At 43.5% G+C, this 112018-nt stretch overlaps 3 protein-coding genes and 1 pseudogene across 4 annotated transcripts; 2 read left to right on the top strand and 2 right to left on the bottom strand.

Annotated features, from left to right (window-relative positions):
* Positions 1-9011: 9011 nt before the first annotated feature.
* On the bottom strand, positions 9012-10222 carry LOC102284334 (testis-specific Y-encoded-like protein 5). The gene is given in 3 exon segments (XM_070380836.1): positions 9012-9476; positions 9478-10162; positions 10164-10222. Coding segments are annotated over 3 exon segments (1209 nt in total).
* Positions 10223-24623: 14401 nt separating this feature from the next.
* Positions 24624-57143, top strand: SLC25A15 (solute carrier family 25 member 15). Of its 2 annotated transcripts, XM_070380375.1 has the most exons (7): positions 24645-24925; positions 27722-27846; positions 36505-36763; positions 48603-48740; positions 51505-51674; positions 53127-53285; positions 54648-57143. In XM_070380375.1, exons 2-7 carry the CDS (start codon positions 27792-27794, stop codon positions 54770-54772), a joined length of 906 nt encoding a protein of 301 aa, XP_070236476.1. In that variant the 5' UTR covers positions 24645-24925; positions 27722-27791; the 3' UTR covers positions 54773-57143. The 2 variants fall into 2 exon arrangements, with proteins under 2 accessions (XP_070236477.1, XP_070236476.1); XM_070380376.1 differs by lacking the exon at positions 48603-48740 and having other exon boundaries at positions 24624-24925.
* A 2040-nt stretch (positions 57144-59183) lies between these two features.
* LOC102284058 (phosphatidylinositol 3,4,5-trisphosphate 3-phosphatase TPTE2) lies at positions 59184-93676 on the bottom strand. The gene is made up of 13 exons (XM_070380835.1): positions 93585-93676; positions 93374-93437; positions 92545-92609; positions 82878-82938; positions 81860-81941; positions 81666-81754; positions 77132-77193; positions 75282-75362; positions 74148-74253; positions 66930-67009; positions 63124-63219; positions 61773-61843; positions 59184-59759 (listed from the first exon to the last, which is right to left on the bottom strand). The coding sequence occupies exons 1-13, from the start codon at positions 93600-93602 to the stop codon at positions 59657-59659; spliced, it is 978 nt and encodes a 325-aa protein (XP_070236936.1). The 5' UTR covers positions 93603-93676; the 3' UTR covers positions 59184-59656.
* Positions 86046-88328, top strand: LOC138990275 (serine/threonine-protein phosphatase 4 regulatory subunit 2 pseudogene; annotated as a pseudogene).
* Positions 93677-112018: the final 18342 nt, after the last annotated feature.

The following is a 112018-nucleotide window of genomic DNA, read 5'->3' as shown; positions in this document are numbered from 1 at the left end:
TTACCGTGGGCATGCGGTCCGATAAATTAGTAACTCTTTTCAGTCTCTGTTTTTGACGGAGAGTCAAAACATAAACCATATATGTTTCATTTATCCAAAATGGCCTGAGAGATTGGAAAAAAAAAAAAAAAAAGATGCAAGAGAGAGACGTGGCTTTTTCTGCCCCTTATGAAGGCAGTGAACAGTGACCCAGAAGAGATGAGGGGTTCCACAATCTGGAAGGCCATGAGTCGTGGGGGGAAAAAAAATGCCGGCTTTTAGGTCACATGGAAACCTTTAGCTTAGAATCCCGTAGTGTCGGTTGAATAGCGTGTGTGTGTGCCAAGTCGCTTCAGTCGTGTTCGACTCTTTGCGACCCTATGAGTCCGCCAGGCTCCTCTGTTCATGGGATTCTGCAAGCAAGAATACAGTAGTGGGTAGCCATACCCTCCTCCAGGGGATCTTCCCAACCCAGGGATTACCACCACCCCACCGCCCCGCCCCAGTCTCTGATGTCTCCTGCATTGGCAAGGCGGTTTACCACTAGCGCCACCTGGGAAGCCCTCCGTTGAATATTAACGTCAACATTTTCCCTGCCACTTCAAAAAAGAATCAAGATTGCTAGGGGATTTTTTTGTGATGCTGTAAACGTTGAGCAGATCTTACTAAGATCCACTAACCCTGGCAGAACCCTTATGACAATGCTAAATATAGTACACTCAGGGATGCTTTCGTTTTTGTTTTTTTTTTTTTCCTCTGCCTACAAGAAATACACTCTATTGCTTGGCTGTGAGGTTGTTTTTCTTCGTGTTGAGATATAATTGACACTCAGCATTAAGTTTAAGGTGTGCAGTGTAATGATTTGACTCACATACATTATGAAATGATTACCACAATAAAGATAATTAATAGAGTAGTTCTAACTGGCCACAAATTAAACTGTAAGAGAAATTCAGTACAATTCTAAGAAAAATAAAATAGACCTGTCCTTTGAAAAACGGTGACTTGTGCAACTGTCCAGAGCAATCATTTATGAAAGGAACAAAAGCATGACCTAGAAGAAAATGTTTTCCTCCTCCTTTTTTCTGGTGTCGATTCACTCACTGGTCATTTTCTTCCCTACCCCCTTGAAATGCACTTTCTAGAGCCGAACGCCTTTGGCTGCTGCTGCTGCTGCTAAGTCGCTTCAGTCGTGTCTGACTCTGAGATCCCATACACGGCAGCCCACCAGGCTCCCCTGTCCCTGGGATTCTCCAGGCAAGAACACTGGAGTGGGTTGCCATTTCCTTCTCCAATGCATGAAAAGTGAAAGTGAAGTCGCTCAGTCGTGTCCAATCTTAGCGACCCCATGGACTGCAGCCTACCAGGCTCCTTCATCCATGGGATTTAACAGGCAAGAGTACTGGAATGGGGTGCCATTGCCTTCTCTGAATGCCTTTGGCAAGAGGCAGTAAATCAACTGAAAGAGGTCCAGATATACATCAGTGACTTTGTCCTAAATATGTCATGAAATTCTACACTAATTGACTTGACAAGTCTGCCATGAAAATGAAAAACAAAATCATTCTATATTCCAGTTATTGATTGCTACATAACACACTACCCCAAAATTTAACTTAATGGCTTAAAACAACAATTTATTATCTTTCATGGTTCTGTGGTTGACTGGGCTGAGTTGGGTGGTTCCTGCTTGAGGTCTCTCATGTGGTCGCAGTCAGATAGCAGTTAGTCTGCACTGGATGTCCAAAACAGTTTTTTCATTCATATATTTGATGGCTTAGATGGAATGACTGGAAGATACAGGCTGACTGGGCAATTCTCCCCCACCCCACTCTCTGTCCACATGGCCTCTGAGATATAGCAGAATATGCCAGCCCAAAATATGCCCCTTTGGTGTAAAGATTATTTTGAGCTGTAAGCGTTTAAGAAGAAACAAACACACACACCCCAATCTCTCTGCCCTCCCTATGTCTGCTCAAAGCAGGATATAAATTTGCAAAGGTGTCCCCTCCCTCCTCTACCAGGAAGGACAAAAATTATTCACTGAAGACAACTCTAGACTCTTGTTGGCCCAGAGATGGCTCAAAAGGAATCCACATGACCAACTTTACTCACTAACCTCTATCTTTCATTAGTTCCCATATATGTTTACCTTCTTACAATATGCTGCCCTAGAAACTCAAATCATTTGCTATGGTTTTGTCCCATCTCTAAAAATGTATTGCTTTTTGTTACAATGCTCTATAACCCAGAATTATAACCACTCTTTTGAGTTACTCATCTCTGAGTGCTCCCATATATATGCATGATGCATGTGTTAATAAATTTGTTTTTCTCTTGTTAACCCGTGTTTTGTTAGTTTAATTTATACAGGCCCAGCCAATGAAGCGATGATGGGTAGATGGAAAACAGATCCTTTTCCTTCCCTATACCTCTCTACTTGGCTAGCTTGGGCTTCCTCACAGCATGGCACCTTAGGGCATTTGAATTTCTTACATGGAAGCTGGCTTGCCTTGCAATGAGGATTCCACAGATGTGGGCTAAAGTTGCACAGCTTTTTATGACCTAGCATTAGAAGTCAGCTAGCATCACTTCTCGGAGAAGGCAATGGCACCCCACTCCAGTACTCTTGCCTGGAAAATCCCATGGATGGAGGAGCCTGGTAGGCTGCAGTCCATGGGGTCGCTAAGAGTCAGACACGACTGAGCGACTTCACTTTCACTTTTCACTTTTCATGCATTGGAGAAGGAAATGGCACCCCACTCCAGTGTTCTGGCCTGGAGGATCCCAGGGACGGGGGAGTCTGGTGGGCTGCTGTCTGTGGGGGTCACACAGAGTCGGACATGACTGAAGTGACTTAGCAGCAGCAGCAGCAGCAGCATCACTTCTATGATATTCTATTGGTTAAAAAAAAAAAAAAAATCAGTTGCAGGGCCAACCCATGTTCTAAGGGACAGAACCATGCACGTGTGTGCTAAATTGCTTCACTCATGTCCGACTCTCTGTGACCCTTCAGACTGTAGCCCCCCAGGCTCCTTTCTCTATGGGATTATCCAGGCAAGAATACTGGAGTAGGTTGCCATGTCCTCCTCCAGGGGATCTTCCTGACCTAGGGATCAAACCTTTGTCTCCTGCACTGACAGGTGAGAGCTTTACCACTGGACTACTAGAGGAAATTACATTTCCCTTCAAATTCCAGGATTCATGGCTTATTCCAGGAGGCAGGACCATCTTTGAAGACTTGCTACCACATCCAAGCACACTTTTAATTAAGTTCATTCACCTTATCAGTATATTCTGCTGGGTTTTTTCCCCCCATTTCCAACCATCCTGATGGTCTTTTAAAGACTTCATATTTCAATCTATATAGAATTTTGCAGCCTTTTGGGTGCAAAAATTTTGCATTGCTAGCTCCAGAACTGCAGAAAACAATTTTGGGTGAGAATGTTAAATTATCTAGAAGGCTATTAAACAATGTCCTTTAGAAGGATATCTTATAATGTCAAATGTGGCACTCCTGGAGAATACCAAAGTCAACTTTTTTCAGTAATTACTACTTCAGGACCTAAGACTGAACTTTCATCAGTCAACCCTTATCAGATATTTTAGAGAGAATATATTGTTGTTTTTTAAAAAGAACTATAATATATTTTTACATGCAGGTGCTAAAGAAGATGAAATGAAAGTATTTTTTTTTTAATCAGGAGAATATTGATCCCGGTCAATTCGCGGTGCTGCAGACCTCTGGAATCTATAATTCAAAGGTGGAAATCTAAGTAAAAGGAAGATTGATATTGCATTCCAGTGTCATGTGAAGCCATACGAATACTTAGCATTTGATGTTGAGAAGAGTTTTTCAAATGTTCTGATTATGGCACATCCTTGGGAGAGGCCAGCCTAAGAGTTTAGCAGGGGTCATATCCTGACACACAGATAGGCATTCTTGGCTCTCTGTAGCAGGATGGGCAGGCAGGAAGGACCAGCTTTGAGAATTAGAACTGCCCTCGAGTGTCACCGGTTACAGAAGGAAAGGGCGAGGCTGACTGCCAGAACCCAGCATTTGAAGTTTGTGTTGATAGCTGCTTAGAGTCCAATATGAGTTATATATATTTCCATGTAAAACACACCCACGCACACACACTCCACCCAAATTATGTATACTACTCTAATTCCAAGGCACTCCCTGAATAAACAATCATTTGAAAAGTGTTAGCTAATGAGCTCGAAGTGGGATTCGATAACCGGTGATTCACTAAGCTGAAAAACTGTTAAGCATAGTATTAAAAATTACATAAAAATAGTGAAACAGGATAAATTATACAGTATTACCAAAGAGCAACACAAAGTATTTAAATAGTAGCTTAGCTTAATGCCATCTATGGGGTCACACAGAGTCGGACACGACTGAAGCGACTTAGCAGCAGCAGCAGCAGCTTAGCTTAATGGTACTTGCCATTTCAGTTCATGTTCGTGAACTTCCTTCCCATAATATCTATCTATCCCAGATTCATTTCCTGCGTTATTAAATTGCTATGCTAGGGACTTCCCTGGTGGCTCAATGGTAAAGAATCTGCCTGCAATGCAGGAGACACAGGAGACATGGGATTGATCCCTGGGTCAGGAAGATCCCCCTGGAGAAGGTCATGGCTACCCACTCCAATATTCTTGCCTGGAAAATCTCATGGATAGAGGAGCCTGGCGGGCCACAGTCCATATGGTCACAAAAAGCTGGATATGACTGCAACCACTGAGCATAGGAACTTCTCTAGTGGTCATTAGGACTCCATGCTTCCACTGCTTGGAGCTGGAGTTCAACACCTGGTTAGGGAACTAAGATCCCTCAAGCTGTGCAGCACGGTCAAAAAATAAGTTTTAAACAAAAATTATTATGCTAATTTTATGACACACCCTGCTGCTGCTACTGCTGCTAAGTCGATTCAGTCGTGTCCGACTCTGTGCGACCCCATAGACAGCAGCCCACCAGGTTCCCCAATCCCTGGGATTCTCCAGGCCAGAACACTGGAGTGGGTTGCCATTTCCTTCTCCAATGCATGAAAGTGAAAAGTGAAAGGGAAGTCGCTCAGTCGTGTCCAACTCTTAGCGACCCCATGGACTGCAGCCCACCAGGCTCCTCTGTCCATGGGATTTTCCAGGCAAGAGTACTGGAGTGGGGTGCCATTGCCTTCTCCGATGACACACCTTAGATCTGAGTAAATGATAGATCTGGGAAAGATCTAAATGAGTAATACACCTCTTTGAAGGTATAGTTCCTGAACCTTCCAGTTCAGGAGAAGTTAGAGATATTATGTTAACCTAACGTTTGCTGCCGACCTGTTCCTGCTAGTGCACAATAGGACAGATAGAAAAGCCACTTCTCCCCAGTCGCAGGAGGGTGGGACACAAATGTCACAGCACAGCTGTTTTACAGGTACTGTGGCTACTTGCTGACACATTCATTGAAAAGTTTGCTGCTTGTTTTACTCCACTTTACATCAGACTTGCTCTGTCTGCATATACTTCATAGGAAACCAAATATAATCTAGATTATGAATTGCTTTTCAGGCACTAGCATCGCCTATATATGTGACTTCATTTGCCAAAAAATTTGTTGCTTCGTTGTCTATTATATACTAGTTTTCATTGATACCAATATATTTATTTTAGCTATACAATTTTCTATTTTATTTTCATGGTCAGTGGACATAATTTTTTTCCATTATGGTTTATCATAAGATATTGAATCTAGTTTCTTGGACAAATTAGGACTTTGTTGGGAATTCCCTGACAGTGCAGTGGTTAGGACTCGGCTCTCTCAATGCTGGGGCCCTGGATTTGATCCCTGGTCAGAGAACTAAGATCCTGTAAGCCATGTGTTATGGTCAAAAATAAATAATTAAATAAAGTAGGATTTTGTTGTTTATTTTATGTATCGGTCGACTTTGTTGAATACCCAGGATTGATGATTTCGTATTTCCATTTCATAGAATCAGTGTACTTAATTTGATGTGCAAAATAATCCTTTTTCCTAAAATCACCTCTAAATCAACTTTTAATGTTTCTTTGCATAAGAGTACAGAAAAGTAAAATTTTTCCCACAAAATCGGGAGGTGCCATATATATCTCCAGTGTAGTAATTACTGATAATAACAACATTAACTGCCATATTAAGCACTGAACAATTTATATCTGTTATCTCACTTAGTTTTATTTTTTTAATGTATTTTATTGAACTGCAGTTGATTTACAATGTTAATTTCTGCTGTAAATTGATTCGGTTATACATCTATACATATATATATATATATTCTTTTTCGTATTCTTTCCCATTATGGTTTATCACAGGATATTGAATATAGTGCTGTACATTAGGACCTTGTAGTTTATCCATCCTATATATTATAGTTTGCACCCACTAATCCCAAACTCCCAATGCATCCCTCCACCACCCCTCCTCCCCCTTGCAGATCACATGTCTGCTCTCGATGTCTCTCAATTTTCTGAATGACGTCAGGATGATTCAATGCAGGATAATTATGTGTCACAGCAGATCATGACACCATGGAACATGGAACAAGGACAGCCAATATTTGGAAATCCAACTAAGCCAAGTCTCCAGAGGCACAGCTGCACTGGAGTTTGCTCTTTGTGAAATAAGCCTGAAGAATAAACTCGCTTGTCTAGTGGTTTTAGCTAACCGCTTCAGTTTACTTTCGAGCCCCCTAGCAAAAGTGTTAAATCAGTATGGGCATCTTTCAAAGGCAATGTACAAGCTAAAGGCACAGAAGGAAGAGGAGAGTGAGGCAGGACCGCTCACCGCTCACCCGAGGCAAAGCTTGTCCTGAGGTTTCTTTCTCGGTCTGGGTGGGGCATGGCTGTGTGCATGGCAGAGGTGTAATATTTGTCTTCTTCTTTCAGAGGTAGAGGAAGAGCAGTTTGGTCTCCACACCTTTCACAGTGGGAAATTTTTATCTTTCTCCCTGTATGTACATATATTTCCTGCTAATCTGCTGTGCTGTGTGGTTAGTCACTCAGTCGTGTCCAACTCCTTGCGACCCCACGGACTGGAGCCCACTGGTCCCCTCTGTCCATGGGGATTCTCCAGGCAAGAATACTGGAGTGGGTTGCCATGCCCTCCTCCAGGGGATCTTCCCAACCCAGGGATCGAACCCATGTCTCCTGCATTGCAGACAGATTCTTTTTTTTTTTTTTTAAGAGATACAAGCTTTTATTGTTTCCATCATACATGCAAGCTTACAACTGTTTATACTGTTTCAGAACAGAGAAATAATTGCATTATTACCAGAGTGCCAAATTACCAAGTAAGACAACCGGTTACTGATTACTTTGGGGAGGTTATTTTCACAGAACACAGAAACAATTTCCAAATTATACTTTACTTTCAAGTTCAGAGTTATATCATGAGACCAGGACACGCTGATAATTGTAATAGTCACACAAAGTCTCCATCTTAGAGGGGAAAAAAAGACTGTTATTCTGGTGAAAGGTCTCAAGTAAGCACCTTATCAAAGACTGATAGATAAGTCTTTGAAAGAGTTTACAACAGAGCAGTCTCTCTTTCCTCTTGTGGACACAGGGAAAAGGCAGCTTCATCACTTTCTAAGACTTCTTGTCAACTCTGAAGACTTTCTAAGGTCCATCTCTGGAACGTCATTAGTTAACATGAAAAGCAAAAAGCAGATCTGATACGGTAGTGAGAGTGTAGCCCACCACGATCACCACCAGCAGAGTGTGTCAGTCTCCCAAAGTGGTTCCAGTTGAATCGGCACAGTGTCTTGGACTTTCAATCAACAATACAGGCGGGGAGATGGAGACGCAGATGAAACTGGGTTGACCATAACTGATAAATGATGCAGCTAGGTGACGGCACATGGGGTCTCTCCATTTCTGTGCATGTCTGAAAATGTCCATAATACAGGAAAAAGCTTTTTTTTAAAAAAAAAAAAAAAAAGCCAACCTGTACAGCTCTATTTTCCCATTAGGCAAAAAATGGGGAAAATGATAAGATTTACTCAGAGACAAAATAAGTAGCACATAATCTTCTACAAAACACAGGGCCACACCTGGAGCCACAGCTTGACGACAGTGAGCACATGTCCACACGTACCAGCCTGCCCATCAGTCCAGCAGCCAGCAGGGTTCCTGGAAAGCTTGAGAGGGTAGGTGTGTGTCTCATGCACCAGGAGAGGGCCTGTGTCCACAGGTAGTTCTCGAGGTCCTTGTTGCCCAGGAAGCCAATTGGGGCTGACTGGCAACCTAGACAAAACTCAATGGCCTGACAGTGATGAGGTGTGGTGCAGACCTTGACAAAGGTTTACCAGGAAGAAAGGCCCAGAGGCAGGAAGAGATGCAGAACAGTACAAAAGCCACAGCAAACTGCTTCTCACCCTGAACCTCAACCCGTTGTCTAGGAGGGCAGTATGGGTACCTGGCCAAAGCCAGAGATCCTGCAGGTGGCACCTTGGCTGGTGACCCCAGAGCCAAGAGACAATCAGTTTTGGCTGGTGGCCAATGCCACATGCACTAGCTTCATTCTGCAGTGGCCACCAAAAAGCTTGCCACAGATGGCATGCATGGCTGGCATGAACTCAAAGCCCAGTAAGTCACCAGTCCTGAACTAGCAGAACTTGAGGATGCGCTGGTCCTCCTGCTGATTGACTCATGAGTGTCCATGTGAAAGCCAGGTGGGAAGTGCCAGAGCCAAGAACAGGGTCCAAGCAATGTAGAGAGAGGCAACACACGCTGGAATCAAGTGAGTTTAACATATGAACAGGAGGGGCGAGATCACATAACCTATGATACTAATGTAGAGAAAGCAAGAACGTCACAGAAGGCAAAAGAACATGATCATAAATGCCATATTCTTGTAACCGAAGTCCAACAGGAATAGTGTGCAGAGGCCAAAACGAAAAGAAGGCAGACAGCCAAACACCCAAGGCCAGCTGGGCACGGGGGCCAGTAGGGCACGGGGGCCAGTAGGAGGTAGGACACAGGACGCAGAGACTTGAGCAGGATCAGTTGGACTTGTTTACCCCAGGTTCCGGGGTCTCCCCTGGCGGCCTCGCAGGACCCGGCCTGCCCTCCTTTCCTTTCTCTGCACGGGCCCCTTCACTCATCAGGTAGTACTGGAAGGGATTGGGCCACAATTCCTCGTTGATTATCTCCACAGTCTTGTCAGACTCGATGGAGCTGTGGTTTGAAAACCACCCAAAGAAGCTCGGGCTGTTGTCAGGGTTCCCCTGGCTAAGGGTCTGGAGGTCGTGCCCGGGGAGCTGCTGGATTGGAGTGGAACGAGACACCACCTGACCCGAAGGGGCGCACCCGTATTCCTTGATGAGCACCTTATTTTGGAAATAGGGGTTGCGCCTGAAGTAGAACTTGATTTTGTAGCCCAGTCTCACCAGGCCAAGCTCTTCCACCTCCAAGCTATTCAAGAAGCTGAGGACCTCTTTATCCTGGTTGTTCAGGAAGGACGAGCGAGAGCTGGGGGTGGTTCTGAAAGGCCTGCCCCCAGAAGCCTGGAATATTCTGGATAAGGAGGTTCCTGCGCTCTAGCTGGTGCAGCAGCAACTGCCCAAACTTGCGGGAGAGCCGCAGGTAGGCCCGGTCCGCCTGGGCGTTCATGGTCTCCAGCTTCCGCTGGACGTTCTCCAGCGTATCCATGCTGCCCTCTGTCGCCGGGGGCCCTGACCCCACGTTCTCCACCTTCTCCTCGCCCACGGGGACAGAGGCGGCCTCCACCGCGGCCCCTTTCTTTGGCTTCCCACCGGCCAAGGCCGCAGACCCCCTTCCCACCGCACTACAGGTATCTGGGGCCTTCTTCGCGGCGGGGCCGCGCCGGCTTCCGCGGGGCCCGTTTCTCGGCCTCGTCACGGTGCCCATGGTTCCCACGAAGACGGTGTCGCTCACCAGGCGCTCCGGGAGGGATGTGGCCTTGACCGGGCAGGGCCTGGTCACCGCCTGCCCGCGAGTCCCCGCCGCCCGGGCCCGGAGCGCGAGGCCACAAGCTAGGGGCAGCCGGCAGGCAGCCTCTTCCCCGGGCCGGCGGGGCGGCGCGCCTTCCGGGCCACCCCAAACCGCGCCAGCCTGCACCTGTGCCGCCTTGGTCTCCTCCCCGAGCTTCTGGCACTCTGGAGGGTCCGGGTCGCGTGGGGCGTCGTCAGGCGCGGCTCTTGCCACGGCCTTTGGCGCGGGAGGACCTTCTCCCCTTACTCCGGCCGCTCATGGCGGCGGCCGACTGGACCTCAAAGCCGCGATACGACCCCGTGGCCCCCCTGGCGCCGGCTCGCGGCCCTACGGAGTGGGGCGCTCCATGGCAACCCTGCAGGCAGATTCTTTACCGACTGAGCCACCAGGGAAGCCCAATCAAATTTATAGACCAGGGCAAACTAGAGTATCAAACACAGCCTAAAACAGATGAATATATATGTGAATTTATATAAAATAAATACAGATGTATGGGATAAATATAAACATGGAACATTTATTATGTAAAAACAAGGTTTTAGTCCCCTTGGAATACAAAAATGATTAAGAATTCATTCCTGCTTCAAGAGGCTAACGATCTGGGGGGGGCCCCAAGTAGGTTAGAAGGTAATAGGACAAGACGCACAGAGCAATGGAGCAAAGCGACGCACGCACAAGCTCCTGTGGGCACCCAGGTGGAGGACCCTCTCAGAGGACGTGAGTCTGTTCACAAGGTTTTCAGTGCCCAAAACCAAGGACAGGGGCGGGGGGAGGGGACTGTGAGACCTGCAGGCGCCATGTACACAACATGAAATGGAAGAGGAAGTGGTTTTGTGCCCTTCAAATTAGACCGTCTAGATGCTTGCCTTTTCCCTCTCTGTGTAAAATGACTCATTCTCAGTACATGTGCGTGTGTTAGTTGCTCAGTGGTGTCTGACTCTTTGCGACCCCTTGGACTATATAGCCCAGCAGGCTCTTCTGTCCATGGGATTTTCCAGGCAAGAAAACTGGAGTGGGTTGCCATTCCCTTCTCCCATTCTCAGTATATTTATCTGTAAATTTCTTCGGACTTTCAGTTTATCAAAGAACAGCATCGTGTCATTCTAACGTGTGTTTGCCCAGCAGAAGACAGAGAATTATGCTGACAGTGCTTAGCAAGAGATTTCTGGAGGTGACAGAGATGTTTCCAGGCAGAACTGTTCCCGGGCCATGTTCTGCAGGGTCTGAAAGTTCACTGGCTCCCTACCCCACGCCTTCTCACACTCATTCTCTCCAGGCGCCAGTCTCTCTGCTGCCCTCAGGCTTCCTGGAGCCCCGCCTGGGGCCTCCCAGGGCCTCCCCGGCCTCCCCGGGCCTGGCCTGGCCCGCTGGTCAGGCTCCTCTGCAGGGAAACCGTCCCGCCCTCCTCCACTGGTCAGACTCCTTCTCTCCTGTTTGTCCAGCAGGAGGACGGCTGTATCATTTCACTAACCTACAGTCATGTCTCAAAGCCCAAATTGCTAGCTTATTATATGAGCTTTTGCAAGAAAGTTTAATTTTTAAAAGAAGAGGATTTAAGTTCTGGTAAGCAAAGGCGGCAGCTTCAGTTAAGATTGTGTTCTCTGCTTTCCTGGCCCCTCAAATTACAACCTAGGGGAAGTGGCTTCTCTCTCTGAGTTAATTTGCTCTGACCCTTGGAGGCATTTGTAACCTTCAAGTGCCCTCTGGAGGCAAGAATAATCTCACGTTATATAAAATATGGATACAGTACCTGTGTGCGCGTGCGCGCGTGTGTGTGTGTGTGTGTGTGTGTCAGTGTGTAGTGTGATGTGTGTGTGTGTGCAGTCTCTGGTATGTGGGGTGTGTGTGTATATGTATGAGGAGGGTGTGATGTGTGGGGGTGTAGTGGGTGTGTGCGGTCTCTGATGTGGAGGATATGTGTGTGGTGTGTGTCTGCGTGTGTGTGAAGAGGGTGTGGGGTGTGTGTGTGTCTGTGTGTCATGTGTGTGTGTGTGTATGAGGAGGGTGTGAGATGTAGTGGGTGTGTGTGGTCTCTGATGTGGGGATGAGTGTGGGGTGTGTGTGTGTGTGTGAGGAGGATGTGAGGTGTGGTGGGTGTAGTGGGTGTGTGTGGTCTCTGGTGTGGGGGATGTGTGTGTACATAAGGAGGGTATGACGTGTAGTGGGGGTATGTGCAGTCTCTGGTGTGGGGGGTGGGTGGTATGTGTGGTGTGTGGTGTGGTGTGGTGTGTGTGTATATGAAGAGGGTGTGTGGTGTTTGTGGATGTGGTATGTGTGATATTATGTGTGGGGTGTGAGGGTGTGTGTGTGTGTGTGTGTATGTGTGGTGTGTATAGGGTGTGTGTGTGTGGTGTGTGTGTGTGTGGTGTGGTTGGTGTGTGGTGTGGTTGGTGTGTGGTATGGTTGGTGTGTGTGGTGTGTGTGTGGTGTGGTGTGGTGTGTGTGGTGTGGTGTGGTTTGTGTGGACTGGTGTGTGTGTGTGTGGTGTGTGTGGTGTGGTTGGTGTGTGTGCTGTGTGTGTGCTGTGTGTGTGTGTGTGCTGTGTGTGTGGTGTGGTGTGTGTCGTATGGTGTGGTTTGTGTGGACTGGTGTGTGTGTGTGGTGTGGTTGGTGGGTGTGTGTGTGGTGTGGTGTGTGTGTGTGTGGTGTGTGTGGTGTGGTGTGTGTGTGCTGTGTGTGTGGTGTGGTTGGTGTGTGTGTGTGTGTGGTGTGGTGTGTGTGTGTGTGTGTGTGTGTGCTGTGTGTGTGCTGTGTGTGTGGTGTGGTTGGTGTGTGTGGTGTGATGTGGTTGGTGTGTGTGGTGTGGTGTGTGTGGTGTGGTGTGTGTGGTGTGGTATGGTTTGTGTGGTCTGGTGTGTGTGTGTGTGGTGTGGTTGGTGTGTGTGGTGTGTGTCTGTGGTGTGGTGTGTGTGGTGTGTGTGGTATGTGTGTGTGGTAGTGTGTGTGTGTGTGTGTGCTGTGTGTGTGTGTGGTGTGGTTGGTGTATGTGGTATGGTTGGTGTGTGTGGTGTATGTGGTTGGTGTGTGTGGTGTGGTGTGTGTGTGTGGTGTGGTTGGTGTGTGTGTGGTATGGTTTGTGTGGTGTGGGTGTGTGTGTGTGGTGTGTGTGGTGTGGTGTGTGTGATGTGTGTGTGCTGTGTGTGTGGTGTGTGTGTGTGATGTGTGTGTGGTGTGGTTGGTGTGTGTGTGTGGTATGTGTGGTGTGGCGTGTGTGGTGTGGTATGGTTTGTGTGGTCTGGTGTGTGTGTGTGTGTGTGGTGTGGTTGGTGTGTGTGGTGTGTGTCTGTGGTGTGTGTGTGGTGTGGTGTGTGTGTGTGTATGTGGTGCGTGTGTGTGTGTGTATGTGGTGTGTGTGTGGTGTGTGTGTGGTAGTGTGTGTGTGGTAGTGTGTGTGTGGTGTGGTTGGTGTGTGTGTGTGTGTGTGGTGTGGTGTGTGTGTGTGTGCTGTGTGTAGTATGCTGTGTGTGTGCTGTGTATGGAGTGTGTGTGAGAGAGAGTGCTCACGCACACGCACGTACTTCTACCAAAAGACTGCTGGGCGTTCTGCCATCTCTTGTCCCGCTGTCCAGATGCCGCGTCCAGGCTCTCACTGTCTTGGGCCTTGACTGCTTCAGCAGTTACCTACCCCATCTCTGTCCCCTCATTCTCACTCTCCCACAATGTTTTTTCTACTCAACCACCAACGTGATCCTTAGTAACTTAATTTAGGTCATTTTTTTCACCAATTTAAAATCTTGAAGTTTCCCCTTTGCACTTAGAAATTTTGCCCCCAGAGGGCAATATTTCACTTTATCACTGTATCAAACCTCACAAAATTAACCCAACACAGCCCAGAAACACTACCCAGATAAAGTACCAACAGAAAGATATTTCTATCACACAAAAGCCAATATAAGAAGGAGTCTATTCCACAGACACCGATATAAGGAAGAGAGAATCTTACCGGGTGGGGTCTGTGCAGGTCTGGGAAACAGGCATCAATGTGGGAAATGACCAGCCCTTGCCTACTGCTCTGACAGCCTTCCCTACCTCTCCGCACCCTTGCTCATGGCGCCCCAGTAACCTAGACTTTCTTCCTGTTCTCTGTACAGCCTTGCTGGATTGTTATCTTTGACAATCCCCTGGAGGAGGGCATGGCCACCCACTCCAGTATTCTTGCCTGGAGAATCCCCATGGACAGAGGAGTCTGGCAGGTTACAAAGTCCATGGGGTTGCAAAGAGCCAGACACGACTGAGCAACTAAGCACAGCACATTCTTGTCCCTGGAATAGCCTTCACAAAGATTGTTGTATGATTGGCTCTTTCATATCTTCCTAACTTAGCTCAACAGTCACTTCTTCAGTCACTTTCACATCTCGTTAAGCCCACCTGCCCACTCCATCACTGCCTGAAATGATTTATCATTTACTCAACACTCACTTGGAGAAATGGCAACCCACTCCAGTGTTCTTGCCTAGAGAATCCTGTGGACAGAGGAGCCTGGTGGGCTGCCGTCTATGGGATTGCACAGAGACACAATTGAAGCGACTTAGCAGCAGCAGCAGCAGCAGCAAGCAGCAACACATTCACTGAGCACCTTCAGGGGCGCTATGCATGTGAGCTACCTCAGGGTAGGAACAGACCTGCTCCTGGCCCCTTGGAGCTTACAGATCTCTCGCCAAACCTGTCTACATATTTATGTCAGCCTCCCTGGCTAGGCTATGACAGCAGAGACCTTGGTCAGCCTTCTTCACTGCTTTACCTAGTACACCATTGATGGCCAATCAGCATTTGTTGAATGAATAAGCAAATGTTCCTATTATTTATTAGGGTATGCAGAATTAACATTTTAAATTCCTATCATTGAGATCAGTTCAGTTCAGTCGCTCAGTCGTGTCCGACTCTTTGCGACCCCATGAATCGCAGCACGCCAGGCCTCCCTGTCCATCACCAACTCCTGGAGTTCACTCAGACTCACATCCATCGAGTCTGTGATGCCATCCAGCCATCTCATCCTCTGTCATCCCCTTCTCCTCCTGCCCCCAATCCCTCCCAGCATCAGAGTCTTTTCCAATGAGTCCACTCTTCGCATGAGGTGGCCAAAGTATTGGAGTTTCAGCTTTAGCATCATTCCTTCCAAAGAACACCCAGGACTGATCTCCTTCAGAATGGACTGGTTGGATCTCCTTGCAGTCCAAGGGACTCTCAAGAGTCTTCTCCAACACCACAGTTCAAAAGCATCATTGAGATCAAGTTAATTCATTTACTATAAAAATGAGGCAAACAAGAAACCTAACATGGTAGCCACTGCTGCTGCTGCTGCTAAGTCGCTTCAGTCGTGTCCGACTCTGTGTGACCCCAGAGACAGAAGCCCACCAGGCTCCCCCGTCCCTGGGATTCTCCAGGCAAGAACACTGGAGTGGGTTGCCATTTCCTTCTCCAATGCATGAAAGTGAAGAGTGAAAGTGAAGTCGCTCGGTCGTGTCCGACTCTTAGTGACCCCCATGGACTGAAGCCTACTAGGCTCCTCCATCCATGGGATTTTCCAGGCAAGAGTACTGGAGTGGGGTGCTATTGCCTTCTCCGAATATATGAAGCAAATTACCTAATACTTTATTCCTTTAGTGTTATAACACCTTAACACAGTTAATGTTATAACCTCTGTGTTTACCACACAGTAAATCCCTACCTACAAATGAGTTCCATCTTGAGAATGCACTCATAAGTCCAATTTGTTCATAAGTCCAACAATGTTAGCCTATTTACCCAACTAACAAAATGAGCTATATATGAATTGTAATAGGGTTATAATACGTTTCACACAAACAATATTCTAAAAAACAAGCAGAAAATGAAGTATTTTCCATCTTATAGTACACCTTGAAAAGTACAGTAGTACTGTACGTCAGCTGGCATACAGGGACACATTCGCGTCTTTGAAAGCTCACAATTTGAAGGTTTGCATGTAGGGGACTTACTATGTTTTACGTACAAATGTAATACATTATTGGAGTAGGAAATGGCAACCCACTCCAGTGTTTTTGCTTGGGAAAGCCTGTGGACAGAGGAGCCCCGAGGGCTACAGTCCATGGGGTTGCAGAGAGTCAGACACGACTGAGCATACACATGCACACATATAATACATTATATACTCAAGAACATCAAAATGACTTTATGAAAGTCACAGTGTAAACTTCTGGTTTCCAACCTTCCTGACTACTCAGCTTGCTTCTCTCTCTCTATGCACCAACCCCCAACATTTAGTTTCAAAGTGTTAGGTTTGCCTTTTGAACTGGTCCTGCTCTAAGTTTGTCTGATGCTGGCGGTCTTTGCTGGAGTGAGAGCTCCTCGGGGGATGGTGTGCAGGTCACCCCAGCCCCCTCCTTGGTGGAGTACCTCCTCAGAGAAGGGCAGCTGTGCTTCTTTCCTCTGCATCTTTCTTTCCTCTGCCCCCAAGCACCCTATTCTGGTGGGGTGTCACCTCCTTTGGCTTCCCAGGCAATCTCAGGGCTCCTCTCCTTTCTGTAACACATTCTCCTTCATGTGGAGTCATGAGAACCACTGGGAAACCTGTTCCCCTTCACCAGGCCACTGTCCCTTCAAACCAGCAGGCCAAGCCTCCCCACGTTCAGAATCTCTGAGAAATAGGCACCAGTCCTCATGTTTATGAGACCCTTGAACTCCAACTGTCCCAAGACACACCCCAAGCTCTTCTAAAGATCATCACTGAGCAGGTTGTGCTTAGCTCGGCTGGGACAGTAAGTGCACCGCAGAGGGTGCAAGCTTGGCAGCTCAACCAGTAGCCAACTGAGGGGAGAGCCAAGTGGATTCCCTTCAATGTCTTGGTGACCAAAATGATTTTGTAAAGAGGAGGAATAGGCTTCTTGACACAAGCCCTGCCCTCTCCCTGCCTCCTCTCCCCCAGTTGGCCTCTGAAATACTTCATGGCCATGAAATACTTCTCCCTTCACCTGCTTAGGGGCTTCCCTGATGGCTCAGCGGGTAAAGAATCCACCTGCAATGCAGGAGACACAGGCAACGTGGGTTCAATCCCTGGGGTTGGGAAGATCCCCAGGATTAGGAAATGGCAACCCACTCCAGTATTCTTGCTTGGAAAATCCCACGGACAGAGAAACCTGGCAGGCTACAGTCCGTGGGGTTGCAAAGAATCGGACCTGACCTAGCGACGAAGCACGCGGCCCTCAATCAATTCCTCTCTCGGTGGAAAAGGAGGCTGGGATGGTGAAGCCTAGTGATGGATGAGGAAGCAGCAGGTTCTGCAACCTCTTGGTTAACCCTACAGGGAGGTGTTATTAACCACTTTGGTAACTCTAAAATGCCCTTCCCCACCCTCTTACACTGTTGGTGGGAATGCAAACTAGTATAGCCACTATGGAGAACAGTATGGAGATTCCTTAAAAAACTGGAAATAGAACTGCCTTATGATCCAGCAATCCCACTGCTGGGCATACACACTGAGGAAACCAGAAGTGAAAGAGACACGTGTACCCCAATGTTCATCGCAGCACTGTTTATAATAGCCAGGACATGGAAGCAACCTAGATGTCCATCAGCAGATAAATGGATAAGAAAGCTGTGGTACTTATAGACAATGGAGTATTACTCAGCCATTAAAAAGAATACATTTGAATCAGTTCTAATGAGGTGGATGAAACTGGAGCCTATTATACAGTGTGAAGTAAGCCAGAAAGAAAAACACCAATATAGTATACTAATGCATATATATGGAATTTAGAAAGATGGTACCAATAACTCTGTATACGAGACAGCAAAAGAGACACTGATGTATAGAACAGTCTTTTGGATTCTGTGGGAGAGGGAGAGGGTGAGATGATTTGGGAGAATGGCATTGAAATATGTATAATATCATATATGAAACGAGTCGCCACTCCAAGTTCGATGCACGATACTGGATGCTTGGGGCTGGTGCACTGGGACGACCCAGAGGGATGGTAACGGGAGGGAGGAGGGAGGAGGGTTCAGGATGGGGAACACGTGTATGCCTGTGGCAGATTCATTTCAATATATGGCAGAACGAATACAATATTGTAAAGTTTAAAAATAAAATTAAATTTAAAAAAATGCCCTTCCCCTAAGTACTGACTCTTGGCATCCCATTGGACAAGATAAATCCTACTCAGCGCCCTGTTATACTTTTTGGTGTTAAATCACACATGTAATTTTAACCCCATATTAAATGATTTATATACACAAGCTCCCAGGTATACAACATAAAGCCTTCTTTCTTTGGTTGTCTTGTTCGGTTCCTAGAAGGGGATTCTCAACAGGAGAATAGAGACAAACTTCAAATCTCCCATTGACCACAATGACCAAAATACATGAGAGAAGAAGAAAGATTTAAGAGCTGTGGGCTGGAGATAATCTACCATGACAGTTGCTAAGGCAACCATCTGTCATCATTGCTGTCACTTAGCCTGTTCTGGTTCATGGTGACCAAACTAGGAACTGCTCTTCCAGATCTGATCATGAAAATATATATTAAGTCCCTGAGCTGATGGCAGCACTTCTTTGGCAGTTCAAGTTGTATTTAATGTTTGTTGACTGAAAAACTGAAGGTATGTACTGGATGGCTGTAGATGTGAAGATGAGAAATGACAGGAGCAACCTGCAGGAGAAAATATGTTCATCTGATACTGCTGACAGTCTGTATTTCAAAGGTAATAGAACCAATGATAAGTATATTTTACAGCTTTTAATGATTGAAATAGAAAATCTAAACGTAAAAAGAAATCACCTTTACAGTTATTTTATTTAAAAAACATATATAAAACGTCTGCAATGCTTACTTTGGATCATTAATTTGGTAAAAGATTTGCAAGTTTGGTAATGTTTTCCACTTACTATGAGACATATTATTGTTCATTTGATCTCTCAAGGCATATTTTATGATCATTTTAAAAAATGGTTTTGATCTTAGATCTAACTGAAAGCATCATCAAAGAGTATGCATGTGACCCTATGAGTTAATAATTGAATACTTCTCACATTTAAAACAAATTAGCCAGGAGTACCCTGGTGGTCCAGTGGTTAAGACTTCACCTTCCAAAGCAGGGGGTTCAGGTTTGATCCCTAGTCAGGGGAATGCCTCATGGCCAAAAATCCAAAACATAAAACAGAAGCAATATTGTAACAAATTCAATGAAGACTTTAAAAAATGGCCCGCATCAAAATATCTCAAAAAAAAAAAAAAAGCAAGATAGTCTTTATAAAAGTATCCATTGGAGATAGGCCCAGTTGTGAGAAAAGACACATGTGTACACAAGCGTGCGCATGCACACACACACACACACACACACACACACACGAGAGAGAGAGAGAGAGAGAGAGAACTGTGTACACCAGCAAATCCCTTACTGGCAAATTCTACAACAATGATGCAATCCAATAGATTGATTACAAAGATTCAACAGGTAGTGACTAAAACCCACCATGGGCCTGGCCCTGGGCCAGGCAAGGCGCAAGTCACAACTTCCGGGCTTCAGTTGCAGATCACTGAGTAGATTAGAATCCCAGGGACGGGGGAGCCTCGTGGGCTGCCATCTATGGGGTCGCACAGAGTCGGACAGGACTGAAGCGACTTGGCAGCAGTAGCAGCAGCAGAGTAGATTAGAGACCTGAGAATTTAGCAGGTGTCTCCTCCTACCTCCCGGCCCCGCCTCCCAGCATTCCCTGCTTTATACTCTGGCAGAGCCAAACTGCTCCAGTTCCCCAGACCTGTTGTTCTGCTTTGCAGCTCTGCACCTTCAGAAGTGGCCTTCCTCCATACCGCTCCCCCTCACCCCTGGAATGCTCAGCCCGTCTAGAGCCGGCATGTGTCATGTTTTCTGGCTGCTTGAAACCGTTTGAAAACCCTGCCTACATTCAAAGCATTTTCTAATAAGTGGGTCTTTCCTCTCTAAGACAGAAGCCAGAAAACCCCCACGTTCCCAGCCCCCTTTTACAGATCAGGGTTCAGTCACGTGACCCAGGCTCCAACCATCAGCTGCACCCAAAGGAGAAACTCATTTGGAAATGAGAAACAGGAGGCCACAGGGACAGGGCCTGGCAGGACAGGGAGTGGCAATGGCTTATCAGGCAAAGCTGGGAAAGAAGATGCTCACTTTGGAAAAGCAGTAGCAAGAAGGCTGAGGCCCTGACATAGATGGATCACAGGGACAACTATACCATCAGATGGGAAAATGGGACCAACTATAACGTCTAGAGCTCTTAAGGGACTGCAGCATGGTTTCCACGGCTGACGCGCTCTGCAGTGGGTTTGAGGACTTGTTTCAAGTCCTCAGGGAGTATCATCTCCCCATTCAGCCATCAGGAGAATCACCCAGAATCTTTTTAACTGGCTGCTATTTTGCTCTGTCAGCTAGAATTAGCTTCTGCCGACTGGAAGAGCCCTGAGTGCTACATCAGCACACGTTTGTTCATCTTCTTAAAAAAGACGACTTTGCCTTTCAAAACATACCCCGATAGGGGAATCTCCTAGAGGCCTGCCCTGAGATTCTCTTTTCCATCTTTTATTCATGCCCTTCTCTGAGATGCCACACCACTCACACCCCTTTGCTGCACACCTTCCCTGAATTATAATTATTTGTTTTTTCCTCTTCTGCTTGGACTGAGGGCTCTTTGAGGCTTGCCATTGTCTCTTTCTTTTTTAAATATTTGGAAAACCCGAACTCCTTTGACTGACCCAATATTTATCGGCTGGTCCTTTTCAGAAGTTTACTGAAACCTGTTTTAGACCAGTCATGGTAACTTCATTCTCTTCCCAATGTTTATGTTTGGCGTAGCATGGCACCCAGTTTCAGGCCAATGAAATATAAGGAGAAGTTTGACAGAGGGCTTCTAGGAAAAAAATTTTTTTTTTTCTCTGATAAAAAGTTGGTATGGGAGAATGCTTTCTGACTTTGGATGTTGTGTGTGAAAATGTGATAGGCAGAGCTGTGGCAGCCATTTTGTGATCATGAGGAAAAGAAAAGACAAATATAGAAGTGAATCCAGATGCCTTTGAGCTGTTAAATTAACCAATCCTAGAACTTCCTATCTCTAGAAATATTTTTATATTCAAAGTAAATATGCTGACAGCTGGACAGTCTATTACTTGTAGCCAAATATGTACTAAAACATGTATGAGAATATGATTTTTTTATATTATGGCATACTATTTCCTCTTATTGATAACCCATTAAAGTTTAACCATTTAGAGGCATTTCTCCTAATTCTTTGCTATAATAAGTTATCTTTCATTTTTAACATATTTTACCAATTCAAACCTAAGGATCTTAAAACATGTACCTTAGCTGATTTTCTTATTTTTGCTTGTACCATTAAAAAACTGCCAAGGAAAAGATAAATAAAAAAACTGTCCCCCTTCAAAACATTGCCCTAACAATGCTTTCACAGGACACAAATTACCCTCCTTTATCACACTGATAGAAATCCAAACATATTTATTTCAAATACAGATTCTATCTGATTCAAAACAAATTTGAGGGTTTTCAATAAAAGTTACATCACAGCCAAAAATATTCAATGGGAGTTAAAATTGTGTGATCAAAGCAGTTTCTTCTTTCTCATTAACAAAAGGTATCCTTGAATGAGAGATAATTTATGTTTCTGAATTATTTGCAGCTCCAGTTAACACTTTGTTAAAACACACTCACATGATATCAGGGCCCAAAGGCTTCAAGTGGTGAAATTCTTTCTTCTTTTAGTATCATTAACCAGCACATTGTGAAATTCTGTTGAAACAGCAGAAGCTCCCTTTTCATGCAGCCACTCTGTCTGTCCCCTCACCTCCGACCTGCGTCATACCTTCCCTCTCACCCCAGAGCCAGCTGCACTGATGTTCCTGGATTATGCAATCCCAAGTGCTGCACACAGCTGCCTGGAGCAAAGAGGTCAGTGCATTGACTTCTTTGCTGTTTTGAACCTGGATTTGAAATATCATTGGGTTGACTAACCTCTACGGAGAGCAGTGATGCATGACTCTAAAATTTTCTTCTCAAGAGGCCAACAGGTCCCGGGGGAATAACCCTTAGGACGAAAACTTTCATGATTTAATGGCAGTCAGGTGATTTTTCAGTCCTCCTCTGAGCTCCTGTGAGATGTTAAACCTTTTCACATCTACATATGTCTCTATTCCTAAAGCAAAGATAGCATACAGGGCCACCATTGTAAGAGGTGATTTTTAACAAAATATTATGAAGGGAGATATTATGGAGCTCTTTCCAGGAGAAAGGGTTCCTGCAACCCTCTTGCTTTTCAGAGGAGGCCTTCTGGGAGGTATTACTGTAGAGCATAGCAGTTAACAATATGAACTCTGAGTCCCACCTCTCCTCTTAATAACTGTACAACATCAGTTAAGTCCCTTGACCCCTCTAGGCCTCAGTTTCTTCACCTGCGTCATTTTCCCGGCCATGGGGGTAGTAAGCCAGATAGCAAATGGAGAAGAAAACAGGTGAGAGTTTGTGCAAAAAGGCAACTTCGTAAATGAGGGGTTAAAAACTTGCAGGGAAGTTTCCTGATTGCTTCTTAGTTTACAGAATTGAGGCTGAGGGTTGTGAAGGAGAGGTGAGGGAGAGAAGAAATGTAAAAGCCTTGGGGAGAGTGATGAGAGTTAAGGCGCTAAAGCAAGACAGGACAAAATGTCAGGAGACCCTGATCTGGAGTAGCAGCACGCCACCCCCCACCCTCCCCATGCCGTATTGCTACTGCAGGCTCCCACAAGCAGCGGGATTCAAAGGAGGCCACGACGCTGTCACGTGATAGCTGAGGTTTGGAAAGGCTAAATGACTCACTAAAGGTCATGGAGATTTTAACACAGGTGGCCTTGCTCCAATTCCAGGGCTTTTTCTAATCTGTAACAGGAGGTCTAAGCCTACCTCTAGTTAGCTCCTTTGGGCCTCATGTTTCTGGTTTGCAAAAGCCACCAGGCCAGGTGCCACGGAAAGTGCCAATCCTCTAGGACATTATACTGAGGGTTCTTCTTCTCACTGGTTATGCTACATGTCACTGGGCAAGTCGCTCAAATGCCCTGGCTTGTTTCTGTAATTAAATTATGCTCCAGAAGCTTGAGTTCTAAAGTGCTGATTCTGTGAGAAGACAATGGTTTTCTGCCACATTGAGAAGGGCTCCCATGCATGTATCAGGAGGTCTGACACCCTCACAGCACTTCCTCACCATCCCCCGCTCAGGTCTATTCAGCTGGGCATTCATGTTTAAGCATTAACAGGTACTCAGTCTCTCAGTTGTATCCAATTCGTTGTGAACCCATGGACTGTAGCTCACCAGTCTCCTCTGTCCATGGGATTCTCCAGGCAAGAACACTGGAGTGGGTTGCCATTTCCTCCTGCAGGGGATCTTCCGGATGCAGGGATCAAACCTGTCTCCTGAGCTGCAAGCAGATTCTTTACCCACTGAGTCACCTGGGAAGCCCTAACACAAGCCACCTCAAATATTTGTCACTGGCCTTCACACACAAAAAAAAAAAACAGGCTTCCCATGTGGCGCTAGTGGTAAAGAACCTGCCTGCCAATGCAGGCATAAGAGACATAAGAGAACCCATAAGAGACATGGGTTCAATCCCTGGGTTGGGAAGATCCCCTGGAGAAGGAAATGGCAACCCACTCCAGTATTCTTGCCTGGAGAATCCCATGGACAGAGAAGCCTGGCTGGCTACAGTCCATAGGGTCACAAAGAGTCAGACACGACTGAAGCAACTTAACACTTAGGACGCAGTCACCAAAAATCACTTTAGTTACACTGGCAGTAGGCCAACACCACATTCAAACAGGGCAGAAAGTTGTAAAAGAAAACTGATAACACAGTTTAAAGAAGAAAACACGGTGTAGGAAAGGAAAATGAATGCATGATGTCTGAACCAATGCACCAAGACCATGACTGTTAATGGAACAGCTGTGAGTCACAGATCAACACCCTCCCAAACGAGTGAGTCTTTGCCTGGGACACTAGAGAAAATTCCTCTACTCCCAGTGCACAACAGAAACCTTGAACTGTGCTTTTTAATGAAATGCCAGAGAGGTGCAGAACTAGTCTATAATTCATTGCGCTTGGTCATGCGCTTAGTCGCTCAGTCGTGTCCGACTCTTCGCGACCCCATGAACTGTACCTGGCCAGGCTCCTCTGTCCATGGAATTCTCCAGGCAAGAACATTGGAGTGGGTTGCCATGCCCTCCTTCAGGGGATCTTCCCAACCTAGGGATGGAACCCAGGTCCCTGCATTGCAGGCGGATTCTTTATTGTCTGAGACACCCGTTGGAAACTATTCTTAAAAAAGACAGAGTTACAGTTTCCATTGGTGGGTGTGCTTTTCCCAAATGTCATCTGTGTAGATTTCCTCGCGGAAGGTGGAATGGGAAATGTTTTGGGGTTTTGTTTTTACCGGCAATAAGCGAATGTATTTTTCATTTCAGTACTTTGGTGCTCAATTATAACATAAAATGAAGGCCTTGAGCCCCGAGTCCCAGCCAAGTCAACACCCTGCAGACTTGTCACTCGTCTAACTCCAGGCACTCCCAGCGCCCGCTCTGAAGTCGAGCTAGAGTCGAGCTCACCACGGGCCTCCGGGAACCGAGCGGGCAGCAAAGCGACGTGGAGGCCCCGACTCCCGGCCGGCCCTCCGGCCCCGCCAGCCCGGCCAGCCCCGCCCGCTCGCGGCCCCCGGCGGTCCCCAAGCCCGAGCGCGCCGCCGCACCGCGCCGACTTCCGCTTCCCCGGCCGGCGGGCGGGAGGCGCTGCAGCCCCGGGCCCGCGCCGCCCGCCCCGGCCGCAGGGGCGCTCCGGAGGCCCGGGGGCCGCCGCCGGCGGCAGTCGGGCACGGGAGGCGGGGCTGGAGGGCAGGGCCGCGGCAGACGTGGGTGTTAAGCCGCCACCCCCGCCGCCGAGCCAGAGCCGAGAGCAGGCGGCGGAGCGCGAGGAGGACGCGGTGGTAAGCGCAGCCCGGTCAGGCGCTCGCGGACTGCGGGGAACCTGCCGGGAGGGAGCGGGGAACGGGCGGGCCTTGGCGCCCGGGCTGCGTGACCTTCCCGGGCGGCGGGGATCCGGAGTCCCCGGGCCCACACGCACCGCCCACGTGCCCGGGGATCCCGCGGTCGCCCCTTTCCCGCGCTCGGCCCTGGACTTCCCCGTAGACCCTCGGGCCCCGCGGCCTCCTGCGCGCCGCGGTCACCGCCCGGGAAAGGTTGTCCTCCTTTGCCCCGCTAGTCGTGTCACCCAGCCTCCTGGCTCCGCGCGGCGCCGCGCAGGGCGGAGGCGCGTATGAATGGGAGACTCGGGCAGGTTGCTGGGTAGAGTCAGTGGACGTTTAGAGCCGGGAAGAAGTTGGAAGTCGTCTCCGTAAGCTAACCCTTTGGGCGGACCGGGATCCCGAGCCCCCGAAGCGGGAGCTCCGGTATCGGCTGCTAAGCGGCGAGACTGGTTTGCATCCTTGCGCCCGTGGGGCGCCCCTCTCTGGGCGCTCTGATGGCGGGCGGCCTCCCCTCACCCCAGCTTCGGCCTGAAGCTGGAATCTTCCCTAAACTGTGATCTGGTGGGGGAAGGCGGGGGTCCTCGGATTCTCCCGCACAAGAAATGAATTTCCCCGAGGAATGGGAAATGTACATGGTCTTCTGGAGTGGGACTCCGCTGTAGTTTGAAAGAAGGATAAAGGGACTCCTCAAGGTTCAGTTTTTCTGTTTCAGTTGGTACTGAAGGTTCATAAATCAGTCTAACTCAGGTTGGTCAGTCTTAACGCCCTCAAACCATATGTCTTCCTCAAGCCAAAGCCATGCATAGTTTGAAACAGTTGCTCACATCTTCTGAGTTAATCTGTCAGTTTCCATCACTGTTAACAGTCCTAATGATTCTACAAGAAGTTATGTGCAGGAGTTGATGTGTTTAAGTCTGACTTGCCTAAAAGGGTTAAATTCGCGTTGATGACATAGTAACATCTGCTATGCCTCTTTCTTTCTAAGAGAGAAATGTACCCCCCCCCCCCGCCTGCCACGCAAATGAACCCCTTTGGATTGCCACCATCTGTGGCTCCTTTTCCCTCTAAAATGCAGGGTTGAGTGCTTTTTCTCCTTTTGATCAGGTGGGGATACTCTGGAATTAAGTATTGGTTGATAAGCACAGACCCAAAAGGTAAGACTTGCATTGAATGCTGTCTGTCGCAGACTTGTTGTATGACCTTGGATGAGCCATTGGCTTCCTCTGGCCTCAGTTTTTCCATTTGGAAAAGGAGGAGATTGGATTAGGACCCTGATATCCTTCTCTCACTACTGGATGGTCCCCGTCTTATCAACATTAGTCATTGGCACTGCCTCTCCAGGCCTATCGGTAACATAAAGTCTGTGGTTTTTATGTCTGAGTTAGTTGCTTTATAAAATGCTGTACTTTTGTTGCTAGTTTTAACACTTTTTTTAAAGGGAGATTCTTGGTGTCTGGTCATTGACAACATATTTTAAGCGGTTGAAAAACTTCTTGGTGGCTAAAATTATTTTCTGCTGGTGATTAGGGTGAACTTGGTATTCATGGATCATTCAGCCCACCCACCCCCTCTGAGAGGTGGCCTGACTGGGTGTGGTATCTTCGGTGTGACGGTTAAAAAGCGTTCCTTGTTACTCACACGTAAGAATATTCTGTTAAAGAACTACCTCTTCTTTTCTAGTCAATATTTATTTAAGTCAATTCCGTGGCAACGGTTGATTTTTTTTGTTTTGTTTTATTTGTCTAAAGGTAGAAAAGTAGACTCTGATTTTCCCAAACTTCTAGACTCCAGCTCAAACCTACTGAATCAAGATCTCCGGGAGAGCGGCCTGGTTATTTGAATATTTAACAAGTGTCCCAGCTGATTCTTATCAAGCAAATTTGGGGGCAATGGAGCAGGTGTTGCTACTCAAAATACAGTTAACACCAGGCATTATCAACCTCACCTAGGAGCACGTCAGGCAGGCAGCGTTTCTGGTCCCACTTGAAGCCAATCACATCAGAATCCGCCTTTTAATAAGGTCCCCAGGTGATCTGTGCGCACGTTTATGTTGAGAGGCTCTGGAGGGAAGTCTGATGACTGGAATGTTTGCTGCTAATGTTTTGTAGTTCTAAGAACTCCTGGTGCATATTCACAGTTTATCATTGTATTTATCCAATATGGCTATTTCTGATTGCTCTCAGATTATGATAGTATAGACAGAGACCTTGTATAGACAGGGACCTCCAGCTTTACGGGCCCAGGGGCCCCCCCTACTGGTGGCAGAGTAGGCATTCAGACCCAAGCAGGTGTCACTTGGCAGAGCTCCTAACTCATTCCTTTTCAGACCTCCTGCTTTGTGGCATTCTTTTAGGGTCTCAGGCTGCTGTCTGAATTTGGAACAGAGCCTAGTGGATTGAGAGTTCAACCTAGGCCTCTGAAAAACTGGTTTGATGGGACTTGTGGTGTCTGCTTGGCTTGGTTGTTTGGCCTTTGTTTCTGAGAGTTTCAGAAAAGTTGGTTGAAGTCCCCCCACCTGTTGATGGAGCAGTGATACTCAGAAAAGGTTTTCAATCTCTTGTGTTTTTTATGGGGAGGTGATGGGTAGGGAGAAGGGGAGGCTGATGACTGAGCTGCTCTGACCCCCTTAGCCCCCTCCTCTGGAGCCACTCAGAGCCAGTTTCCCAGTTCCGTGAGGTTCAAGTCCAGTAGCTGGGCAGCCTAGAGAAAGGGGGGCTGCAGAGGCCCGACTGATGGTGAGCTCTGGCTTCCTCCCAGGGATATGAGGTGCCCGTCATAAGCTCCAGAGAGTCACCCTCCACAGAGCCCAGCAGAGGAGCGGGAGAATATGAAATCCAACCCTGCCATCCAAGCTGCCATTGACCTCACGGCTGGGGCCGCAGGTAAGGCCAGAGAAAACCCCGTTCTCTGATCCTCAAGTACCTTCTGGGAGTGAGATCCAGTGAGCACATTGCCTCTGTCACTCCAGGACCTTGTAATGAATCCGCTTAACGGGAATGTAATACTGTGTTGCAAGTACAGCAGAAGGTAGGCGTTACGTATATACAGTGGAATGTTCAGTTCAGTCGCCCAGTCGTGTCCGACTCTTTGCAACCCCATGAATCGCAGCACGCCAGGCCTCCCTGTCCATCACCAACTCCTGGAGTTCACCCAAACTCATGTCCATCAAGTCGGTGATGCCACCCAGCCATCTCATCCTCTGTCGTCCCCTTCTCCTCCTGCCCCCAATCCCTCCCAGCATCAGGGTCTTTTCCAATGAGTCAGCTCTTCGCATGAGGTGGCCAAAGTATTGGAGGTTTCAGCCTCAGCATCAGTCCTTCCAATGAACACCCAGGACTGATCTCCTTCAGAATAGACTGGTTGGATCTCCTTGCAGTCCAAGGGACTCTCAAGAGTCTTCTCCAACACCACAGTTCAAAAGAATCAATTCTTCGGCGCTCAGTTTTCTTCACAGTCCAACTCTCACATCCATACATGACCACAGGAAAAACCATAGCCTTGACTAGACGGACCTTTGTTGGCAAAGTAATGTCTCTGCTTTTGAATATGCTATCTAGGTTGGTCATAACTTTCCTTCCAAGGAGTACGCATATTTTAATTTCATGGCTACAGTCACCATCTGCAGTGATTTTGGAGCCCAAAAAGATAAAGTCTGACACTGTTTCCCCATCTATTTCCCATGAAGTGATGGGATCGGACGCCATGATCTTCGTTTTCTGAATGTTGAGCTTTAAGCCAATTTTTTCACTCTCCTCTTTCACTCTCATGAAGAGGCTCTTTAGTTCCTCTTCACTTTCTGCCATAAGGGTGGTGTCATCTGCATATCTGAGGTTATTGATATTTCTCCTGGCAATCTTGATTCCAGCTTGTGCTTCTTCCAGCCCAGCGTTTCTCATGATGTACTCTGCATAGAAGTTAAATAAGCAGGGTGACAATATACAGCCTTAACGTACTCCTTTTCCTATTTGGAACCAGTGTCTTGTTCCATGTCCAGTTCTAACTGTTGCTTCCTGACCTGCATACAGATTTCTCAAGAGGCAGGTCAGGTGGTCTGGTATTCCCATCTCTTAAAGAATTTTCCACAGTTTATTGTGATCCACACAGTCAAAGGCTTTGGCATAGTCAATAGAGCAGAAATAGATGTTTTTCTGGAACTCTCTTGCTTTATCAATGATCCATCGGATGTTCGCAATTTGATCTCTGGTTCCTCTGCCTTTCCTAAAACCAGCTTGCTGTTGCTGAGGCTGCTAAGTCACTTCAGTCGTGTCCGACTCTGTGCGACCCCATAGACGGCAGCCCACCAGGCTCCCCCGTCCCTGGGATTCTCCAGGCAAGAACACTGGAGCAGGTTGCCATTTCCTTCTCCAATGCATGAAAGTGAAAGGGAAGTCGCTTACTCAGCCGTAAAAAAGAACACACTTGAGTGAGTCCTAAGTAGGTAGATAAACTAGAGCCTATTATACAGAGTGAAGTAAGTCAGAAAGAGAAAAATATCATATATTAATGCACGCATATATATTTATATATGGAATCTAGAAGGATGGCACTGGTGAACAACCTATTTGCAGGGCAGCAGTGGAGAAGCAGACAGAGAATAGACTTCTGGACACAGTGGGGGAAGGAGAAGGGGGGACACATTGAGAGAACAGCCTGGAAACATGCATCATCGTATGTAAAATAGCCAGCGGGAATTGGCTGTATGATGCAGGGAGCTCAGGCCCGTGCTCTGTGACAACCTAGAGGGGTGGAAGAGAGTTTCAAGAGGACATATGTATGCCTATGGCTGATTCATGTTGATGTATAGCAGAAACCAACACAATATTGTAAAGCATTTATCCTCCAATTAAAAAAGCTTTTTAATTGACAAAAATAAAAAGACAAAAAATAAGCCAACTAGGAGTCAGGGTAAAGGGTGGGAATGTCCCTGGTTCACAGCTAGAAGACTGTGAGATCACAGCTCAGAGCTGAAGCCACATGTCCATTGCCACGTGGCTGGGATACACAGGATTCTACTCCTAGCCTGGCATTCTTGAGAGCCCTTGTGTGCAGAAGTAATGCTGTACCATTTCTCCAGGGAAATCCCAGAGACTGTCCTTACTACCACTGAGGAGAGAACGGAAACCCTTAGAAATATCTTTGGTAAATAAGACTGACTTTTGACTGTGTCTTAAAGCCCTGAAAGGAAAGGAGAGGCCCCAGGCCTGGCTGGGGAGTGGTGGATGGGGTGAGTGCCAAGGCAGACTCTGTCCTCCGCCCCTGGCGCCCCAATAACTCCCGTCCCAGGCACTGGCAAGTTCTCGGCCACGCCTGCCACGCAGGCCACTCTTCAGAAAGGCCGCCTTTACTCAGTGAGAGGCAGATGACAGAATTCCAAGTGCCTGAGTGATGACTTGGTTCTTCGGATTCCTGGATGATTTTACGGCCGGAGAAGCGCTGGAATGCCCACCACTTTCCCAGTGGAAACCCTGACTGCTCCTCGCCTCCTTCACCGATTCTTGTCACGGCTCCCTGGAGCGGAGAGGCCAGGGGAGTGGGTCGCCCCCCGTCCTCTTATCTGGGGGGGCCCTCCTGGGTCAGCAGATGAAGGTCAATCAGAGGGCTGCCTGCTCTCATCCTGTCATCTTAATTGTCAAAAAGAAATCAGGGATTCAGGGAAGCTCAAAGTATTTTTCCGTGAACCAGACCTTGACCACGGTAGGCTCTTGAGGAAGTCTGGAGACGGTATGCTGCAAGACACTGATAAGAAGTGCAGGCAGGGGCACTCCCAGGTCAGAGGCCTCGGGAGCGGGAGCGGGGTGGGGTGGTGGAGGGGGAGGGGCGCACTAAGGGCTGCCTGGGTTCCCTCCTGAGGCCTTTCGCATGCTGAGTGCCATGGGATTGAGCCCCAGGCCCTCGCACTGTCCCCTCTCCATCCCTTTAACCCCTGCCCCTTGTCATTCGCTGGCAGAGGACACCGACTTTGGCGACCATGGGCCCAGCTGCCTGCCTCGTACCCTCCCGTGAACGCTTGTGCTCAGTTCGTGTCTCTGCAGTAGGAGTGGGTTTCACCCCATGGGGGAAGCTCAGCTTTTGGAATTCTGTGTCTTTTCAGTCTGTCAAAGGTGTAGGATCTGTTGTGATAGAATTAAAGCATTTTTGCTTTTCCTGGAAAGGACAGGCATTTGAGTACTGCATTCATAACTGTATCTGCATTCATAATAGTAATCTGTAAAGATGTAAATTGCAACAGTATTGTCCGGAGTCTGGCTGTGTAAGGCATTCGCCAGTACATGTGCCTTTTTTTTTTTTTTAAACGTGTATAAGGCCCGTATAGGAATATTTAAAGATATAACTTGCAACAATATTGTCAGGAACCTGGCTGTGTAAGGCATTTGCCAGTACACCTGCTCTTTTACAGTGGTATTAACATGTATCAGGCCCTTATACACATTAGCATTTATTTTTTCTGCTAACTGTGGGTAGGTGTTCCTTCTTGCACTGCAAACCCAGGGTCGCCCCTCACTGATGTCATACCACCCTGGTTGTCTTGACATCTGAGGTCAGCAGGCTTCCTGGGTGCTAAGCCTGTGAGACACCAGGCAGAGGAGGTCCCTCGTGGTGACCTGAGAATGGGAAGCAGCCGTCCCATTTTTGAGAGGTTTCAGCCTGTGAGTGATGGAGCTTTAGAGACCCTTGACTCTACTGCTCTTGTATGTGTAGAAAGGGGGCCCAGAGAGGGATAGTGGATTTGTTCAAGGCTGCACAGCTGTCAATAGATGGTGTAAATAAAGACAGGGCAAGGACCTTGGCTGCCTGGTTCCTTGCCCCGTTCTGTGATCTTTTTTCTGATGCTACATGATGGCCAACAGTGTCTCCCAGAGGTGGGGATTCCTTTGGGGGCTTCACTGCCCCAGCTCTCTGGATGGGGAAACTGGGGGGCTTTGGGATTTTTTTGTGGCCGTTGCCAGGAGCAGAGGACCCTTAGTGCTTTGTAGACACGGACCACCCATGGAAGCGATGTGTGTGAGAGCAGAGGCAGCCGTGGTTGGAGGTGATGTGAGTGTAGCATCCGTGTGTTCTTTGGTGTGTGTGTCTTCTAGACAAACCTCCTCCATCAAGCAGTGTTTCAGTCCAGCTCGTCTACTCTAAGGCGCAGCTTCCGTGTCTGAAGCTGCTGTAGGAGCGATGCCAGGAAAAGATCGAGAGGCCCAGGCAGCTGGTTGGGGAAGATTTGAAGGCAGTTGGTTAGGTAATTGGATAATTATTGAAACGAGGCAGCTTGGATCACAAAAGTTAAATCCCCTTAAAGGGAAACCTTAGTGGCATGCGAAGGTCTAGTAGTTTAACAACTATCAATGTAAAGGATGCATTCTTTCCCCTGACTGCTCTGTTGCAATGTGCCTTGCTTAAGTAGTCGGGAAAGTGGCATTTTATTTTATTTTTTGGCATGTGGGATCCTAGTTCCCCAACCAGGGATGGAAGCCACACCACCTGTTGTAAATGGTATTAGTCATTCAGTCTTGAGTGCCTGATTCTTTGTGACCCCATGGGCTGTAGCCCCAGGCTCCTCTGTCCATGGGATTCTCCAGGCAAGAATACTGGAGTGGGTTGCCATGCCCTCTTCCAGGGGATCTTCCTTACGTAGGGATCAAACCCCAGTCTCCTGCATTGCAGGCAGATTCTTTACTGTCTGAGTTAGGAAGTCCTAACAACTGGACCGCCAGGGAAGTCCCCAAAATGTGGCATTTTTAGATCACTGAGGTTTATCCTTTCAAATGCCAAAATTAACAACAAACCATAAGCACTTTTTGGTTGGCATATTTTGAAAATGGCACGCCTTTCTGCACCACTAAGGGGAGCATTGACTGCCTGCCTCTGGCGGGTCGGAGGCTCTCCTTTCTGCGTGGGTGGCCAGGTCCTCCCGGGTGAAGGTCTGCCTCTCCATTCCCACAGGGCCTCCCCGAGCGCTGTCCGTCACCACCGTCACTGTCTCGGCCCTGGTGGATTTCCTCACCAGTTTTTCACCTGCTGGCTCTACTCTGTGGGGGACCAAAATCCACAACTGCAACCTTGAGAAGATGTAGGTTGCAACACGTCTCCTGCAGAGGAAAGTGCCACAGAGACACCTACACAAAAGTGCAGAGAATGGGTCTCTTTGTTTTCTTTTTTGGGGGCTATGCTGGGTCTTCGTTGAAGCACACAGGCTTCTCTAGTTGTAACCTATGGGCTTACTTGCCCAACTAGGGATCAAATTGTGCCTTGGAATCTCAACCACTGGACCGCCAGTGAAGTCCCCCTTTTGTTTCTTTTTTTTAATGAACTTTTAAAAATTATTATTTTTTTTTGATTGGAGGAACCCCCTCTTGTTTCTTATGGAGAGCAAGATGATCAGAGGTCTGAACTCTAGGCAAATAGGGAAAGAGATAATTCCTGTAAATTATTCATAGCTTTGTAGACTCGACAGGTATGAGGACCGTCTTGGTCTTGGGTTAGTGCTGGTGTTCAGAATAGTTATCACGTCCTTGAGCAGGGCGTGATGAGTGCCATGACGGTGTCATTTGTCTGAGCTTCCCTGGTGGCTCAGTGGTACAGAATCCGCCTTCAGTGCAGAAGAGGCAGAGATGAGAGTTTGATCCCTGGGTCAGGAAGATCCCCTGGAGAAGGAAATGGCAACCCACTCCAGTATTCTTGCTGGGAAAATCCCATGGATAGAGGAGCCTGGAAGACTACTGTCCACGGGGCCGCAAAAGAGGTGGACATGACTGAGTGACTGAGCCACAAGTTCCATAGGAAGTTAGCTTGCATCCATGGATGAAGGGAGAGAATTGTAGGTAGCATTGGAAGTACGTTAGCCTCCTACTTTCTCCCTGTTGGAGATGGAAACTGTTATAGATAAGCAGCAGATGGGTACTGTAGCTACCCAGATGTCTGCGCTGTTCAGGATGGTTGGGTGAAAATATGGAAAACTCCTGGTTAAGATAGGATTTTAATGCTCTGAATTAAATGCTTTTTTCCATGTAGCCCCATCTAGGCTGTCAAGATTATGAACCCACTTTAAAAATTCTGACAGTCACCTCTTCTTTTGAAATGATTATTTTTGACATGAGTAGGATCTTATTTCATTCTAGCTCATTAGTACCTGAGAGAGAATGACTCTAATTATGGTAACATCTTATTAAATTATATTCCACTAATTCAGGACTGGCGATGGTGTGGCAGGACAAAAGCAGAAACGTGTCATTGCTCTCCTAGAAGGGAGGAACAACGGCGATAGGATCATGGAGACCATACCTGTGCGTGCTTAACAGTTCAGTTTTCAGACTCTTGGGTAAATGTTCATCTACCAATAATTGGGAGTTATTCCTAACAGCCCTCACTCCATCTCTACTTTCCAGAGTGTAGTTGGAGTAACTTATTATGTCAAAGTTGTGAAATTATATTTCTGAAATACTGTGTCAGTTTTCTCTGGTTCTTTTTTGTTTTGTTTTTAAATTGGAGGCTAATTGCTTTACAGTGTTGTTAGTTTCTGCTGTACAACATCCTGAAGCAGCTGTATATCCCTTCCCTCTTGAGTCTCTGTCCCACCCCTCTAGGTCATCACAGAGCGCCGAGCTGAGCTCCCAGCTATCAGCAGCTTCCCACTAGCTATCTCTTTTACATATGGCAGTGTGTATACATCGGTGCCGCACTCTCAATTTGTCTCACCCTCCTGTGTCCACAGGTCTACATCTGTGTCTCTATTCCTGCCCTGCAAATAGGTTCATCGGTACCATTTTTCTAGAGTCTGTATGTATACATTAATGCACATTATTTGTTTTTCTGGCTTCGTTCTCTAGGTTCATCCATGTCGCTGCAAACAACTCAGTTTCATTCCTTTTTATGGCTGAGTAATATTCCATTGTATATATGTACCACATCTTCTTTATCCATTCATCTGTCTATGGACATCTAGGTTGCTTGCCTTCTCTTCAGCTTTGCTGAGGCTTTAATAACCTCATCCAGTGGTTGTGTGTCCTGGCACAAGTACAAGACATCCTGGCCCAAGGGGAGGTGGAAGAGTTCACCAGGGACAGTTCCCCAAATGCTGACCCAGCCCAGGGTCTGGGGATATCACAGGGTGTATGTTGTTCGGTCGCTAAGTTGTGTCCACCTGTTTGTGACCCCCATGAACTGCAGCACACCAGGCTTCCCTATCCTTCACTATCTCCTGGAGTTTTCCCAGACTCATGTCTATTAAGTCAGTGCTGCCATCCAAGCATTTCAACCATTTCATCTTTGTTGCACCCTTCTCTTGCCCTCACACTTTTCCCAGCATAAGTTAAGGGTCTTTTCCAATGAGTTGCAGGGTTTATAAATCATTCACTTCCTCACATCAGAGTTGTAATTGAATGCAATTTAGATTTTGCTGTATTTAATACTCTTAACAGTATAAAAGCATATAAATATGTGTGCTAAGCTATAAAGAAAGCTGAGCGCTGAAGAATTGATGCTTTTGAACTGTGGTGTTGGAGAAGACTCTTGAGAGTCCCTTGGACTTCAAGGAGATCCAACCAGTCCATTCTAAAGGAGATCAGTCCTGGGTGTTCATTGGAAGAACTGATGTTGAAGCTGAAACTCCAGTACTCTGGCCACCCGATGCAAAGAGCTGACGCATTGAAAAGACCCTGATGCTGGGAAAGATTGAGGGCAGGAGAAGAAGGGGATGACAGAGGATGAGATGGTTGGATGGCATCACCAAGTCAATGGACGTGAGTTTGGGTAAACTCCAGGAGTTGGTGATGGACAGGGAGGCCTGGCATGCTGCGGTTCATGGGGTCGCAAAGAGTCAGACACGACTGAGCGACTAAACTGAACTGAAGCAAGGCAAGTTTCAGTCTAGTTCCTGTCTGAATACAAGTCATTAGAGTCCAGATAAGAGGTTTTCGCATAGGGTCAAACATTTAGCTCTTTGGGGACTAATTAGGCTCTTTGTTTTCTTTCTCTGTGGCCTAGTCTCCTGTTGTTTTTCTGATAGTCATCAGGACCACTGGGCAACAGACAGAGGAGTGATGAACTCTTTCCAGACCATTCCTCTCCCCTTCCTTTTATGTGGACGCACACACAGTTAACCCCTATAAATTAACCCCTTGTGTAGCAACCGTAATGTTAGACCCTTATCCTAATCCTCATGCTATCCCAGTACGGAACTGAGACTCAGAAGTCACATCGCTTGTCCTGGATCTCATAGCAGAGTCAGGCTTCAACCCCAGGTGCCTCTGACCAATGCTCCTGAACACACGTCCCACCTTCACATCAGTGGCTCTGATTGTTGAACACATCCTTCTCCCCTACTGAGTGTGAGCTCCTTCAGGGCTGGGCAGGGGACCCAGCACACAGGGAACCCCCTAGAAGTTTTACTGAACTGGGCTAGAAGGTCTTAGGGGGAGAAGAAGTCAAAACGAGATGATGCAGAGGTTAGCCCGGGGGTGGGCTGCCTGTCCCTCATCTCCAAGGGTCCTGGGGCTGCAGCCTGCCACGCAGCCATGGACTCGGGCCGGACAAGGACTCTGTCCTGGTTCCAGGGGGCACAGCATGTGTCCTGACCGGGCAGCCCTTCGACACCATGAAAGTGAAGATGCAGACATTCCCCGACCTGTACCGGGGCCTCACCGATTGCTGCCTCAAGACCTACTCCCAGGTGGGCTTCCGGGGCTTCTACAAGGGCACCAGCCCCGCGCTCATCGCCAACATCGCCGAGAACTCCGTCCTCTTCATGTGCTACGGCTTCTGCCAGCAGGTGGTGCGGAAAGTGGTTGGATTGGACCGGCAGGCGAAGCTGAGGTGAGTTGAGGGCGCTGACCCTCTTTGTTTGAAAACCAGCACTTATTTGGTCAAGAGCTTTAAGAGACCTTATTGGGAAGAACATTTCCTTTTGTTGTTTTAACAGTAACCACTTTCTTGATTCTGAAGTGATCCATCACTGTCATAGGAAACTGGGAAGCACATACATATGTGTTATGAAAAAGTTGCCCACAATCCACCACGGAGAACCAGCCACCCTCACCTTCCTCCCACTCTTCAGGAAGATGCTCTTCTTTCTTTTTTAAGGATTATTTTTCTTTTCTTTTATTATTATTTTTTTGGTTCAGCCGGGTCTTCCTTGCTATGCATGGGCTTTCTCTTGTTGCAGAGAGTGAGGGGCTACTCTTCACTGCGGTGCGCAGGCTTCTCATTGCAGTGGCTTCTCTCATTATGGAACACAGGCTCTAGGCACATGGGCGTCGGTGATTGCGCGGACTCAGTGGTTGCAGCACATGGGCTCAGTTGCTCCATGGCATGTGAAATCTTCCCGGACCAGGGATTGAACCCATGTCCCCTGCCTTGGCAGGCATATTCCTATCCACTGTATTCACCAGGGAAGTCCAGTTTTTTCCTTTGGATTGGAATATAGTTCATTTACAATGTTGTTAGTTTCAGGTGTACAGCAAAGTGACTCAGTTATACATATATCCATTCTTTTTCGGACTATTTTCTCACATAGGTTATTACAAAATATCGAGTAGAGTTCCCTGTGCTCTGTAGTAGGACCTTGTTGGTTATCTATTTCATATATAGCAGTGTGTGTATGTTCATCCCAATCTCCTAATTTATCCCTCCTGCCACCGTTTCCCGTTAGTAATTAGAAGTATGATGCTACGATCTGTGAGTCTGTTTCTGTTTTGTAAATAAGTTCATTGGTGCCATTTTAAAAAATTAGATTCCACCTGTAAGTGATATCATGTGATATTTGGGGAACATGCTTTTCAAATGCTGCCTATGGGTGCCACTTCTCGAGACAGAAGAACTTAAACCAGAGATCTGACTTGTGATCTGAGTTTTGGGTTCCACGTCATCAGCAAAATGCAGTCAAAGAGGTTTGAGGAGGAAGTTGGAATCTTAAGAAGGGTCAGAGCATCTGAGAAGATGCAGGTGAGGGTCTGTTTCCTTGGCCACGTGTGCCCCAAACATCAGACTTTGGCGTGTGCTTGGTCATCTCTTGGGTATTTATTATACAGAGATTAAAGGAATTTGGAAAGCACTGGGATGTTAACCCTTTGCTCTTTTGAACATTGATTTATTTTATTTTATTATTGTTTTTTAAATATTTCTTTTTGGCTGTGTTGGGTCCTTGTTGCTGCACACAGGCTTTCTCTCGTGTAGGGACTACTCTCTGTTGAAATGCACGGGCTTCTCATTGAGGAGGCTGCTCTTCTTGCAGAACACGGGCTCTCTGGCACGGGGACTTCAGTAATTGCAGCTCCCAGGCTAAAGAGCGCAGGCTTGGTCGTTGTGGAGCACAAACTTGCCCTGTGGCATGTGGGATCTTCCCAGACCAGGGATCTAACCAGTGTCCCTTGCATTGCAAGGCAGACTCTTAACCACTGGACCACCAGGGAAGCCCTGATTTACTCGGTATCATTTAAAAGTTTTCTTAGCTTCACAGTTGCAGAGGGCAGTCTTGGCTGGGTTTTTTGGTGGGAATTTGAGGTCCTTTTGCAACCATCGGTCCCATGTGGCTACAGTGGATTCCCTTGTACAGAAGTTTTCTCTGCAGTTCCCTGGAGAGGTGCCTGTTTATAGACAGCCATTTTATCTTGATGGAAGGAACTTTTTTTTTTTTTTTAAAGGCTCAGAACTGGATGAAATCACCCAGGGAGACATGTTTGTAGGACTGAGCATGGATCGTAGGATCATCCAGCAAGGGGGGGTCAGGAAAAAAGAGGAAGTAAAAAAATAAGCAGAAGCCCAAACAGGAGAATGTGGTATCCCATGTAGAGACAGACAGGAAGGACACAGCTGTGACTGGAACTCTTTCCACTCGAGGGAGAGACTTTTTAGCTGAAAAAAACCTGTAACTATAGCCAATCCTTTAGCATCCTTGGTACCGCTAGTGGTAAAGAACCTGCCTGCCAATTCAGGAGACATAATGAGACGTGGGTTCAATCCCTGGGTCAGGAAGATCCCCTGGAGGAGGGCATAGCAACCTACTCCAGTATTCTTGCCTGGAGAATCCCATAGATATAGGAGTCTGGTGGGCTACAGTTCACGAGGTTGCAAAGAGTCAGACATGACTGAAGTGACATAGCATAGCATTCTTGGAGAAGGACTGAGTAACCACAGGAGATTCGAAGCAGATCCTGCAGTGAAGAAGTCTTCCTGTTTCACTTGGCTTAACCAGCACCTTTGCCTTTTTGTAAAACAAGAAAAAGAAATTATGCATTTATTTATTTGTGTCTACGCCGGGTTGTCTCTGCTGTGCGGGCTTTTCTCTAGTTGTGGTGGGCAGGGGCCGCTCTGTGTGCGGCTTCTCATTGCGGTGGCTTCTCTCGTTGCGGAGCACAAGCTCCAGGGCACGTGAACTTCAAAAGTTGCAACATTTGGGCTCAGTAGCTGCAGCTCCAGGGCTCTAGAGCACAGGCTCAGTAGTTGTGCTTGGTTACTCTTTGGCAAGTGGGATCCTCCCAGACCAGGGATCACGTCTCCTACCTTGGCAGGCAAATTCTCCACCAATGAACCACCAGGGAAGCCCTGCTTGCCTTTTTTTTTGGAACTTGGGGGACAGGGACCTGCTGCCTTTTTCATCCTGCAGAGCAGTGTTGCTGATTACCATTGAGCATATACTGCCTGAGAGCTTGTGAAGCTCTGACATGCATGCCATGCTTCCCTAGCCCTCACCCCCGTGGTCCTGTGAGAGCATCCAGGCAGGCAGTGGTCTCTGTTTCACAGGCAGGGAAGCCGGCACAGACATTGACACGGGCTAATACGTGATGCAGCCAGGACCCCAGCCATGTCATCCGCACCCTGCAGCCAGCACTCTTCCCATCAGACCACTGGCAGGCTCTGGAGTACTTTGTAGGAGGTCAGGTCCAGAGATAAGATTAATAATTACGCAGATGCAGCAAAAGCAAAGAGCTGCTTGTGGGCACCTGGTGAATTTCTGCAGGACTGCTGTAAATATTTGTTCTCAGCTTGAACATGCCCCTGAGTAGTGTTCTCTTTCCATCCTTGGCTGGAAGGAGTCTGACACAGCAGGAATATACAGGTACATGTTTGTCGAGTGGGTGACAAAAACAGTTGATTCTTACCAGTCCCATCCACACCGACTGCCGCTTGAGCTCCAGGTCTAAACGTTTATACTACGGGCACAGCCTGAGGCCCGTGTCCCTTACCTGTGCAAAAAGTATTTATGAGAAAGCCGAAGTCCACTGCAGATCAGACTTGGCCTTGTGCTGCCCTGTATCAGCATGCTCGGGCTCGTTCAGGCGTTACCGCCTCTGAGATTGAGTAGCCGGCTACATTTATCATGCCACCTTTGTTCCAGCAAGCTTGGCCCACCCTGGTCAGTGACCCTAATTGACTACGGCCTGTCAGCAGGTTGACAAGAGAGCCCCAGAGGGAGGCCAAGTACAGATCTGCAGGCTAGCCAAGAGACAAACCATTTAAGCTTTGGTTTTGACAAACAAGCCAAGCAGGAGTGAAGGGGGAAGGCTGGAAGGGACAGTGTCTGGCCGTCCCCACCCCTAGAAAGCTGTGTGCCAGTGCAATTGTGGAGCTGGCTCTTCTGGTAATGCTCTGACATGTCATTCTCTAAAAGGAAGGCCAGTGTCTTCCTTCTGAAAGAAAGCCTGCTCCAAGCCAGCTCTTCTGAGGCCTGGGTGTGCAACAGGCTGGCTTGGCCCTGGGCACCCACTTCACATTCACCTAAGGCACCAATGCCAGGCCACCAGAGGTAGGAAATCAAATTGGAGAGGGCAGACGGCCCTTGGCTTTATGCAGGCACACGTCAAATATTCTGGGTTTGGTTCCAGATTGGTTTCCCAGTGCATATAAAGTTAAGTTTACACCATACTGTTGGCTTCCCTTGTGGCTCAGCTGGTAAAGAATCCACCTGCAATGCGGGAGACCTGAGTTTGATTCCTGGATTGGAAAGATCCCCTGGAGGAGGGAAAGGCAGTCTGTTAAGTGTGCAATAGTATTATACCTCAAAATCCAATGTACCTACTTTAATTTTAAAATGGTGATTTAGTCACTAAGTCATGTCTGAGTCTTGTGACCCTGTAGACTGTAGCCCGCCAGGCTCCTCTGTCCATGGGATTTCCCAAAAAAGAATACTGGAGCGGATTGCCATTTCCTTCTTCAGGGATTCTTCCCAACTCAGGGCTTGAACCTAGGTCTCCTGAATGTAGGTAAAACCTAGGAAGCCCAATTTTAAAATACTTCATTGCTAAAAAATACTAGCCATCATGTGACAACTTGGGGTTGCCACAAACCTTCGATTTTAAAAAATGCAATATCTTCAAAGTGCAGTAAAGTGAAGCACAGTAAAGTAAGCTTTGCCTGTAGTAATGTTTGACTCCAGTTTCTGTAACCATTAGTTTATTGTAACTTTTTTATATGGTTTCCAAAACACTATTTTTTAAATTTAATTTTTATTTTATATTGGTGTATATTTGATTTACAATGTTATTAGTTTCAGGTGTACAGCTAAGTGATAATTAGATAGATATATATTTATATAACTATCTCCATTCTTTTTAAGATTGTTTTCCCATGTAGATTAATGTAGAATATTGAGTAGCGTTCCCTGTGCTATATAGTAGGCCCTTGTTGATTGACTGCAAGGAGATCAAACCAGTCAATCCTAAAGGAAATCAGTCCTGAGTATTCATTGGAAGGACTGATGCTGAAGTTGAAACTCCAGTACTTTGGCCACTTGATGCAAAGAACTGACTCACTGGAAAAGACCCTGATGCTGGGAAAGATTGAAGGCAGGAAGAGACGGGGATGACAGAGGATGAGATGGCTGGATGGCATCAGCGACTCGATGGACATGAGTTTGAGCAAGCTCCAGAAGTTGGTGATGGACAGGGAAGCCTGGCGTGCTGCAGTCCATGGGGTCGCAAAGAGTCGGATACAACTGAGCGACTAAACTGACTTGATTATATATAGTAGTGTGTATATGTTAATCCCAAACTCCTAATTTATTCCCATGTTTCCCCTTTGGTAACCTTAAGTTTGTTTTTGAATTCTGTGAGTTTGTTTTTGTAAATAAGTTCATTTGTTTAATTTTTTTTAAGATTCCACATATAAATGATATTGTATGATATTTGTCTTTGATTTACTTCACTTAGTATGATAGTCTCTTGGCCCATTGATGCTGCAAAAGGCATTATTTCATTGTTTTTTTATGGCTGAATAATATTCCATGTATATGTACCACATCTTCATTATCCATTCCTCTGTCAACGGACAATTAGGTTGCTTCCATGTCTTGACTGTTGTAAACAGTGCCTCAGTGAACACTGGGGTACATGTATCTTTTCAAAGTATGGTTTTCTCTGGATATATGCCTAGAAGTGGGATTGCTGGATCATTTTCTATTTTTATTTCTAATTTTAGATTTTTAGGAACCTTCACACTGTTCTCCACAGTGGTTGTACAAATTTACATTCCCACCAACAGTGTAAGCGGCTTTTCTTTTCTCCATACCCTCTCCAGCATTTGTCTGTAGGCTTTTTGATGATGGCTGTTCTGACCAGTGTGAGGTGATACCTCGTTGTAGTTTTGATTTGCATTTCTCTAATAATTAGTGATGTGAAACATCTTTCATGTGCTTTTTTGGCCATCTGTGTATCTTCCTTGGAGAAATGTCTGGATCTTTGGCCCATTTTTTGATTGGGTGGTTTTTTTTATTAGAGTTGCATAAGCTGTTTGTATATTTTTGGAGATAAATCCCTTGTTGGTTCCTTTGTTTGCAAATATTTTCTCCCATTTCTGTGAGTTGTCTTTTTGTTTTCTTATGGTCTCCTGTGCTGTGCAAATGCTTTTAAGTTTAATTAGGTCCCATGTGTTTATTTTTGTTTTTATTTTCATCACTCTGGAAGGCAGATTCAAAAAGATATTGCTGCCGTTTGTCAGTGTTCTACCTGTTTTCCTCTGAGTTTTATAGTATCTGGTCTTGCATTTAGATTTTTAATCCATTTTGAGTTTATTTTTGTGTATGGTGTTAGAGAATGTTCTCATTTCATTCTTTTACCTGTAGCTGTCCATTTTCCCCAGCACCACTTATTGAAGAGACTCTCTTTTCTCTATTGTATGTTTTTGTCTCCTTTGTCATAGACTAATGACCACAGGTGTATAGGTTTATCTCTGGACTTTCTGTCCTGTTATGTTAATTCATATTGGTTTCTTTTTTTTTTTTTTTTTTTTTGCCAGTTTTTTTGTTTGATTAGTGTAGCTTTGTAGCCGGAGAAGGCAATGGCAACCCCTCCAGTATTCTCTGGAGAAGGAAATGGCAACCCACTCCAGTATTCTTAACTGGAGAATCCCATGAACAGAGGAGCCTGGTAGGCTGCAGTCCACGGGGTCCCTAAGAGTCGGACACGGCTGAGCGACTTCACTTTCACTTTCACTTAGTTGCAGCATGCGGGATCTTCATTGCCACTCACAGACTCTAGTTGTGACACGCAGGCTCCAGAGCACAGGACTCTGTAGTTGCAGCTCCAGGGCTCAGTTGCCCTGCAGCATGTGGGATCTTAGTTCCCTGACCAGGGATCAAACTCATGTCCCCTGCATTGCAAGGAGGGCTCTTAACCACTGGACCACCAGGGAAGTCCCATGTTAAAAGCTGTTTAATCATTTGCAATTTCAGTACTTGTGACCGGTCTGTTCATATTTTCTACTTCTTCCTGGTTCAGTCTTGGAAGGTTGTACCTTTCTAAGAATTTGTCCATTTCTTCCAGGTTGTCCATTTTGTTGGCATACAGTTGCTTGTAGTAGTCTCTCTCTCTCTCTCTCATGGGCTTCCCTGGTGGCTCAGACGGTAAAAAGAATCCACCTGCAATGTAGGAGACCTGGGTTCGATCCCTGGGTGGGGAAGATCCCCTGGAGGAGGACATGGCAACCCACTCCAGTATTCTTGCCTGGAGAATCCCCATGGACAGAGGAGCCTGGCAGGTACAGTCCCTGGGGTCACAAAGAGTCGGACATGACTGAGTGACTAAGCACAGTAGTCTCTTATGATCCTTTGTATTTCTGTGGTGTTGATTGTAACCTCTCCTTTTTTTATTTCTAACTTTATTGATTTGAGCCCTCTCCCATTTTTTTCTTGATGAGCCTGGCTAAGCTTTTAGTTTCATCGATCTTTTCTATTATTTTCTTCATCTCTTACTGATTTCTGCTCTGGTCTTTGGTTTTTTCCCTTTTACTAATGTTTAGTTTTATCTCTTCTTTTTCTAGTTGTAAGATTAAGGGGTTTTTTTAGATTTTTTTCTTATTTCCTGATGTAAGATTGTATTGCTATAAAATTCCCTCATAGAACTGCTTTTGCTGAGTCCCATAGGTTTTGGATTGTTTTGTTTTCATTGTCATTTGTCTCTCGGAAATTTTTTTTTTAACTTTTAACATTGAAGTATAGTTGCTTTTCACGTAGGTAATTTTTTATTGCCTCCTTGATTTCTTCAATGGTCCATTGGTTGCTTAGTAGCATTGTTTAGTCTCCACATCTTTGATGTTTTGTTGTTGTTGTTTTTTACAGTTTTCTTGTGATTGATTTCTATTCTCATAGCATTGTGGCTGGAAAAGATGTTTGATATGACTTCAATTTTATTAAATTGACCAAGGCTTGATTTGTGGCCCAGCATGTGACCTATTCTGGAGAATGTTCCATGTGCTCTTGAGCAGAATGTACACTGCTCTCTGAGGGAATTGTCTATAAATGCGAGTTAAGTCTGTTTGGTCTTACGTGTCATTTAAGACCTGCGTTTCCTCACTAATTTCCTGTCCTGATGACTGTCCACTGATGGAAGTGGGTTGGTTTATTGTAACTTTAGGATAACTGAATGTGGTAGGTCTGTTAGGCATTTACTTCCAGATGGGACATAAATCATGAGGAGACCTTTCTACCTGGCAGGCTGCCCTGGGAGTTACCTTTGGGGTCTTCTGGAGGTCTGTGAGTTGTTCCAGTTGTCAGTGACAGCCTGTTGCTGGGATTTAACAGGTCAGGGTCAGGGCCAGGTGCTGTGAGCAGCTCAGTTCTTCAGCCCAACTAAACACTGTCCCCACACACACCAGTAGAACATGGCCCCACGGCTTGGAGACTGTCTGCTTTGCTGACGCCCATGAACTCCCAGGAGTCTTCCTGGCAATTTGTTTTGGGTACTTTTCCCCATATTCTTGAACTCTTAGTAGGTTCTAACTTCACAGCCCTGCTGGTGCCTCAGGCTGGTGGTACTAAACCCATGTGAGATGAAGGATGAAGTGAATTCTTCTCTTTCTGTATTTGTGTGCATTCATTCCTCCATCTAGATTTCCAGCTTTGCCATCTGCCCTACAAGCATCGAGCTTGCTGACTCACACTGGCTGCCCTCCTCCTATGGCAACACTATACCACACCCATGCCCCTCTGTGGCTGAGCTCCAGGAGGTCATCAGCTGAGCTGGAAAATCTTTTTGTGATGAGCAACTTTTTGGTTCAAAATTTATCCTGGGTTTTCATCTGTTCAGTTCAGTTTAGTCGCTCAGTCGTGTCTGACTCTGTGACCCCATGGACTGCAGCACACCAGGCCTCCCTGTCCATCACCAATTCCCGGAGTTTACTCAAACTCATGTCCATTGAGTCGGTGATGCCATCCAACCATCTCATCCTCTGTCATCCCCTTCTCCTCCCGCCTTCAATCTTTCCCAGCATCAGGGTCTTTTCCAGTGAGTCAGCTCTTCACATACCCTGGTGGCTCAGACAGTAAGATGTCTGACTACAATGTGGGAGACCCGGGTTCAATCCCCGGGTCGGGAAGATCTCCTGGAGAAGGAAATGGCAAACCACTCCAGTATTCTTGCCTGGAAAATCCCATGGATGGTGGAACCTGGTAGGCTACAGTCCATGGGGTTGCAGAAAGTCGGACACAACTGAGTGACTTCACTTTTTTTTTCTTTCTTTGCATCAGGTGGCCAAAGTATTGGAGTTTTAGCTTCAGCATCAGTCCTTCCAATGAAAATTCAGGACTGATTTCCTTTATGATGGACTGGTTGGATCTCCTTGCAGTCCAAGTTCAGTTCAGTTGCTCAGTCATGTCCAACTCTTTGCAACCCCATAAACTGCAGCACACCAGGCCTCCCTCTCCATCACCAACTCCCGGAGTTCACCCAAACTCATGTCCATTAAGTCGGTGATGCCATCCAACCATCTCATCCTCTGTCGTCCCCTTCTCCTCCTGCCCCCAATCCCTCCCAGCATCAGGGTCTTTTCCAATGAGTCAGCTCTTCGCATGAGGTGGCCAAAGTATTGGAGTTTCAGCCTCAGCATCAGTCCTTCCAATGAATACCTAGGACTCATCTCCTTTAGGATGGACTGGTTGGATCTCCTTGCAGTCCAAGGGACTCTCAAGAATCTTCTCCAACACCACAGTTTAAAAGTATCAATTCTTCTGTGCTCAGCTTTCTTTATAGTCCAACTCTCACATCCATACATGACCACTGGAAAAACCATAGCCTTAACTAGATGGAACTTTGTTGACAAAGTAATGTCTCTGCTTTTGAATATGCTATCTAGGTTGGTCATAACTTTCCTTCCAAGGAGTAAGCATCTTTAATTTCATGGCTGAAATCACCATCTACAGTGATTTTGAAGCCCCCAAAAATAAAGTCAGCCACTGTTTCCCCATCTACTTGCCATGAAGTGATGGGACCAGATGCCATGATCTTTGTTTTCTGAGTGTTGAGCTTAAAGCCAACTTTTTCACTTTCATCAAGAGGGTCTTTAGTTCTTCTTCACTTTCTGCCGTAAGGGTGGTGTCATCTGCATATCTGAGGTTATTGATATTTCTCCCGGAAATCTTGATTCCAGCCTGTGCTTCCTCCAGCCTAGTGTTTTTCATGATGTACTCTGCATAAAAGTTAAATAATCAGGGTGACAATATACAGCCTTGACGTGCTCCATTCCCTATTTGGAACCAGTCTGTTGTTCCATGTCCAGTTCTAACTGTTGCTTCCTGACCTGCATACAGGTTTCTCAAGAGGCTGGTCAGGTGGTCTGGTATTCCCATGTCTTTCAGAATTTTCTGTGATCTACACAGTCAAAGGCTTTGGCATAGTCAATAAAGCAGAAATAGATGTTTTTCTGGAACTCTCTTGCTTTTTCGATGATCCAGAGGATGTTGGTAATTTGATCTCTGGTTCCTCTGCCTTTTCTAAAACCAGCTTGAATATCTGGAAGTTCATGGTTCACGTATTGCTGAAGCCTGGCTTGAAGAATTTTGAGCATTACTTTACTAGTGTGTGAGATGAGTGCAATTGTGCCGTAGTTTGAGCATTCTTTGGCATTGCCTTTCTTTGGGATTAGAATGAAAACTGACCTTTTCCAGTCCTGTGGCCACTGCTGAGTTGATCCCTGTGTCCTGTACAATGTCAAGAACCTCCGACCATAGTTCATCAGGCACTCTATCTATCAGATCTAGTCCCTTCAAGGGACTCTCAAGAGTCTTCTCCAGCACCACAGTTCAAAAGCATTAATTCTTTGGTGCTCAGCTTTCATTACAGTCCAACTCTCACATCCATGCATGACTACTGGAAAAACCATAGCCTTGACTAGATGGACCTTTGTTGGCAAAGTAATGTCTCTGCTTTTTAATAAGCTGTCTAGGTTGGTCATAACTTTTCTTCCAAGGAGCAAGCGTCTTTTAATTTCATGGCTGTAATCACCATCTGCAGTGATTTTGGAGCCCAGAAAAATAAAGTCTGTCACTGTTTCCACTATTTCCCCATCTATTTGCCATGAAGTGATGGGACTGGATGCTGTGATCTTAGTATCATCTGTAGCAGTTACATTACACTTATGGTTGCTCTGGGCTGGATGCAGGGCATATAGGGATGGCCTGGAAAACTAGCTTTATTTAAAGCTCAGCAGCAAACACACTGAAGTATTAGTGGAGTATGTGTTTGGGGTGGTGGGACCTTGGGGAATTTTTTCTTCCATATTTGGTTTCTCTGTGTCACTTTTTGTCTTAGTTCTGACTGCTAAATAAAATACCCTGGACTGGGTGGTTTAAAAACAAACATTTGTTTCTCACGGTTCTGGAGGCTAGAAAGTCTAGGAATGAGGGAGGTGCTGGCTGCTTTGGTGTCCAGCGAGGGCCGTCTCCTGGTTTGCAGAGGGATGCCTGCCTGTCCTGTCACATGGTAGAGAGAACACCAGCCAGCTCTCCAGTCTCTTCCACTAATCACATCAAGACCCCATCTCAAACTAATTACCCCCCCCCAAAGACTCCTCCAGATACTATCACATGGAGTGTGAATGCTTCAACATTGGAATCTGGGGGTGGGGTCCAGGCCATAGCTCTATGACTAATAAAAGAAGCATGGGTTTGCCATCATGGAAACGTGTGTTTGAAACCTAGCATCGCCATTTAGCAGCTGTGTGACTGAGCACATTGGCATCATCTCCTAATCATCATTGTCCCCGGGAGTCAGGGTGCCGCTATCAGCCCCGGGGCGGTGGGCTCCTCAGAGGAAGCCTGGTGGGTGCCTGGTGGGCGCTGAAGGAGCATTCCTCTCCACCTGTGCTCGCTCTGCTTTACCATCCGTGTTGGAGCATGCCCCGTGCCGAGTGAATGAGTCACTGGCCGCCTGTGCTTGTATCCTTCCAGTGATCTGCAGAACGCAGCTGCTGGCTCCTTCGCCTCTGCCTTTGCTGCTCTGGTCCTCTGCCCCACAGAGCTGGTGAAGTGCCGACTGCAGACCATGTACGAGATGGAGACGTCGGGAAAGATAGCCAAAAGCCAGAAGTAAGTGCTGCTGCTGCTGCTAAGTCGCTTCAGTCGTGTCCGATTCTGTGCACCCCCATAGACGGCAGCCCACCAGGCTCCGCCGTCCCTGGGATTCTCTAGGCAAGAACACTGGTGCTGCCCATGTACAAATGTAGGGTCTCCGTTGCCTTGGTGTAATGAATATTTTTAAATTTTACATTATGCTATAATTAAGAGGCAAAACAGTTTATCTACTCGAAACACTCCCCGCTCCAACCCCATGCCCACCAATCCACGAATAATGTTCTGAATGGACAGTCTGGGATGGTTGGACCCACCACCCACCCCAGAATGTAGGCAAAATATTTTTTTTAACAATGATTTATTATTTTTCCTAATAAAAAAATTTTTTTTGTGGGGGTAAGGCTGTGCCATGAGGTGTGTGGGATCTTAGTGCTGCGATCAGGGATCGAACCGGCGGCACTCCCTGCATTGGAAGTGTGGAGTCTTAACCACTGAACCACCAGGGAAGTCCCTGTAGGCAAATATTTCATATCCTAAAAGTGGAGAAGAGGGCTTCTACCTCATTTGGCCCGTGGAGAGCCTAAGGCATGACCTCCATATATACCTGGAAACACACAGCAGCAGCTTTAGAACTGAGGCTGAGCTTTCCTAGGTGCCGATTTGGATTCTGGGATGAATATTTGCTCACTCCCCAGTTTCACATTGGTGCTCATGCTGATCACGCCAGATCCTGGTGGTAACTTCCTTTACCCCTTCCCTAATCCTTCAAGTGCCCCTGGAGAAGGGAATGGCTTCCCACTCCAGTATTCTTCCCTTGAGAATCCCACAGACAGAGGAGCCTGGCAGGCTACAGTCCATGGGGTCACAGAGAGTCAGACATGACCTAGTAACTAAACAACAAGAAGTCCTTTAAGTATACCTACAAAGGGCCCAAATTCTCAAAACGTTCATCAAACCCTTGTAAGCTTAGCAAGTCTTCAGTGATTGAGTTATCCCGTGAATGTATGAATCATATACATTATTATTTATTATTTGAATTAAAAAGCAATTTATTATCCTTATTCATCCCCAAATTTGCTTATTTAACTAACTAAAGGTCTGGTCATGGATATTGCTCAGGTTAACTCAAAAGCCAATAAATAAACTGCTGGGAAAAACTGGTAGATAAACTGACCATTTTCTGAGTCGTCAGTTTCCTTCCAATGAAAACGGGGTTTGTAATAGCACCCTATTTCTTGCAGCCAAGAGATTCATTACAACCTATTTGAATCTATTATTCACAGCCTAGAAGTTCAAAAGTCTTTAATGCTTTTTTTCATTGAAATACAGTATACACACAGTAACAAACACACCCAGAAATCATAGAAAATCTTAAGTGTGCAGTTCCACGAATAGTCACAAATGAACCTTTTTGTCAACTGGTGCCCAGATGAATAGTGCATTAACAGCACCCAGAAAGTTGTCTCTTGAAAGTAGTTTAAAGTATTTTAAAAAAAGTAATTTTAGATCCAAAGGACTCTGGTAGATGGACACCCTGTACAAAAGAAAACATGTTTTAGGTACAGCAGTGCCCAAGCCGGGAATATGGTAGCTGAGGGTTGAGACCTGGATTGGAACTAGGCTAACTGTTGAGTTGAATTACTTTGTGCGTGCATGCATCAGTCACTCAATCATGTCCAACCACTTGCGACCCTATGGACTGTAGCCTGCCAGGCTCCTCTGTCCATGGGATTCTCCAGACAAGAACACTGGAATGGGCTGCCATGCCCTTCTCCAGGGGATCTTCCCCACCCAGGGATCAAACCTGCATCTCCTGTGTTTCCTGCATTGGCAGCCGGGTTCTTTACCTGCTGAGCCATCAGGGAAACCCTGGATTACATTACTTCTTCAATGTAGAAGGAGAGGGCACTGCAGCAGGGACTGGCTACTGGATAATGCCTGGGAAGGCAGATCATCGATAAGAGCAGGTGGCCTTTGTTACCTGGGGCCTGATCCCTCTCTGGTCCAAGCCAGGTCACCTGTTGAGAACACAGTGAGGAGTGAGGGGCTGCCAAGCTGACAGGCTTGGTTTCTGGTGCTATCGGGAACAGGCCTGCCCACCCCCACCCCTGACACCATCAGGAAGAAGAGCCTGCACAGAGTGTGCCATGTTCTGGCTGCCTCAGGCTCTGATCTGCTTCAGGTAAAAAATTCTAACACACCTGCCTCTGTAAGAACTGAATCCTGGGTGCGTCTAGCCTGACATAGTTTGGCTCTTGGAATTTCTTTTGTTCTTGCCTTTAAGTAACATGTAAGGCTCCTTACTCACTTCCCTGGATGGAAGCAAAACAAAACCCCAAACACCTGAACAATCAGTTCACTCAAAATAGATCATCTCAAAAGAAAGGCTGAGGAGATAGAAATCGAGAGCGGTAAGGGGACTGGGCAAGAACAATGCCATTTTATTCTCACTGAGTTTGGACAATCTCATTGTAGTTTCACTTACTCACTATTGAAAAAATGGGTGTAATTAACTCTCTTAGATCTTTGATAATGATTTCTAGAAATGTATGCATTCGTTTTAATAAAATATCTTTACATGGACTAGCTCAAGTGATGAAATAAACTTGTTATAAAATAATTGTATCTGAGAGATTTCCTTCCCACAGAAGCCTTTTAGGGCTGGAACTCTGGTAGCTCTGTTTATAGAACGAGCTGCTTGGTGGTCAGAGCCCCGTCAGGTCTACGGGATGGGTGTGAACGTTGTCCTAACTGTCTGTCATCCTGTGTCTCCACCCAGCACAGTCTGGTCTGTCGTGAAGACTGTCTTTAGGAAGGACGGCCCCTTGGGCTTCTACCATGGACTCTCAAGTACTTTACTTCGAGAAGTACCAGGCTACTTCTTCTTTTTTGGTGGCTATGAACTAAGCCGGTCATTTTTTGCCTCGGGGAGATCGAAAGACGAATTAGGTAAGCCTGTTGGTGAGGACCACAGGTGGGTTTGAAGCGTTGGCTTCCTGGTGGTGGTTCAGTTCAGTTCAGTCGCTTAGTCGTGTCCGACTCTTTGCGACCCCATGAACCACAGCACGCCAGGCCTCCCTGTCCATCACCAACTCCCGGAGTCCACCCAAACCCATGTCCATCAAGTCGGTGATGCCATGCAACCATCTCATCCTCTGTCATCCCCGTCTCCTCCTGCCCTCAATCTTTCCTAGCATCAGGGTCTTTTCAAATGAGTCAGCTCTTCACATCAGGTGGCCAAAGTATCCAGGTGGTGGTGGTTGCTATGGAATCTGTGCACGGCGCCCCCTTGTGACGGGTCCACCTGGCCCTCGGCCCCTCTGGATGCCAGGGAGTAACCGTGGTGGCAGGTGGTAGCTAGCACCTTCCTCCCACCTAGGTAATTTCCTCAAGGCAGGGACTAGAGCAAGACTTCCCAAACTTATTTTACTGGAATACCATTTGTGCATTATCTCCAGGTCCATTTTAAGGAAGATTGCAGACATCATTTTTCCTGGGGGAAATCACCTGTAAAGAATCTCTGAATAAGCTTAAACTTAGTAATAAATCTTGATAGTGTTTTTTTTTTCCCCCAAAGATTTTTTTGGATGTGGACCATTTTTTTTTTTAGTCTGTATTGAATTTGTTACAACATTGCTTGTTTTGTGTTTTGGGTTTTTTTGGCTGTGCAGCCTGTGGGATCTTATCTTTCTGACCAGGGATCAAAGCCATGCCCCTCTGCAACGGGAGGTGAAATCTTAACCACCACACCACCAGGGAAGTCCCCTTGCTAGATAATATTTTGAGAGCAATGAGAAGGATCCTTCCTTCTCGTTTATCCTCATTAGTGGCTTGACCTAACGCTTGGCTCGTGGGTGATTACATTTTTTTTTCTTAAACACCTCCATTCAGTGTTTTGGATCTGTTCTGAGGATCGTCGTGCTCCCAGGCTCAACTGTCATGTTTAATAAGATAACTTTAGATTTTCACAGTAAAGGGAGAATCAGGGCTGTAGGGTATTAATATATTAAAATACTTTAGAGAAAGTTGAAAAAAGATGCAGCCTGTGTTTCCGTGGCCTCTGTTCTTACTCCTCGTGGCAGGGTGTTGCCATGCTGCTGATGCCTGCTGGTTCTGGCGGCGGGTTGGGGGCAGGCCTCTGGAGGACAGGGCAGGAGGGCCACAGTGACCAGCGTAAATCTGACCCTCACTGGAGCTGCCCCTGGTCCTGGCATCATGAGGGATGCCCCCAGGCTGTCACAAGGACCCTGTGTCCTTAGAGAACTGTGCCCCAGAGAACTGTGCTCCGCAGCTTCCGTGTTGGTAACTGCACCCACCTGCCGTCACTGCTGCACTGACCTCTGGAAATGTCACATCACCTGTGCTTTAGACAAAATACCATTTGCGCATTTTCTCCTCTAGGCCCTGTCCCTTTGATGTTAAGTGGTGGATTTGGTGGAATCTGCCTGTGGCTTGCTGTTTACCCAGTGGATTGTATCAAATCTAGGATTCAAGTTCTTTCCATGTCTGGAAAACAGGCGGGATTTATCGGAACCTTTATAAGCATCGTGAAAAATGAAGGTGAGTCTGCCATTGGCCGAACCAGAGGTGCTGTGTACAGAGAGCGGTCATTTCGCTGCTAGTCTTGTTGAGGTTGATCACACGGATAATGGCTCTATTTCCCCCACCTCATAACCTTTTCTAACTGTGTATATAACCCACACTTGTGGATTTGTTTTCAAACCCCTTTCTTTAGGTTCTTTCATTATTCTCAAGAATGTTTAAAGTTCCTGACTTCTAACCTCTAGGCCAGGATTTTTTTTCTGAATAGCGTGGAGGGAATTTTTAAAGTATATACTTTTGTCTAAGAGGACGGATGTTTCGAAGTTAGCACCACTTGTTTTAAGCAATATTATCAGAAGCTGAGCTCTAATGGAATTGCTAAGACATTTCAAACAGTGTGCATCCTTAATGCTAAGACTTCTGGAATGAGAAAGGCACTAAGCCGTTTCGGAAGGTTATTTGCTATCAGGTTTTGGTTATACAGGAGGATAAAGACTTTTTAAAGTAGCGGTTGTGTAAAGTCGATTTTATGCTACTAGTGAGTAAAGACCTGTCCTTCTAGCATTCACTGTGCATCTTAAAACTTGGCACATGCACGTCTCTTGAGAGCGAGCATGGTAAAGATGCAGAAACTGATTTAACCCCAGATAGAGCACAAGACGTCTATTACTAATAGTAACCCCGTTGGTTTTTTTATTTGGCTGCACCAGGTCTCAGTTGCAGCATGTGAGATCCTCAATCTTCATTGCGACATGCAGAATCTTTAGTTGCGGCATGTGGGATCTAGTTCTCTGACCAGGGATCAAACCTGGGCCCCGTGCTAATGGGAGCGAGGAGTCTTAGCCACTAGACCACCAGGAAAGTCCCCAGTAACCCCTTTTCAATTTGCATTACACTTCATAGTTTTACAAAGTACTCACACCTCCTTTATCTGATTGGATCTTCAGAACCGCCTTGGGCAGTACTGACACTAGAAACCTGATACTGGTCAGATTTCTGACCTCATCCACGTTCTTGCTCCTGGCCCACTGCCTCATGGTCCTTGCCCCCACGTGAAGCTGCAGAGCCGCTGCCATCTGTGACTCTGGTTGCCTTCTGTCGGCCCATGTGGCCCCGCTTTGCCACATCCATCTACTAGGAGTTAACAGGCACCGGATTGGTGAATGTTCGCCAGCTTTACTGGGAGACCTGCCCTTGCCCTTGTTTCCACTAGACTGTTTGGTTCCATTAGCCCAGAGAAACCTGCTCCATAACTGTTGGGTTTTAGCTCTATTGTCTGGATTTGTAAGTGTAAAAATATCCATGCTGTGCGGGTTGGTGGGATATCTGCAAGAAGAGGGGGGAAAGATCTCAGTCTTTGATCACCCTTTTGTCTTCTAGGAGTACCGGCCTTATATTCTGGACTGAAACCTACCTTGATTCGCGCGTTCCCTGCCAATGGGGCTCTCTTCTTGGCCTATGAATACAGCAGGAAGTTGATGATGAACCAGTTTGAAGCATACTGAAGTGTTGCAGTGAACCTCGATCCAAGTGCAGGCATTTGAGGACTGCAGTTCATCTCAGGGTTTCAAAGAGTACAAGACCAATGTGGAGTTATTTTGATTTCATGCAAATTACTATTTTTTTTTTTGTCTTCCATTCTTCTACCTTAAACTTTATAGAAGAGCCTCTATTTTATAGCGTATAATTTCTGCCCATAATTGTATTGAAATAGAAAAGTTGCTGCTCTTGTCCATGGTGGGACATGCAGGGTAGGTGGGCTGCTGGTCTGAGATATACCTATTCTGGAGGGCTGAGTAGAACTATATCAAGGGCTTTTGCATAAACCTGTATGTGTCCATGCAGTTTAGATGGTTATGAGTTGTGAGTGAAGCACAGTGTAGTTCCCATGTTTTATCTCAGATCACATCAGAAAAAAAAAAAAAAAACCTGAGGTAACCATGTTTCATGAGGATGGTTATAAATGCGTAATCCATTCTAGATGTAGGGTCTCTTTAAAAAAAAAAAATCTGCGTAGCACGTACACAATACTAAGTGGGTACAGTTTTTAAAACGTTTTCCTGTGGTGCTTGAAAACTTAAGATGTCCTTCTAGATTTTTAAAAAGGAGAAAGTACCCTCATACTGGTGTGGCTTTCACGTTGTCGACTGACGTTTCAGAGGAAGCATGCTGGATTCTCCTAGGATGCTCCTCTGTGGAAACAGTGCCAATCATCTTCCAGGTAGGACCACATTCTGCGCCCTGACATAGGGCTAGGTGTGGCCCAGAGCCTTTGAGAAGCAGCCCAGGGCCGGCTTCTCCTCCCTTCTCTCGCAAGGGACTCCCCTCTGCTGGGCTTGAGCTAGAGGAAGGGGCTGAGGGGACGACGGCGGCGGCCGTGGTGCTCGGTGAAGCTGGTGGCTGACAGCTTCCCTGAGCTGCTTTCTGTCTCTGGGTCCTGGCCTGGGTGGGGTTCCAGGGATTCTATTGGACTCTCTATCCGTTTGGGGCCACGCCCTCCTTTGCCTCCGCCAATCAGAAGCCCTTCCAGGGAGCCGACTGCGGAAGCCCAGAGAGGCCCTCCCTGGCTCTGCATCTGGGAATAGGATGCTCCTGGGCGAAGCGCTCTCCTCTCAAACATTCTTAGGACTTGCCCTCTCCGTAGGGGTGTTAGGTGAGCTGGGCTGAATTTTTGTCTCAGGATCCCTCACTCCTGGTCGGGCTTTTCCAGCATGAGAGCCTTTTGACTTGGGCCTCTGGCCGTCGTGAATTTCAGCGACGTGGTCTCGGCTGTGACTTGATCAATGAAACAAGTCATTTTATTAAACTATGCCGTTTGTCTGCACTACTCACAAACCCTAGTTTTTTGGGTTTCTACAGACGTGGGAGGGTCAGCTATTCTCTGTCCTCTGGTGTAAGGGAGTTGCACCGTCCCGGTCCCAGGACCACCCAGGGCTCTGATAAAAAGGTCTTAATCGGCCTCAGCGGCTGATGTGTTGTTAGTAACAGTCCTCAGCCGTATGTCTGTCCCTGGCGAAACCTCTAGTTTCTGCAAGCTTTTTGTTCTCCCTGAAGCCTCGTGGTGACTCTAGCCACCTGCCAGAAGCCAGGAGGTCAGGAAGGCAGGATGCTCAGCGTTGTGCCCAATGGGTTCGTGTTATGCCTGGTCTTGAAAAGCATTTGCCTTTTCTTGAAAAGCATTTTTCTACCTACCTTTTCTCCATGTTTAAATGGTCAGTAGCTACCGAGTAGTGCTTCATCTAGACAGGCTGGACTGAAGCCAAAATAACAAACGGGACTGGTTCCCCCAGGAAGAGGCTTCCTCCAGAGCCCACTGGCAATACTACTACTGGTGTTGTCCTGCAAAGATGTAACTGAATTTCTTCAACAGAAACCGTCTGAGGCAAGTTAAGAGTGAATGGGAGTAAGGATTGGGAACTTAAGTCAGAATTGTGTTATTGTTTGTTTCATTCTATTCGCTTAACTCATGGTTCAGTATTTAGGTACAATTTGTACCATTTCAGGTGTGTACTCCAGACAAAAATATAGTAGCTTGAAATACTGTGTTTAAAGAAATTCTTGAGTTCTGTCATTAAATTATTTGCCTAATAGGTGACTATATGATTTAAGTGCATACATGCAAAGAACCAACTGTCAGGAATGCTTGAGTCATGTATGGTGATATTTCAAGGTGGTGGTTTTATTGCAATTAGCATTGTTCTTTGTCAACAAAATTCCTGATGTAAAACAACTACTGATAAAAATCCATGTTATCTGTACACTGCAGTGATGAAACTTGGCCCACAAAAGTTACTTTCCCTCCACCAGGCTGTGGATGTGATGTGATTGATTTGCCAGGATGCCATGCTATTTTTTAAAATAAACTTCTCGATACAAGTTTGGGTAGTTCTATTCCAGGTCAGTAAATTCTTTTTGGCCACACTGCGCAGCTCATTGGCTTTTAGTTCCCTGACCAGGGATTGAACATGCGTCCCTTGCATTGGAAGCGTGGAGTCTAAACCACTGGACTGCCAGGGAAGTCCCTCCAGGTCAGTAAATCCTATTCAAGAAAACCAATATTGTTCTGATATTCTATAAATTTCTCAAGTTGTTTAATTATTCGCACTGGATTCTAGAAAAGCAGGCCTGCAGGTGGCTGTGAGCAAGTTCTCTTTATGAGCAAAAGCAGTATTAGGTGACCGCTCATAGTTGCCAGAAATTTTGATGCACTTTGGAGGGTTAGGGAAGAAAAACCCCCAACTGTAATCTCTATTTCAAAACTCAAGATTCTGAAAAATTGGGGTTTCGCAACTTTTGCCAGTATTAAAGCTAGATCTTACTCGCCTCACTTTTTACCTCATCCACCTAAGCCTGCCAGCTGATGTTCTTCCGCAGATGACGGCTGCAGGAATTTCAAAGGAAATAACCTGTCCTGACACATTTCTGTAACCCAAACTACAGGGAATAGTGGAGACATAATGTAGGAGGAATTCGAAAGCCTTTTCCTCCAAGATCGGTTCCTCCAAGGGGGCAGGGCATTGGGGGTAGGGAGAGGGAAGGATGATCGTTTTTCTGGCTGGGCAGCTGCAGTGGCAGCTGGGACCCTTTGTGGGCTGTTTTTTGGGGAAAAGAAGCACCTGCAGGGCCTTCCATGCCACCACGTGGCAGCTCGGAGAGTCTCCTCCCTTCTCTGCTCGGTTGGCACCCACCAGCCCTCCTCTGTAAACTGATGGTCTCGTCTCCCTCAAATACTGACTGGGGCTGCCAGCCTGAGTGGTCAGTGTGCTGTTCCAGCACTGCTTCATCAGAGTGGTCTGCCCCAGCGTCCCAAACCTTATTTGTGGCTCAGATGGTAAAGAATCTGCCTGCAACGTGGGAGACCTGGGTTCCAACCCTGGGTCGGGAAGATCCCCTGGAGGAAGGCATGGCAACCCACTCCAGTATTCCTGCCTAAGAATCCCCATGGACAGAGGAACCTGGCAGGGGTTGCAAAAAGGGGTCGACTTTTTGCATCCATGAGGTCGCAAAAAGTCGGATGTGACTGACAAACATTTTCACGCTTTTAGCAGTGTCAGATTTTTCAGGAATGGGTATTCTGTGTTTTAGCAGAGGCGCAGGTGCTCACGGGTGCTCCCTTTCATCTCCTGATAAATTCAACCGGGGCTAGATTGTTGAGAGCCTTGCCAATAAAAGGAAAATTGCTCAGATAATAAAGTCAACGTAGAACTGCTTTCAAGAACAATTATGGGAGTGAAGGCACTTAGAATAAAATAGCACCTGGTACATTGGAAGGACTGATGCTGAAGCTGAAACTCCAATTCTTTGGCCAACTAATGGGAAGAACTGACTCATTGGAAAAGGCCCTGATGCTGGGAGGGATTGGGGGCAGGAGGAGAAGGGGACGACAGAGGATGAAATGGTTGGATGTCATCACTGGCTCAATGGACATGAGTTTGAGTGAACTCCGGGAGTTGGTGATGAACAGGGAGGCCTGGCGGGCTATGGTTCATGGCGTTGCAAAGAGTCGGACACGACTGAGCAACTGAACTAAAGAGAAAACAGTGATTCCCTGTGGACACAGGGTTAACCTGTGTCTATAATGAAAACTTGACCTTACTTCAAAGTTCTCCAAGCTTGGGTGAAGCTGGTTGGGGACAGGGGTGGTGGATTTTAAAATCTGGATTGCTCTAGGCAAACGTTCCCTTTGACTTCTGTAATGATGGACAAAAGCAGAGGTTACTGAAGATTCTTTTACCCTCCCCCGATGCCCTGTGTATAATTAAAGGAAGCTTGCTGAGCTCTGTGCGGTGGAGTAAAAAAAAAAAAAAAAAAAAGCCCATGTTGGGGGTGGGAGGCTGCTGGTGTGAACATTTTTCTGGGTTTTAAAATTGTTTTTACTGCCATTCTGATCATTGTTAATAGTTTGTAAGTCAAATAGAGGAAAGAAATTACCTTCATTTCTTTCCTCTATTTGACTTACAATTCTTACCTTCTAACATCTGAAGTTACAGATGTAAAACAAAGCAGGGAATAAATACTTGTCCAGAAATATATAAGTAAATGAAACAAACCCACAGTATTAGGGAAAACTGCGGTCTTTAAATCTTATTTTGGTAGGAAAGTTTTATTTGTAAGTTCTTAAAAGTGATAACTAATGTTCTGTGTACTGTTTCAAACTTAATATAGACAAAAACTGTGTGATATATAGTCCTTCCAAAAAAAAATACTGCCATTGACATTCTCCCTTGTATATATTTAATAGATTTCTCAAGAACATATGTACATGTATGTAAATATAAGCATATCAGCAAGGACATAGGTTTAAAAGACATAAATATGTAGCAAGGATTGGGAAGAACATGATTCTAGCCTAGAAGGGGAACTATACTTAATCAGATACCAGGAACAACTTAAATGTCATCAAAATATACCTCGACTGCAAACTGTGGACTGTAAGCTTTCCATGCTTTTATTTTATGGGGATTATCCAATTCACTTCTTGAAAGATAAAGCCTAGAATAGAAAAAAAAATTTTTTTACATTTTATTTTAGGGCTAACAGAAAAGCCATGCTGAGGGGCACCCTTGTTTTAAAGCCTCGCTGGCTACCATCAGTCTCAGTTCCTCTGCATCTAGTTAGCTTTCTAAGCTCAACTCTCTATTAAGAGAGAAAAATATCATAACCTTGAGTAACAACATGCCACTGATTCTTTTAATATTGCCTTTGGAATTAACATCCGTATTTAATAAATTGCTGTGTGACAAGTCAGACTGGATGTGTATTAAAACCCAGGATAAACAAGTGTCTTTTTAAATTATGAAGTGGGCATTTTGGATGAATTAAGTCTTGTAGTACAAAGAGCTTCACCCAGTAGTATGGAAATCTAAATGTTAAATCTTGAGGAACTATATTAAAGTGAGGAGAAAAAGTGATGGAACTTGTTGCCTCTCTAATACAGCTATGGTGTTTTAAAGGAAAAAACTCCCTCAGCAAGAACCGCTTTGCAGAAGTAGCACCAAATGAAGTTCCACCTAGATGTCAATTCTGAGGGATTTTGCTCATGTTATGAGTCAAAGTTTTCCATCTGTAAACATCCAGGGGGGCTTCCCTGGTGGCTCAGTAGTAAAGAATCTGCTGGCCAGTGCAGGAGACTTGGCCAGCCAGGAAATTTAACATTTAGATTTCCTTACTACTGGGTGAAGCTGTTTGTATTTGAGACTTAATTCATCCAAAATACCCACTTCATAATTTAAAAGACACTTCGATCCCTGGGTTGGGAAGATTCCCTGGAGAAGGGAATGGCAACCCACTCCAGTATTCGTGCCTAGAGAATTCCATGGACAGAGGAGCCTGGTGGGTTATACAGTCCATGGGGTTGCAAAAAGTTAGACACAACTGATCACAAGCACATCCAAGGGGAAAAAAATCTGGTAAAGTTCCGTCACATCTAAAGTTCATTCTATCGAAATCCACTAAGTGTGTGTGTGCGTTGTAGGTATATTGTTGCCTTCCTGGAACTTGAGGTGGGACGAGAGGGCATCCACATTTGAAGAAAAGGCTAGAATTGTATGTCAGGAGAACTACCAACTCAGGCCATATATAATCACAACCACTTCTTCAAAATTCCTGTATGATTTTTTGTATATTGTTTTTCCCTGGATGGGATGGGATGGTGATACCAATCTCAAACTTTCAGCACCACAGGACAAGAGAAGTGGGGGACTTCTAGATGTAGGAATGAGGTTCAGATATGATAGAGGTTCTTTGGCATACTCTTCAAATCAATAGATTATCTAATTTATAGTTATTAGAACATTTTTTATGGGAGACTATTCATAATTTTTTTTAAGCTGTCTTCATCAGTACTTACTGTGGATTATAACTTCTGCCCTAAATATAGGAGTGTAAAATAGAAGTGTGTCAGCCAGCTTTTAAACTAGCCGAAGCCTCACTGGGTGATGCCTTACTGTGGTGTAGAATATGGTATCGGTTGGTCATCAGTAAATCAGCATGTACTGGGGACCTGCCATATTTGAGGTGCTAAACAGACTCATATTGAACTTTCATGGGAAGGACTTGTTACCAGTCAAGATCTGGTTACAGGATGTTTTATAACACAGTCCTACGGCATGGGTCTTGAGGATAATGCAACAGTGGGTCTCAAGAATAGCCATATTTTTAAAACAACCAGATCACAATAAATAAGGCAGTGAAAAGAGGGACTCAAAAGAATTTTTGGTTGGTATCTATAAATTGGGTTTGGGTAATTAGCAAAAGACTTGTCAGGGACTTCCCTGGTGGCCCAGTGGTTAAGAACCTGCCTTAAAATGCAGGTTCAATCTCTGGTCAGGGAACTAAGATCCCACATGCCACGGAGCAGTCCCGCAGGTTGGCAACTAAGCCTGTGTGCCACAATTAAGACCCAACACAGCCAAGTAAAATAACTTTAAAATAAAGGCTTGTCATTACCCCTTACATAGTCATTGGAGACTAAGCTGTTTCTACTGGATTATGCCACGGCCATACCTGTTATTTCGTATAAAAGACATATGGAACCAGAAGAAGAATGCACAGTTTTCGTAGTATTTAGGAAGAGCCTAAAAAGACATGGTTTTAAACAACGATTAGTTCTTGGTATCCATGTAACTGTGAAAAATAGTCATTTCAGAGGGATTAAAATTCCTTCCTTTATTCACTTGTATGTTCATCAAATAGTTGTAGTTATTAAAATGCAGCACTTCTAGTCAACATTATATTCAAGTCACCTAGGAGGAGACTTTAAGAGATTACCGTTCCTTTCTCTTGCCTTTTCCAGCAAAATTTTCAAGGAAATGTATTTTCTCTATGATAGATATTTATAAATTTAGACACTGGTATTTTAATCAGGTTTGGATAGCGCTAAACAGAATCTACTAAGGACTATGCCAATTTCTGCCCCAGTGTATCATCCATTTTTACAAAGAACAGCTACATTAGATAATTAACCACTATCGATAATGATGATAGAAATAGCTAAAATTTCCAAAAGGGCTTTCATCTCATGGGCCTGAAAATCACAAAGGCCAGATAAAACCAGCATCCCCACATTAGCGCTTCTGCTTAGAGACCACTGATTAAGAGAACTCAGACTGGCTCCATTACTCGAGGGGAACTTTCCAGGTCACCTGCTTTAACACATTTACCACTTCAAACTTAGTAAGTTCTCCCCAACAGGGAGCAAGCGGGGGATGAAGGAAATAAGCTTTCAATTGAGCAACACAGTTATGTGTTGGCAGTTCTGGTTGATGATGTTATAGGAAAATGAACTAGCAATTGAGGCTTAGAAGTTTACTATGTACAGAATACTGCCATATACAGAATAATCAGACATTTGCTAACTGGTCAACATAATTATACCCTCATGATAATGTACTGACAGTGGCAGACATTATATTTCATAAATATTGGATTAAATATACTATTTTAAATGAATTATACATCAATTACGAGGAAAGTTAAACCTCCCTCCCTTTAAAGTATTTTATAAGTTATGGGGAGAAATGTGTTTCAAAGATACAAAGCAAAAATATGATCACTGCTATGTAGTAAAACATACATTGTTTTTAACATCCTGGTTTTTGTATTTTTTTCTTACTCGAAAATGAACACATGCAAATTGTATAGAATTTAGAAAACAACGAAAAAGGGTTTCCTTACATATTTTCTTATTTTAAAAAATTCTTTATAGTAATCAGACTTGTTTTCTTCCCCTCCCCGACTTGGGGTTGACATTGCCTGTCATCTCGCTTATTGGGAATTATAGTCAAGGAGATCCCAAATCAGAAGCATTCACAAGACTAGATGAGATGAACAGCATAGGTTGTTCTTGATTACTCACCGAAGAAGAGAAAAATTTCACTTTTACCTCATCATACAGAGGTGGGCACTTAGAGAGCAAGATTATTACTCTGTCTGTTTCAGCATCATGAAATATCTGGATGAACACACAGAATTCAGAATTACCAACCTGATAATGAGACAGCAGTGAAGTTCATGTTTGCTTATTGCAGCTTCTAATATTTAATCAAGTACTCTTGGTCTCACAGCTCAGTGACTACATGTATAAATATTAATCTTTAAAGTTGCAATACTGTTGTTTACATTTTTAATAGACCAATGTGGTTGAAGGTTACGGGGCAGCACTGTTGAAAAGTAAAGTATCCAGTTTCCCATTAGACTTCAACTATGTTAACAATACTGCTGAATGTCTATCATCTGATTTTCAAATACTGAGAATACATTAGAAGTTCAATTTTAAAGCTAGTATGCACATTCAAAAAGCAATGCCTAATGGGTCACATTTTACAACAGATGTATTTGCTGATGGGATTATTGGCCTTGTCTGTAGCAGACAGCTGGATGGAAGGACCAAGGATAGGCCAAGTTTCTGGAATGAACGACTTGGACGCTATACTATTTCTTTGTTCCTGATACACCCTTGGGTGAGGGTGGCACCCACAGTGGGAAGAAGGGTCTGTGCTTGGTCCTGTGAAAAAAAAATACAAAAGGAGGCGCAGACTCCGATGATGCTTCCGGGAGTTAAGCATGCAAGGAACAATAGCAGAATGGCAGGCAATCACGTGTCAAGCTGGATGATAAAGACTGAGGGTGCCGTTATGGGCTCAGGGAGGTTAACACGAGGTGAAGAATGAGAGCGCTTCCCTGAGGAGGCAGACGCTGAGCTGGGCACAGAAGGATGTGTGTTGGTGAAGAGGAGCACCGAGGCAGGATCAAGATGGTGGAGGAGGAGGGTGCCCAGCTCACCAGCCCCCACGGACACACCAAAACTACAACTACCTATGGGACGACTCTATGAATGACCTGAAGACTAGCAGGACAACTCTGCTACAACTGAGGATATGAAGAGAAAACCACTCTGAGACAGGATGGCAGAGATGGGTGGTCTTAGAAGACCCGTACACCCGGCTTGACTACTACCCACAAGCGGGAGGGGGCTCACCAACGTGGAAGTTCTCCCTGTGGAAAGGAGGGGTTCGAGCCCCTCTCATCAGGCACCCCAGCTCTGGGGAAGATGAGCCCCCAGAGCATCTGGTTCCAAAGACCAGCAGGGCTTATATCCAGGAGAGCAGGAGGGCAGTGGGAAGTGAAACTCCTGCTCTTCTGACCACAGACATATTAATAAGTCTTCTGCTACCCAGATGTTATTGATCAGAGACGTTTCAATATTCACTTACACGATAAATCACCGGCCACAGGCATTAGTTATCTGCAGAAATCCCCCAGTCGATAACATGTTAAAGGCCATGAGCACAAACTCCCTCACAAGGAGCCCCAGTGCAGAGGCTGTACTTCGAAAGGTGCCCTGGCCAAATGTGAAGTACGTGTATAAGCTGCAGGGTGAGTGCCACAGGGGCAGAAGCTTCCCCTGGAGAACAAAGTGCTGGCAGGCATCGTGTGAAAAATTCCCCCTCCGCCTAGCTGGCCCAGCGTGGCGGGTGCCACTTCAAACGTCTGCCATCTACCTGGCTAGCACCACGCGCACTGCCCCAGTGTTCTCTTGCAGACCCACCCTGCCCCACATGCTCACCCCAGTGGCCAGTCCTCCAAAGCACCTCCCACCCTAAGGGACCACGCTCATCCCATCATGACCATATCTGCAACTGATGTGGCTGGGAGCCAAGCTAGCCGCACTGAGCCCGCCCTGCCCACCAGTGAACCTGCAGCAGCCGTGGCCAGGCCTCATAGGCCAGCGCCATCCACTCGTGTGTCTGCAGCAACAGTGGCGCCACACAACAGATGGGCACATACAGCCCACTAAAAACATCCCTGGCTCTAGTGACGAGCCGGGATTGCTCTTCTGGGTCCCATAGGAAACCTTCTACCTAAGGCCACTTCTTCAAACCCAGATGTCGGTGATCCACCTAACACATAGAAACAAACTCAGAGTCAGGGAAAATGAGGAGATGGGAATGTCCCAAATGAGAGAAGAAGACAAGACCTCAGAAAAAGAACCAACAAAATGGACATAAAGAGTCAACCTGATAAAGTATTCAAAGTCATGCCCGTAAGGAAACTCAGACTTGGAATAAGAATGAACGCAGTAAGAACTTCAGCAAAGGGATATTAAAAAGAGCCAATCAGAGCTAAATACAATCACTGGAAGTAGCAATACTTATATCAGACAAAATAGACTTCAAAACAAAGGCAGTAGAACAGCTATGTGTAAAAGAACATTTTCTAACACCCTGTACAAAAATAAACTCAAAATGGATTAAAATCTAAATGTAAGACCTGATACTATAAAACTCCTAGAGGAAAACAGAGGCTGAACACTCTTTGATGTAAATTGTGGCAATAATTCTTTGGATTCCTTGGATCTGTCTCTTAAAGGAAACAAGCAAAAAGAAATGAATGGGACCTAATTAAACATACATGCTGCTGCTGCTGCTGGTGCTGTTGCTGCTGCTAAGTCGTTTCAGTCGTGTCCGACTCTGTGCGACCCCAGAGACGGCAGCCCACCAGGCTCCCCCGTCCCTGGGATTCTCCAGGCAAGAACACTGGAGTGGGTTGCCATTTCCTTCTCCAATGCATGAAAGTGAAAAGTGAAAGTGAAGTCGCTCAGTCGTGTCCGACTCTTCGTGACCCCCATGGACTGCAGCCTACCAGGCTCCTCCATCTGTGGGATTTTCCAGGCAAGAGCACTGGAGTGGGGTGCCATTGCCTTCTCCAAACATACATGCTCTTGCACAGCAAAGCACACTATCGAGAATATGGAGACAACCAAAATGGAGGAAATATTTGCAAATGATTTGACTGATAAAGGGTTAATATGCAAACTATATAAGCAGCTTCTGCAACATTAAACAAAAACAAAAAACCAAAACAAGCAACCTAATTAAAAAGTGGGCAGAAGACCTAAATAGACATTTTTCCAGGGGACATCCAGATGACCAACAGGCACATGAAAAGATGCTCAACATTGTTAACTACCAGATAAATACAAACTAAAACCACAACGAGCTGTCATCTCAAACCCATCAGAATGGCTGTCATCAAGATGACAAATAACAAATGTTGGTGAGGACGTGCAGAAAAGTGAACTTTCAAACACTGTTGGTGGAAAAGTAAATTGATGCAGCCACTGTGCAAACAGTATGGAGGTTTCTCAAAAAACCAAAAATATAAAAACTATGACCCAGCAATCTACTTCTTGGGAAAAAAAAAACCCATTAATTAAAAAAGATACATGCAACCCCAATGTTCACAGCAGCATTATTTACAATTGCCAAGATATGGAAACAGGTGATTTTTATGGGCATTGAAATTTCAGAATCAGTGCCATGTAATACAATGACCAAGAAGAACAGGACATGGCTAAAAGTGACCAGAGGCATGAATTTAAAACTCTGATAGGTTTCTAGGAACATGCTTAGCATCTATGGAAAAGTGAAGGGCAAAGCACCACTCTGAACCAAAAGTGTGTTCTGGAAAACACCCTGAAAACAATTTTGAACAATCAGTTTAACTCCTGACTCACATCCAAACCCAGGGACACCAAGTTGGATGGCAACCAGAAAGCAACATGGCCTTTTCCTGTGGTGATAAATGGTTCGGGGAGGTCGATGTGCTGATTTGAGATTTAAAACAAACACCAGACTTTTCAGTTCACGTGCTTTCTCTTACCCTACAGTTTTTGGAAGCAGAACAGAAAAAGACAGTCTTTCGTTGCATTATTATTTGTACTTTTAGATCATGTCCATTGCCTTTTCCAACACCTGAATGAAATTAAAAATTTAGACCGGTTAGAGCAAAGATCAGAATGTCTAAAAATCAACAATATGGATTAGAAAGAGAAAAAATGAACCCAGCTAACAATGCATTAATATTGAATCATTTGGATCTTGCCTGGATTTTGTCTTTGAAAGACAAAGCTTCAATCCAATTCTGTCCCCTAAGGCAGAGTTTATAAGGCTGGAGGGAAAAAAACCCGAAAAACAAAAAGGACACAGTTCAGCTTCTAAGACTTAGAATCTTACTGCTCACCTATCTAGCAAAAAAAAAAAAATTAGGGAATGGGACTTGAAACCTTTCTTACCAATGTGTAGCTTTGTTCAGACTTCCAATCATGATGTTTCTTAATAATAAACTAAAATTCCTCTTGCCTTAATTTAAGTCCAGTTTATACAAAACACAGGATAGCTGTATCCAAACATTCCTGCTGTGTTCACTATATATTTAGAGACAAATGTCTTTTTGCCCCACTCTTGTTTTTTTTTCCAATTTAATTGACCCACTTATTTTAGTATTTCCTCAAAGAGTTGGTTTCTCAAGCCTCCAATTAACTTTTCTTGCTTTTGTTTCAATCCTGCATATTTCACTTAAAGAAGCACAGAACCAAAGGTACAGAACTAAAACAAATATTCTAACAAAGTCATTTATCGATCATTCTTGATTATTTTCTCATATTGTTTCATGTTCATTTAATTTTGTTCTAACACTGAAATATTCATTTGTCATTAGGAGTCATGGCTTTGCCTCAGTTCTCTCTGTCATATCCAGTTGCAGAATTTGTTTCAACTAATATTAACTAGAATTCAGGAAATGCAGAGCTAAACGTTAAGACATTTATCAAGCGACAAGGGCATTGTTTTATGAGCTTGAATTCCCACACATTAAAAAGTTTAAAAATACTTTAAGTATATCACATGATTTAAAAATAAAATATAAAGAAGATGAAGAGTCTCCATTTCACCTATCCCCCACCTGTTTAGTTTGCCGGCTCCAATAGATAACTATTAGTTTCTATTTTTATGTATAATCAAATATATTTTCTTCAAGTTTTATATGTTTTCTACGTGTATATACATACAAACAGGGCTTCCCCAATGGCTCAGTGCGTTAAAGAATCCAATGCAGGAGACGCAGGAGATGTGGATTTGATCCCTGTGTTGGGAAGATCCCTGAGAGGAGGAAAAGGGCAACCCGCTCAAGGATTCTTGCCTGAAAAATCCCTTAGAGGAGTCTGGTGGGCTACAGTCCAAAGTATCACAATGAGTTGGACATGACCGAGCAACTAAGCATCATGCATACAAACATAAATATATATATATATTGTTTTACAGAAATTGTTGCATACCATAGCACTGTCCTGTACTTGCACTTTTTTAACACATCAAAAATCTTATTTAACTTATTAAAAAAAGAAAACAGTCAAATGTTGTAGTTGGTTCAATGTACTGCATTTGCGGGCAGATAAGGAATGATGAAATTAATTTACAAATAGAATCAAAACAGGTCAATAAGCAATTTCATTCTACTAGACACAACTAATTTGCATTTCTATTCCCAAAATAATTTGCATTATTATCAGTTTTCTATGACTTAGAGTTGTAAAATAGCTTAAAGACCATGAGCGGTGAAGACAACCTTGAGAAGACACAACCCTGGAGAAGATACCCTCTGTCACTTTTTCCTGACAATCTCCCCACTCTCTCTCTGTTATGATCATAATCTCAAAGGAAGATTATTCTTTAGAGTTTTTACAGGATTTTTTTCCTTGTTCTTTCATTTGATACTCCTCTACCTCCTCATTGTGTTTAACTTGCTCTGTCTCTATGAAATCAGGTGAATCAGTTACCTATCCTGGTCTTGAAGGCATGTCCTTGTGTGGAAGCATCCCTACCCAGTCTAGGTGTGCCCAGTGGCTTTGGTGGGACAGCTGGACCCGAAGCAAGTGTGGGTCCCATCTCCCCCTGAGATGCTCTGGGAGTCACCACCTTGGTGGGAGGTGGGGCTGGAGATGGAGAGGCTACAGCCAGAGCCAGGCGCGACCCTGTGTGTGTGTGAATGAGTGAGATGGCAGTCTTCGCCTTGGTTTGGGACACATCAGGGGCTCAAGGGTGCAGTCATGCCAAGTCTCTTCAGTCGTGTCCAACTCCTTGCGACTCCATGGACTGTAGTCCATCAGGCTCCTCTGTCCATGGGATTCTCCAGGCCAGAACACGGGAGTGGGTTGTTTCCCTTCTCCAGGGGATCTTCCCAACCCAGGGATCAAACCCATGTCTCTCATGTCTCCTGCACTGGAGGAGTTCTTTACCACTAGTGCCCCACAGGCTGGGGGCCACAATTCTACGCTGGTTTCACCTTTTTTCCCTGGTGAGAGGCTGGGTTGGGCTAGAGAGGTTGGTGCCTCACTTCTGGGCTGGTTTCTCTCTCACCAGCAATGTCAGTCACTGCCCTAGAGTAGCTTTGCTCCTCCTAAATGTGGGTATCAACAGAGTACTGGCCAAGGTTGCCTTCTCCCTGGTCAGAGTTTTCAGGCTGCTGCCTCGGTTGGGATGGTGTATTAGCCACCACTTTGCTCTTTAAGAGCAGGGGTCTCAGTGTTTCATTCACAGCCTCCCCTCAGCCCCTCTGGCTTTCAGGCCTGCTAAGGGGATACAAAAGTGTGACTGACACTTAGCTAATAGAGAATCAGACGCATCTAAGCGTTCCAGCATCATCTGTGTTCTGGTATGTGAGTTACCTCTGTACTAACATTTTCAATTCCAGAGACCACAGTGATCTGTTATTTTCAAGCTATACCATTCCACAAACAGATGCAGGATGACTGTGTGGAATGATGTGGTGAGTCAGTCAATTTGAAGCTGACAGAATGTCATTAGCGTTGCTTTAATAGGGTTTAGTAGTTTTTTAAAAATCTGATTCCCAGGTAATGACTAAAGATAATTAAGTTAGTATTGAATTTTGCATAGAATGGTAAATTGCAAATCAATAAAACCACTAATAAAAATAAAATATTAAAAAAAAATCCCAACCAGCCAAGGGGACCCATTTTCCTGGTGTCAGACCATGACCTGGGGTGCAGCTCAAATCCCTCACTCCTCCAGGAGAATCCCCAAGCCCATGACACCAGCCCCCTCCTCTTCTGGGTCTCCCACCAAGGGTGCAGGTCTCAATCAGATTGCTTCTCCTCCCTTCCTGCCAGACTCCAGAATTGTTTTCTTTACAGACTTGGCTGTAGAAGAGCTTATCTACCCCGGTTGCTCCACAAGGAGTTGTACTTTTGACGTGTTCTTGGGGGGAGTGGGGGCAGGTAAACTCTGCACCCTCCTACTCTGCCATCTTGATCTCCCTCAAAGGAAAGAATTCTTATTCCAAATGAGGGCTGGTGTCCCCGGGTTTGGCCTGCTTATTTACGTGGGCACAGCAAGAATTTTAGCATGCCAGGCATGCCTTAAGTCAGCACTGCCAACCAAGTCCCACACTATAAGAACAGCTGTAAAGGGCACAAGCTTCTGTCTGGAAGCCTCTGTGAGGGGTCTCAAAGTAGACTTTTAAAATCCACTACTTTATGTTAGCCTGAGAAGTGAAGTGAAAGTCGCTTAGTCTTGCCCAACTCTTTGTGACCCCATGGACCATACAGGCCATGGAATTCTCCGGGCCAGAACACTGGAGTGGGTAGCTTTTCCCTTCTTCAGGGAATCTTCCCAACCCAGGGATCAAACCCAGGTCTCTGTATGGCATGCAGATTCTTTACCACTGAGCCACCTGGGAAGCCCTGAGATGAGGAAACTAAACCCATAAATCTCTCCACCGGTTTTTGCCCTGCAGTGCTTATAAATTTGCATTAGTTCCAGATCTACACTTTACAGTTTTAACAGTATCTCCACAGAGGTTAATTAAAACTCAAAATATTAAGAGCCGTCCACAGTCTTAGGATATGATATCAGACTGAGACAATCTATGAAATGCTAGAACTTATTAAAACCATTTTCAAGCTTAGCATTTTGAGAAATGATTCCTCTTCTCTGGTTCATGTTCGAGCAATGCATCAAAACTCCATCAGACTAAATGTCTATTTGCCTGTTTGGAATAGCTTCATACTCACAGAGGTGTGTATAGATACTGTTACAGGCATACCTCAGGGGTACTGTGGGTTTGTTTCCAGACCACTACAACAAAGTGAATATTGCAATAAAGCAAGTCACGTGAATTTTTTTTCTGTTTCCCAGTGTATATAAAAATGTATATTTACACTGTACTGTAGTCTATTTATGTCTAAAAAAAAACTACATTCATTAAAAAAAGACTTGATTGCCAAATTGCTAAAAAATGGTAACCAGCATCTGACAATGCAGAATTGTCACAAACCTTTAATTTGTAAAAAAAAAAAAAAAAAAACATCTGTGAAGTGTGATAAAGGAAAGCACAATAAAATGAGATCTTCCCGGATTCTCATTATGAACCAAGAGGGCCCTGAGGGAGACAAGACATGCAGGTACAAACCAGGCTCTCACGCCGCCAACTTGGTTTTACGACTGAGTTTAAAATTCCGAGAGAAAGCAATTGCTCCACCAGCCCCTGGGTTGCCTCTCACACTGCAGAGGACAGCAGTGTGGCTCTTTCTGCAGGGAACGATGGGGAGTGAGCCACCCCTGTCCCCTCCTGCCCGCAAGCCTGGCTTTACCCCAGGGAGGTCTGAGGACAGCTGGCATTCCGAGTGAGACTCCACTCCAACCCTGTCCCTCATTCATCACACACACATGAGATGGTCAGAATGGACCTGTAAAGAACTCTGTAGCCCACAGAGCCTCCTCACAAACAGTTACTCCTTTATACACAGAGGCAGGCTTGTGCTGGAACAGGCTGGGTTTCCAAGGTCTGCCTGTGCAGTGCTTGTTTGGAAATCTAGACCAAAATTGCCCACAGAACCCCTGCTGCTGGGTTGAAGTTTGTTTCCAGAAGCCAGAAACCCACGTGACCTGCTTGTGGTTGGCCCTCACAGCTCCTCACCACCATTAGGAGGTGGTGGTGGTGACGCAGGGGTGTGTGGGTAGGGAGGGAGGAATATATAAATAATCTGAGAAAAAGCTTTTTCTATTTAAATAATTGTAATTTTTTTAACTATACAATTTTTACATATATTTTGAAGGAGTCTCTTATTTCTGAAGAATTGGATGAAGCATTAAAAAAATGTCTAGAGAGTATTTTAGTGAAGTGTTAGTCGCTCGGTCGTGTCCAACTCTTTGTGACCCCATGGACTATAGCCCACCAGGCTCCTCTTTCCATGGGATTTTCCAGGCAAGAATACTGGAGTGGGTTGCCATTTCCTCTTCCAGAGGATCTTCCCAACCCAGGGATCAAACCTGGGTCTCCTGCACTGCAGGCAGATACTTTACCATCTGAGTATCCAAGGAAGCCCTGATACTGGGGGAAATTGCAGGCAAAAGGAGAAGAGTGTGGCAGAGGATGAGATGGTTGGATAGCATCATCAACTCAATGGGCATGAATTTGAGTGAACTCTGGGAGATAGTGAAGGACAGGGGAGCCCAATGTGCTGCAGTCTATGGGGTCGCAAAGAATTGGACATGACATAGAGAATGAACAGCAACAACAGAGAGGATTTTGTGTGACTCCTCAGAGGACTAAAAACACTGGGCTGTCTGAGTGGAGACTAGCACTGTGGCCCCACACCACCCGAAAGAGTCTAGCACCACTGGGTGCTCAAGCTGGTGATGCTTTTGGGGATCAGAGCCAGAAACGTCCCCTCCTGTCACACCTCTGGCAGTGGGGGAGCCCCGTCCCTTCCACTGAGGGGTCCCTGTCTCCTGCCTCCCTGAGACTGAGCAGTGCAGGGAAGCCAGGCAGGTGAGATAGAAATAAAACACGGGGCTTGACCTCTATTCCTCTCGCCCTCCTTCAAATCCCAGAGATGAATGATCCGACCAGTCTCCCAGGGCAATGGCAGGTCCCTGTCTTTCTCCTTACATTTGTGAAGCAGGTACAGTCAGCTCTTTTGAAATTTAAAAGGATTTTTACTCCCAGTGAGAACTGGTAAGAGCTAGGGTACTGAGAGACAGGCCCCCAGAGACCAGGTGTGTCCCAACCCTTTTCTGTGTTCCTGTAGGTTCAGGGAAGGAAGACCCAAGTGCTGTCCCCGCAGGAAACTTTCCAACACTGCCGTCAGCTCTCCATTCACGTACATTCCTCTCCTTTGTTTACCACTCATGGGCTCCAGAGAAACACAAGCTAGGGGCCTGACCCAAAGTAGTTCTTGGGAGTTATTTGTGAAAAAAGAATTGTGGCAACAAAATGCATCTGCTGTTCAGGTATTTAAGACATCCTTAATGGAGTTTCTGGGGAGAGAAGGCTATAGGAGAGGAGGGTGGGTAAAGGGAGAAACTTTTGATGGTAAGCAGAAAATCAAAGAAAACCAGGTGATGAGGAAAAAAAAAAAAAAGAATCTCTGAACAGAAAAGGAGAGAACGATCCGGGGATGTCTCTGCCAAGACAAACCCTGAGCCAGAGATGAGGTATGAGAAAGAAGTGGTCTCCAGCCTCATGGGCCCATAATCCCTTTAATCTCAGAGATCCTACTCTGAAAAGGACACCCTAGGCTGAGCCCAGAGCCGCAATGAGAATAGGAGAAAGGGAAGGGGGTGGATGGAGCCCCTCAAGCTGGGAAAGGAAAGGAGAGGACATCTGAGTGGTGGTAATGTGGCCACAGGGCTTCCCAGGTGGCTCAAGGGTAAAGAACCTTCCTGCCAATGCAGAAGACATGAGTTTGATCCCTGGGTTAGGAAGATCCCCTGGAGAAGGAAATGGCAACCCACTCCAGTATTCTTGCCTGGGAAATCCCACGGACAGAGGAGCCTGGCAGGCTACAGTCCATGGGGCCACAAAAGAGTCAGACATGACTCAGCAACTGAACGATAGCGACAAGGTGGCCATAACAGTACAGGGCTAACAGGCAATTCCAGGGGGAGGAACCTGTACCTGAGGCTCCACTAACAGCTATCAGTTGGGACTGCCTGTGTATATAACGGTGAGAAAACCCTCCCAAATAATAAGAACACTGGCCCTCCTGCCCATTTCTCCAATTATACATAGAGCACTTACCATGAATTGAATAAATCACGAATTTTTTGATCGTGAGTTTTTTTATTGGAGGAAGAGTCAAATTGTAGATATTTTTCACCATTGCAAAATATCCAACGAATCTATTCTGCAAAACAACAGAGGTCTCAATTTCAATGCAGGTGAAAATTCTAAAGTCCGTATCCCCGATTTTTTTAAGGAAAGTAATGGATGAAGGAAACATTGACTGTGGGCCATTAGATAAGGCACTGTTGTCTCATCGACCTTAGCGGGAAAAATACTGAACTAAAAGCAATGGGGAAGGAACAAGAAAGGGGCCCAGTGTTCTGAGAGGCAGCTGGGACCAACAGCAACTAACCAGAACCAACAAAATAGCTATGACAGCATCACAGCAAGATGCAATTAACCGCAAATGTAAGAGACCGGCAGAGGGTAGGAGCTTTGTGGTGGCTGAGTTAAAGGAAGGTTTGTGCTTTGCAGGGAGAAGGAGTAACTCTTCGGATAAGAGAAGGGAAGATGTAAAGACTCAGGGGGAGACCCCCCCAGACCAGCAGCACATACGCATTCTTCTCTAGTCCCAGTCAGCAAGCAGTTCCCCACTGTCCATTTCCCCAATCTCATTTTTGCAGCAAAGCCCTGTGGATTCTCTTAGCCTAGTCCTCCTCCTATGGCAAGTTGCTCACAAGGGCTCTGCTTGAACTTTTCTTCTAGAAGTTGAAGAGTTCTGTATGGAATCAGCTGGACTGAAAAGTTCACAGACTCTTCCCCACTCATTGGGAAATATTAGTAAAATTAACCACCATGCTCTTCTTTGGAAAGGCCAGTCAAGCTCTTTAGTCAGGGACGGATGAAATGTGTGTAGTGCATGGAATGACGCACAAAGCAGGGCCAGGAGGGGATGGTGTCTGAGAACTACCGCCACACACACGCCTGAGAGCCACAACTACTGAACCCCAAGGGCCTAGAGCCTATGCTTTGCAATAAAAGAAACCATCACAGTAAGAAGCCCATGCAACGCAGCTAGAGAAAGTCTGCACGTAGCAACGACCTGGCACAGCCAAAAATTATTTTAAAAAAAGAAAACAAAACCAGGAAATAGGTGCCAGTCTTAATCTAATTATCCAGAGTGACCCCTTTTAAAGAAAGAACACTTACCTGAGAAGGAGTCTCTATTCCCTGAAATTTACTGCTAGTGGATTTATCTGTTCGCCGTTCTCCAAAATAATACAGGCTGTCCTATAAAAGAGGGGACAGTCCAGTCATGGGTCATCTGCGCTTTCCTTTTCTGTAGAAGGCATTAGAAAGTTTCTAAGGACATGTGATTTCCTAAGGTCAGCAGTCTCCCGGCAGAGGCCACCCAAAATAACAGAACTAAGAAAGACACATCAAGGCCTACTCTCATTCAAAGATTCATAAAGACAGGGAATTTTAGAGCTGGAAAACTTCAGAGATAATCTGGTCCTTCTTCCTTTCTTACTCTTTTACAACGAAAAGACTAGGACCAAAAGAAAACCAAGTGACCTGCGTGGAGATGTATGTAACTGGTCAGTCAAAGACAGCACAGGCCTGAGCACTGGCCTCCGGCTCTATCCAGGGCTTCAGACCAATGGCTTTCAAACTCTTTTTTCTTTTTTCGGCTGCGCACCATGTGGGATCTTAGTTCCCTGACCAGGGATTGAACCTGTGCTGTCTGTGTTGGAAGTGCGGCATCTTAAGGAAAGTCCTCAGACTTTTCACTTTCAAAGCTACAATCCACATCCATAAGCCTGGGAGATGCACACACACTCTCTCTCATGAACACACGACTGAAACAAAAGCTTCACAAAACAATACTCACCTTTTCTAATCTATCCCATCTTATAGGTAGATTTGGTTGCAAGTCACAACCCAATGAGTTGATTTCACAACTCACTGATAAACTCTGACCCACAGTGTGGAAAACACTGTCCTAGAGCATCCATCATCCTAACCTGTGCATCTCAAATTAGAAGCAAAGAGGAGGGTGGAATCAGAGCCCTGAACCCAGCGCATAACCCTCAGCTTCTCTTACCTGCGCAGCAGACTAAAAGAGGCCCAGAGATGCTGGGAGCATGCCCTTCTCCGTAAGATCACGGCAGAAAAGAGAATGAGAACCCTGCTTTAAGACACAGCAGCAGCCCATCCTGTCTTCTCAGAAATTCCCAGAGGGCACAGACCCCACAGCTATTGATTGTGCAAAGATAGTAATGTCCAGGGGAGCTTTTGTTCTGGGTTGGAAAATGATGACTTTTACCTACTGAGCACTTCCAAGGATATTCAAGGTCCTTTAGAAAATTTCCCTAACCCATCTTCTTATTCTCGTGAGGAAAGCAGAAAGCCAGGATTTGGTGGGATTCTATCAGAGCAGGGCTGGGTCTGGGGGTGGCAAGTCAAGTTTCTGGATTGCTGAGGTTTTTTGTACTTGCATAACTCAACCTTACTCACTTCACATTAACCCTTCTTCTACTGTGTCCTGTCTTTAATCAAAATATTAACATTGTACTCATGATGAATGTGGGTGCATTAATTTTGATTTTTTGAAAAATATTGCATTAGAAGATTATTGATCCTAATTACTGAGATTTTTGGCATTCCCTTAAATTTTGTGCCCAGGGTGAGCGTCTCAGCAAGTTTACCCTCATCCCAGCCCAGAGGAAGAGGCACTGAGGTCAGTTACCAACCAGTGCCAATTAAACAAGAAAGTATCCAAGCCAGGTGTTCTAAAACCACCTCTCCAATAACAATTCCATGAAATACAATGAACAATGACTCAATGGACACGAGTTTGAGCAAACTCTGGGAGATAGTGAGGGACAGTGAAGACTGGCGTGATGCAGTTCATGGGGTTGCAAAGAGTCAGATACAACTTAGCAACTGAACAACACACACACACCATGACTTAAGGAATCATCTTAACATCCTACCCATGAGCTGTCAAAGCTAGCAAACTCAATAAGTCTAAGAGTTTATAGGAGCATCTTTCATACCTCCGCAGTGGCAAATATCTCACTGGCAAGAAGGTAGGCACAGACCATAGTTCCAGTTCTTCCTAGAAAAGAAGTTAGTCCATGAACCATTGTTCCTGAGGGCACTTGATACAAAACTACTCTGCAAAGTATTTAAAGAGCTCATTGTGGATTGATTTTCTTTCATGCCAAAAGTACAGGTTCAAAATATTTCAATTCAGAGATAGCCAAAGCTGGTACACTGCTTGTTCTGAGGGTCTGCCTAGAGTTCTGTGTTAAGTGTGTGCACACATGTGCATGTGTATGCTGTTCTTGAATCACGACCCCTGGGGACTGCAGTAACAGGTTCTGCTCTAGGACTCTAAAGCTAAAGTGATGCTCACCAATTAAGAGCTAATTATACACCCTGTTTCTCTACTAATGTAAATAAAAGACGCTATTTAAAAAAAAAAAAAGATGGACAGAACCCAAACCACCACCTAGCATTTGCAATACCCATTCCTTCTATTTATTTATCTAGTTATTGTGTTGTAAAGTGTACATTAAAATAGGAAGAATAGCATAATAAGCCTGCATACACCCATGCCCCAGATTCCATAACTATTAATTGTTTTACTTGTTTCTTTTCTTCCCTCATCCTTCTCCCCTTCCTTCTTTCTATGCCCTTCCTGTAGCATCTTACTTTATTATTAATTAATTTTTATTGGCATATAGTTGCTTTACAATGTAGTGTTAGCTTCTACTGCCCAGCAAAGTGAATCAGCGAAATGTACACATATATCCCCCCCTTTGGATTTCCCTCCCATTTAGGTCATCACAGAGCATTAGGGAGAGTTGCTTGTGCTATGCAGTAGATTCCCATCAGTTGTCTATTTTACACATGGTATCAATACTGTGTATAGTCAATCGCAATCTCCCAATTCCTCCCAATTCTACCCACCCTTACCCACCTTGTATCCACACATTTATTCTCTAGGTCCGTGCCTCTATTTTTGCTTTGCAAATAACTTCATCTATACCATTTCTAGATTCCACATATATGCTTTCACCCCCATAGCATTTTAAAGAAAACTTGATTTCATGTCATTTCAAGCTCAAAGTCTCATGCTTTTTTCCTAGTTTATATTCTTGCCCAGGCACACAAAGTGTGAGCTAAAAAGTACGTTGCTTCTATTATTTCTACAATGACCTATGACTTTGTCTTAGCTAGCGTACGCTGAACTTATTTTATGTAATTCCAAACTTAACCTTTTACCTTGAGATAGACTTTATTTTCTATTCTGTCCTTCAAAAAAATGAATGTTTAAATTTATTTTTCAATCCATAGTTTGAAAAACACTACTCTAAGCCAATAACTTCGAAAGAAGGCTACTGACCGTTAACAACCTGGCTGTCTCTAGGTTAACACTGCACATTTGTTGGACATCTATGAGTCTCCACAGCCCTTATATATTCCCATTTGAAAAAAAAAAAAAACAAAAAACAACTTTTGTAGATGCATGTCCCGGTGGCTGTGGATAAGCACACACACGCTGCCATAGACAGAGTAGCCGCCCTCTTATCCAGTCAACTCAGGTATGCAAGGAATCATTAAAATGGTTTACATTTGTTTTCAGTATTTTAACTTAAAACACAGGTGTATATTCACTCACTAAACTTTTGCTATTGGACAAAAGTTTTAAGTATGATGAAAAGAATCTACCAAAATATGTACCAGGTTTATCATATTAATGATGAAATGATGATAACATTCCTTCTAAAGCCAGGAACTAAACAAAATGTCCACTATTGGCTGTTTCTCTTTAACACTGAACTACATGGCTTAGCCAGTGTTGTAAGAAAAAGAAAAAAACTGTATATGGATAAAAAAAAAAAGGGAACAAACTATTTGAAGACTAGAAAAATCCAAGTAACTCTACAGGCTAACTCCTAAAACTGATGACAAAAGTTCAGGAAGATACAAGGTCAATACTAAAAGAACAAACAAACAAAAACCCCCAACAAACTCATGGCTAAATAAAGGATGTAGGCTGAAATCTTTAGAGTAATTACAAAGGAATATAAAAAGAGTATATGACTTCCAAGCAAATGGTGGGGGTGGAAAGAAGCAAAAAATTCAATCAAAAAATCAGTAAAGATATAGAATATGTGAATAAAACAATGAACAGACAACCTAATGGGTACATATAGAACCCTGAACAATGCATAATACACTTATTTTTCAAGTGCAGAGAAAACATTTGATAAAATTAACCAAATTCTGGGCCATAAAGCAGGTTTTAGAAAAGGCAGAGGAACCAGAGATCAAATTGCCAACATTCGCTGGATCATCGAAAAAGCAAGAGAGTTCCAGAAAAACATCTATTTCTGTTTTACTGACTATGCCAAAGCCTTTGACTGTGTGAATCACAATAAACTGTAGAAAATTCTGAAAGAGATGGGAATACCAGACCACCTGACCTGCCTCTTGAGAAACCTGTATGCAGGTCAGGAAGCAACAGTTAGAACTGGATATGGAATAAGACACTGGTTCCAAATAGGAAAAGGAGTACGTCAAGGCTGTATATTGTCACCCTGCTTATTTAACTTCTATGCAGAGTACATCATGAGAAATGCTAGGCTGGAGGAAGCACAAGCTGGAATCAAGATTGCCAGGAGAAATATCAAAAACCTCAGATATACAGATAACATCACCCTTATGGCAGAATGTGAAGAAGAACTAAAGAGCCTCTTGATGAAAGTGAAAGAAGAGAGTGAAAAAGTTGGCTTAAAGCTCAACATTCAGAAAACTACGATCATGGCATCTGGTCCCATCACTTCATGGGAAATAGATGGGGAAACAGTGGAAACAGTGTCAGACTTTATTTTTCTGGGCTCCAAAATCACTGCAGATGGTGATTGCAGCCATGAAATTAAAGATGCTTACTCCTTGGAAGGAAAGTTATGACCAACCTAGACAGCATATTAAAAAGCAGAGACATCACTGTGTCAACAAAGGTCCGTCTAGTCAAGGCTATGGTTTTTCCAGTGGTCATGTATGGATGTGAGAGTTGGACTATAAAGAAAGCTGAGTACCAAAGAATTGATGCTTTTGAACTGAGGTTGGACTTTTGAACTCCTTGGACTGCAAGGAGATCCAACCAGTCCATCCTAAAGGAGATCAGTCCTGAGTGTTCATTGGAAGGACTGATGTTGAAGCTGAAACTCCAATACTTTGGCCACCTGATGCGAAGAGTTGACTCATTGGAAAAGACCCTGATGCTGGGAAAGACTGAGGGCAGAGGAGAAGGGGACGACACCGGATGACTAACACAGGCATCACCGACTCAATGGACATGGGTTTGGGTGGACTCTGGGAGTTGGTGATGGACAGGGAGGCCTGGCGTGCTATGGTTCATGGGGTAAGACACGACTGAGCAACTGAACTGAACTGAAACAAATTTCAAAGAAAAAAATACATATGTTCTCTGACCACAATGACATACAACCAGAAATCAGTAACTAGAAGACAATTACAAAATCCTCATGTTTGAAAATATAGTATATTTCTATATAACCCATGAGGCTAAGAAACAAACACAATGGAAATTAGAAAATATTCTGAACTAAATAATAATGAACACATACAAAAACTTGTGTGATGAAGCTTCATTAAAATCTTTCATTAATTCTGTTAATTTATCTGTAAATTCTTTCGCATTTTATTGCACAAGATTATATTGTATGAAAATAAGGAACTATATTTTTTCCTTTTCAATCCTTTCTTTCCTTAGCACTGGCTAGAACCTTTGATGTGGCGTTGAATTAGTAGTGATGATCATAGGCACCCTTGTTCTACTCTCAAAGGAAAAGCTTTCAATAGCTCACCAATTACTTTAGCGGGTATGTGGTTTTTATCACATTAAGACATTCCTTTAATTTGCTAAGAGTTTTTATAACGAATGAATGTTGAATTTTATCAGAAACTTTTTCTGTATCTTTAAAATAATATGATTTTTTAGCTTTATTAATCTGGTTGATTACATGGATTGATAGTAAACTAACCTTGAATTCCTGGAATAGACACAATTTTGTTGTGCTGTAGTATTTTTTAATAAATTGCTGGTTTCTTAATATTTTCTTAAGAATTTTTCTATCCATGTCATGGGAAAGAACAGCTTTTAGTTTTCAAACTTTGGCTTCATAAACTAAAATTAAGTTGCACTTACTCTTTTTTTAAGTCTTTGGATGAATTTGTGTAAGTTGACTTCGTTCCTCTCTCTTCCCTTCTTTCCTCTCCTTCCTCTTTCCTTCTCTTCCTGCAGTCTTTTTATTTTTTAATCTACTGTATTTTTTAATTGGAGGAAAATTGCTTTACAGTGTTGTACTGGTTTCTGTAGTGCAACAACCCAAATCAGCCATAATTATACATTCTTCCTTCAGTCTTGAAGCTAGTTTTTTAAAATGTCAACAGTGATTATTACTGGTTCATAGCAGGACATATCTTGTTGATGTCCCTTATTAAAATTTTCAAATTTCTTTAGAAAAAGAGAAATAAAAAGAAGAACGTTTTTACCTTTGCCTCCCTTACAGTGAACCACTATGATATTGTCCTTGTCTTGAGCCATCCACTCTTTCACTTCCATGGAGAACGCCAGCATCTCACTGATTTCAAATGAAATATTTTGGGTTGAATTAAAATACTTCCAAAGAAAACCAAGCCCTATGTATTTGACCCTCTTCTGTTAGTCAATTTGGCGTCAAACATACCTCAGAGAGGGGACGTTGTGATCATCAATCAAGTATCGATGGACCCTATGATGGAAGTACTTAGGATCATAAGCTCTTTCACCTGAAATAAATGATGCATAGTCATATCACTAACTGTAATTACCATAGCAATGAGCAAGGTGTGAATAAGTTATACTTTTTAGAGACTCCTTATCTACTTTTAAAAAGAACTTTCTGACTGGCTCCTGCTGCTCCAAAAGGGTCTCAGAAACATAAGTATAGTAGTCCTTTCTCCATCTTGAGTAACATAAGCCCAAATTATTTGGTTTGCTTTACTTTTAATTTTCTTTTTAAAAGCACCTTTTTATTTTGTATTGTGGTATAGCCAATTAACAATCCTCTGATAGTTTCAGGTGAATAGGGAAGGGACTCAGCCATACATACACATGTATCCATTCTCCCCCAAACTCCCCTCTATCCAGGCTGCTGTATAATGTTGAGCAGAGTTCCATGTTCTATATAGGTCCTTCTTACTTGTAATTTTCTAGCAGGCTACTCATTACTTTATCATAGGGTTACACAGAGCAGAAGCAAACGTGGCCACCAGAATAAACATTTGCCTCCTGAAAAATATCCATTTACTATATAGGAAGAGGCGAAACTGGGATATAATCTGTTTTCTACAAGAATTTGGATTTATTTTTTCCATGCAGGGCCCTGGTCTCCTCATATCTCATCCCTAGTGGGTTAGAGCATGCATTTGTTGAATTGTCTTCCAAACACAAGCTGGCAGGAAAAACAGAAAAACTTTCCTAAACCACAAGAGCTGACTCTTTCTAAAATGTCCCTGCCTCCAGTCTCCTGCCTCCCTCACAGGGTACGTTGTGCTGTTGAGCTTTCTTTTCCTACCAAATAGGGCCAGCATAAGATGGAGATTTTTTAAATTCACTTCCTACCACCAAATACTTATGATTAAATGAAATGTAAAAACTAAATCATCTTGCACGCAGTGACCTATTTTCTATCATAGGAGCAAAACATGGAGTCATGTACATACTGCAGAGATTGTAAACTTGATAGTGGTTTGGGTGCTTGGTATCCAGGAACCGCACAACTTCCTAAAAAAGATGGACACACATCTTATATATGCCCATGTTGCAGCAACATAAACCCTTCCCTACCACTAACCTAGAGTGATTATTACCTTTTATTCACTTGTCCCTCACTTAGCACCTTTCAGGGAAGATTCAATGAATAAAATGCATTCCAAGTTATACCTAAACCCTTTGTGAGTTTTCAAATAGCCCACAAAGTTGTACTTTTATACTCACATTAGCCTTTACTATAAATACACATTGTTTAAAGCTACCAGATAAGGAAATTAGATGGTTAATGAGCTTTAAGGAATTGTAATTTGTTCTAAACTTTGTAAGTAAGTGAAGTCACTCAGTAGTGTCTGACTCTTTGCAACCCCGTGGACTGTAGCCCACCAGGCTCCTCCGTCCATGGGATTCTCCAGGCAAGAGTACTAGAGTGGGGTGCCATTTCCTTCTCCAGAGGATCTTCCCGACCCAGGGATCAAACCTGCATTGCAGGCAGATGCTTTAACCTCCGAGCCACCAGGTACGCCTAAACTTTGTACAGAACCACAAAAGATCCTAAAAAGCCAATCGTCAGGAAGAAGAACAAAGCTAGAGCTTTATTGCTCGCTGATTTTATCATGCTTCCCGATTTTAGACTATTAATACAAAGTTGTAGTCATCAGAACAGTGTGGTACTGGCACAAAAACAGACAATAGATCAGTGGAACAGATGAGGGCCCAGAAATAAATCCACACATATATGGATAACTATGCAACTTAAAAACAAAGAAAACCAATTAAAAATGGGTAGAGGATCTTCTCTAGGGGGTCTTCCTGAACCAGGGATCAAACCGGCATCATCTTTTAAGTCTCGTGCATTGGCAGGTGGTTCTTTACCACTAGCACCACCTGGGAAGCCCCATATGGATGATTAACTTTTGATAAAGGAGCAAAGAATATACAGAGAGGATGGTCTCTTTAACATACAGTGCTGAGAAAACTAGACAGCCACATGCAGACATTATCTCACATTACGCACAAAAAGTAACTCAAAAAGGATTAAAGACTTGAATGTAAGATGCGAAAACATAAAATTCCTAGAAGAAAACATGGCTGGTAACTTCACTGACATTGGTCTTAGCAATGTTTTTGTGGATCTGACTCCAAAGGCAAGGGAAACGAGCCAATATAAACAACTGGGGCTACGTCAAACTAAAAAACTCCTGTACAGTGATAGAGACTATTATCAAAACAAAAAGGCAACCTAACTGAATGGGTGAAGACATCTGCAATTCATATACCCAGTAAAGGGTTAATATACAAAATTTAAGAACTATACAATTTAAAAATAAACAAAATCTATAAGCAATACATGCTGGAGAGGGTGTGGAGAAAAGGGAACCCTCTTACACTGTTGGTGGGAATGCAAACTAGTACAGCCACTATGGAGAACAGCGTGGAGATTCCTTAAAAAACTGGAAATAGAACTGCCATATGACCCAGCAATCCCACTGCTGGGCATACACACCGAGGAAACCAGAATTGAAAGAGACACGTGTACCCCCAATGTTCATCGCAGCACTGTTTGTAATAGCCAGGACATGGAAGCAACCTAGATGTCCATCGGCAGATGAATGGATAAGAAAACTGTGGTGCATATACAGAATGGAGTATTACTCAGCCATTAAAAAGAATACATTTGAATCAGTTCTAATGAGGTGGATGAAACTGGAGCTGATTATACAGGGTGAAGTAAGCCAGAAAGAAAAACACCAATGCAGTATACTAACGCATATATATGGAATTTAGAAAGATGGTAACAATAACCCTGTATGCGCGACAGCAAAAGAGGCACAGGTGTGTAGAACAGTCTTTTGGACTCTCTGGGAGAGGGCGAGGGTGGGAAGATTTGGGAGAATGGAATTGAAACATGTATATTATCATATGTGAAATGAATCACCAGTCCAGGTTCGAAGCATGATACAGGATGCTCGGGGCTGATGCACTGGGATGACCCAGAGGGATGGGATGGGGAGGGAGGTGGGAGGGGGGTTCAGGATGAGGAACACATGTACATCCGTGGCAGATTCATGTCAAAGTATGGCAAAACCAATACAACACTGTAAAAAAAAATAAATAAAGTCAGTTAAGTGAAAAAAAAAAAGGAAAAAAAAAAGAAAACAATAAAAAATGGGTAGAGGATCTGAACAGTTTTCCAAAGAAAATTACAGATGACCATCAAGCACATGAAAAAATGTTCAACATCACTAATCCATAGGAAAATGCACATCAAGATATAACCTAACACCTGTTAGAATAGCTATTATCAAAAATAAGAAATTAAAAAATGTTAAGAGAGGATGTAGAGAAAAGGGAATCCTTCAACACTATTGGTAGGACTGTAAACTGAAGTAACTTCTATGGAAAAAAGCATAGAGATTCCCCCCAAAATTAAGACTAGAACTACCATATGATCCCAGCTATTCTATTTATGGGTATATACCCAAAGAACACAAAAAACACTAATCCCAAAAGATACATGCACCATGCACTGCAGCATTATTAACAATAACCAAGATATGGAAACAACAAAAATGTCCATCGATGAATAAAGATGTGATACACACAAGCACATGTGTACACACACACACACACACACTCCTATTCAATCATAAATGAAGTCCATCATTTGCAGCAACATGGATGGGCCCTGCAAGCATTATGCTAAGTGAAATTGTCAGGCAGAGAAAGACAAACGGCGTATGATTACATTCATATGTGAAATCTAAAAAAATAAAGTGAACAAACAAAAGAGAACGAAACCAAGCACAGATACAGAGAACAGATTACCTGGTTACCAGAGGGGAAGGGGTTTGGGGTGTACCTGAAATAAGTAACGAGGGTCAACTGTTACGGCGATAGATAGCAACTAGACTTGTGGCAGTGATCACTTTGTAGTGTATACAGATGTTGAATTATAATGTTGTACTCCTGAAACTTATTAGAAAGAGAGAGAGAGAAGAGAAAGAATAGGAGTGGAACAGAGGGAGGGAGGAAGTAGTAAGGGTTTGCCTGAGAGCACAGTCAGCAAAAATTTTGACCAACTTATAGCATGATGAAGACAAAAATCACAGTGATTGACATCTGGATCAAAGGATTCCTCAGTAAGCTGTATAGAAAATAAACTTCCAAATGAAGATGGTCTGGAAGCTGAGGGGCATGAGGTTAAAAAAATACTCAAGTATGACAAAGAAAACGATGTCAGAGATGGCCAAGCAACTTCTAGGGACATGTTATGGCAGAAGAAACAGAAGAACCAGCTTCATCTAAGAATAAAGACAAAGAGGATGAAGAGGAAGAGAGTCTTTAACAACAGAAAAAAAAAATATCAAGAAAAAGAATCTGATGATCCCTTAACTATAAATGAGCGTCAGACCCCGCAGAAGCTCACCGGCTGTGATGGACCGTGCAGAAGCGTGGCCAAGAGGAGCTACCCCTCGCCCAAGGTCAAGGGTGTAACCGCGCAGCAGCAGCCGAGAGGAGCTACCTCATGTCCGACGTCAGGGGCAGCGGCCAAGAGGAGCTACCCCACACCTGAGGTCAGGGGCGGCACCCGAGAGGAGCAACCCCACATCCAAGGAGCGGCGGCTGCACGGGCGCAGGAGGGCCGAGAGGAGCTACTCCACGTTCAAGGTCAGGAGGGGCGGCCGTGAGGAGATACCCCTCATCCAAGGTAAGGAGCAGCAGCTGCGCTTTGCTGGAGCAGCCATGAAGAGATGACCCACGTCCAAGGTAAGAGAAACCCAAGAGGACTGGAAAAGGTCAGTTTTCATTCCAATCCCAAAGAAAGGCAATGCCAAAGAATGCTCAAACTACCACATAATTGCACTCATCTCACACGCTAGTAATACTCAAAATTCTCCAAGCCAGACTTCAGCAATACGTTAACAGTGAACTTTCAAATGTTCAAGCTAGTTTTAGAAAAGGCAGAGGAACCAGAAATCAAATTGCCAACATCCGCTGGATCGTTGAAAAAGCAAGAGAGTTCCAGAAAAACATCTATTTCTGCTTTATTGACTATGCCAAAGCCTTTGACTGTGTGGATCACAATAAACTGTGGAAAATTCTGAAAGAGATGGGAATACCAGACCACCTGACCTGCCTCTTGAGAAACCTATATGCAGGTCAGGAAGCAACAGTTAGAACTGGACATGAAACAACAGACTGGCTCCAGATAGGAAAAGGAGTACGTCAAGGCTGTATATTGTCACCCTACTTATTTAACTTCTATGCAGAGTACATCATGAGAAACACTGGGCTGGAAGAAGCACAAGCTGGAATCAAGATTGCCAGGAGAAATATCAATAACCTCAGATATGAAGATGACACCACCCTTATGGCAGAAAGTGAAGAGGAACTAAAAAGCCTCTTGATGAAAGTGAAAGAGGGGAGTGAAAAAGTTGGCTTAAAGCTCAACAGTCAGAAAACTAAGATTATGGCATCTGGTCCCATCACTTCATGGGAAACAGATGGAGAAACAGTGGAAACAGTGTCAGACTTTATTTTTTGGGGCTCCAAAATCACTGCAGATGGTGATTGCAGCCATGAAATTGAAAGACACTTACTCCTTGGAAGGAAAGTTATGACCAACCTAGATAGCATATTCAAAAGCAGAGACATTACTTTGCCAACAAAGGTCCGTCTAGTGAAGGCTATGGTTTTTCCAGTGGTCATGTATGGATGTGAGAGTTGGACTGTGAAGAAAGCTGAGTGCTGAAGAATTGATGCTTTTGAACTGTGGTGTTGCAGGAGACTCTTGAGAGTTCCTTGGACTGCAAGGAGATCCAACCAGTCCATTCTGAAGGAGATCAGTCCTGAGTGTTCATTGGAAGGACTGATGTTGAAGCTGAAACTCCAATCCTTTGGCCACCTCATGCGAAGAGTTGACTCATTAGAAAAGACCCTGATGCTGGGAGGGATTGGGGGCAGGAGAAGGGGACAACAGAGGATGAGATGGCTGGATGGCATCACCGACTTGATGCACATGAGTTTGAGTAAACTCCAGGAGTTGGTGATGAACAGGGAGGCCTGGCGTGCTGCGATTCATGGGGTCTCGAAGAGTTGGACACGACTGAGCAACTGAACTGAACTAACTATAAATGAAGAGACTTCTGTGGAAAATAATCAATAGAAGAATCTCCTCTGTCTCAGGATGAGAAAGACTTAGATTCTGCAGATAGTGAAAATAGAGGCCCTGCAAGTAGGATTCCAACTGTCATGAAATAGAAGAACTAGGAGGATCCAAAACCAGCAGAACTGGAGAGGTTCTCTCAGAATCATCCACAGGAAGTGATTGTAAAGTCACAGAAGTCACTGATGAACCGACGGAACAAGACTCTTTAGAGTCTTGCAGTAGTTCACACTGAGTTCTAGTTTTACAGTCTTTGAAATTTTTATGTAAACAAATGGAGTTTTAGTTTTACAAGAAAAGGAGGTCATAAAGTACTTCATGGGATAAATTCTGAAAGAGTTATTCATGTAGAAAACTATGAATATCAGCTTTACTGGGTCCTGTTTACTAAATACTTTTTGGAAGGTGGGAAAGGATCTGGTTAAATCAGCAACTCATTTTTAGATTTTTTTAAGTTTAGAATTAAAGTGTTTAACTGGAAAGTAATAATTACAGTCCTTAATTCTTTTGGAGAGTATTGTGTTCAGATAATACGTATCCAAAAAAGCTTCCAGTCTTCTTCTGACAGCTCTGGCAGTTTTTATATTTTGGTCATAGTTACCGTATAGTCACAGTTACCATTTGAGTTAAAGTGCTTCATGGTAGTTATATACAGTTTTTATCTATAAATATAAATTACATATATGTTCATCTCTTATAGAAACACAAAAATAAAAAATTTTCTCCCTTAGAATAATATATGTATATTATGTGTGGAAAAGTATAAGTGTTAGCTGTTCAGTCATGTCCAACTCTTTGGGACCTCATGGACTACAGCCTGCCAGACTCCTCTGTCCATGGAATTCTCCAGGCAAGAATACTGGAATGGATTGTCATGCCCTTCTCTCCAGGGAATCTTCCTGAACTGGAGATCAAACCCAGGTCTCCTGCATTGCAGGCAGATTCTTTACCATTTGAACCACTAGGGAAGCCCATATTTACGTGTAACATATTATATGTTATATATATATGTATGATCATGCATATTATATAAAATAAATATGATATATATAATATATAACAGAACATTACAAAGAAATAATATGTATAATTATTTTATTAATAATTTCATGTTTATTATATAATATATAAATTATAAATTTGTATATACTGATAGTATTACATATAATATATTCAGAATATATGTATATTTGTATATTATATGAATGACATAATTATGTCATATAATATAAAAACTATTGTTTTATAATTTTATATTATATAGTATACATAATAAATCATATGTAAATATACATATATTATAATAAAGGGGAACTGTTATATTTTTCTGTTTCTATAAGAGTTGAAATGTATACTATATATGTAGTAAATATTTATAGATGGAATATTAATGTTACATAAAACTGATATACATTTATATATGATATATAATTATATACTATATAACATGATATATATTTAATATATTAATTTTATATATCATGTTAACATATATTTAGGAGATCCAACCAGTCCATCCTAAAGGAGATCAGTCCTGAGTGTTCATTGGAAGGACTGATGCTGAAGCTGAAACTCCAATACTTTGGCCACCTGATGCAAAGAACTCACTCATTGGAAAACACCCTGATTTTGAGAAAGACTGAAGGCGGGAGGAGAAGGGGATGAGAGAGGATGAGATGCTTGGATGTCTTCACTGACTCAATGGACATGAGTTTGAGTAAACTCTGGGAGTTGGTGATGGACAGGGAGGCCTGGCGTGCTGCAGTCCATGAGGTTGCAAAGAGTTGGACACGACTGAGCACCCGAACTGAACTGAATATATACTATAATGTATATTTTATTTAAATAGATACTATTTTAAGATAAATATTTTAATATATCAGTATATAATTAAATATACAACTGTATATTATCTAATTTATTATATACAGTATATATAATATATATTATATATAATTTACACACATTATTCTGAGGGGGAAATGCTGTATTTTCTGTTTCTATAAGATACCACGCTGAAGCTTAAACTCCAATACTTTCGCCACCTGATGCAAAGAGTTGACTCGTTGGAAAAGACGCTGATGCTAGCAAAGATTGAAGGCAGGAGGAGAAGGGGATGACAGAGAACTAGATGGTTGGATGGCATCACCGACTCGATGGACATGAGTTTGAGCAAGCTCCGGGAGTTGGTGATGGATAGGGAGGTCTAGTGTGCCGCCGTCCATGGGGTCGCAAAGAGTCAGACATGACTGAGTGACTGAGTTGAACTGATAAGATATGAATTGGATACTTTTTCTAGTTGGTAACAAAGGAGTCACATTTTTCAAGACAGATTCTCCTCTAAGTAATTTAAAATCTGATCCTTGTTAATGGTTGGAAACCTTAAGCCTGTTGAAATTATGAAGTTAAACACATTCTGAGAGATCTATTCAAACTAAAATTCTTTTTGCACACTTTTGTGGTGAGAAAAAGACTTCATTATTTGTAAGAAAATGTGCTTTACCTTAGAAATAGTGTTCAAACATTAGCTTACTGTTTTGCAGAAGGAATATGCTTATGAAGCTGACACAAGATTGTCTCAGACGAACTGGGCAGTTTAGTTTTTGCTTGCTTTTCTGCACATTTGTAAATATTATACATTTCTTTCTAACATATTCCAGAGTATGCAAATATTGATGTATGAAACACAGGTATACAGGAAAAATAAATTACTTTAATGATGGACTCAACCTAAATGACTGAATATCATATTCACAGATTTAAAGTCATGAGATGTGTACAAATGGCTGCCAAATTTATAGCTGTTTCTTCAGATGCACCTCTTGGTATTTAGAATTTTTAATTTTCTGAATTTTTAGAATGTGATGTGTTGGCTGCTTTTGTGAAGCAATGTATAATTGTATAATTTCTGTAAGTAAACTGAATGCTTGGGCTTCCAATCAATATTCCAGAAGCAATAAATATTAATGTTATGCTATTTAGAAAGAACTGTACTTTATATAATTATATGTACAACTATTATATTACTGTACCCACAATAATACTGGACAAATCTCACAGAATTTATTGTAAGCATAAAAAGCTACAGTATATGATTTCATTTATGTGAAATTTTAAAAAAAAGTAAAACTAATCTGTTGTGACAGAAGTGAGAACAGTAATTACCTCCAGTATGTCAGGGTATTGACTGAAAAAGAGCAACAAGTGTTCCACATTGTGATAGGGGTGTTGGTTACATGCATATATACCTATATATAATTTTAATCAAGATACACATTTAAGGCAAGTGCAATTTACAATATTTGTTTGCCTCAAAGTATAACAACATACCCACATGTATATAGGTACACTGATATATAGACATACACACATTTACATACATAATTACATTTTACTGAGATATAACAAATGGATATACAGTAATGTATACACATGCACAGGGCTTCCCAGGTGGCTCAGAGGGTAAAGAATCTGCCTGCAGCACAGGAGACACAGGTTCAGTCCCTGGGTCAAGAAGATCCCCTGGAGGAAGGCATGGCAACCCACTCTAGTATTCTTGTCTGGAGAATCCCAAGGACAGAGGAGCCCAATGGGCTATACTCCATGGGGTTGCAAAGAGTTGGACACGACTGAAGCAACTGAGCATGCGCGCATACACATCCACACACATATGAAAACTTCTTAAACAATTACTTTTAACTAGAATTTCATAGTAAACATCATTTGATGTTTGAACTTATTTAACCTATAGAACCTGAAGCAGTATGTATCCACTGTAATTTAGGATCTCAACCTAAGAACAGATATTTTTAAAGAATTCTCCATCTTTCCCTCTATGACAGACCATGAAAAATGGCCACAATTCCCCACAGATACAACAGAGATGGTATCTGTTGTCTGTCTGAATCTGAACTGGGTTTGTAGTTGGCTCGTCTGATAGAATAAGGTAGAAGCCACATTACACTAGTTTGGTGCCTGGGCCTTTGGAGGTTCGGCATTCTTTGGCTGGATAATAACGAGGTCCTTGCCACTGCTTTATGCGAACAAGCCTGAGCTAGCCTGTTGGAGAATGAGAATCACATGGAGCTTCCGGGCATGCCATCTTAGACTAGCCAGTCCTCAGATGCCCAGGTGCTGCCCACAGATGCGTAAGTTAGCTCCGCCAAGATTAGTGAAGCCAATTCCTGATTGGCAGAGCCAGCCAGTTAAGCCCAACTCAAATGTACAAACCACATTATCACGAGCTGTTTGCTATTGGAAGTCACTGAAGTTTTGGGGCAATTCATAACACAGCAAAAGCTAACAGATAACAACCCATGATAATTTTTTTTTTTTATCTGAAAGAGTACATTTTCAGGAGAGTACTGCTGTCTCTGGGCCAAGGTTATCTTATGACTCCAGAGTCTGTGTTTGCTGAGAAATGTGAGCTTCTGTTAGATAAAAACCTTTACCTTAATGGGATTCCTGTAGAAAGACTGCTTTCCAGAAGATGGGAATGACATGGCAATAATACGCTCTGGAAGTCAAAACAGTCACTATTACAAATGTTATAGATGTGAAGCAACACATGAGAACTCAATTTACATGTAATCAGACTCCTTCTCCATAGAAAAGAATTTTCAGGATTGAGAATGACCAAAGAAAAAGCTAACTAACCCTCAGCATAATCAGCATAACATATGAAAGTATTCACTATTTTGATCATTACACTTAATGTTCCCAAGACTCAAATGGTTCAAGACTTAAGCAACAGATTTGTCTGTTCAAATGGTTGAAGAATTAAGCAATAACTTTAGTCTGGAGCACCCTCTGTGGTCGGAATTGGTTTCTTAAACACCAAAGGAAAATGAGAGATCTGGGCTCCAACAACGTTAGGAACTCCTGGGATGTTTTCCAGTGTTCCCTTGACTCAGAAACCTGAGACCCAAAAGCAATGACCTCATCCTAGGGTTCCAGCAAGAGAAGAGGTTTCTCTGAAAACCTCAAGACCAAGGATAACTCCTAAAACTTAATAAATTCTAAACCAAACAAATGACTTCAGCTGAAAACCCATGCAACTTTCATACTATAACCAAGTAGCCCTGATTTGAGATGAAAATTGAGATTTTTCCATTGTCAGGGTTACACTCCAAGTATGTCACTACCATAGTGGCAGAAGTCTTCATGGACAAAGAATGCTTTGCAAGAACACGGCTTAGGGCAAAAACTAAACATATAATTACTCACACACACGAAAAATGTGGTGTTAATATAGGCAATCAACAGATAAACTTCACAAACCAGTAACATAAGTGAGGTCTAAGTCAAATCCATCCTTCTTGTACCGCCGTTTGTTTCCTGAAACCTAAGAGTTTATAACAGTCATTCACTTGTAATACATAAACCAACATTAAAAAAAATAACAATATATAGATATCTAAAACCCTAGACAGTAGTCCCCAAAATACAAACATTTTTTTTTCTGAAAAGTAAGCATATTTCGCCCACTTACCATCCTTCTGGTTAGCATTTCAAGATGTCTTTTTTGATAAGCCAGATGAAAAACTCTTATCAGAATGACAAGTCTTACAGGTCGTAAAACAATTCTCAACCTAACAATAAATTTAAAAGATTCAGTTTTGCTTTAGAAACAGAGGATTTTGTCAATATAGACTAAGTCTAGAGCAGCAGCTCTTAACCAAGGGCAATTTTGCATACGCCCTCCACCCCATCCCAGCTTCCCTCCTGCCCACCCAAGGCATATTCAGCAATGTTCAGAGACATTTCTAGTTGTCACAACAGCCTGTGGGTGGGGAGGTGGGGGGTGTTGCTACTTGCATCTAGTGGGTAGAGGCTAAGGATGCTGGTCAGCACCAATGCACACGACAGCTCCCAATACTGGGACTTCCCTGGCAGTTCAGTGGTTAAGACTGTGCTTTCACTGCAGGGCAGCTTAGGTTCAACTTCTGGTTAGAGAACTAACCTACACAGTCAAAAAAAATTTTTTTTTAATTTTTAATTCAAAATTCAAAATATCAATAGTGCTGGGTTGAGGAAACTCTGGTTTAAAGAAAAAGTCACATGATAGACTCTCAGAATGTGTAGGTTTAACTTCAGTAGATTTAAGACAAGTATTTTTCCATCTTTTTCCCATCGAAAGAGAATTCCTGTTCATCTCTGTCACTCCCATGAGTAACAGGGGCTCACTAGAGCTGTGAACATACATCACACAGGCAGCAGATTACTTTCCAAGTGTGTCTTCTACCATCAGGAGAAAACATGATGGCAGAGAAGTAATGGTTTGGGCTAGCGCTTCTCTAACTTGAGCATGCACACTGATTCAGTAGGTCGAGAGTGGGCCCTGAGGTGGTGTTGTTCTTGTATTTCTGATAAACTCTTCACTGATCCTGACATTGCCTGTCTAAGGACTACACTGGCTTTGGCTATTTTAAGAAAATCTCCAAAAGCTTATTAAATTTTGTTGGGACCTGAATGAAAGTCCTTAGATGCCAGAGTACAAAAAAAAGCAGTATACTATTTGACTCAGGAATAAGCCCAGTGAATCACCCAACAGCCACATCCCAGAACACTTTTATTCTTTTTCTCTCTGCCACAGTAGAAAGAGGAGGAAAAAGAAAAAAGCCATTGGTCTCTCACACATTTTTGTTTGATTTCTAACAGTTCTAACTTCGCCTCAGCTTACATCATGTCAGTTCAGTTCAGTTCAGTCGTGTCTGACTCTTTGTGACCCCATGAATCACAGCACGCCAGGCCTCCCTGTCCATCACCAACTCCCAGAGTTCACTCAAACTCATGTGCATCGAGTCGGTGATGCCATCCAGCCATCTCATCCTCTGTCGCCCCCTTCTCCTCCTGCCCCTCCCAGCATCAGGGTCTTTTCCAATGAGTCAACTCTTTGCATGAGGTGGACAAAGGATTGGAGTTTCAGCTTCAGCATCAGTTCTTCCAATGAACACCCAGGACCGATCTCCTTTAGGATGGACTGGTTGATCTCCTTGCAGTCCAAGGGACTTGCAAGAGTCTTCTCCAACACCACAGTTCAAAAGCATCAATTCTTTGGCACTCAGCTTTCTTCACTGTCCAACTCTCACATCCATACATGACCACTGGAAAAACCATAGCCTTGACTAGATGGACCTTTGTTGGCAAAGTAATGTCTCTGCTTTTCAATATGCTATCTAGGTTGGACATAACTTTCCTTCCAAGGAGTGTCTTTTAATTTCATGGCTGCATTCACCATCTGCAGTGATTTTGGAGCCCCAAAAATAAAGTCTGACACTGTTTCCATTGTTTCCCCATTTATTTCCCATGAAGTGATGGGACCAGATGCCATGATCGTAGTTTTCCGAATATTGAGCTTTAAGCCAACTTTTTCACTCTCCTCTTTGACTTTCATCAAGAGGCTTTTTAGTTCCTCTTCACTTTCTGCCATAAGGGTGGTGTCTTCTGTATATCTGAGGTTATTCATATTTCTCCCGGCAATCTTGATTCCAGCTTGTGCTTCATCCAGCCCAGCGATTCTCATGATGTACTCTGCATAGAAGTTAAATAAACAGGGTGACAATATACAGCCTTGACGTACTCCTTTTCCTATCTGGAGCCAGTCTGTTGTTCCATGTCCAGTTCTAATTGTTGCTTCCTGACCTGCATATGGGTTTCTCAAGAGGTAGGTCAGGTGGTCTGGTATGCCCATCTCTTTCAGAATTTTCCACAGTTTATTGTGATCCACACAGTCAAAGGCTTTGGTGTAGTCAATAAAGCAGAAATAGATGTTTTTCTGGAACTCTCTTGCTTTTTCGATGATCCAGCAGATGTTGGCAATTTGATCTCTGGTTCCTCTGCCTTTTCTAAAACCAGTTTGAACATCTGGAAGTTCACGGTTCACATCATGTCGACTATACTGCAAAAATTCAACTTCTGTATTGTACAGCACAGAGAATGCAGCCAATACTTTATAATCACTATAAATGGAGTAAAAAAAAAAAAAAATCCAACGTCTGTGCTGCTACCCAAGTCATCTGGTTTTCTGTTCCACTTGTTCCTTTTTAGAGAATCATCATAGAAGTCACTCAAATTTTGCATCAACTCAAACCAGTCCTCTCTAGGTTACAGGAAAAACCCAGGAATTTCACATGTGAGAAATCTGTGGTTGAGGCACAAGTGGAAACTTAGTGGAAAATTCAAGTTAAGACAAGAGGCAAGTCCCCAGTTTCTTTTTTTGGAGGCACCATCTTCTTCATTCAGTGGAAGGTACCACCTTTTGCTGGGCCCTAAACACCACCATCCTTTTGTTTACAAGTGTGTGGAAATTTATCTAAACGTTTCATTTGCCAGCATATTTAGAACAGAATCAGCACATTTAGAGTTTAAAAAAGATTACATAAAATGAAAGTCACAGATACTAGTTTTTTAAAAAGAAAAACTTTGAGAGACAAAGCATATGTTTCTTACCTGGGGAAAATTTTAGCAAGTATAGAGTCATACAAAAGATAAGTGATATCAACCAGTAGAGTCACAATAATAATGGCAGCATCTAAGGAGTTAAATATATCAGAAAAATATGGTCGTATCCTATAATAAAAACAAACAAACAAAAAATACAAGCTGATGCTTCCCCAAAGAAATCAGGATATTTTAAGAGGATAAATTTATTTGACTCATTCCCCCTGCCTTAATTCTGCTTTAATGAATGACTGAAAGTACATTTACCAGACTAAGAGAAAAAATACTCATACTCATTATTTTAGATTTACATATGACAAAAGCATCCATATTGCAACATAAGTACAGTAAGAGGTATAACCAAACCACTGAACAAGAGGCAAGCCCTATCTTCACAACAGGTGGGAGAGAAAGATGAGATGGTGGGTTGAGCTATCAGGCAATGAAAGCTGACCATGTCACAGCCCTAGAAAAACGGACTGTGAAGAGGGCACAAGAGGAGCCTGTGAGAGGAAGACACATCCACTGCTTTGGCCAGCAGACTCATCCCTGGCTTTGTACCCACAGTGGGGTCCCAGTGGGCTGGTGTGGCTTCCTCTGTGCAGAGGGGATCTTCTGGTGTCTGCACCTCCTCCCCAACACTGGCTCCTTCAGCCACGGGCAATGAGGCTCCAGAGAAAGCCTCTTGCAATGCTGGGGTAGCCTCTTTTAGGTTGGGGTAACCTGGGAGTGGGCAACTGTCCTAAGCCCAGAGATTTGAGGGCAGAGGGTTCAAGTTCAAGGGCAGAGAGGAGACAAGTGTGTTCCAAATGTTCTGGTGAAGTGAGGCTGGGGCTCCGAGGCTGCATTCCCACCTTCTCAGGAAGCCAGAAGCCAAGAAAGCTAGTTGCTGCCTCTCTCCTGAGCGCCGCCCCGCACTGGGATGTGTGTCCCTCAGCTCTTTGGGGACCTTCCCACAAGTTTCTATTTCAGCTGAGGTAGGGAACTATTCGTGATCTATTACCTGGTATTTAATACACTGTCAGCTGATGCTGGGAAAGATTGAAGGCTAAAAGGAGAAGGGGGTGGCATGGGATGAGAATTAGATAGCATCACTGCCTCGATGGCCATGAATCTGAGCAAATTCCGGGATATAGTGAAGGACAGGGAAGCGTGGTGTACTGAAGTCCATGGAGTCCCAAAGAGTCAGACACGACTAAACAACGACAGCTTTTATTTACACTCAACTCTTCATGAAACTACCAATATTTATGCTTCATATATATATATTCCTCTTAATAATATCCATGTAGACATACTAGCTGCTTGGCCCCGTTCTTCAAACCCTTTAGCTTTATCTGTTAAAGGAACCATCTAGAATACATGGTTTAGAGACTAGAGTGCCAGTTGCAACCATAATATTAAAGCAAAATATAGTAGAAATTGGGATTTGGACTATTGTTTCTCTTGTTTCTCAATGCTTCAGAGAGATTTAGTTTGACAAAGAGGGGCATATTTGGTTGCATTGACTTGCTAATTACTTGGGGATGCCTCTTATAGCACAAAATAGTTCTATGTGTTTTTTAAAAAACGAATAAAACTTACCCTTCTATAAACACTCGAAGAGAAACATCCATGAAAAAAAAAAAAGCAATAACAAAAGAAACTGAACGAGACTCCAAAGAAATATGTGTCGTGCCACTAAGGAAAATTACATCTTTGATGATGAGGGCCATGTCCAGAAAGATCAGCAAGATTGCAAATATTCTATAACAAACAAATAGACTGAATAAGGATAAAGTGGTTTTTACACCCACAGACTAATTTCAGCCCAATGATCTGATATCAAAATGTTATTATTCCAAATTAAACTGTTCGGTAGTAGGGAGAAATGCTCTGCTTTAGAGTCTCAAATTACTCTGAATGAAGTTATGGTTGCCTAGGGGGAAGGATGCTTTTGATGCTTTTGAACTGTGGTGTTGGAGAAGACTCTTGACAGTCCCTTGGACTGCAAGGAGATCCAACTAGTCCCTCCTAAATGAAATCAGTCCTGAATATTCATTGGAAGGACTGATGCTGAAGCAGAAATTCCAATACTTCGGCCACCCAATGCAAAGAACCAATTCATTGGAAAAGGCCCTGATGCTGGGAAAGATTGAAGCCAGGAGGAGAAGGGGATGACAGAGGATGAGATGGCTGGGTGGCATCACTGACTGGATGAACATGAGTTTGAGCAAGTTCCGGGAGTTGGTGATGGACAGGGAAGTCTGCTGTGCTACAGTCCATGGGGTCGCAAAGAGTCGGACATGACTGAGCAACTGAACTGAACTGAACTAAGCGGGGAGGATGGGGGAAAGGGAGAGTTAGGGAGTTTGGGATGGATACATACACACTGCTATGTTTAAAATGCATAACCAACAAGGACCTACTGTACAGCACAGGGAACTCTGCTCAATGTTATGTGGCAGCTTGGATGCGAGGGGAGTTTGGGGGAGAATGGATACATGTATGTGTATGACTGAGTCCCTTCACTGTTCACCTGAAACTATCACGAAATTGTTAATTGGTTATATCCCAATACAAAATGCATCATTGTTAATTGGCTATGTGTGTATGCTAAGTCACCTCAGTCATGTCCAACTCTGTGCTATGCTGCAGACTGTAGCCTGCCAGGCTCCTCGGTCCATAGGATTCTCCAGGCAAGAATACTGGAGTGGGCTACCATGCCCTCCTCTAGGGATCTTCCCGACCCAGGGATGGAAACTTAGTCTCTTACATCTCCTGGCTTGGTAGGCGTGTTCTTTACCACCTGTGCCACTTTGGAAGCCCTAATCAGCCATACTCCAGCACAAAATAAAAAGTAAAAAAAAATAAAAACATTATTTCTATTTTCAAAAAATAAATAAATGACTCTGTTTTCACTCAATAGAAGCAGTCATTAGGAAAATAAATTTCCACTAAACCACTTCATGGTATTGTGCCCTTTTATAATAGACACATCAGACTGACACTCCAAGACAAAACAGGGAAACTACACTGGCTCAGTGGTAAAGAAATCTGCCTGCAATACAGGAGACTCAAGTTCAGCCCCTGAGTTGGGAAGACCCCATGGAGAAGGGAATGGCTACCCACTCTAGTATTCTTGCTTGGAGAATTACATAGAGGAGCCTGTTGATTACATGTTAATGGATGGTTCTGGGCATGTAAGAAGGAATTCAATTCCATAAATACATACATGATTGAATTATAAAGTACCTCCTAAGCCTTTCTCTTATATATGCTAAACCCATTGTCCATAAGTTGATTATACTATTTGTATAACCTGTGAAGATAATCTCCAAGGCACTTTTTCACAATTGTAATGCAAATTAAAATATTATTGCTTTAAAAGGAAGTAAGTATGTTGTGTGAATCTGTAACACAGTATGAAATCTTACTATCATGTAGAAATGAACCATCTAAGTAAAATGAATCCAGAATTAAGGAGTAATTCTAGATGAATATTTACTAAAACACTTTCCTTATAATTATAGAATTTTGAAATGCATGTTTCATTATTTTGACTTTTACAGGTAGAAAAAGACATGTTAACGCATTACTATTAGACTTGGGTAAATACCATTTCTTTTGCAATTCTTAATATTCCACTTCAATTAAAATTCCAAGATAAATTAGATTGCATTAAATGGGGCACAAAGGTATTTAGCAACATACTGACAGTGGAGGTGCCTTTCCCCCTCCCAGATCTTTTGCCATAAAAATATTGATATTAAATGTAATACATCTTTAATTACTTCCATCTCTAGAGTCTCACATACCTGAAAGTGAAGGATGATATAATTAAGTACACAATTCTCTTTATCTTGCTACTGCAAATGGAAGTAAAAATAAGATTTCAGAGCTTATCTGAAATTATTTTTCAGGAAATTATTTTTCAAGTGTATCAGTTCCTCCTAACATGTAGTATGAAATTTAACCAACAAAGGCCTTTATATTAACAAATATAATCTTTAAAGTACCTAGAAATTGCCCAACAAAATGCTTATTAATAACTATGGCCTTCCCTGGGGGCTCAGTGGCAGAGAACCTGCCTGCCAGTGCAGGAGACTCGGGTTCAATCCCTGGGTCGGGAAGATCCTCTGGAGAAGGAAATGGCAACTCACTCCAGTATTCTTGCCTGGGAAATCCCATGGATAGAGGAGTCTGGTGGGGCTACCATCCATGGGGTTGCAAAGAATCAGACACAACTAAAAATGTTTCCTGATTTTTTCTTTTACTTTCCTATATAGAATATATGTGAATAAAACACTAAACTTTGAATGTTTAGCAACACTTCTCTTGACTATAAAGCTCTAACCCCAACTTTACGGTAAGATTAAGCCTGGGGTCATCAACTAAAGCAACATCGCATGGAAACAGAAGGGAATGGTATAAGCTCAGCCTCCCATGAGCGAGCTGTGGGATCCTGCGCAAGTCATCAAACCATGGCCAGACCTGTTCTGTAGCAATAGAATAAGGGACCTCAGGGAAGCTCTCCTCTTGTAATATTTATTTCTTGAAACAAGCCACCCCATGAATATGACAGTTAAACACTAATGAGACTCACATTGGGGGTGGCAAGTGCACTATGGGGGTAAGGAATTTTAATAAGATGCACTTCAAAAGAGAAACACCCTAGAGGCCGGGCTCCTTCTGTTAGTAGGAGAAGGAGACAGTTCTATAGCACTAGCAATTAGGCTTCATTTTACCATATGGCAGCAGACAAGGTAGCCATCAGGGAACAATTTCTTGCCCTGCTAAAGCCTCCCACATGAGAGCCCAGTTCCACCCCCAGTGGGATTTGATCCCAAAGCAGTGCTCAGTCTGTGCCCAAGACCAGAGAAGGGAGAGGATGGAGGCTGCACAGAACTGGGGCACTGGCAAAATGGGCCACAGATGGATGCTCTGAGGCTAAGCTGAGTGGTAAGATCTCCCCATTCCCTCTAATTTCTCCCTTCTCCATCAGCACTCATCTCCCCTACCCAGGCTTGGGGAGCAAAGGTTGATGTCATCTGAGACAACAAAATCAGAAAAGCAGAGGAGGAAAAGATGGAACTTAGGTTTTTAAAAAATGTTTTGGTTCTCTGTAAATTACATCATAATGTGTGAAGTGTGCTGAACTCAAAAGGCTGGAAAAAGCAAATAAAACAGATTCTGGAAAGACTCAAAGTAAAGAATATAATAGAGATGGATTTGAAAGTCATTGAACAAGATATAAATTTTTTTCAATAATGGGTTCATTCATTCAACCAAACTCAGTGAGTGCCTACTACGTGCCATGGCACCGTTGGAAGCACTGGAGATACAGCAGTTAAAATGGACAAGATTTTCTTCCATCAGGATGTTTGCATTCTGTCTCGTGCAGATCATAATATAATAAATATATTCATGATATGTCACTAAGTAATAAGATTATTTCTAAAACAATGTAAGCATGATACTATACTCATAAACAAAAAATTTATAAGTCTGAAGAACCTTGAAGGGCATCTATTAAAAATTAAGAATGCCTATTTATTGCTTGTCTATATTTTCTGATTTTCCTAATAATTAAATTTTGCTGTTTGATTTTTGGTTTTTAGTGTAAAATGTATTTATGGTGCTTTAGCGTTTTAAAAGCACTTACATATTATTCTATTTTTATTTTTATAAGGTGATAATTGCGGTAAGGATCATTAAATTAGGGCAAGGACAATGGAGGGAGGTACAGTTTTGATGCTGAGATAATGAAGTACTCACTTGGGAGAAAAACAGATTCTTACATTTTATACTTTAATAGAAAAGAAATTCTGGGCAGATGTTTTACTTTAATGTAGAAAATAAATTCAAAACAAATGAAATTTTGGAGACTATATTAGAATCATAGGTAGAGAAAGACTTTCTGATGCTTAAAGCATAAATAATAAAGAAAGGTATAGATATATTTGACTGTGTGAGGATTATAAACTTCTATAGAGTGAAAATCTAGACAAAATGGGAAAAGCTACTTGCCCTTTTTGTGATATAAAAGTGATATATTTAACTTTTCTATCCAATGGCAGTGATAAACACCCCAATTTTAATTGGGCAAAGGCAGATTGAAGACAATGAAATAAAAGTTCTATGAAAATAAATATAAACAAAAACAATGTCAAATGAGCATTAGAACAAACATTCCCTGACATTGAAGAGATCACTGGGCTAGTGTGGGAAGGGAGAAAAAGGGTACACTGCATCTTCGTGTGGAAAGGCACGTTGAAATCAATAGCCTCACAAACATTTCCCTTGACATAGAATTTCCATTGAGGAGGATTTTTATTTTAAAGAAATAAAATATACAGAGATTTGGTCTCAAAATTAGTCATTTTTTGTAATAGTAAATGTCCTAAACAGCTTAAATGTCCAGAAATATCTGACAATTTAAATAACAATTTAAACGTTTACCATGAATTATTACACAGTTGTCAAAAGGAAGGTTGCAAGTTCAGAAATCAATAAATATATAATGGTGTAAATGCAAATGCATGGAAATATACTCATGATATATCACTAAGTAACAAGGTTATTTTTAAACAATGTATATCCATAAATAAATGATTCGTAAGCCTAAAGAATCTTGAAGAGCATCTATTAAAAAATAAGAATGCCTATTTATGGAGGATTTATTGCTTGTCTGTATTTTCTGATTTTCCTAAAAATTGACCTTTGTTGCTTTTTTAGTTTTTAGTATAAAATTTATTTATGGTGCTTCAGAGTTTTAAGAGCATTTACATTTTATTCTACTTTTATTTTTAGTTTTATTGTATAACACTCAGTAGATATTGTAGATAACATTACTAGTTTACAGATAAATGATCTAAAATTTAAAGTGGCTTAATATTTCACCAAGTGTCCAGTGTATATGAAATGCCAAAGTGTGTGTGTGTTAGTTGCTCAGTCGTGTCTGACTCTTTGCAACCCCATTGACTGTAGCCCACCAGGTTCCTCTGTCCATGGGATTCTCCAAGCAAGAATACTGGAGTGGGTTGTCTGTCTCTTCTCCAGGAGATCTTTCCAACTCAGATATCGAACCTGGGTTCGATATACAGACAGATTCTTTACCAACTGAGCCACCAGGGAAGCCCACTTAGATACCATAGCCAAGCACCAATTCCAAGTCTTACTCCAAAATCAGTACCATCCCCCTAGTCTGAAACACCAGTGTCTCTCACACAGGGACTATTGCAAATGCCACACAAATCTATAAAGAAACGTTTGTCACTTAAAAACCAAACTAACACTTTCTGTTTGTAAGAAGAAGGAAATGCTTGTCTTACTCAATCTTCTCAAATTTTGCCCCAGTCCTAGGCAGCCTCATTGCAGAAAATATAGTTAATATGCAGACACATCATTTAATTAAGTAGCAGAGTGAACTCTTCATTGATGGCCCATGATGAAAAGACACAGAAAAAGGAAATTCATGGGTAAGTTGAAGAACCATTTGTATTCATGAGTCACCCCTATATTTTTCATTTTATCTTTGTCTAGACACCAACTGATTGCACCAGTAACCAGTTAATTTCTTCCTTAGCGCTACACACTTCCCACCATAAATTCAAGTTGGTGAGTGGTTAAATAACTGGCCAAGAGAGAAGAAAAATCTCAATGAGTAATTCTGAAGTCCAGACATATAGGATTTTTAAATTGAAGTATAATTGATTTACAACATTATATTACTTTCAGGTGTATAGCACAGTGATTAATAATTTTATAGACTGTATTCTATTTAAAGTCCCTGCAAAATACTGGCTATATTTCCTTGTGCTATACAATATATCCTTGTTGCTTATTTTATACATAGTAGCTTGGGGGAAAGGTCGAGTCAGACACATGAGATTTTAAAAACATGTCCTTGCAGTTGAGTACAGATGAAAAAGTGCCTTCAGATGAGTGCAACAAGAAGTACTCTCATGAGATTACTCAGACACAAGACAAAATTAATAAAATCCCAGGGGACATTAAGAGGGCCTTAATCAGCAAAACACATTTGCTTTTGCTGTTAGTCCTATTTACTCTTAGACAAAAGTCAATAAAACTAGGAATTAGAACATAGCCAACAAAAAAGAGAAAGGAACACAACTGAAGAGTAAGTAGCATTCTGCAATCCTTGATTAAGAAATTTTGTAGGACAATTCAAATCTACTAAGAATACGTTCACATTTTAAAACTAGAAGAATATTCCACTTATGAATATGTAGAAATATTTTTTCAAGCATGGTACTTATATGCAACTTCAAATACTCTATACCCTTCCTCCCAAACATCTTGCTATCTTTCCACAGTTTTCCTTTTCACCTCAGCATGAGCCCCATCTTCCAAAAGGTAAGAAATGCATCAACAGCTCCCTCCCTCCGAACTTCAAACGGACTTACTATTGTGGGTTGAGAAAGTCAATGTCTTCATCGACATCACTAATCTTGGACAGCTGTTCTATTATACTTCAACCACCAACAAATGCAAAAATACATCATTAGAGACTTGCTGCATGGAACAGTGATGTGAAAAATTTACTTGAACAAAAAGAATTCCTTAAATCTAAAGGGTAGTCAACATGACTTAGCTCACTGGAAGACCCAATCTTACAGAAAGAAATGTCGAAGTATTGTCTAGAAAATTCTGTATTACTACGAATCCTTCCAAGACTGAATTTTGCAAATCTGTATTTCTCCCTCTGTCACTATAAGTCTGTATAAATCTCTGCCTTTCTCACTTTTTCTATATAGACTGAGAGATTAATACTCTCTAGATAGCACTGACCCAGGTAAATGATCTGAACAGTCTTGGATGGCAGTGTCATTGAAAGAGAAGCTATATCAAACTAGTCAAAGACCTTTGATGTCAATTTATTCAGGTCAATATAAAAGGTTAAAAATGAACCTAGCATCAAATGATTTAACTTTTTTGGCTGAAATTGGATACACTTGCTCTAGAACTTAAAAACTGGTTAAGCTCTAATATATATATATATGTTAATTAGTTATTTGGAACCTGGGTCCCTGCACCACCTACTTTTCACATATTATGGATATCTTGTTTTCTCCTGGAATCAGGAGGCTGCCTGAGATGGGGACTCTGACTAATTGGATTTCATGCATTCCAACGTCCTCCTTCCCCTTTCCCCCATTTGTATCTCACCTTTCATCGATGCTTCTCATGTTACACAAGTCAGAGCTGAAGGATTAAAATGTACAAAGTAAGACTCCATACGTTTTATAGATTTTTAAATACAACTTAGCTATAATTACTCTGCAATTGATAGTCTAATTATCTGAAAAATAGCATTTTAATCAGTTATTTAAAACCTGGTATTTCATTTTTCTGTAGAAATGAACATTATATATCAGTAATGAAAAATCCTAGTCATGTGGAAAAACTTAATACATCAAATGTTATGTACTTTACTCCTGAACCCAATCCCCAAGTGTAACACCATTTTGTGATGAAATTTGCTTCAAAATTCACCTTCAGTTTGTAGGTACTCATCTCACTGGTTCTGTAATTTTCTGCCTTCTCAAGTCCCTACACCGTCCAGTAACCTCTCATGAATCACAGATGTCTTTCCTGCCCTTGAGAGATACGGTCAAGACAAGGCAGGGGTCCCTCCAATGTAATGGTGGGTTTGGGTTACCAGCCTCACATAGAGGCAGAGCTGTGGAAGGTGAGCGACATATTCAGGACCTATGAGATACATAGTTTTCCTGCTAAGGGCTCCCCTCTGCTCTCTGTCCACCAAGACCTTCTCCTGTCCTCTTCTGGCCCATGCATGGGCAATCTGATACTTTCCTCAGGGCTGTGGCTGCTCCTAACTAAGGGTAATAAAACAGACTAGCAGTAAGCAGACTCCTTTTATGACCTGTTTATTTTCCCCCAAATAGATCCAAAAAAGAAAGTAGCATGTTGAGGCTGGAAAAACAAAAATCCTAGCTAAAGTGTCCTGTTAACTCTGTATTGCCAGTAGCCACTTCTCAGAATAAATTTCACAAATCTCAATACCCCCCCACCCCCACTTACTCTTATCTATATATATCTCACCTTTCATTGCAGGATTCAGCGTAAGTTACTTTTTTCACCTTGCTCTGGTCACAGCTAAAAGATCATAAATGCACACAGTAAGACTTTACATGTCTCCCTAGACTTATTTTTAAATGCAAATTAACTACAGAAATAATAGTAGACTTAGTCACTCAGTTTTGTCTGACTCTTTGCACCAATCCCATGGACTATAGACCACCAGGCTCCTCCGTCCATGGCATTCTCCAGATAAGAATACTGGAGTGGATTGCCATTTCTTTCTCCAGGGATCTTCCCAACCCAGGGATCTGCAGATTACCTACAATTACTCTAAAATTTGGGCTTCCCAGGTGGCCCAGTGGTAAAGAATCTGCCTGCCAACGCAGAAGACATGGGTTCAATCCCTGGGTCAGAAAGATCCCCTGGAGAAGGAAATGGCAACCCACTCTAGTATTCTTGTCTGGAGAACCCCAGGGACAGTGTAGCCTGACGGGCTACACTCCATGGGGTTGCAAAGAGTCATACACATCTGAGCTCACACACACACACACACATGTACTCTACAATTTAAAACCTAGTTGTCCCCCAAATAACATTCTAATCAGTCATTTGAAACCTGTAAACCAGGCTTTATATGATTATAATGAGAATCTTGGTCCTATGGGGCGAATAGATCAAGTTTATGGACATTTCTTGACACCTGAGCCCCTTCAGAAGTACAACCTTCTCCTTGCTTCAAAATAAGTTTCTCTCCTTTCTTAGCCCACTTTAGTAAAGCTTCAAACACAGGCATTTGGATAGCTGCCTAGGGGGTTTGACTGCTCCTGAGAGAGAGAAAGGGCTTCCCTGGTGGCTCAGTGGTAAAAAATCCACCCTCCAAAGCAGGAGATAAAGCTTCAATCTCCAATCCTTGGAGAAGGGAGAGGCTACCCACTCCAGTATTCTTGGCTGGAAAATCCCATGGACAGAGGAGCCTGGCAGGCGATAGTCCATGGGGTCGCAAAAGAGGCACAACTTAGCGACAAAACAATGAGAGAGAAACAGATGATTAAGAAGCATCTCTGTTATGACCTGTTTCTCTTTTATCCAACAAGATTTAAAAAAAAAAAGATAAGATACTTACACAGGCTACAGCAAAAAGATTTAGAAATAATGTCAAAGACGCTGTTATATCATGAATACTCCTACAAATGAACCTCTCAAATAGCAACCTCTCTCCCCTTTCCTCTGCTTCCCTCTCTCCTGGGTGCTCGCTCTCTGCATTTATGCGTTTTTTTAAACACTTTTGTTTAAGTCTATCTTTGTTTCTATCTCACATTTCAGTGGTAGGTTCATCAGCGGTAGGTTTTCCTGCTGCCAGTTCAGTCAAGGTAGTGCTGAAGGATTAAAAAGGCACATAGTCAGATACCAAATAATTTTCCAGATTAAACTTTTTGGTTCAAATGTTTAAATTATGCTTTAACTTATAAGCTAGATAACCCTTTAAAAACCAGTGTGTAAATCTATTATTTGAGACCTGGTATGTCATTTTCCCCAGAAATGAGGCTTTATGAAAAGTCATATATATTTAATAGGGCTTCCCTGATGGCTCAGCCATAAAGAATCTGTGTGCAACTCAATCCCTGAGTCGGCAAGATCCCCTAGGAAAGGAATTGGCAACCAACTCCAGTATTCTTGCCTGGGAAATTCCATGGGCAGAGGAGTCGGGCAGATTAAGTCCATGGGGTTGCAAAAGAGCTGGACTCAGCAACTATACAACAACGAATATCTTAAACCTCTTAAAAAGGTAACGACTCAAGATTTAACTTCAGTTCTTTACTACTGAACCTAACCCAATGTATAACAGCCTTTGGGGGTGGAATTTATTTAAAATTCCTTTTGTAAGTACCCATCTTTCTTGACCAACCTAACTTCCTGACTATGTCTGTGTTCTGTAGGAAACATACTGGTTTTTCCTGCCCCGAGATACGGTCAAGCAACCACAGGTCTGAGTCAGAGCCTCCATCCAAAGTGATCATATCATGGGCTTGGATTTGCATTATCAGCCTCACCTGTGGCTGAATCTGGAGGCTAAGGGACAGATCTGGGTCTATTAGCTCCATTCTTTTCTGTTGAGGCCACCTCTGCTTCCTGTCCACGCTATTACGCTCTTACTTACTATTTATAATTTACTATTATTTTCCTTGCTCCAGACAAGTTTTTCTCTTCCCCTGACCCACTCCAGCAGAGTTTCAGACATTGGCAATCTGATAGTTTCCCAAAACTTTGGCTGCTAGTAACTGAGATGTTAAGATTGGAAGTACGAAGACTCCATGTCTTGTATCTCTTTTTCTACTTAATTTCAAAAGAGAAAGAATAGGGATTTCCCCAGTGGTGCAGTGGATAAGAGTCTGCCTGCCAACACAGAGGACATGGGTTCTACCCCTGGTCCAGGAAGATCGCACATGTCTTGGAGCAGCTAAGCCCGTGCGTCACAACTACTGAGCCCAAGTGCTGCAACTCCTGAAGCCTGCATGCCCTGGAATCTGTGCTCTGCAATAAAAGAAGCCACTGCAGTGAGAAGCCTGCAACCACAAGGAGTAGCAGCTCCTGCTGGCAGCAATGAGAGAAAGCCCGCAAGCAGCAAAGAAGACCCAGCACAGTCAAAAAATAAATACTTTTTTTTATAAAAGACAAAGAATATTCCACATAGAATCTCATCATGAGAGCACGTTAGAAACAGTATCAAGGGAACTCTGTACCCCCATGGGCGCTTCTAAGGGTGAGCATCGCAAATCTTAATCTCTCTGTGTTAAGAGAGATATATTATAATTAAGATATATTATGCATGTATGTACATACATGTGTACATATTATATATGTATTTATTGTATCTCACTTTGCCATTTGGAATCTTGCAGATGACGCTGCTGTCAATTCAGTCAGGGCAGTGCTAGAGGATGAAAAACAGAGATAGCAAGATATCATATGACTTCCAGACTTTTACTTTTTTAGCTCAAATCTGCCACAGTTACTCCTGAACTTATAAACTGGCTGGCTCATAGGAAATATGCATATAAATCAGTTCTTTGGAATCTGATATCTCATTTTCCCTAGAAATGATTCTATATAGTTGGTAATAAATATTTTTGACCTATCAAAACAGTTAATGACTCAAGAATAAGTGCATTTCTTTACTACTGAATCTAACCCAACGTACAGCAACCTTTTGGGGTGGCACTTATTTCAAGTTCAACTTCAATTTGCAAGTACACATTCCTCGTCCTCCACATCATTTCCTGTTTCTCAAGTCCCTTCATCACCCTCTAACCCCCCTATCAGGGTTGTCTTTCCTGGCCCTCAGACACTGTAGATTAACTGCAGGCCTAAAACAGGGCCCCTTCCGTGTGATGTGGGTTTGGCTTTGGGGTGCCAGCTTCACATGGTGAAAAGCTCTGGAGGGTCATGGACAATCTGGGTTCTATTAGCTCCATTCTTTTGCTGGAGATTCCTCTGCTCCCTGTGCACAACTAATTCCTCCTTACTTGAAAATGTTTCTCTCCTCCCTTAACCCAGTCTCATAAGAGTGTCACTCATGGTAATCAAAGGTGACAAATATTAGAATTAAAAAGACCCCCTCTGGGACTTGCCTGGTGGTCCAATGGTTAAGAATACGCCTGCCAATGCAGGGGACACGGGTTCAATCCCTGATCTGGGACAATTCCACACACTGCCGGGCAACTAAAGCCGTGCACCACAAGTACTGAACCATGCACGCTAGAGCCTGTGCTCACAATGAGAGAAGCCACTGCAGTGAGAAGCCTGCTCACTGAAGTGAAGAGCAGCCCCTGCTCACCACAACTAGAGAGAAACCCTTGCACAGCAACGAAGACCCAGTGCAGCCAAAAATAAAAATAAAAATTTTTAAAAGACCCCCTTTATGACCTGTCCATCTTTTTTCTACTTCAATTCAAAAGACAGATGGGAGGGAGGTTTAAGAGCGAGGGGACATTTGTATATCTATGGCTGATTCATGTTGATGTATGGCAGAAACCAACACAATATTGTAAAGTAATTATTCTCCAATTAAAATTAAAAAACAATTTTTTTTTAAAGACAAAGAATGTTAGATATAGAATCTTACCATGAGAGAACTTCAGAAACAGTATCAAGGGAACTCTGCGTTCCCGTGCATGTTCCTAAAGGTGAACATCAAATCTCAACCTCTCTGTATATGTGTATTATGAATGTATGTATGTGTGCATATTACATACACATTTATTCATCATGGCTCACTTTGCATTGGAGAGGACTTCAGAGGATGCTGTTGTCCATGTACTCGGGGAAATGCTAAAGGATTAAAAACAGACAAAATAAGATGCCACAAGACTTGTAGACTGCAACTTCTTTAGTTCAGTTTGGCTATAATTGCCCTTGAACTTATACACTGGATAACTCTTAGAAATTTAGAAAATTCACATGTAAATAAGTTATTTGGAATCTGACATCTCATTTTTCCTAGACATGATTTCATATACATTTGTAATAAATATATTTGACCTGTCAAAAAAGTTAATGACTCAAGAATTGGCTGGTAGTTACTAGGAAGGATTCCTCTTATGACCTGCTCCTCTTTTATTCAACTAGATTCAAGAAAGTTACCAATAGGTGTTACAGTGAGAAGATTTAATAACAATGTCAAAAATACCTTGTCATAGATACTCCTAAGAATGAATTTGAAAATTTCACCTCTTTTTCTCTCATCTTTGTGTTTATATATTTGTGTTTGTATTGGTATGAGTATATAAATATGTGTATACATGTACATACAAAATGTATTGATCTTTCAAATTCATTTATATTTCATGTTTCATTGGTGGCATCCTCCTAGGTTTCTGATGTCCATTCATTCAGGGCATGCTAAAGGATTAAAGAGATGCATGGTTCATAGTATTTGCAGGGCAGCAATGGAGATGCAGACATACAGAACAGACTTGTGACACAGGAGGGAAGGAGAGGATGGGACGAGTGGAGAGAATGGCATGGAAACATATGCACAACCATATGTAAAATAGATAGCCAGCGGGAACTGCTGTACGACTCAGGAGCTCAAACCCGGTGCTGTGTGACAGCCTAGAGGGTTGGAATGGGGTGGTTCAAGAGGGAGGGGAAATATATATACGTATGACTGATCATGTTGATGTATGACAGAAACCAACACAATATTGTAAAGCAATCTTCAGTTAAAAAATAAATTTAAAAAAACTAAAAAAAAAAAAATACATGGTTCACATACCACATGTAATTCTGGACTTCCTTTAACCATCATCATACTGTCTTGATTATCATAGCTTTATACTAAGTTAAGTTGGTATTGTCAGTCCTCTGACTTTACTCTTCAATGTGTGGGTGCTATTCTGGGTCTTTTGCCTTCCCATATAAACTTTAGAATCAGTT

Source organism: Bos mutus, chromosome 12 (assembly GCF_027580195.1).
Source record: "Bos mutus isolate GX-2022 chromosome 12, NWIPB_WYAK_1.1, whole genome shotgun sequence".
Taxonomy (NCBI): domain Eukaryota; kingdom Metazoa; phylum Chordata; class Mammalia; order Artiodactyla; family Bovidae; genus Bos; species Bos mutus.
The sequence above is the reverse complement of the archived record's forward strand: the minus strand, read 5'-3'. Positions and strand labels throughout refer to the sequence as shown.

Bases quoted from the DNA above. Each gene is read 5' to 3' on its own strand.
- SLC25A15 (XM_070380375.1), top strand. From the start codon at position 27,792: ATGAAATCCAACCCTGCCATCCAAGCTGCCATTGACCTCACGGCTGGG. The intron at 36,764-48,602 runs GTGAGTTGAGGG...GTATCCTTCCAG, and splicing joins GACCGGCAGGCGAAGCTGAG to TGATCTGCAGAACGCAGCTG. The intron at 51,675-53,126 runs GTAAGCCTGTTG...TTTCTCCTCTAG, and splicing joins GAGATCGAAAGACGAATTAG to GCCCTGTCCCTTTGATGTTA.
- LOC102284058 (XM_070380835.1), bottom strand. The intron at 82,939-92,544 runs GTAAAGGTTTTT...CATCTTTTTTAG, and splicing joins TCTACAGGAATCCCATTAAG to GAAGTTGTGCGGTTCCTGGA. The intron at 74,254-75,281 runs GTAAGTGTTCTT...GTTGTTTTGCAG, and splicing joins GAATAGAGACTCCTTCTCAG to AATAGATTCGTTGGATATTT.